The following is a 144,179-nucleotide window of genomic DNA, read 5'->3' as shown; positions in this document are numbered from 1 at the left end:
TGTTGCGGAGCACCGGCTCTACGCGCGAGGGCTTCAGTAGTTGCAGCACGTGGGCTCAGTAGTTGTGGCTCGTGGGCTCTAGAGAGCAGGCTCAGTAGTTGTGGCCCATGGGCTTAGTTGCTCCGTGCGTGTGGGATCTTCCCGGACCAGGGATCGAACCTGTGTCCCCTACACTGGCAGGTGGATTCTTAACCACTGCACCACCAGGGAAGTCCCTGAAGACCTCTTTTAAATAGACTTTATTTTTTAAAGCAGTTTTAGGGTCACAGCAAAATTGAGCAGAAAGTACAGAGAGTCTGCCCCCCAACACACGTACAGCCTCTCCTACAATTCTGAAGGCTTCTAAGGAATGACATCTTTCTGAGATGGCTTGTGTATATATATACATATATATATATATATGTATATATATATTTTGTTTTGTTTTGTTTTTTTGCGGTACACGGGCCTCTCACTGTCGTGGCCTCTCCCGTTGCAGAGCACAGGCTCCAGACGCGCAGGCTCAGCGGCCATGGCTCACGGGCCCAGCGGCTCCGTGGCATGTGGGATCTTCCGGACCGGGGCACGAACCCGTGTCCCCTGCATCGGCAGGTGGACTCTCAACCACTGCGCCACCAGGGAAGCCCGGCTTGTGTATATTTTGAGGCCGGACTGGGCAGGCCTCTCATACTACAAAGAATGAGTTGAATGATGTTCTGAAAGCTTCTCTGCCCAAGATTTCCCTGTGATCTGTCTCCTTCCGACTGATATTTCTATCCCATTCAATCGTTCTTGGTTATTAAGACCTCCACTGGTGAGATGGGTTTACTGGATCCTTCCTGCTCTGGCAATTAGCTGAGAGCGGAACCTCATGTGAAGGAAATGAGGTTTGTTTTTTTTTTTTTTTTTTTTCCCGGTATGCGGGCCTCTCACTGTTGTGGCCTCCCCCGTTGCGGAGCACAGGCTCCGGACGCGCAGGCTCCGGACGCGCAGGCTCAGCGGCCATGGCTCACGGGCCCAGCCGCTCCGCGGCATATGGGATCCTCCCAGACCGGGGCACGAACCCGTATCCCCTGCATCGGCAGGCGGACTCTCAACCACTTGCGCCACCAGGGAGGCCCAGGAAATGAGTTTTGATAAACAGTTGTGGAATGGGGGAGCTCCCCAGTGCAGGGGCATAAGGGCAGTGGGCCTGGATGTTGCACATAGCAAAGCCTGTGCGTTTGTGGGGAGGGCAGCATGAACCCATGGGTTCCCTGCTTGTGGTTTGGGGGGGTGTGGGGAATCGGGAGAGGAAGACAGGTGCTCGGAAAGGGAGGAGGAGGGTAAGAGGAGCCTTTGCTTAGTCACAGCTTTACCAAGGGCTGACCTTTGGGTACAGCTCTGCTAGAGGAAGAACAGAAAGACAGCTTAGATTTTTTTACTTTTTAATTTTGGAATTGATTTCAATTTTATCCACATTGTATAGGAGAAAATTTCTAAGTGTTGAAACAGCTTTGCTTTGAAAAAAAGTCATCCTACCGGTAAATGGACTTTGTATGAATGTTAACACGTATAAATTCATGTAACCAGCTGCACAGTCAGCATACAGAACAATTCTACCATCCCATAAAATTCCCTGTGCTGTACCTTTGTACTCACACTCACCTCTGGCAGCCACTGATCTGTTCTTCAACACTATAGTTTGAGACAGCTCTGCTTTGAATAATTTTGTCTTTTATCCTCATGGAGTTTGCGAAAACTGGGGGTTTTGGGGTCAGAGAGAAATGTTACCTCTTCCATTACTAAGTATGTGATTTGGGGAGGTTAACTTAACGAGACATGGAAAGAAGAGGTCACATATTTACAAGGTCCTGCCTGATGAGGATAAGTCCGTCTTTGCCATCTTGGTATCTTTGCCTTACTCAACAGATGAGAGTGAAGTTAAGGGCTGGAGGCGTGGGGATGGGGTGGTCTGGACTAAATGAGATAATGTATGTGAAGTACTTACAACAGTGCCTGTCATATAAGAAATGTTCAAAAAATACTAGCTGTTATAATTTTATTATTACTCTAATGAAAAATATAGTCGGTTTTGTCCAGACTGTGCTGAAGGGTTGTGATGTAGCATATACACCAAGAAGGCTCTGAAGATGTTTTTAAAATATTGAGTTTATTTTTTAGAGCAGTTCTAGGTTCACAGCAAAACTGATTTACAATGAACAGGTAGAAAGTTACTTGAGGAAAGAAGATAAAGGGTTTGGGAGATGAAATGAGACGGGCAAAGAGTAAAAGAGCCAGAACAGGGTGTGTTTGAAGAGAGAGATTTGTTCTGTTTTGGGGGGACGGGGTTGAGACATGGAAAAAAAAAAGATTGGATGTTGTTGAATGCTGTGATCAGTAGGGCTTTTTTTGCTGGATGAGGAGGATATTATAGACATTTTGTTGTGTATTATAAAGGAAAATTTCTATGGCATTTTCAAAAGATGATATAAAGTTTTAAGTTGCTTTTAAATTATTTTTGGATATAATTTACTTATGTCTTCTGTTTTTGAGGCAGACCTTGAAGCAGCACAACAGTCTTTTTTATTTATTATAGTATACTTATTGTGATTTATATTTTAATAAATGTCATATATATATGCAGATTTAATAAATACTATGTGCCAGGCACTGTTGAAGTGGCCTTATCAACCTTATCTCACTTAATCCTGAAAACAACCCTAAGAGATAGGTACTGTTATCAGTATTCCCTTTTATGGAAGAGGAACCGAAGATTTACAGGGGTTGAGTAACCCATTCAGAGCTGTTAAATGGATTTGAACACAGGCTTTCTAACGGCAGAAATCAATCGTTTAGCCATTATGCTATATTGCTGCCACTCAGCTTCAGATTTCTCATCTGTAAGATAGAGAATAATTCCTAACCCATAAAATCATTCTGAGGGTTAAATGAGATCATTATAACCTCCCTGAACGGTTTATTCTCATTCTTCTTTGATTCCAATTGTCCATTACCATGCCTTGCACATAGAAGAGATTTCAATAAAAGCACTACCATTTTATGACTAAACTTATTCCATACCGACTCTAGGTTTTACGCAAGAAATTACTGAGTTAATAATTACTGTGTTACCACTGGGGATACAAAGATAAATAGGACAGTCCTTGCCCTGAGAGCTCAAAGTCCTGTGGGTTAAAAACACACAAAGAGATCATTCCCAGATATTGTGGGCAAGTGCAGTTAGAGCAGAAGTACAGGTGTATGGTCTGCCTGAAAGCTGTTTTAAAGGATAATTTGGAGTTCAGAGGGTAGGTGACTAGAAAAAGGTGGGCTTAGGAACGCAAGACACCGATGGGAGAGTGGAAAACCAGTGGTATTTGGTGTTTGTTGATGAGGCATAAAATGCTGAGCAAGAGGTGGCAAGAAATGAGGTTGGAGAGGTAAGCACCGTGTGTGCCATGTGGAAAAACTTGAACTCCATCTTGTCAGCCAGTTTCCAAAACAGCTTTTTTCCCACTCTCTTTAAAGTTTTGCCGTATCCGTGTTGTCTCTATAATATTATTTAATATTAAAATCAGTTCATTTTTACTTAATCTTGGCCTAAGCAGTAATATCCCCGAAATCACAGTTTTGTTATACCAGTTTTATTTTTCTAATACACTTTACAATAAATGCATTACAATTACAAATTTAGAAAATATTTATCCATGGATCACTTAGAATCATCTCAGATACCCCTGAGGGAATGTGTATCATGCTTGTTCAGGTAAGCAGTGGGGAGTCCTTGAAGGGTTTTCAGCAGAGGAATGATTCAGTTAGATTTACTTTCTTTATGAAAAATGGAAATTAAAAAAATTTACATAGGAAAGGAATGAGCAAATAGGCATTTCTCGTTACAAAATGTTCTCTTTAAGATTTAGGGTTTATATTCCCATCTCTAGTCTATGGATCCCAGAGAAAAACTAGTTTGCCAGCTTAAGCCACAGTACTTCTTTTAAGAAGGTCCAAATGAAGAAACATTTGTTTATTTTCCTAAGCAAATACAAAGCACTGTATTTGCTTAGAAAGTTTGCTCATCTGTATGATTTTGTGAGCCTATTGTTTTTATTTTAAGAGTTTTATCTTTTTCTCTTTTATTCAATTTTGTTTTATAATCATGCTTCCAAAGTAAAATCTACAAAACGAAGTTTTTTCAGAGAAATCTAGTTTCTACCCTTCACCTATAACTGGTTCCCTCAATCTAGGGAATTATTTTTTCAAATTTATTTGTGGTTTATCCTTCTATTTAAAAACATATATAAATATAGCTCCACCCTTGCTTTATTCACACTGTATTCTGGAAACCACTCCATAGCAATACAGAGAGATGTTTTTCATTTAGAGTGTGGTTTTTTGTTTGTTTGTTTTGTTTTTAATAAGTTCATCCTGATACTTTTTATTTATTTATTTATTTATTTATTTTTGGCTGTGTCGGGTCTTCGTTTCTGTGCGAGGGCTTTCTCTAGTTGTGGCAAGTGGGGGCCACTCTTCATCGTGGTGCGCGGGCCTCTCACTATCGCGGCCTCTCTTGTTGCAGAGCGCAGGCTCCAGACGAGCAGGCTCAGTAGTTGTGGCTCACAGGCTGAGTTGCTCCGCGGCATGTGGGATCTTCCCAGACCAGGGCTCGAACCCGTGTCCCCTGCATTGGCAGGCAGATTCTCAACCACTGCGCCACCAAGGAAGCCCCTGTTGCATTTCTTAATCGCATTGGCAGCTGGAGCCATGGAGGAAAGACCTGAACCTTCTCCGAAAAAAAAATTTTTTTTTTTTAACTTTTGTGACTTTGGCAACAGGGCCTGAAAGTGTCACAGGGAGAATAACCTTGAGCATTACTACTTTAAGGCAGAAAATCATTTTAGCTCTGTTGTTACCTCTGTTTGGGTACCCAAAGTATTATGTTCCTAATCATGCAGGAGCCTGTGAATTCAATTAAAATCTTGTGGGACTTCCTGAAAATCACCATTTAGGATGACTGAATTCCTTTAACTTGATTGGGCAAGAGGGCACATATCCTAAAACGTGCTGGAGTCTCTTCCTACCACCTATTTCTTACCACCCAGAGTCCAAGAAAATAGTCCTCACCTTATGGTCATTATTTTTTACTGCAGACCCTCGACTTCCCCTGTGTGTTTTCTCAGCATCCTGTGCAAGGAGCAGGTTGGGTTTGAATGTCACGGTTATTGAGCAAATTTGAAAATAAGTGGGTTTGTAGGAGTCAGAGTGAGAAGGGTAGCTGGTCTCCTAAGAGGAGTGAGAAGTTAACGGACTGTGGGAGGGATGAGTCATAGCTGCTCTGAGCTTCAGAAACAGCTCAGCGCGGCCAGCTGTGGGCACTCAGCCTTTTAGCAAGTGACTCTCTCCATCCTCCCCCAAATGGGCTGGGACACAAATGAGTCGGGAGGTCCTGAAGAGGAAACTCCACATTTGAAAACTGTACCTTAGCCTCTCGGTTCCGCTCAGGGACGGTCTTTGAAAACTGGTCCTAACAACTGGAGGGGTGGGATAGGGAGGGTGGGAGGGAGGGAGACGCAAGAGGGAAGGGATATGGGAACAGATGTATATGTATAACTGATTCACTTTGTTATAAAGCAGAAACTAATACACCATTGTGAAGCAAAAAAAATAAAATAAAATAACTGGTCCTAAGTCCGAGCTCACAGGAGTGACCTGAAGGAGGTGCTGCCAGGGTGACAGAGGCTGGAATACACAGAATCTCTCTCTTTTTTTTTTTTTTTTGCATGGGGTTAAGCGGAAGGATCTGCTGCTATTGCATATCCAAACCTAGGCCATCCCTAACGCTTCATCATCTTTCTCAGTTCCGACAAAAAAAAAGTCCGCGTGTACATTTATGCACCGCACCCTAAAAGGTGTTGGGAGGAAAAAGTTTGTAATAAAAAGAGGCACAGCAGTGTGGTTAGGTTTCATTTGCACTGCCCTCAAAGTAGTGATCTCATTGGAAAGAAGCTCAGAGACGTCAGAGGTGTAGAGGGAAGGAAAGGCAAGTTGCTCCAGGTTGGATCAGCAATTCAGCATAGACATTCATCAGGAGTTGTCCCAGAGACTCCTGGATCCCACAGCTTTGCTGCCGGAAGCTGTGGGCCGTGACTTTGGTGAGGCCGTGAGGTTGGGTACAATGCAGGGGCGTAAGTGAAGGAATGTTCCCTTTCTCCTCTCCATTGCCCTCCTTCTTTCCTGTATCCTCTTAGTGTATCTTACAAGGATCCCAAATTGTAATTCCCTTCGTGGTTGAAGGACTCTACTGTAAAGGGCCCTTCAGTTCTTGGGCAAACACAGTTAAGATGAAGACCCTCTACTGAGGCCCCTGAGTCACAGCTCTGAGTTAAGACATTTGCTCTTGGGATCCTGGTGTCCAACTCTGCAGGCTTCAGTACTACTGTGTCCCTATAAGGGAACACAGATGAATATTATCCAGCATTCACATGAGAAACCCCAGCAAGGTTGGCTTTCTCAGACCCACAGCTTGTTTCCTGTGGACGTTACAATATGACAAATCCCAGAGTCTCTTCTGAGTAAGGTCCTCAGGTTTGGGACAAGGAGAGAGAAGGGGTCAGCTTCAGCATCTCTGTGCACCAAACCCTATTGTGCAACCTTGTATTCTAGGCCCTAAATGTCCCCTCAGCCAAGGACATCTTGTTTCTGTGGGGAAAAATTAAATGAATACATATGACAATCCAGCGGCAAAAACAAAACCTTGACATTTTGTTTCTATTCTATTTTTATGACGGAAAGAAAAGCAAGACAGAGGGGTTGAATAGATAACAGAAGGAAATGATAATCACACCCATTATGTCTTTTCCTAATTCTAGAATCTATAATCATTACCCAGAATTCCTCCAGAACACAACTAAATACCATTAGGTTTGCACTTATTGTTACAGATACTTGGTGCAAGTATTTGGAATATGACCAACTCTAGTGTGGTCAATCCTGAACAATCTAAAAAGAAAAAAAAAGTAATAGCCGAGCAATAAACCAGCATCTAATGTCTGCTCCTGAAATGCCCAGATAGAAAAGGACATGGGATATAAGTGAAATCTGTATTTTTAGAATTTTAAGGAAAAAACTCGAACTCAGACTGATGGAGTTTTGCAACGTTAAAATGTTATTAAAATTATGGTGCTCACTACTTAATTCATTCAACTAACATGTATTGTCTATACACTAAATACGCTGCTTGTTAGTTAGGCACTCACTTCTTGACCATTAGATAACAGCACTGAAAAATCCACAGACTTTTCTCTCTCATTTTGCCTGGAGGGAATGAGGGCTTTGCACCCCTGCTGCACGCAGGTGTTTCCTTCTTCAGAAAGAGGGCCGAAGGCTGCTCCAAACAGAGAACTCTGTCATCTCAAGAACAGTTCTTTTTAGAGGAACTCTGCTGACTTGCTGTCCCTTTCTTCTCACATTCAAAACTGACACTGTAGGTCTGGAGCTTAATTGGAGAAATATTTTAAATTCCACTGATAGGTGGCCCTTCACTGATTCCTGGAAGTGGAAAATATTTTGCTTTGGTCTGAAGCAGCTCCAGGGACAATGCACAACATTCAGCCTCTTGCACGGAGTGGTCAAACAGCTGCAGGTTATTACAGGAGCTGGGGCACATTCAGTATTTAAAATGAAATCTCTACACCTGACAGCAGCTGCAAACTCATCTATGCAGAAGGGAGAAATGGTTCCCATGAACAAGGGCCTTTGAAATGTTACACACCAGGACAAAGCCCTCCTGCTGCAGGGCAGGGTAAATTTGCCTGCATCCCACAATCATGTCATGTGCAATCTCTAATTAAATTTATTTATTTGGGTCTCCAAATATTTTGTGTGTGCAGGCACAAGGGTTGGCTTGCCATCCACCTCCTCTTGCGTTTGAAAAAGCCAGTCGTGTGATGAACCATAAGTATTAATGAAGATACTCATCAAATAGAGTAATATATATTTAGAATAGTCATCACTTCTGAACTTTCCTACATTAGCATCAAAATGCTTAGAAGGATAAAAAGGCATGAGAATTCCAGATAGGGCTTTAATTCTAAAGCATAGAAAAACCAAATTAACTATATCCCCAAGGCACTCGAGGGCATATTCCTCTTGCCCAGCAAAAACATAATCTTGGTCCCTAAGGATCATACCTGACATTTCTCTTGATTTAATTGATGCAAAAAAGGAGCAAAGCCACATTTAAATGAACAAACATGAATGCCTAATTATTTTTATTGCAAATTATCTGCATGTTTTCCTTACCTTTGTGTGGCTTGCTGAGCCTTTCACAGTGTTCTTACCTGCATTCTCTTATTTGAATTTCTCAGCAACCTTGTGAAGAAAACAGGTGACAAAAGTGACTGTCATCATTTTGCAGGTGAGGAAACTGAGGCTCCAAGGTCTCAGGGCTGAGAACTGGCAGTGGCACTCTGCACCAAAAATAAGGATCTAATCTTTGCTGCCTTCCAGAAGGAACCGAGGCTGTTTGTCAGTACAGCCGATACTTGTGTGCGTGCCTTGGTATAAGTATGGAGACGAAAGGTAGCTGGAAGATTAAAAAAGAAAAAAAAAAGATATGGAAAATGGACTAGAAGGGGGTGAGAATAACTAGAGAAGTTATGGAAACATGTGGTTCAGTGCAGCAGAATCAGCCCCATGTGCCATAGGGTGAAAGTGTGAAATGAGCAGCTATAATACGTGCTACACTTCATGATTTCTCAAAAGATGGTCCTTGAGAATTCTTTGGTTGACACCCTAGCTAGTTGCTAGGCATTGCTTGTAGCAGATATTGTAGTTAGTACATGGAGTAACAATAAGACACAACTTTGAGATAAAGTTAACCTCTGGGACTCAATGAGGAAGTATCAAAAGATAATGAATGCAGTCAGTAAATTATTGACTAAGGAGATAGAGATGCCCTAAGCCAATCAATGCTTTATATCAGGACATCTGTATTAACGTATCTGAGGCTGAACATAATAGGTGTTATTAACATGGAGGAATACGAATCAGTTGTGTTTGCTTTATCTAGGAAAGAATGACTGTCAGTAGGAGGCGGATGGCTGAACACCACCCTCTGAAGCAGGAATTCGGCAGTAAGGGTCGGGGGAAGGTGAGGGGGTGGGAGAAGGAAGTAACTGGCAGTCACTGAAATCCCCTGTTATGGCACAGGATGCTTCATCAGGTGTTCCGGGGCCTGGGAATCCCTGTGCTCTGATCTCATGCTCATCAAGCAGCCTCTAAGGGACCTGGAAAATGAGAAGGGGCTGCTGAGATTGGAGAAAACAGTCTGGAAAGACCTATTCCCCCTTATACGGTAGTAAACTAGCATTCTGGTTTAGATTTCAGGTCTTTGGGTATAGCTGGTGTGAGTCTGTCCTCCCATGGTGCAACCAGTTCTGGGGCTTCTGCATCAGCAAAGCAGAACCCTGATCCTTAAGTGCGACAAGCATACCAAGGCTCTTTGCCCGTTTTGACCATCCCGTTCTGGTGGAAGCCAGTATCCTTGGATCATAGCAGCTCTGCTGATCTCCCATAGTGACAGTGCACGTGGTGCTTTTTTCTTTTACTTAAATGAATAATTTACTTGAGGCATGTAGGGCAGGAGTCTGGTTCAAGGGCAGCTGCAGCCGCATACTGGGACTGGAGAAAATAGGGGTTCTTGTCTCGGTGCTACCACTAGGCACATCTTTGATATTTCTAACTATTTAACCTCAGTCTAGGTTTCCTCATCTATACGTTGAAGGGATTTCACTATATGATCTTCGTAATTTGCCCAAGGTCACTAAGCTGATCAGTGACAACTGGACATTTACCCCATTACCCTTCTCCAACTTTACTTCTCTCTGTGTAAATTTGGGAGCAGAGTGTGGGTCAGTGAGGGCAGGGAGGGTCCCAAGGGAATCGTGAGATAGTCTGAAGGGGATTTTACTTCTCCTTAACTGGTTGGAATCAGGGTAGATTATGCACAGAATTTTGTTACCTATATGAAGGCCTCATAAATCAAGAACCATTTCAACCACAACACAGTCTCCCAACCTTCTTCACCCCACTGGACACACATAGAGAGCGATAATGATAGAAAATTGTATTTGTGTATTGCATGCTGGGATAAATGTGTGGAGCTGCACGTGGCCACCCCAAGGGATGAGGGACTCAACGTTTTGGCCCCGCCTGTAACCCATTTGCCCAAATACACTGTCTGGAATGCCGTGTCACGGGCCCTCTCAAACCAGGGTGCTACCAGGAGTAAAGCTAGATGACGTCGTCTTCTCTTCTTGGCATCTGTCTCCAATTGGTAGAATAATTTCTCCTCGCCCAAAACTGGAGATGCAGGTCACAGCCTCCCTTTGTCCTCCACACACAGTGATGGTTTATTGTACAAGGGCTGCAGGTAGGAGAGAATATGCTTCTTTGGTTTGGTGTCTCTCTGTAAACGGAGGACTGTTGGCTTCTACACTGTTGCTTATTTTGTTCTTGCTTATTTCTACATCTATCATGACTATTGTCTTCTTTCAGCATGCTCTATTTAATGGTAGAGTATGCTTTGTTCCTTAATGATTAACATCCTAACAGATGGTCAGGAAGCCAACTTCGAGCATTCAATACATTCTCTCAGTCTTTCTGTATGTACCATAAAAAGCAGAGTCATCCTTATAACGTCTTTTCTAATAATATACTCAAATTTCAGGTCCCATCTCCAAATGTCGTAATTTTGCATTGTTAATAGATAGTAAGTCACTCAAATGCTACTGTTCTAACAGCAGAGATGTAAGATCAGTATGCATCAGTCCAGTTGGTACATTTTTTTCTTGCTGTTTGCTTTTTTACTTTTATTTTTTGGCCGCAAGGCATGTGGGATTTTAGTTACCCACCTAGGGATTGAACCTGTGGCCCCTGCACTGGAAGCGTGGAGTCTTAACCACTGGACCGCCAGGGAAGTCCCTTGTTTACTTTTTAAATGAAGTATAGATTACATACAGTAAAGTGCTAGTACATTTTTTGCACAGTCCTTTGGCTCGTGCCCACTCGAGTGTGCATGCCTTCAGCAGGTGTTTTTGGCACACCTCTCAAGTGCTAGGGACTGTATTTGATCTTCTTTCTCCTCACTTTTTGTTTCTCACCTAATGATCTTTATGTCTTCCCTCGGTATTTCTCTGACCCTGTATCTATTTTTTTGCCCATTTTCTTTTAATCTCCTCTTTTATCTTTTCTTCCTTTTCTCTCTTCCGTCATTATTCTGTATTTCTCTAAAACATTTCTTTAGATTTCCATAATGTGATACTTTGATTATAATAATTACATGCATTACTCTTCCCCACATTCACAAGGGGTTGCTGAGCTTCTGATCTGTCGAGGCTTATTGTTCATGGCAGGTGAGGAACTTCCTACTTTGCTGGTTCCACGTCTGATGGGTGAGGTTACTGGGGGTGGATCTTGGAGGTATTCCTAGTATCAGTGTCTGGGGTATGGGGATTCCTAGTCAATGAGGGATTGACTCGTCAGTGGTTTTCCTAAAGACCAAGATGAGAAGGGCAAACCACGCTATGAGAACAACAGGGTGGGGAAACTTTAGCGACTGAGATGTAGGTGGGAGGTAGGATGGTAGATCTGGAGGAAGTCTGAGAGCTCATGAGCAAGACACCAAAACAGCTGTTTTTATGACCCCTGTTCTAGTTCCCTATTGCTGTGTGACAAACCACCCCAACTTCAGTGGCATCAAACAACAAAAATCAGTCAGTGCCATTACCTCTCAAAATTGTGGGGTTGATTTGGTTTTGGCAGGCGGTTCTCAGTTGGGGGCTCTTATGTGGATGCAGTCAGGTGGGGGCTGGTGCTGGAATCTGGGGTTAACGCTGGCTGTCAGCTAGGACTTCAGCTGCAGCCGTCAGTCAGAACTACATGTGACTTCTTCGTGTATCTGGGCTTCTGGACGGCATGGCAGCTGGGCTCTAAAAGCAAGTATCCAAAGAGAAATCCAGGAGGAAACTGCACTGCCTTTTATGATCTACTCTTAGAAGTCACATAGTATTACTTCTGCTATACTCTGTTGGTTGAGGTAGTCACAAAGGTCCACCCAGGTTCAAGGGGAAGAGACGCAGACTCCACCTCTCGATGGGAGATGACAAGATCACATTGTCAAAGGAGCACGTGGGAAGGGAGATACTGTGGTGGCCGTCTTCGGGTGATCCAGTCTGCCACAGGCTGCCCTCTGCCACGGTGACTCACACCCCTCCCCCTCCCCAAGACCCTCAAGGACTGTGACTCTCTCTCTTTTCCTTTGATCAGAAAGAGAGAGTTTCTCTTGCACTTTTTCCTGTGTGTGCAACTTAAGCAGTTCTGAGTTCCAGGTTGTCCTGCATCTATGCCAAGAAATGTGGAAGGAAAAAAACCCAGGACACTCACCATCTTACTGGACCTTCTTGGAGTTTTGATTTCCCTCCCCAATCTACCTGCTGTTATTTCCTTTCAGTCTTCATTAGTTGCTTTATGTGTTCTGTCTAGGTTTATAGGTGGAATCAGTGGGAGAGAGACCGTGCAGTCTGCTTACTCCATCTTGACTGGAACCAGATCCAGAAGCCATTTCTTAATTTTAGATTTGCTTGTCATCTGAGAATGAGAAACAATTTTATCTTCAAACTCAGCAAGACCTGTCACCTTTATATTTAAGTGTTTGTTCCTTAGCTTATCTTTATACCCTCTCATCTTAATGTAGGAGCTGGAAGAGGCCAGGTGGCACTGTCAACACTGTGCCTGGACAATTCTGTGGCTAGATCACATGGTTCATCGGTACAGTTTCTATTTTCCAAGTTACCATGGACGTCAATGTTGCTAAACTTCCCACCACTGTATAAAAATGTCTCCTTCCTTCCAGATTCCAAGAACATTTTCCTCATGTTTATTTGAGCCTCCACCGACAGACATTCAAGACCGGTCGCAAAGCCAGTGTGCGTTTTAGGTTTTTATTACAGCGTCACGCACTCTGGTTCCAAATTCTGTATCAGTTAAAGTTTGATCAGAGTTGCAAAACCACTTTAAGCAAAGTAAGGAATATATTGTGGGGATTAGAACACACATGATTACGGGAGTTGGTTATGCAGTCTGTGCGATCTGTCCATGCTGAGTCAAGACCTGGACCTGAGTCAGCGGGATGGACAAGCTTCATGGGGTAGGTGGGGGGGAGGGGGGGAAGGAGGCTAAGAGGAGAAGTGAAGATGGCAGGGGCAAACTGGAACCTGTGTGGATGGATGATGGGAACCCGTGTGTCCCACCTCGGTCTCTCATGCCTCCAGTCCTCCAACCTCGGTGATGAAGGTGACCTGCAGAAGAGCTGGTGCGCTTCACTGTGGAGTTACACGCAAACCTAACCAGGATTTGGAGCTACTGCCCTCCATCGCCAGGTAAGCCAGTGGAGGCACCGCTGTGCTGGGAGCTGCCGCGGCACCTGACCCCACATGGACCTTCTGACTTCCTGCAAACACTGCTCCCGTTTCACTTCTGCCTTCCAAATGTTGCTCAGGTTTTCTGGGATCCATAGTTCCAGCTTAGCTACACTGACATCGTACAAAACCACCACAGTCTCCAAGCTGCTGGCCAGGGGTTAGGGGTATAGCCCGAGAATGCACAGGAAGTGTTTGTCTCTCTGTAATGGCAGAGATTGGCCATTTGAGGATGTGTGTGAATCACGTGCAAACAACACACGTAAAGGTAGGAAAGTTAGTATTTATAAACCAGTGATACTACAAAACTAGCAAATAAAAATGAATAAACGTCCAGAATACATTTTAATAAAACTATTAAAGTGATGATTAATGCTGTTCCAGCATATACCAAATGGATCATTAAGATGCTGATAGGTTTTCTGCATTAGTCTGCGAGGGCAGCCACAACAAAGTACCACAGACTGGGTGGCTTAAACAACAGAAATGTATATTCTCACAGTTCTGAGTCTGAGATCAAGGTGTTGGCAGGGTTGGTTTCTTCCGAGGCCTCTCTCCTTGGCTTGCAGGCGGCGCCGTCTTGCTTTGTGTTCAGATGGTCATCTCTCTGTGCGTGCACCTGTTGGTATCTGTGTCCTCATCTCCTCGTATAAAGACACCAGTCATTGGATTAGGGCCCACTCTGATGACTCTACTTTAAGTTAATTACTTCTTTGAAGGTCCCATCTCCAAATACAGCCACGTTCTGAGGTACTGAGGTTTAGGACTTCAACCTATGAATTTGGAGTGGGGGACACAATTCAGCCCATAACATTTTCTGTAGTACAATAAAGTTTGAGCAATACTACATGCTCTATTTTCTTCTTGGAAATACACAAAGTCTATTTGTATATGAAAGATTATACAAAGTCTTGAAAAACATCCAGTATTCATCTTTAACACACCCCACCATTTTATACATTCTTTGTCGATAATCCTAAACCTTCTTTTGTCTCTTATACATTGGCCAGTAATGTTGAGCAATTGTACGGTGATCCTACCTGCCAGCTGGTGGTGGCAGTCAGGCAGGGAAATGCACGTGAGGTGGAGGAAAGCAAGTACAAACTAGAACTCAGTCCAACTCTCATCAGAACCTGTGCTGCTCTCTCGGCCCCTCCAAGCCTCTAACTTTGAAGATGCTTGGTGAGTTTCTGTCGATCTACGCTGAGAGATCGCTTTGTAAGGGGGCAAAAGGGTTGGCCTTTGCCACATGGAATTGCCTCTTCCACCTGTACCGAGGGGATCTTCCAGACTGCTAGGGACCTGGAGTCTTCTTGCTCACCTATAGCTGCTGGCCTTTCACCCGGCCCAGCCTCTGCTCACTTCTTTGTTTTCTTGTTCTTTGCAGGTGAGGAAAGGAGCAGAACTGTGGACACCACTGGGGTGTGACAGGCAGCTGGGCGAGGATCCATCCAGGAAGGGGAGGCCAGGTCTGAGTGGGTGGGGATGGGTGACAAAGGTTACTGGCTGGCACGGGCAGCTAGTTCTGCAGTGGCAGTGGAAGAAAGAGCCCCTGGCCACAGCCCAGCTCCAGAGGGCCCAGTCAGCCATCTAGCTGTATACACCACTTGCTCGGGCCTTTCCTGGTCCGTGGCCTACTTTCTGCTTCCTAATCTTACCTCTCCAGCCTAACGCTCATTTCAGCTAGAGTTCTTTCCCTGGGCCCTGCGTCCCATTCTGAGCAATTCCTGTGGCTCTGGCCTTGCAGGAATTATCTGAGTCAGACCCCAGAACTCACTCCACACCTCAGCCAAGGGAGGACCCTGCCCACTACCTTGGCACCTGCGGAAGCAGATGGTTCTTTCTGTTCTCGTTGTGCTCTCATTGTGAATCATCTCCAGGCGTTGCAGGTAGAATTTGTCAGCTTCTAATGTCAGCTAAGCTTTGAAACTGGTATCTTTGCAGCCTAGTGAAGATGATATGATTTTTTTTTTTTTTTTTTTTTTTTTTTTTTTTTTTTTTTTTTTTTTTGCGGTACGCGGGACTCTCACTGTTGTGGCCTCTCCCGTTGCGGAGCACAGGCTCCGGACGCGCAGGCTCAGCGGCCACGGCTCACGGGCCCAGCCGCTCCGCGGCATGTGGGATCCCCCCGGACCGGGGCACAAACCCGCGTCCCCTGCATCGGCAGGCGGACTCTCAACCACTGCGCCACCAGGGAAGCCCAGATGATATGATTTTAACGAAGTGTGCATCTCAACAGCAACTGACCCGGCAGGTTAGCACGGTAATAACAGCTTTCGTTTGAGCAGGGCACGGTGCAAGTTGCTTTACATGCAGTATCTTTACTCCTCACAAGAAAGCACGTTGGGGCTTCCTTGGTGGCGCAGTGGTTGAGAGTCCACCTGCCGATGCAGGGGACACGGGTTCGTGCCCTGGTCCGGGAGGATCCCACATGCCGCGGAGCGGCTGGGCCCGTGAGCCATGGCCGCTGAGCCTGCGTGTCCGGAGCCTGTGCTCCGCAACGGGAGAGGCCACAACAGTGAGAGGCCCGTGTACCGCAAAAAAAAAAAAAAAAAAAAAAAGAGCACGTTGTCCCAATTTTACAGAGAAAATGGGCTCCCAGAGAGCACCTTCTGGCTAGAGCGCGTCAGAGCATCAGCTTGGGCCCCCGCCTCCCGACTCCAGGGCCAGGGCCCTCACACGAGCCTTCCCAGACATACTGGTTCATGTTAAAACAGCCCTTAGCACAGCGTTGTCCTCACTCTCTATGGAATTACTGCATTTCCCTCTAAAGCCCAGTTCAGAGTGAGCGCCCCTCCTCCCCCGGCCATAGCCTCTGTCAGAATGCTCCCGCTGGAATTCAGTACACTCAGTTCCATGAAAACCATTCGTACCCCGAGCCCGGTTTGCTGAGTTGCTTTGGGAAATATACTGTTTCCGAATTAAAACTGCCACATAAATGTGAGGGGAGGTGTTGGTGCATTTCTCTCCCCGGCTGGCTGCGATCTGTTATGTCTGCGCCTTTTCTTTTTCAGAATCTCCCTTTCTCATCGCTGCGTCCAGCAACGCCCGCCCTCCATCTCACAGAATGGAGTTGCATTTTAAGCCGACATCCCTTCAAATCTTACACACATCTTTTCTTTTTATATTTTAAGAAAATAATACACTTAAGAACACACCAATTTAACCAAATAGGCTTAATTGTGGGGCTGTCACAGCGGTGTGTGTTTGGTAGAATTTCGTGTTCTCGTTTCACGGTATTAAGAGAGGGTGAGTGAGAGACTTTATATTCCTTTAAGTCATAATTTACAAGGCAGTTTTACAAATGTTTTCTCACTGGCCCCTTAAGAATGTCTCAGAGGCTTAGACAAGTTGGTATTTCACAGAAGAGGGAGAGTGACTGTCCGTGATCCTGCAGCTGATGTGGAGAGAAGGCCTTCTGGTCTAAGAGCTGTGCACTTTGACTCCACCTCACACTAAATTCAGGTCCTTTTTTCTTTTTTTTAATGAACATATATCCCCATATCTCCTCCCTCTTGCGTCTCCCTCCCACCCTCCCTATCCCACCCATCTAGGTGGTCACAAAGCACCGAGCTCATCTCCCTGTGCTATGCGGCTGCTTCCCACTAGCTACCTATTTTCCATTTGGTAGTGTATATATGTCCATGCCACTCTCTCACTTCGTCCCAGCTGACCCTTCCCCCTCCCCGTGTCCTCAAGTCCATTCTCTACGTCTGCATCTTTATTCCTGTCCTGCCCCTAGTTTCCTTTTTATCCACAGGGCGACTGACTTCTCCTGTGGACCAGGGCGCTGTGATGAAAGAACACCTCACCCTCCTTCCCCTGTTCACACAGTATGCCAAGAGTTGTGGGCAGTGCGCACCGCTTCGCTGGCTATCGTCTGACAGGGCTCTGCCTGAAATGGCCCCCGGGGAGGGTCTCTGAAGGCCCCTCTGTTCCCTGGAGCCTGGGAGATGGAGCTCACCATCCCTTCCCGCAGCTGCTTAGGCTCTGCTTTGCAGGTAAGGAGCAGGGATCACCAGGTCAGTGCACTTCGGAGCCCGGCCTCCAGAAAGCTTCTCCTTTCCTCGCTGCTGCCGGAAAGGAAGGAAGGAACCTTCAATCCAACCTCTCTAGCCGGGGATCCTCTTATAGGTAAGAGATGCAGTCTGATCATGGATGACCTTCCGCTGGTTTTGCCCATGTTAAGTGAGACCTCATGGAACAAAGCAGCCATGCAAAGAGCTGGAGAAGAACATTCTAGGAAGAGAGAACAGGAACTAGGAAGCCCTGAGGAGAGAATGAACAGGGTGAGTTTTAGAAACGGGAAGGAGACCAGTGTGACGAAAGCGGGGTTCGGCAAACTCTTCTTGCCAAGGGCCAACTAGTAAATATTTTAAGCTTTTAGGCCAGTCAGTCTTGGTTGCAACTACTCTGCTATTGTAGCACAGGAGCTGCCCTGGACAATACATACACGGATGAGCATGGCCGTGTTCCAATAAAACCATATTTGTGGACACTGATAATTGAATTGCCTATCATTTTCACATGTCACAATATAGTGTTCTTCTTTTGATTTTTTTCCCAACCGTTTAAAAATGTAAAAACCATTCTCAGCTCAGGAGCTGTACAAAAACAGGCAGTCGGCTGGGTTTTGCCCATGTGCTGTCATTTGCCGACCCCAGGGCTAAAGCACGGGGAGCGAGTGGGAGATACAGATGGAGTGAGAATGAGGTGGGCGCAGGCCAGACCCCATGCAGGGGTTTTGTAGGCCATGGAAGCAAGAGAGGATTTTATTCTAACTGCTATGGGGAATGCCTGAGGGGCTTTAGGCAGGAGTGTGACGTGATATATTTTAATGACACTCTGGTGCATCTGAGTCTAGAGTGGACAGCCAGGAGACAGAAGTAGAAGCAGAGATACCGGTAAGGAGCCTTCTCCATCAGACCAGGAAGAGATGACAAAATCCTGGACTGGGAACTAGATCCCCAACCTCACAGGGAGTGGCCTGTCAGGGGGATAGGTGTTTAAGCAGGGCACCTGCTGCACAGCATGTTCTCAGTAAATGTACGTTCCCTACACTTTCCTTCCTTCTTTGGTGATAAAAAGGCTGGAATGTGGGTTTGGTCCAAATCTCTCACCACTCTCAGAAAAATGAGTCATTCTACTAAAAATAAGTCAGATAATATCATGAAAAGTGAGTGGACACACACTTAAGTTTTGTTAATGACTCTGTGATAGGTTATGTGTATGTGTGTGTGTGTGTGTGTGTGTATTCATATTTTTGTTGAGCCACATGAAATAGCTAAAATTTTCTACTGATTAAGGTTTATCGAGATCACTGGCCTTATTGGTGCTCTGAAAATACATTTAGTTTTAATCTATTTAGTTGTCCTCATTAAAAGTATTAATATGTAAATCAAACCATCATGCTGTATGCCTTAAATTTATATAATGATGTATGTCAATTATTTCTCAATAAAACTGGAAAAAAGAATATATTGAAAAGGTTTTTAAAAATTATCCTTAAGTACCGAGAGAAAAAAACAAACTTGATCCTTTTGCCAGAATTAACAAAAACCAACCTTTATACACCATTCCATGTTCTCCCAATCTCTTAATCTCACCTGGCATTGAATCAGCATAAAAATGTAAGGAACACCAAAGTCACGAATTTGCCTGCTATTGGCAAATTATCAACTTGGAAAAGGGGGATGAATCACCCTGGATCCCATATGGGACCACATAAGACCACGAGGTTGAGATGAGGTGTGATAAAAATCTAACCAACCCAGAATCTGGGCATGATGTACACAGTTGTAGGGTTAAAGATTTTAGACCTATTTGATTTTATGTACTTAGAAAGGTAGAGGTGGTTAATCAGTAGTTATTAATATTATATTTACAGCAAAGCATACATATGACCATAGTTCTTGGCCCAGGATGGCTCTGGGGAGAATCCTTCCTCGCCTCTTCCAGTTTCCCGTGGTTCCGAGCATTCCTTGGCTCGCAGCTGTATCACTGTAGTCTCTGCCTTTGTCCTCACGTGGATTTGTCCTCTGTGGGTGTGTCTTCTTCTCTTCTTTTATAAGGACACTTGTCTTTGGATTGAGGGCCCACCAGGATGACCCAGAATGATCTCATTTCCAGATCCTTAACTGATGACAAGTCTGCTGTCTTCTTTATTTTTGTTCCTTTTTATATAATACCTTTTTCTTCTCTGGCTGCTCTTAAGATTTTTCTCTTTATCATGTGTTTTCAGAAATTTGGTTATGATTTGCCTCACTGTGTTTTATTGTTTGGTTGATTGTCTTGCTTAAGGTTTGTTGAGCTTCTTGCATCTATGGGACTCATCAAACTTGGAAAATTTTTGGTCATTATTTCCTCAAAGATTTTTTTCTGGCCTCCCCCCACTCCTCTCTTCTCTTTCTGGGATTTCAGCTAAATATATGTGTGTCAGATTGCTTCGCATTGCCCCAAAGAATCACTCAATCTTTGTTTATATTTTCATTTTCTTTCAGTCTTTTTTTTTTTTTTATCTCTGTGCTTCATTGTGGATAGATTGTATTGCTATCACTTCATATTCCCTGGCCTTTTGTGCCTAATCTGCTGCTATTCCTATCCAGTGAATTTTTTTGAAATAAACTTTTATTTGAGAAGAGTCTTAGATTTACAGAAAAACTGCAAAGATAGTACAGAGTTCCTGTATACTCCTCACCCAGTGTCCCCTATTGCTAACATTTTACATTACTGTGACACATTTGTTACAGCTAAGGAACCAACGTTGGTATATTACTATTAACTAAAGTCCATACTTTATTCAGATTTCCTTAGTTTTTATCTAACGTCCTTTTTCACCTCTAGGATGCCACATTACATGTAGTTATCATGCCTCCTTAGGCTTCGCTAGGTTGTGACAGTTTCTCATACTTTTTTGTTTTGGATGCCTTTGAGAGTTTTGAGGAGGTATTTTGCAGAATGTCCCTCAGTTTGGGCTGGTCTGATGTTTTCCTCATGGTTAGACTGAGTGTATTAGTTTTTTTTTTTTTTGCTGTGGTAATCAATTACTACAAACTTAGTGGCTTAAACAATACAACACAAATATATTACTTACAATTCTGTAGGTCAGAAGTCTGACGTGAGTCTCACTGGAAAGCTCAAGCTGGCATGAGAGCAACAGCCTTTATTCCCACAGTTTTACACTTTAGGAAACTCCTCCTTACCTTTCAGGTAGCAGATATACACAGAAAGGGCCACGATGGGCCTTTCCCATAGGGAGAGCAGGAGGATCTTATAGGGAAGTGAAATGCCAGCCTGCTTAAAAGTGTCTCCATCATAGGTCTATTGGGTGGCTCTGGGTTAAAACACTCTTTTTTTTTTTTTTTGCGGTATGCGGGCTTCTCACTGTTGTGGCCTCTCCCGTTGCGGAGCACAGGCTCCAGACGCACAGGCTCAGCGGCCATGGCTCACGGGCCCAGCCGCTCCGCGGCATGTGGGATCTTCCCGGACCGGGGCACAAACCTGTGTCCCCTGCATCGGCAGGAGGACTCTCAACCACTGCGCCACCAGGGAAGCCCCCAAAGCACTCTTACCAGAAGGGCCCTAAAGTGACATAAACATAGTGGACACTCAAAAGTCTATTGATAATTATCAAGGGCAGTTTCTCTCTGTCTTTCTCTCCTTCTCTCTCTCTGACACACACATATAATACCAAGCAAAACAGAAATCAGAAATCAAAGTGATTTTAATCTTTCTCTTTAATCTGCTCTATTTCCAAATTTTCATTTTGTTTTAAAATTATCTTTTTCCGGGCCTCCGTGGTGGCGCAAGTGGTTGAGAGTCCGCCTGCCGATGCAGGGGATACGGGTTCGTGCCCCGGTCTGGGAGGATCCCATATGCCGCGGAGCGGCTGGGCCCGTGAGCCATGGCCGCTGAGCCTGCGCGTCCGGAGCCTGCGCGTCCGGAGCCTGTGCTCCGCAACGGGGGAGGCCACAACAGTGAGAGGCCCGCATACCGCAAAAAAAAAAAAAAAAAAAAAAAAAAAATTATCTTTTTCCTCAGTACAAAAATAAAGAAAGAAAAAAATTAGTAGCTCACCCGTCCTTAAGGTGACCAATATTAACAGCTTCATATCTATACCTTTATCCTTTTGAATTCAAATTTTTTGGGGGGTGTTCACTGTTGTCTTTGAAAAAAGGAGATGAAAATAGGAACCTTTCTTTGCATCTTGATCTTCATTCTTTATAATACATCCTGGGCCCCTGTCCAGAACAGCAGATATTCTTAATTTGTTCTTTTTTATTGGTGCATAACATCCCACAGAATGGATCAACCCCAGTTGATTCAATCATTCAGTTATCAACATTCAAGTTCTTTCTGATTTTGTCACTACAGAGAAGTCTGTATTGCTCTAATATTCTTCTATAATCATGTATTATTTATATTAGAAAATATCATTTAGACTATAAAAATAGAGAGATAATTACTATAAAGTCAAGAAACAGATGCTGAATGAACAGATAAATGAATGTATTAAAATGTTACCTGGGAGTGGGGCCACATGCCATTTCTATCTTGAAATAATCGTCCTTGCACTGTGGGCCCTGTCTCCCAACGTGGACTGCAAATGCGTCAAGATCAGGAAGCAGGCCTCCTTTTTCCTCGTCACCTCCAAACTGCTGAGCACGGTCCTGTGGAGGGTGGGCAGCCGCAGGCCCACACAACGCACTGAGCCCTCATAGTGTCTTTTGAAAACAGCTGTCTAGATTTCAGAATGCAAGTTTCCCACGTGTACAATGTTATAAAATGGTGTATTCCCGGGGCAGCCCACAAACTCTTATTTTAACCCATAATGAAGGAAAACTATGTACTTTTACCATCATGGCTTCTTATTATTTCTGTGGGAAAAATGTTCTGAATTGAGTTTCTGCATGCAGAGAATCCTCCTCTACTGTGTGTGTGTGTGTGTGTGTGTGTGTGTGTGTGTGAGAGAGACAGAGACAGAGACAGAGACAGAGACATCCTACCCTTTACTGTGTTCAAATGAGCTGTTTTCTCTCCCTTCTGCTAATCCTGTTATATGTGGAAGTTGAGCAAGCAAAATAGGAAATATGATGACTAAATGTGAAAGTGCCAGAAAGAAGAAAGGCAAAAAAAAGAAAACATTTAACATAAAATTTTGATATTTTGCTTAGAGTCTTCATTCATGTTTGAGATCTAAGAATTTGAATTTGATTGCTAAGAATATAGTAATATTCTTGCATACAAATGAAATGAAACTTTATAAGTGGAAGAGATTCTTTAGTTGTTATAGATTTCTCCTAAGTCAAACTTTTTCAAACGGCATATTTAAAACATGATGTGACTCAAAGCAAAAGCTTATTTAAATATTAATAATGATTATGGAATGTATCACTTATTAATAGCCATTGATCTGGACACACGTTAGTTTGTTTTTATATGTTCCTTTGGAGAGTCCTGTTTGGAGAGTCATTAAAAATGAACATTTTGATAAAATTAAAGACTGGGAGAAACTATATAGCATCTGTAGGAAAAAATCATCTTCTACACAGAGATTTAAAAATTCTTATAAGAATGTAGTGTAAAATATAAGATGTATTAGCCAGTGCTTTGTTTTTTGAAGTCCCATGGATAAAACTAGCTAAAACTTACAAGTCAGGGTTCCCTAGTGGTGCAGTGGTTAAGAATCTGCCTGCCAATGCAGGGGACACAGGTTCAAGCCCTGGTCCGGGAAGATCCCACGTGCCACGAGCAACTAAGCCCGTGTGCCACAACTACTGAGCCTGTGCTCTAGAACCCGCGAGCCACAACTACTGAAGCCCGCACGCCTAGGGGCCGTGCTCCACAACAAAAGAAGCCACCGCGATGAGAAGCCCGTGCACTGCAACGAAGAGTAGCCCCCATTCGCCGCAGCTAGAGAAAAGCCCACGTGCAGCAACGAAGACCCAATGCAGCCAAAAATAAAAAAATTAAAAAAACCTTTACAAGTCCTTTACATAAAAATCATAAGCATATCAAGAAATAATTTTCTGAAATCACCTATAAAAATATATTAAAATGTTTACATTAATAAAAGGAAAATCTATTCTTAAAAATGTTAATTTTTCAAAAGAAGAAGAATCACCCATAGTTCCATCCCTCAAAGACAACCACTATTAATGTTTTGAGGTAGTTCCTTTTCACCTTATATTAACATCTTTAGCGTGACCTTACTGTACATATAAAACTTTGTTTTCCTTTTGCCCTCAATGGAGCATAAATTTCCTACTATCTTACTTAAGTTCATCATAAGCAAAAATACCAGTAAGAGTGTATATGTGGTAAAATATTTGTAAGCATTGTGGAAGATGACAGGGCTAGGGTAGTGTTCCTCTAATTTCTCAATGAGGGAAAAGGCTTGGTCAAAAGTGTCATATAGGGCTTCCCTGGTGGCGCAGTGGTTGAGAGTCCGCCTGCCGATGCAGGGGACACGGGTTCGTGCCCCGGTCCGGGAGGATCCCACATGCCGTGGAGCGGCTGGGCCCGTGAGCCATGGCCGCTGAGCCTGCGCGTCCGGAGCCTGTGCTCCGCAACGGGAGAGGCCACAACAGTGAGAGGCCCGCGTACCGCAAAAAAAAAAAAAAAAAGTGTCATATAAACATGACATCAACCACATACATTGTGAAACGAGTCGTCATGAATCTGTTGGTTCTGCATCCCTGAAAAGATGAAAAGTACTCATCAAGGTAGGAAATTAAAAACAAGGAAATATGGAGACAATCTGAGCAACTCAAGTGAGGGTGAACCTACAATGTTGGCTCCGCCCAGCCACCCAGCGTGAACTCACCCATCAACCCTCCCTCGGGCGTCTGCTCCTGGGTCTGCATTCTTTCTTTCTCTCCTTCAGTCTTAAGGTTCTTCACTTATGGTTTGTCGTGTTTTCTTTATTATCTCCAGTTATAGGAAAATGAAGCAAAACTAACCGCCAGTAGTATTTGTGGCTTTGATCTTTTTTCCATTTTTTTTTTTAAAGCGACAGAACCTTTTCCCAAAACGAAATCTTACGCAGAACCTCAATATGTAAAACAGGAAAGAAAGTGATATTTTTTTTGGTTGTCCGGAAAGAAGTGGTGCTAAAAACCCAGCATCCACAGCTGGACATTGAGAAAATATGTGGTGGGCTGTTTAAACCAACATTTGCTTTCAAATTACAAAACATCCAAGGCAAATCATGAAGTTTTACTTATGCCGATTGTTCTGCCAACAAAAATTCAGTTTTGTGGAAACTATTTATTACACACAAGGGGTTTCTGATGGAAAAGAAATTTGAAAATTTGTAGAAATCAAAAAAAGAAATACATTTGAAACCATTAAATTTTGGAATGAATGTTGATTTTGTGGTGACACAATCTCTGAAAATTATCATCATTCACTCAAAACAGTCTGAGGAAAATAGCATGTGCCTGGAATCCACAGTTGAATATGTCTTCTTTTTTTTTTTAAGGGAAGTTTTTATGGGGATAGGGTAAAAAGAATGAAGTAAAAATTTACTTCATTTATTTGTGGAGATGAAAATCAGAAAGTTAAAGAAATACCTTAGGAATACCAAAAAGAAATGAAAAAGAAGATTAAACTGTTTCAAAATATCCCCAATGCATTGTTTCCTCAACAAAGTCATCATGTGATGAACTGAGAGGTCAGTGCAAGAACACTTACAAATTCTTCTGAGAAATCCACAAATTAAGAAATCTTCGCATTTCATTGATGTTGAGGAGACGGTTGGGAAATTTAGAGCGTGACCTTTTTTTTTTTTTTTTTTTTTTTTTGCGGTACACGGGCCTCTCACTGTTGTGGCCTCTCCCGTTGCAGAGCACAGGCTCCGGACGCGCAGGCTCAGCGGCCATGGCTCACGGGCCCAGCCGCTCCGCGGCATGTGGGATCTTCCCAGACCGGGGCATGAACCCGTGTCCCCTGCATCGGCAGGCGGACTCTCAACCACTGCGCCACCAGGGAAGCCCTAGAGCGTGACCTTTTAAAACCACAGAACCCTTCAAAATCTTCCCATTGATCTTAGAATAAAATCCAAAGTTCTCTATCTGGCCCCTGCCCACCTGCCTGTGTCCTTCTTACCCTCATTCAGAACTCTTAAGTCACATTCACCTTCTTTTGGTTTCCAGAATATGCCAGACCCTTTTGCTTTTCAGGGCCTTTGTCTTCAATCTTGCCCCTGGCTCTCGGGGCTTCATCACACAATTGATATCCGTTACGTGTTGAAGTGTGTCCCCCTCAAAATTCATATATTGAAATCCTAATCCCCCAATACCTCAGATCGTCTTTGCAGATGTAATGAATTAAGATGAGATCATATTGGAGTATGGTGGGCCCCTCATCCAATAAGACTAGTGTCCCTATAAAACGAGGAAATTTGGATACAGACACACATCCAGGGAGAACACCATGTGAAGATGAAGGCAGAGACGGAGTGATGCTGCTACAAGCCAAAGAATGCCCAGGATTGCTGGCCAACCACCAGAAACCAGGGGGCAAGGAACAGATCCTTCCCCCATAACCCTCAGAAGGGGTCAACCCTGTGGACACCTTGATCTTGGACTTCCAGCTTCCAGAACTGTGAGGCAATGCGTTGCTGTTACTTCCGCCACCTGGCTTGTGGTACTGTTATGTCAGCCCCAGGAAAGGAATACAGTCTCCTCTCCTCCAAGTTTTGGCTTAAATGTTATTTTCTCCTTGAGAAACCTTCCTTGACCACCTAGATCCCCCAGTATTTTCTATCCAAAGTCGCGTTTGTTTCCCTCAGAACACGGATACAAATCTGTAACTATTTTCTTGGTTTGTCTGTCTGTCTGTTGACATCACCCCCACTAGAATGTAAGTTCCAGGAGAGCAGGGGTTGGTCTTGCCTTGTTCTTACCGGCTTGTCAGGAGCACGGCTAGGAAATGTCTTGGAGTTGCATCTCAGGAGAAGGAGGCCGTGCCGAGAGGTGTACGTGTGAATTGTCGTGCACCTTCTGGATGGAGTGGAGATGAAAGTTTCTGAGGAAGTAGGAGTATTTAAAAATACTGTCAGTCCTTTGTTTTCTGACTCTTCTGTCTTTCTGATTGGCAAACTTCCATTTTCTAATAGGATAAGGTGTGTTATTCAAAATGCTCAGAAGTTTGGGGACAAAGAGAACAGACGGAACATCATCAAGGTTCACATGCTGTGAATGAGGAACTTACAGGGAAATGGTGGAAGCTGTAACAAAAATTCTTCAAATATTCGGATTCAGTGAATTATGTGGTTTGCTGAATTTATGTTACAAACTGGAAATTTATTTAAAATTTTTAAAAATTTTTATTTATTTATTTTTGGCTGCTTTGGGTCTTCGTTGCTGTGCATGGACTTTCTCTAGTTGGGGCGAGCAGGGGCTACTCTTCATTGCGGTTCGCGGGCTTCTCATTGCAGTGGATTCCCTTGTTGTGGAGCACAGGCTCTAGGTGCACGGGCTTCAGTAGTTGTGGCATGCAGGCTCAGTAGTTGTGGCTCGTGGGCTCTAGAGCGCAGGCTCAGTAGTTGTGGCGCACAGGCTGAGTTGCTCCGTGGCGTGTGGGATGTTCCCGGACCAGGGCTCGAATCTGTGTCCCCTGCATTGGCAGGCAGATTCTTAACCACTGCGCCACCAGCCAAGTCCCTAAAATATTTTTAATACTTGAAACTATTATAGTAATTCTTTCTAAAGAATCTCAAGGCAAGGCTATAGGCACTTTTTCCTTCTGACTTTAAAAGCACTACTTTACAGTTCATTACTTTAGAGAAATAATGAATATTTCAAATCCATTTGGGATGAGACAGAGAAATTATAGCAAAAAAATTTTTTTGAAGTTTTCAAAGTTGAAAGCCTTCCTTTTGGATGAGAAAAATTCACTCATCTCTCTCTCCCTCTCTAACCCCATATACACACACACACACACAAACATCCTGGCACTTTTAAAGAGTATTTCTTCCCTTCATCAGAAGAACAGGACAAAATTAATATTTATTACTAAGGATTGGGCAATATATTACTCAGTTTAAATTCATTATTTTCAGAGAATAATTGCAACAAAATGCACCTCATTTTAGAGTTTCTAGTAAAATGGAAGAAACTGTTACATGAGGTAATAGATAAGAATTTCTCCAACTTGATGCCTATGGTCCCTGAACTTTGATTGATGGCTTTTTCAACATCTTTGCAGTTCTGTTTCAACTGCAATCTAATGTGGCTGTATATTTATTCAGTGTGGACTTCACAATGATATTCTTTGCTTTGTATTGGCCAACTGCTCTGGCAAGTGTGGAACACTCATTTTCCATGATTTTATAACCTCTGCTAAATTACAGCAGCATGGAACAGAGCCTTGGTGGCCAGGACCGAAGTGGTACCATAGATACTGTGGGGAAAATGAGGGCATCAACTGACAGACTGATGAGGGGGGCACTGATTTAATCACAGCTATAAATACTTAACCCTTTAGTGAGCATGCCATCATATTCTACATTCATAACTTTAACGTACAGTTGTAAAGACTGCGATTATAGATGGAGGTGATGTCTGAGTCATTACTAGGATGATATAATGGAAATTAACATTCCAATTTACTAGACTGTAAGAAAACTTCTTGGAAGGCAGAGATTTTCATTTGTTTTGTTCACGAGAAAAGTTCTTGGGCATTCAATAAATTATTATTACTTGACTCAATAAAGAATTATTGCTTGAATAATTATTTATCAAACTATTCTCATTTATTAGAAAAATAAATTAAAAACCCATTTGAGAGGGGCCAACCTTGAATGTATCTTTAAGTTTCAATCATGGAGAGGTCAATTGCTGCATGGCCAAGTAATCACTGTCCTTTCTCGACTCCCTTGAGAAGAAATGAGTTCTGATGCATCCAGGTAGATGGTCCTAGGATGTTCCATTTTGCAGGTGAAACATAAACAGGCCTCACTCAGGAGCTCACTCTAGTTTCAATATACTACACTGCTCAAACAACATCTGTTGCTTTAGACCAGGTGTTTGGTCAGATTTCTTTGGTATGGCAAAGGCTATTTTTCCCAGAAACTTTCAAAAAGGTTATATTTTGCTATACTGACCCGTTTTCCACAGAGATTTATGACTGTATGCATCTCATCAAAGGGCTAAAATATTTCTTGATAATGTATATCAATACATAGTAGATTTTGGGGTCATATTTACATATCTTCAAGCGCATAAGAACAGAATGAAATTCAGTCTATGTTTTATGAGTTTAGGGGCCTGGAAATTGGAAACAATACCCGTGCCCAGGGAGCTCCAGGGGCTCAGGAAAGGTGGGAGTTGGTGATGCCTCCCAGTTTCCTGGCTGGTTAATGAAGTGACAAATACAAGGTGGTGGGGAAAGATGTTATGAGTTTAGTTTTTTGGACATAAATAATTTGTTGTACCCGAGGAACATCTAGAATAAATGCATCCAGAGCTTAGAAATGATAGATTATGGAGTTATCACCAAATAGTGATATCTGAAGCTTTGGATGTGGGTGAGAGCACGCAAAGAGAAAGCTTGTAGAATGAGAAAATAGGAGGGGTGAGGACAGAGTATCTAGAAACACCATAATTTAGGAGGCTGGCAGCAGAAGAGGAGCCAGCCGAGAAATAAAACAGGAGAAGGATGTCACATAGGCATCAGGCAGTATGATGGGAATCATTAAGTGATACAGAGACGCTGAGCAGATCAGGACTGGAAATGGCCCTTTAGAAAAATTACTAGAGGGACTTCTCTGGTAGTCCAGTGGTTAAGACTCCGTGCTTCCACTGCAGGGGGCACAGGTTCAATTCCTGGTCAGGGAACTAAGAGCCCTGCATGCTGCGTGGTGGAGCCAAAAAAAAAAAAACAAACCTACTAGAAGGAAATACATAAAAATACCACCAGGTCTATTCCTTACTGGTAAGATTGCAGGTGTCATATTTTCTTTTCAACTTTTCTGTACTTCCTGCATTCTTCACAATAAATATCGATTACATTTATATTAAAAATACTCTGATAAAGTCTAAAATATTTTTTGAGAACCCAGGGCAAGTAACTATTAATTAAAAGTAGTGGAGTGCCTCTGTGCTGGACACCATACTAAGGATAAAACAACGAACAAGAGGATGGCTCTGTTGTTTTACCAGAAGGAGTGGAAGCTGGGTTGACAAGGGAGGGGTGTAGAGCTTGTGGGGCAAAGTAGCAGGAGATGGGGCTGGAAAAGAAGTTTGGTGCCAGATTATAATGGGCTTTTTATGTCTTGTCAAATAATATGGACTTTATTCTGAAGGCTGTGGAGAGATTTTTGAGGGGTGGAGTTAGGATTGGAATTGTGCTTCACCTGAAGTTGATTTTCTGCTTAACTTGGCTGTTAACCTGGATGAGTCCGAGTTAAGAAGCCCAGTTCTGAGGCCTCTGCCATAGCTGAATAAAGGCGATGCAAAGGGGATGGAGGAGGGGCCAGGCCCAGAGAGATTTGGGATCCGCATCAACAGGTCAGTAGGATACTACTGACTGGATGTGTGTTGGGGGGAAGAAAAACACCAACTACTGGGTTTTTAACTTGGGCCCATGGGTGGTAAAGAGTGACAACTGTCCTACAGAGTTTGTATACAGTTACTGTAATCACCTATAATTGTCATTGCTTTATGAAATAAGAAAGTGGCTGGCTGGGTCAAATAGTATTCTATGAGGGGATAAGAAGTAATGGTACATGGGAAATCTATTTTTGAGACCACGGCCACAAAACAGAAGCCTAAACCCTCAGCTCTCCTCCCCAAAAGCACTGAGATACTTTTCTTTTTCCAGTCCATAGAACTCAATACTTCTGTGACAAAGAGGGTGTTGGAGCTATGTTTTTAGAAAAGTGTTTACATATATGTAGCTCTGGCCTCTCAGGAAGGGACTTTCTGTGTCGGGGAGAGAAGTTTGGGAGAAGGCCAATGAAACTGCATGTGGGGGAAGAAACAGGTATAACCAGGTGAGAATCTATACTTTAAAACAAGGGACCCAAAAAAACAGCAGGTCCCAAGTGAACTGTATTAGTTTGAGCTAACACACCTTGAAGGTGACAGGTGCCGCCCCTGTATTCTTGCATTCTCTCACTCATCCCCATTTCAAGGCATTGAATATTGAGGCGTTAGGTTAAGCAACTTGACTGGGGATGCCCAGGTAGTAAGTTAAAGAGGCCAGATTTGAACCTAGCTGCATGTACTACAGTATAAAACCCCTCTCCTGGAACAGCCACATTAAGACATCTTTCAGGAAAATTAGCTCTCACCCTTGCCCGTCTCATCCTGCAGGGAGGGAACTTCTGTTGCACACTCAAGTCTGGGAGGACGCTGCTGGTGACTTACTAGGGAAAGGCCTTCCTTTTCGCCCCCAGACGGAGCTCCAGGCGGTGTCCCTGATGACAGCTACCCTTCAAATGGTTACACACTCAGCTACTGATGAGGGTTCAAATAAAGTTAAGGATGCGTTACTTGGCCCAGTTATTGCACTATTATCTGAGTAATGCTCTCTCGTCAGTTAATTGCTCCTTGTATTCCTTGGAAGTGGGCAGTGTTAGAAAGTGAATTTTTATTCACTCAGAAAACAGGCTCTAAACACCGCTGACACCTGCCCCACCAACTGCATGGCAAGAGCTCTCCCCGACACGCCCTCCTCCTCCCTCCTTCCCTACCTTCAGGTGACCCTTAGGATGGAGAGTCAGGTAGGTACCTGCTGTCCCCTCCTACCGCCGCCAGCACACGGCCGGAACCCAAGCTCGCGCCCCGTACCCCACCCCCCGGACCCCCACTCGAGTGTGAGCGCCCGAGTGTGCGAGCAGCAGACTCACGCGCAGCCGCTTGTTGCTCCCGCTGCCGAGACGTGGGTAAGTGAAAATGAAATTGACTTTTCTGAGAAATGATGAAAGCGGCGCTGCCTGCCAATGAACAGCGGCGGCGAACTTCCGCACCTCCAGGCCGGGCAGCTCGCGCCCTCCCTCCGCCTCCACCTCCCAGTTGCACAAGCTTGAAACAAACACTGGGGAGGAAGGGCGGAGGGAGGAGGGCGGAGTGGGGAGCGAGCGAGGGACGGAGGGAGGGAGGGAGCGAGGCACCAGGAGGGCGGGGGGTGGGGGGATTTCCAGCCTCAGCGCTTCGCAGTTTCCTCTCCTTGTTTTGCTTTCGATCTGGACTGTTCTCAGGCAAGCCGGGGAGTAACTTTTAGTTTTGTTCCTGCGATTATTCAACTGACGGGCTTTCATTTCCATTTCACACATCCTAGCAACACTTAAGCCTTGCGGAATTGTATTGATAGCGTGAAAAAGCACACTGAGAGGTAACATTTTTCAAATAATAGTTGCGACTGTGCGTGTGTGTTTTTCTCGAGGGCATGTTTATGAGGACTGGAGGGGATATGTGTGTGCGCGCGTCCTGATGGTTTGACACGATGTTTTGCAGACGGAAAATGCTGAGGTTCATAAATATTAATACTGATTTTTGGAGGAACAGTCGGCGCTGTTATGGATCGTCTGATTTTAGGGGAAGCAGGTTCTGCTGCTGTTGCTGCTGCTACTGGGGCTGCTGAGGCTGCGAGGAGGAGGAGGAGGAGGAGGAGGAGGAGGAGGAGGAGGTTGGTGGAGGTTTAATTTCACTTTTGGATTTGCAGATGCGGAGAGGTGGCTCCATGGACACAGACCTGCTCTGTGTGATTCTGCGCCCCAGGTGGTGTGTTGGGGGGTGCAGGTCCGCTGGAGTCGGGCCTCCTTTTCAAACAAAATTCTCGCGTGCATGTGTGTGCGTGTGTATGTTTACGGAGGCCGTCGCCACCAGGTCCGAAGGAGGGGAGCGGGTCCTTCTCCTTGCCCGGCGGCGGTGCCTCTCTCCAGGCAGCCTCTGGCGTAAATAGGCAGGAACCCGCAGTCCACCCTCAGCCTGCGCCCCGCGCCCGGGCCGGGAGAGGCGCCTCCCGCCGCGGCCAAAGGAAACTTGATGGGGCGCCCGGCGGCGGTCCCGGGGCTCGCCCGCCCGCCGGGCTCGGGGAAGAGTCGCGGGCGTCGGGTGCCAGCGGCCGGGGCCGGCGGGCGGGCTCGGAGCGGAGCTGCGCGCGGGGCCTGGCCGGCGCGCCCGGCTTCCTGGGGGCTGGGCCGCTGCCGCCACCGCCCGGGAGGCACGCCGCGTCCTCCTTCCCGCCGGCCAGCGCCCGGCCTGGCCCTGGGGCTTTGTCACTGCACTTGTCCCGGCGCGCGGGGGGCTCGGGCGGCGCGTCCCGGGAGGGCGCCGCGCCCAGGGGTCAGCGGCCCGGCCGCGGCCTAGCGCCGGGCGCCTCCGGGGCCCCGCGGGCGCCCCCGGGCCGTACTCGCGCGCTGGGCCTGACCCGCCTTGGCTACGGAGCGGGCGAGGTGGGGGCGGGGAGCCTCCGGGGACCGAGCGGCGCCCTGCTGGCAGGCCCGGGGCCGGCGTCCCCTGGGGGTCCCGGGGCGCCGGCGGCGGCGGGTTGGGGACGGGAGTGCCCGCCCCGCGCCCTCCGACCCCGCTCGGGGCGCCGAGTGGCATTCGCCCGCCGGCCGAACGTGGTTGGTGCAAAGCCGCGGCAGCCACTTCCTTTCCGCCTCGCGGGCCGGGCTCGCCCACCGAGCGATGCCAGTCGTGGCCGATCGTGGCGCCCGCCCGCTCGGGGTCCTACGGCCTGGAAGCCGGCCCCGAGAGGGCTCGGGCAGCCTTTCCAAGTTCAGAGGGTTTCAGGATGCAGCTCATCCCCCTCCTGGGACGCGCCGGCATCTCTGTTTGGGCCCCAGGTGTGGCTGCGTGGGCCGCCCTCACCCCCTTACCCCTTTAGAGGGGGAGAAGCGGAAAGGAGGCTGGCAGCCCGAGCCGGGCGCGGAAACAGCCTTCCGGGCACCAGGCGAGGCGCTGAGGTCAGTCGGTGTAGGCAGGACCGCTGGTCATCGCTGTGAATGTGACCCCTGGCACTAGCAGTCGAGGTTGCCACATGCGAGCGGCGTGCCTTTCAGTCGTTTTTGCCCCCAGAGTATAGTGTTTGGAACTTGGGGACATTTTACCTGCTCCCTCCCTCTTCAGCCTCCTCCCTGCAGTGTGGGCAACGGGTAGCGCGCCCTGTCCTTGGTTAAGAAAACGCAGAAGCTTCCTACTTGAGGAAAAGTGCTGGCATTTGCCTTCTGCCACTGGCCTCCCAGTTGCTGTGACTCGGTCTGCTTTTGATGGATGGCGAGGGAGGGTGAAGGATAGTTACATTTCCTGTTGTGGATTTTCAGGAATCACCAAGGTTGGTGTCAAGCCTGCATTCATTTATTAGTTTCAGACCGACTGCAGATAACATTGGGATTTAGCAACCTGCGCTTTTTGGTGCTTAGGGGCAGGTGCATACAGGGGCCTGGTGACAGACTGAATGGGAAAGGTGGATGGTCTTGATGTTAGGCAGATGCACGCTCCTTGCCACGACCTGGAGGGGGACCCCTGTTTAACTTCATGCACACAGATTCAGGATTTTCTAGTTTTCTCACCCGCCCCCCCATCATTCCTTCCTTTGAGAGGGAAAGGGTGAAATCCTGGAAAAGCTTGTGTTTTCTAAGGAAAGTTCAGCAGATGGAATATTTAGGACTTAACCTGGTAATTTTAAGGGATAACCTTGAAAAATCTATTGATTGACGGGGCAGAGTCCAGAATTTCACTGTAATTAGTGAATGATTATAATTTATAACTTAGCCTGTTGTGTAAGAAGTTAGATTTTGGCCTCTTAGATCCGGGTTCTTGTCTGTTATGATTCGTAACTGATTCTTAATATTAAACATTTACGTACTTTATTCTCAATGAGTCGGGTTTTTTCTTTTTTTGACCTTCAAAAGTTAGAGATAACTGCATATTTCAGACTTACCTACCTGTAAAAATGTCATCATAATCAAAAGTAAGCGTTTATGGTTAAATTGGAAGCCAATTATGGCAAACAAAAGTCCTGACAGCTCAGTGAACCATGACCCAGCTTTTCTCTTCCTCTCCTTTCCTGCTTTATTAGGCAAATATTCCGTATACCAAAGCTAGTTAAACATGTTTAAACCTAGTAGTGGAAAATTTGAAACTTTGGATGTTTAACATTTGGATGTTTGACATGCATCGATTTTCTCATGTTTCCAAGGACACTGTACTTTTATTCTTAGTATTATGGCATATAAGCTTCCTTGTTTTTAGAGCATTTTTACACAGTTTCCTTTTGATAGAGAACAGACCACTGAACTCTAAATGGGGTATCTGGGACATGGTTCTATTATGTTCTTTATACCAAAAAAGGCTTAAAGCAGATAAGGGAGTTTATTCATTTAATAACTATTCCTAGAACAGTCACTATGCCCCAGACACAGTGCTACGTTCTGTGGGTTCAACTGGGAACAGGAAGACAGTTTCTTTACCCTCTGGGGAGATTGCATTCTAGTTGGTGAGCTGACAATACCCAGCTAAAAAATAAAGACAGTAATTACCTTTAGGGGTGAGTGCTATGGAAGGTGATAATAATACTTAACTGTATATCTGATAGGGTTGCTTTTGGGAACAAATGAGATACTGTTATGAAAGAAGGTTGCGTAAGTTATAGCAATCTACAAATGTGTAAGGCATTCACTTTCAGAATTTTATCAGATTATTCTTAACTTGAAAAGCCAGGGAATCATGACTGTGGATTAAGCACTGACTTTCTCTTATAGAATTTTCAGCAAGAAGGGATTTTACTTGTTCTGAGAGAAAATAGTAATGGTAAGGAATTAAACACAGCATAGCTATTTTATGTAAAGCATTAAAGTATTTAACAGTGACATATGATATTGTCAGTGAGTTTTTTTTTCTGTCAGAAGAGAAGTTAGATCGTGTCCATGGGGACCAAATGATATGGAAATAAAAATGGTTGGACCAATGTATTTTCCCTCTTCATATCAAGAAAAAACCTTCCCAAGCTCACTTTGCTGTAGTCTGAATTTTCTTCATCATTGCTGAAGACTCTTCAATTCATTATCTGTTATTAATTGTATGCCCTTAACTGATTTTAGTTTTTGCTGTAACATCTTTAAAGGGACTCAGTGAACTTGCATTTATTGAATGCTTACTATGTACCTAACACTATATATGTGAAAATGATATGCGACAGCATATGTGAAAATAAATATAATAGATAGTATATATTTACCATAGATATAAAATACATAAAATGGTATATAAAAATAACATAAATTGCTGTGAAATAGTTATTGTTAACAATAAAATCAGTTCTTCTTTTGGTCTGTATGGGACACAGTGTTCCTTCTTACACAGGGGTAGGAAGTCAGGGCTTTCTGTCCCTGTTGGCCCCATTCGTACCCTACTTTTGGCCTGAGTCTGATCAGTATTTGGTTGTAATGTCTGCCCAAGGCAGGGTCAAGCAGTGGCCCTCACGGTGGAGGGGTGCTGGTGGGCTTGGGAGTGACGAGATGTGATTAAATGTTGAATTTTTTTCAGCAAAGAATGGTAAGTTATCTATAGGGTCCAGATTTAAACCTGAAGTCAGTATTTTATATAAAATACCAAGAGAAATACACAGGCAGGAAGTCACGTCTACAGGCACCTGAGGCTGGGCCCTGACCCGTCCAGAGAACCCACAGTCACCAGCATTTTGCCTTGAGAGAGCCTTTTAAAATGATTTCCCCTCTCCCCAGCTCCATCTTTTGACAAATGGTCTCTGAAACAGATTGTGTGTAGCTAGGAAGACTTCATATGCCCATTTTTATTACTCAGAAACACATTAGACTTGCAGTCAGAACTCCTGGTTGACTTGAGAGAACCAGCATCAGCAAATCTAGTTGATCTAATTCCAGCCCAAAGTAGAGAAACACGATGTTGTAGGCAGCCTGGGCAGCTGTTTCTTAGATAAGCTGTTAGACCTATTGGGCCTTCTGAGGTCCTAAAAGTAGTTACTACCTTCCCACTCCCATCAGTAACTTTGAGTTCTACTGGGGATCCAGGGACCCCATGATATGAACCATTGCAGTAACTCAGGCGATTATTTTGTTCAATGAACGCAAACACTGAGTCCTTATTTCATTTATTTATTAAATATTTGTTGACAGACAGCTATGTACAAGGCTCTGGGTAGTGGGAGGTGCATGAACTCAAGAGTCCAGAGACCCAGAGTTGACTCAGCTCTTTCATTAACTCTCCAATCACGTCTCCTTTCTGGACCTTAGTTTTCACATCTATAAAATGGGGCTGCATGGTTCTGTCATCTTCGAGGGACGGGACTTATGCATGTATCGTCATCATGGAGAGGAGGGGGCTTTTAGAAACCACACAGAACCTTCAGACTTGAGACTGTCTGCAGCCCCCTCTTCTCTTTGTCTCTCCCAACCTTAGAACCCCTCCTCCGACTCCATAGTAAGCCTCTCACGTTCACCAGTGTGTCCTGGATCCCTGTCACTCAGGTATATGGGCCAGAGCAAAGGCAGAGAACCACTGAGTCAGGGATCTCTTCCCAGGGCCAGACCTTTTCATTGTTTCATTGAGGCCAGGCTATGCAGGAAAGCAAGCAGATGGAACTTGTTACCACCTTTTAGGCAGTGCTTTGAATAGGGAATCTGTGGTCCCTCCCTGTGGGCTCTGCCCATGTTGACCTTGCTTGTCATACAAAAATGGGATTCGCGGTACAGTTGTGATACTCTGAATTTTCCATTCTGAACATGCAAGAAGGACTTTGTTTCACGAGTATGTCTCTCCCTAGGAAGGCCACAGAGTCACGGGTTTGTTTTTTGTTTGTTTCTGTTTTGGCTTATAGTCCCCTTTATCAATGTAGTATTCAGCTTCGATAAGCAAGAAAGAACAAGAGGCAAAGCAAAAAATGTCGCCATGTGTCCCATGCCCTGTGTGCATGCCTTGTAGCCCCATGTTTTTGAGAAACAGAAGGCTGTGCTGTTCTTTCTGGTGATGGATTCTAAGCATTTTTATATCAAGGGCAAGACCAATTTAGTTCAACAAAATATCTTACTTCAGGGTTTTGTGTGATAAAAGCCTGTCTGGGGGCTTCCCTGGTGGCGCAGTGGTTGAGAGTCTGCCTGCTGATGCAGGGGACACGGGTTCGTGCCCCGGTCTGGGAGGATCCCACATGCCGCGGAGCGGCTGGGCCCGTGAGCCATGGCTGCTGGGCGGGCGCGTCCGGAGCCTGTGCTCCGCAGCGGGAGAGGCCACAACAGTGAGAGGCCCGCATACCACAAAAAAAAAAAAAAAAAAAAAAAAAGCCTGTCTGTTTTTTTTTTTTTTCACGTCTTTATTGGAGTATAACTGCTTTAAAATGTGTTAGTTTTTGCTGTACAACAAAGTGAATCAGCTATATGTATACATATATCCCCATTTCCCCTCCCTCTTGCGTCTCCCTCCCACCCTCCCTATCCCACCCCTCTAGGTGGTCACAAAGCACCAAGCTGATCTCCCTGTGCTATGCGGCTGCTTCCCACTAGCTATCTATTTTACATTTGGTAGTGTATATAAGTCCATGCCACTCTCTCACTTTGTCCCAGCTTCCCCTTCCTCCCCTGTGTCCTCAAGTCCGTTCTCTACATCTGCGTCTTTATTCCTGCCCTGCCACTAGGTTAATCGGTACCGTTTTTTTAGATTCCATATATATGCGTTAGCATATGGTATTGGTTTTTCTCTTTCTGACTTACTTCACTCTGTATGACAGACTCTAGATCCATCCACCTCACTACAGATAACTCAATTTTGTTTTTCTTTATGGCTGAGTAATATTCCATTGTATATATGTGCCACATCTTCTTTATCCATTCATCTGTCAATGGACACTTAGGTTGCTTCCATGACCTGGCTATTGTAAATAGAGCTGCAATGGACATTGTGGTACATGGGTCTTTTTTTTTTTTTTTTTTTTTTTTTTTGCTTAAAAGTTTGATTATTTCTCATTTTTTTTTATTAGTTTCTGCTTTATAACAAAGTGAATCAGTCATACATATACATCTGTTCCCACATCCCTTCCCTCATGCATCTCCCTCCCTCCCACCCTCCCCATCCCACCCCTCCAGGCGGTCACAAAGCACCGAGCTGATCTCCCTGTGCTCTGCGGCTGCTTCCCACTAGCTATCTACCTTACGTTTGGTAGTGTATATATGTCCATGCCTCTCTTTCGCTTTGTCACAGCTTACCCTTCCCCCTCCCCATATCCTCAAGTCCATTCTCAAGTAGGTCTGTGTCTTTATTCCCGTTTTACCCCTAGGTTCTTCATGACATTTTTTTTTTAATTCCGTATATATGTGTTAGCATACGGTATTTGTCTTTCTCTTTCTGACTTACTTCACTCTGTATGACAGACTCTAGGTCTATCCACCTCATTACAAATAGCTCAGTTTCGTTTCTTTTCATGGCTGAGTAATATTCCATTGTATATATGTGCCACATCTTCTTTATCCATTCATCCGATGATGGACACTTAGGTTGTTTCCAGCTCTGGGTTATTGTGAATAGAGCTGCAATGAACATTTTGGTACATGTCTCTTTTTGAATTATGGTTTTCTCAAGGTATATGCCCAGTAGTGGGATTGCTGGGTCATATGGTAGTTCTATTTGTAGTTTTTTAAGGAACCTCCATACTGTTCTCCATAGTGGCTGTACCAATTCACATTCCCACCAGCAGTGCAAGAGTGTTCCCTTTTCTCCACACCCTCTCCAGCATTTATTGTTTGTAGGTTTTTTGATGATGGCCATTCTGACTGGTGTGAGGGGATACCTCACTGTGGTTTTGATTTACATTTCTCTAATGATTAGTGATGTTGAGCATCTTTTCATGTGTTTGTTGGCAATCTGTATGTCTTCTTTGGAGAAATGTCTATTTAGGTCTTCCGCCCATTTGATTAAACATTTTTGAGAGTTAACTACTTGCTCTGTCATTTTCATGAATAATTTCTTTTCCAGCGTCCTTAGCAATCTGTTGCTATCTGTGTAAGAGCATTTGATACTCACACACCTCATGTGATCAAAGGAAAGATGAGCTTCCTATTTAATTTGTTCTTTTTGAGCTTATGGATGTCAGGTTTTTGTAGGAACCAAAGAAATACCTTCTAGATAGCTCCTAGCCCCGTAAGCTTAGAATCCAACTGATTTTCCCATCTCATGAGGTTGACATTTTGAATGAGAAGAAAGTGCATACAAATAACTTTGTTTCAAGTAATATCTAACGGGTTATTTTTGAAGAGAGCTTTTCCTGTTCTCCTTACCCTACAATTATTGAAGACGATGAGAAAAGTTACAGTGGTGGACCAGAGTGTCCTGGCACGTGGTTAGGATGTTAGTGGGTGTGTGGGGTGGTGGAATGTGAGTGGGGAGGCTGTTGGAAGGTGACAGTTGGGAGAACGAGGTGATGAAAAAAGAGACTAAGGTGGAGAGTAGGATAATGCCTCCTGAATTCTTTTTTTTTTTTTTTTTTTTTTTTTTTTGCGGTACGCGGGCCCCTCACTGCTGTGGCCTGTCCCGTTGTAGAGCACAGGCTCCGGACGCGCAGGCTCAGCGGCCATGACTCAGGGGCCCAGCTGCTCTGCGGCATGTGGGATTTTCCCAGACTGGGGCACGAACTCGTGTCCCCTGCATCGGCAGGCGGACTCTCAACCACTGCGCCACCAGGGAAGCCCCTCCTGAATTCTTGAGTGGGAGACAGGAGGGAGTCAGGCAGGTAGACCCTGTGTCTGCCACAAATGTCATTGAAGGCGTCTTGAGGTAGAGGGGACAGGTTGGTAGTTAATTGATAGTGACTGCAGGACAAGTTGAAATGAAATGCCGGAGGACCCTCCATTTCTGACTTTGAAGTTTGGCCTTTTTATCTGGGGGGGCAAATTGCTAGGCATCGGCCAACTTTAGACAAGTAAACAGGAAGCTGTGAGTGGTCACCACTTGGACATGGTTGAAGCCACGTTGGAGCTGGAGAGGATGGAGGAATTGGTGCCCTGACCTGAGGCCTCAGATTCAGTCTAAATTGCCTTTGGAGGCAACGGTGGTCCCCTCGAGGAAGATGCATGTTGATGAAATGGATCAGCAATACTGTCATAGCTCTTAGGCTGTCCTCCCTCCCCCATGCTGGTCTTCCTTGCTGCTATTTTTTATTTTTACCACGCTGCAGGAGGTAAATAGGGAGTCAGGAAAATAGAATCAGCCGATACTGTGTTTCCCTAAAGGATAGAAGGCACGGGTTAAGACTGAACCATGGATGGCGTCTCTGGTACTGCAGGCCACTGGTTTTGAAACTAAGCGCTTCATACTGTAGTTGGGGCATTGTACTTGGAAATAAGCTGTCTGGAATTCAGTTTGGCAGTGTATACTTAATGTCTTAAAAATGTTGCACTCTCTGCTCCCGCTATTCCACTTCTAGGAACCTACATATGTGAGGTAACGAGAGGTGGAGTGAAGATTTGTGTACAAGGGTGTTTAACTGGTAGCTTCTGTAATAGTGAAAACTCGGAAACACCCTAAACACCCAACAGTAGGAGCACGTTTAAATGAGTTAACAGCACAGTCCACACCCTGAGTATAGATAGCCGATGAAATTCATGTTTTTGTATTTAATAACGATGGGAAGCTGTTTGTGGAATATGCTGAGCGGAGAAGAAGAAGATATTCAATTGTGACCCTAATTTTATTTTTAAAACATGTGTGTGTATCTGTATACACATCATTAAGAAAAAACTGGGAGGAAGCATTTCGCTGGTGTGATTATGGCTGTTTGGCTCTTTTTTTCCCCTTGAAACACTTGTATTTTCCAAATTTAATACAATAGCACAGTTACTTTTATAACCAGAAAAATATTCTCAAGACAGCTCTGCAGGGTTCCCTCTGACCTCACGTCTGGTAAACGTAGGCGGAGGACAAGTAAGTTGGATGTTGCTCAGCAGGCTGTTGCGCATGAACTTGGCCCCTCCTGGGCCCCTCGTGCCTTGATGTGCAGAGCCGGGCTCTAGAATCAGGGCCTTCCCGGCCAGTGCTGAGAGATGCCCTTGTCCCCATTCATCTGTTACTACTTGAAGACCCTGAGATTGATGGCTCCGTGGTGCGGTTGGGACACACTGTTTTCTGAAGAACTGTGGAGGGTCTGAGATGTTATCCCACTTCACAGATAAGTCTTCTATGTATGTGAATACTGCAGAAGCCCCAGACACGGGGGCTGGAGGAAAGAGTTCTTTACTGAGCTTTACAACCGGTCAGTGGCCAGAGAGATGTTGCAGTGTTGGTCCCCCATACCTAGTCCCTGAAGTGATAAGTGATGCCATGAAAGCTGATGGAATGTGGGTGTGGTACGGTCAGAGCAACCATCCCCCTCCTCTGCCAAAGGAGGGGGCACGGGGAGGGGGGGAGAGAGAGAGAGAGAGCGCGCGAGCGAGAGTGCATGAGCAAGCAGGCGCCTTTGCTCCTTTGAGCCAGCATGGCAAGGATCCAGGGTTTTCATCCTAACCTTTTGGAAGGTCTGGGCTAAGGTCTGGGCTTCATCCCTTTTGAAATGTACATGCTTAGAGACATAGGTCTTCCTGGGACCCTGCAAACTTAACCCAGGGACCTAGTCAAGGCTGTAACCATTTGGCCTTCTTGAAGAGATAAGAGAAGTTTGATTATCCTTCTGGATCAGAGCAATTAATTTAGACAAATGGCTACAGATCCAGTTCTCATGGTAGGTGAAGAGTAAAATGTTTCTAGGGGAAGTGAATGCAAACATTCACTATCTTTTATTCACTATCTTTATGTTGTGTTCATTCCTGTGTCTCAGGTGGCTCAGCTGTTTTACAGGAGCACTGAGGAATCCAGGGAAGTTTTATTTTCCCCACACAGCAACCTTTACAAGTCTCCACAGGAGAGTGACTTTGTGTGACTCAATCAGAGTGTGATTTCTGAGTTTCCATAACTGAAAAGATTCCAAATCCTGAATTGGGGTCTGAAAAAAAATTTAGATTAGTTTTGATCCCTTTGTAGATATGGGAGATGTTTTTTGCATTTGTTATGAAACTAGGGTTGGGCGTAACCATAAGGACTTCAGAGGCAGAATGCCAAAGTGATGAGTATTGATTAGGACAGTACTGTCCGATACAAACAGAATGTGAGCCACGGGTATAATCTTTAATTTTCTAGTAGCCACGTTAGAAAAGTAAAAAGAAGTAGGTGAAGTTAATTTTAATACTATTTTATTTAGCCCAGTGTGTCCAAAATATTATCATTTCAACATAAAACGGATGTAAAAGTATTAATGAGATTATTTACGTTCTTTTTTTCATACTGAATCTGCAAAATCCAATGTATCTTTTACACCTTCAACACATCTTAATTCAGTCTGGTCACATTTCAAGTGTGCAGTAGTCATGTGGCTGGTAGCTACCATATTGGATGGTGCAGGGTTAGGAGATGAAGCAAGGTGTGAAGAGAAATACAGGGAAACATTGTAATACGAGGCGAAACCTAAAAAAACCACAGGAAAGCAGAGGTAGGTCGTTTGGTTATAACTGCATCTCACTGTGCCTCCCCCCACAAACCTCACCCGATCTCATCAGCTTAAAATAATAAGATGCTCTGAATCTCTTCAGAAGCAACACACTGTGCGTGCCATTCCTTTGGCGATGAGTCACAAACATCTTGAATCTTTTCCACCCTTTGAACTGTTGTGAAGAAGGTCGATTCCTTGGATTTCCCCGTTTGCAACACCTCCATGGGCAGGTTGTCTGAGAGCTGGGATTGTGTCGTATTTCCTTGCATTCTCCACTAGTGCTTGATACACAGTAAGCACTAGATAAATATTTGTTGATTTGATTTTCAGCCCTAAAGCAAAGGTTAGCTTCAAAGGCTGAATTCCAGCTTGGGACCTATGGCCTAGATCTCCTTTGTGTTAGAAACCTAATGGTATATGTATTGAGCACATAAACATTGGGATTTGTCACTTTGCAATAGGATTTGTCACTTTGTATTAGGCGTTCAACATCCAGAAGGTGAAAAAATTGTTCGGTTTTCTCCTTTTTACCGAGGGCTTAACAAAAGTCTTATCAGGCTATTCCTGTGACATTTATGTCCCAGTGCTGGTAGTAATACTTTCCTGTGCATGTAAATAAGCTGTATTTGCCTATAAACCCGAGGTATACATTTGGGAGCTGCTACTTTCTTGGTGGGTTAGTTATTAACAATAACTTCATTATTAACAAACACTCAGCCCGTAACTTATGTGCAGGGAAGTTCTTTTGAAATCAAGCACCGGTATCTTACAGTTGCCTTCATTTGTTCTCTTTGACTCTAATTGTTGGGTAGAAGCAACAGACTTATCCACAGAGCCCAGGCAATTTATTTTTACTGAAGCCTACCTAAGAACTGCTTAGGTAGCTTTTCTCTGTGAGATTAAATACGACCTTCACTGAATCATGTTAGCAGGGCCAGCAGCTAGAAAAATAAAGACTAAACCAAACCTTCAGCAAAGAAATTCCCAGCTGCTCAGCAGGTCAGAGCTTTCGTGATTGCTTTCTTCCAATGAAAACACTGTAGATTAGTTTTAAGTGAATTCTAGTAGGTTTGGGGATTTGCAACTGACAGAAGAACAGGAACGTGTAATCTCACTTTCAAATCGTAATCCTGAAGGTAAATCTTTATTGACTCTTTGTGGGGATGTGGGGATTTTGTTTGTATGGGAAAACTTAACTCGTGTGCACTGTTGAGCTGACCTGGAAAGTTAAGGTCCTCAGGGATGAGGGACAGAGAAGTGAGACAAGAAGTTGGTGCCCCCAGAGGATGCCCTGGGCACGTGGGGTGCTCTAGGTGGCTCCGAGCACCGACCCAGATGGTCCCCTTTCTTCTATCCCTTACAAAAGCGAAGTCCAAAGGCCCCAGGAGGGAATGTGGATGAACTGCTATTTCCACTTTTGGGTGTGTCTCTGCTGGTGATTCAGGAAGTCGGGGTGAGTTTAAAATATTATAGGACAGGATTGATTTATTTGCCTCTCTTACAGGTGCTTTGAATGCGTCAAGACTTTTTTTTTTTCAAAGTCAGGGTGCAATTTGGGCTGCAGTCTGGGCCCTGAAAGGAAACAGTGGACAACTCTGATCATTCATCCAGTCATCGCTTTCTTAACAGGTGTGTACTCCTCTCCATGTGCAGGGAGTAGGTCTAGAAAGGTAGCGAAGTCCTCAGCTTGGAACTGAGTGAGCTCGGTAGATGACCTGTGCTCCCTGCAGTGAGGGGCCTTCGTCTGGGCAGCTGACACCTCACTTCCAGCCATGATTTTTGGTGTCTGAGCATCCCTTTTAGAGGTCTTCTTCCACCCATCAGTGGGCCACACGGGGTTGTCTCAGATTGTAGGGGAGGTGACAGTGCTAACATGGCACGTTTTGGGGCCAACTGTGTACATTTTCTTTTCTTTTTTCTTTTTTTTTTTTTTTGCGGTATGTGGGCCTCTCACTGTTGTGGCCTCTCCCATTGCGGAGCACAGGCTCCGGACGCGCAGGCTCAGCGGCCATGGCTCACGGGCCTAGCCACTCTGCGGCATGTGGGATCTTCCCGGATCGGGGCACGAACCCACGTCCCCTGCATAGGCAGGCGGACTCTCAACCACTGCGCCACCAGGGAAGCCCTACATTTTATTTTCTAATGGACAGAGTCTTCGTAAATCATATAATAGGCATAAAACAGCATCTTGTTTTGTTGTTCTGGCTGTTTCTCTACCGTCTTCCCCCCCTCTCAGTTTGGCATGTCGAATTCAGCTGGCTGGCTGTTGTCTGGTGTCTTTTGTCACGAAGTGGCTGCGTCTCGATAGTTATCTCCACTTTCTACTTCCCTTTCCCTGAGGGGAGATGGTAACTGGCAGTGCTGCTGATAACAGACAACTCTGAAGCCCTCCCTGGAGGTTTGTGCTGGGAGAACCTCTCCCTTCACATACCATCCAGGAGAGGCTTTTCCCTCACATGGCTTGAGATGGCATCGCCATGAAGGGGAAATTGGCCTTTATTTAATTTTGAAAATCCGTCCTCTCTCTCCCTCTGTCTCCCTCTCTCTCTGTGTATGTCTGGAGGGGAGGGGTCAGTAAGTTACCTTCAAGTTACCTGGAAGTAAAGAATGACTTGTCCACGGTAGGACTCAAAGAAACAGTGACAGCAAGTAGTGAATTCATAAATGTGTGTTTGTCATTCTTTTTTTATTATTATGGTAAAAGTTACCTAACAGAAAATTTGCTTTTATAATCATCTTTAAGTATGAAGTCCAGTGGCAAAAAATTCATTTGCAGTGTTTGCAGCTGTCACCACTATCCTTCTCTAGAACTTTTTTTTATCATCTCAAACAGAAACTCTGTACCCATTAAACAAGAGCCCCACCTCTGGGGCTTCTCTGGTGGCGCAGCGGTTCAGAGTCCGCCTGCCAATGCAGGGGACACGGGTTCATGCCCCGGTCCGGGAAGATCCCACATGCTGCGGAGCGGCTGGGTCCGTGAGCCAGGGCCGCTGAGCCTGCGCGTCCGGAGCCTGTGCTCCGCAACAGGAGAGGCCACAGCGGTGAGAGAGGCCCGCGTACCGCAAAAAAAGAACCCCACCCCCCTCTGCCTGGGCAGGCACCATTCTACTCTCTGTCTCTATGAACTTGACTGCTCTAGGTGCTTCATCTAAGTGACACCAGACAATATTCATCCTTTTGTGTCTGGCTTATTTCACTTAGCAGAGTGTTTTCCAGGTTCATCCATGTTGGAGCATGTGTCAGAATGTCCTTTTAAAAACTGATTAATATTCTTACATTTTGTTTCTCCATTCATCTGTTGATGGGCACTTGGGTTGTCATTACCACTGGCTATTGTGAACCTTGCCGGTTTGAACGCTGCTGTAAAAGTATCTGTTTTGAGTCCCTGCTTTCAGTTCTTTCAATCCAGTGGATCATACGGCAATTCTAGGTTTAACCTTCTGAGAAACCATTTTCCACAGCAGCTGCACCATTTTACATTCCCATCAATAATGCACAAAGGTTTCAATTTCTCCTTGCCAAAAATTCTTTAATTTTTTTTTTTTTTTGATAATAGCCATCCTAATTGGTGTGTGGTGGTCTCTCATTGTGGTTTTGATTTGCATTTCCCTAATGGCTGGTGATGTGAGCATCTTTCCATGTGCTTCTTGGCCATTTGTATATCTCTTTGGAGAAATGTTTATTCCAGTTCTTTGCACATTTTTCTTTAACATCTTTATTGGAGTATAAGTGCTTTACATTGTTATGTTAGCTGCTGCTGTATAACAAAGTGAATCAGCTATTCGTATACATATATCCCCATATCCCCTCCCTATTGCGGCTCCCTCTCACTCTCCCTATGCCCATTTTTGAATTGGTTATTTGTTTTTTTGTTGTTGTTGAGTTGTAGGATTGAATCATTCTTTTTGTGGGTTCCAAAGTGACATACAAGTATGGGCTGAAAACTCAAAAGATTTTCCATCATTACCATATGTGTAGCATGTGGCACAAAACCATTTTTCAAATTTTGAGATGTTATAGAGCTGATAAAACACCTATTGAGGAATTAAATTATACTGAATTAAGTACATCAGAGTGGAGTGGAAAATGGGGAATCAGCTAAAAGTACTTAACCTTGTCATAGAGTACTAGAATTGGAAGTTTTCCTAGAGATTATAGTCTGTTCCTTCATTTTTACACCTGGAGAAATCAAGTAACCTGCCCAGGGTCATGTGGCTGGATTAAGTACTTAGTACATTTTGTTGAACTCTGTAGTAAAGCGTTAATTTTTTTCTGTTGTATTTTTGAATGCTAAAATTTCTGGTGAGAGGAAAAACTTAGCAGTGCTTGAATATGGTAGTGAATTAATCGTAGCAGCCTCTCATATGGTACCTTCAATACTTGGGCTCATCAAAAAGCCCTAGTATTGTGGTATTTCGGGATAAAAGTGAGTAAAACAGCCTCCGGATAACATTTGGGGGCATGAGAATTTAAACATAATACATTCAGTAATGGTTCAATACGACTACTTGAGTGGATGAAAAAAAGTATTGCTGTAATAACAGATCTCTTAGGAAAAATGAATAAAAGCATTTGTGTATTTATTGTGAATAATCAACAGAATGAGAAGCCATTTATTTGTCCTTATAAGAGCTATAGTAGATGAAAAAATGCAGTGAAATATCAGCTTTACAGTAGCAAGTTAATTGTTGGTTTACTTTTATGCTCTGCTCAAATTTTTCACTTCACTCAATTCTTTTGAGAAGTTGGTCTTTATTGCATAAGGTAGCCTGACAAACTAACATACAGATTATAACTAGGAATCAGTTGTAAATAATTGGGAAGCAGATAGATAACTGCAAAAATTTGTATTAAATTTGTATTCCCTTCAGGCTTGGGGCCAAAGCTTTTATTTTATTTTTTTAAATAAATTTATTTATTTTTGGCTGCGTTGGGTCTTCATTGCTGCGCACGGGCTTTCTCCAGCTGCAGAGAGCCGGGGCTACTCTTTGTTGCGGTGCGCGGGCTTCTCATTGCGGTGGCTTCTCTTGTTGCGGAGCACGGGCTGTAGGCGCTTAGGCTTCAGTAGTTGTGGCGCAAAGGCTTAGTTGTTCCATGGCATGTGGGATCTTCCTGGACCAGGGATCGAACCCGTGTCCCCTGCATTGGCAGGCGGATTCCTAACCACTGCGCCACCAGGGAAGTCCCCCAGGGCTTTTTAAAAGTCTGTACAATTAGTCTCAAGTAATATGAAAAGAAATGTGATGATGAAGTTAAGTTGAAGACTCCTTTCTGCAAACAAGTATTTTAAACACAACTCTCAGAAGAGTTAATTCCTTCAAACAGATGTTTCTGGACTGCTGGTGTGACGCCCGGTGCGTGGAGATGCAAACTTGACAATTTCATGTTCTCACAGAGCTTATCATTTACTTAGAGAGACAGGCAGGGAAATAACCATCTATAAGAACAAAAAGAATGAAATATGTGCTTAATAGAAGCACAGCAGCAGAAGGCTACGGGAGGGAAGAGGAAGGAGCTCTATCTTTGACCAGGGATGAGCTTCACCATGAACTCCCACCTGTGGTAGGAGGAGGGCAGGGTCAAATGGTGGCTCAAGGGTGCTCAGGGCATCTTGGTCGAAAGAGCAGTAAGAGCGAAACCATGAAGGGTTGGAGATTCCTTACACTCTTGGAGGATGGAGAGTTCTCTGGTTTGATGGGAACGGGCAGGTCAAGGGAGTGTCAGGGACCGTTCCTGGTGGCCACGAAAAGTTCCTTCAGTGCATGTGTTCCCGTGTTTTCTAGCAAGGAAAGGCTTTATTCTGAGCATAGAGCAAGCTTTTGGGAGGAAGAGTTATTGAAGATTTGGAACATCTACCTCCCTTACATTTTAGAAGATGATACGTAATGACTCCTAGCAGTTGGATGTGGCAGAGCTGTGAGCCTGCCACACTTAAGAGGAGCTACGAGGAGGTATAAGAATGACACATGCATTTCATTCATAGACGCATGGGCATTGCAGGAAGGACCAGACTGTGCTTTTGATAATAACCAGACCTGTTTTTGAGATGCTTTCATACGTTTGTAAGAGGAAGTGATACACAGGTACAAAAATATTTTTTGTACCCTCTTTTGTTTGTTTTGATTTAGTTTATAAAGAGAGGGAAGTTATTATGAATAGGTTTACAATACTTAAGTGGGGAGGAGATAGAGACGGCTGCCGTTAATACAGATGAGAAACTCAAGTTAGAGAACCAAGACGATGGCAAGGTGCCCCCAAACGACAGCTTCGCACAGCGGAAGTGTTTACGACAAGGCATCCCCGTGGCTCTGAGAGTGGCTGGATCTGGCTGTCATCTCAGCAGTGAGACTGCCAGTTGCGGTAGGACGTGTGGTGTGCTCGGCCATGTTCTCCGAGAGACACCGTGGAAGACCCTGGAAGGGCTGGCTTATGGAACCTTAGAGTCAAGCCTCAACTATAGGGACTTAGGAAGCCTGGAGGGAGCCGGGAGTATTGGTGCACCGGGTGGGGCCTCTTCCCGTCTGCATCCCCCCAGCATGACCAGGTGACAGGGGCACCACCATCCGGTATGAAGGCCATAGTTTGGTTGGTGGCTGCATGGATGGCATTTATTGGATATTTGCTGGGCTCTTCACTTAGGTTTGAAGATCTTATTCAAAGGCCCAAGATATTTCTGTGTTACATTTCAATATATCATGCTCTACATTTATTATCAACGACTGCCTTGTTGACCTGATTATAAATTTTGGAGTGCCGTTATGTGAGGGCTCCGCAAAATGACTTGCTTCTACCCGGTACTCAAGAAATGTTGGATGAATTAAATCGTAGTGATTGACCTAGTTCTGCATTTGTAATTTCCTCTCCAGACAGACTCCTTGGTAGGACCTTAGAGCTAATGGGGCTCATGTGCTGGGCTTTCTAGTGAGAAAGGAGGACCAGACAGCAGGTGGGAGGCACCTTAGCCACGTGTGCATGTGCCCTGGGGTGTACCAGGGTGTTTCCCCTCATCAGTTGGCAGGGACCCTTGTTAAGGTGCAAGGACAAATGTCTCTCTGTTAACTAGCCAGCCTTAGTGAGCCTTCCAGCTGTTTCTCTACCATATCCGCCCAGTTTTCCTGGGGCACAGCTTTTCCGTATTGCTAATGGTTCAAACCTGCTATCACACTTCCTCTTGCCTTTGTTGTTATTCTTCCTTTTGTTTGGAATGTTTTTCCTTCCTTTCCGCCTGAGAATCCCCTACCTTTCCAGGCCCACTTCAGACGCCCCCTCTTCTTTGAAACCTTCCAGTGTTCTCTCTTTCGGGCTTTGGCATAATATAGTAAAACTCCCCCGAAATGCCTTCCAAAAAACTCACCTATATAAAATGCAAGGTCCTTTGATTGGGAGGTTAATGAAATGACTGGGGTGAGTCCCATGCAGAGAATGAACCAAGAAACAGTTGTGTTGAAAGCCTGAGTTCAAGAATCGGGGTGTATTGTAGCATCAGCCACATCCTGGAAAGTTTTATCATCTGTGGTTTGTTTCTCTCGTATCACCTTCAGGACATGGTGCCTCGTTTTCGAGCTGGTTGTTTAGGTTCCAGCCTCCATCATTACCACGTAAACTTTTTGAGGACAGAGATCACGTCCCCATCATCTTTGTACCCACCACAGAGCTTTTCACAGGACTCAGCTCCATAAGGTTTTTTGAATGAAATGCTACATAAATGTAATTCAAAAGTTGGTAACATACTTAACTCGATTCACCTGGAAAATGTCATAAAAATAGTGAAATTCTTCTTCTTTGGGTTGCATGCTTTTTTGCAGTCATTTTTCCCCTGCTTGTTCATTACTTGTTCATATTAAGTTTTATCCATCACAACATATAGTTCATGTCATCTGCCTTTTCCTCCCCATTTCCTGCCCCCAGAGGGTTCTCCAGGAGGGATTCATCCACTTTCTTATCAATAAATAATTACTACATATCATTATATGCAATGAGCTGTACCTGATATTTTGGGAGTTCTGAAGGTGAGTAAGATGGGATGCCTGCTCACAAGGACTTTAGCCAGAGCTCTGCCTATTTTCAAGTACATGAAGCTGTGAGCTTTGGTTGCATTTAGAAGGTGGAGGAATTGGTGGGATAAGAAGTCAGAAAGGTGGGACGGGGCTGAGTTAGGGTGGCTGAGAGTCCAGATTTTATTCAGTGGGCGCTGTGGAGCCCCTGAAGGGTTTTGAGTCAGGTGACAGATGTTTGGGAAGGTTGATCTGGCCAACACTGTGCAGGGTGGAGATGATGCTAATATTCCAGAACATGAACCCTGGGTACCGTCCTGCTCCTTGTGAGAGATCCTGGCTGAGTCCACTTGGCTATGAGGTGAGGCGCTGGCTCTGCTCTTTGGAATTTCTTTGGGGAAGTCTTAGCGGAGACCAAAGCAGTCATCCCATACTTTTCTTTTTACTAGAAGCTGCCTTGTTCTCTATTTCTTCCTCACAGTAGCTCTGCCAAGTTGCTATTAAGGTCTCTGTTTATAGATGAAGAAACTAAGATTCGGAGAGGTTACAGGTTGTGAGCGGTGAGGTTCCAGTCAGGTGTGCTGGACACCAAACCTGAGCGCTCTGCAAGCACCGAGGGGGAAGGAAACCAGTGTGGTCCTGGGAGGGGTTGGCAGAGAGGGAGAAATGGTAACAATACAGTGGAGGCCAAATCCAATTTTCAGGTACCGTTTGGAACTTGTTTAGTGGCAGTTAGTATCTTTTAAAAATATTTGAAGAGGGCTTCCCTGGTGGTGCAGTGGTTGGGAGTCCGCCTGCCGATGCAGGGGACACGGGTTCGTGCCCCGGTCCGGGAGGATCCCACATGCCGCGGAGCGGCTGGGCCCGTGAGCCATGGCCGCTGAGCCTGCACGTCCGGAGCCTGTGCTCCGCAACGGGAGAGGCCACAACAGTGAGAGGCCCGCGTACCGCAAAAAAAAAAAAAAAAAAATTGAAGACATTTACGCAGCTTGTAGAGGAGAGATGTGTTCTTGATTCAGAGGTCTTATTTATTGTATTTGGGGTGGCCAGCAATGCTGGCTCTCATTTCCAGTTGGAATTCATTGGTAATCAGGATGCCTTCTTGTAGGAATAGAATCATTAGTGTATACGGTTATCGTTTGTGTGTTGGATCTCAACCTGATTTGAACAAAAAGAGCTGAATTGAATGGCTCTATAATATTATATAATAATAAGTAGTAGAAGAAGAAGAAGAGGAGAAGGAGAAAAAGAAGAAGCAACAGGAGTGACCTTACTGAGAGTTTGCTGGCTGAGGGGACAACTCAGAGGAAATCCCCAGAGGAAAAATAGCAGCAAAAAGGAAGCTGTCAGGGACCCTGTGGGTGTGGAATGAGGGAGGGAGTCATTTATTCTTATCCAGGGGAAGAGGTAGACATTGCCCTTCAGTGCCAACCTTTTTCAGAGCAAATTATTTTCAGGCAACCATCTTAGGGGAAACATCGGTTTTCAACATCATCGGCCAGTAATGGATTTGAAATCAGATGGTAGCAAATAATTTTGCCATTTTATGCAAATAGGTTTTAGAAGTTTCCAGTATGCTGGCCTTTCTAAGAATCCCTGTTATTTGACTTTTCAAACTTAAGTAATGAAAGCATTGCCATCTCCTTTTTCCTCTCGTCCCCTTGTCTTTCCTGTGGGACAAAATATACCCATTGTATATATATCTTAGAGTTTCATAATTCAGTTGTATCTGGAAATTAATTTATCTGTGACTTCACACAGCTTTCTCATCTTAGTTTTTTTTACAGGAAAGAATATTACATTTGTGTATGTAACATACATATAGATTTAGATCATTGTAGTGTTTTTTATTTTTTTGCGGGGAATATAAACAGCTCAGAGAATGTAGGTCCTGCCCATTTCCTGCCATGTTCCTCCTTCCCAAGCTACTTAGTGTGTCTCAGTGATACACTCTGTGGTCCATAGTTTTCTCACATGCACCATCTTATTTAACTTTTCCTGTACTTTCCCCGTGTACTTGAGGACCAAGATGTCTTTTCCAGGCTTTTGTATTGCTGGCTTAGCTGGATGGCTCCAGGAACACCCATCTATTCATGGAAGGAGGGACAGTCTGAAATGAAGTCCCCACTTAACTGCCAAAAGGAGAAGTCGTGCCTTTCAGACTTTGCTTTACTGCAAAGGCAGTGCTCAGAGAACATGCTGATTAAGGGAAAAATAGGGTCGCTTCTTTTCCCATTTTCCATATGGAAAGAAGGTTTGAACATGCAGTATGAGCCTGAGTCCATATGCTTTGAAATCTGTCCATGATTCTTGCTTTGCTGAATTGCAGAATCTGATGCCATCTAGGTACTTGGGTCTAGGGCCAAACACACCCAGTGGTCCCAGCATGATTTCAAATTTATGATTTTTTTTGCAGTACGCGGGCCTCTCACTGCTGTGGCCTTTCCCGTTGCGGAGCACAGGCTCCGGACGCGCAGGCTCAGCGGCCATGGCTCACGGGCCCAGCCGCTCTGCGGCATGTGGGATCTTCCCGGACCGGAGCACGAACCCGTGTCCCCTGCATCGGCAGGCGGACTCTCAACCACTGCGCCACCAGGGAAGCCCCTATGAAATACTTTTTAAAAGTCAGTCTACCCTTTTAGGTCCTTACTGCCTTCCATGAGTTCTTCTAGAAAATACTCTTTTAAAAGGTGATGGATTTTAAAAAAATGCTCGTAGAGTTTCATAATTTAGTTGTATCTGGAAAGTAATTTATCTGTGTGACTTCACACAGCTTTCTTATCTTATTTTTTTTACAAGAAAGAATATTACATTTGTATATGTAACATACATTAGATCATTATAGTGGGGTTTTTTTTTGTTTGTTTATATTTTCAGAAAACATGTTTCACACATGGTTAAATCGCCTAGGAAACATTTGACCCATGGCTGGGTCAAAAAGTATCCTTTAAAATTTTTGATACCTATGGCCAAGCTACTGTCTGGAAAATTTCTACCTGTTTGTACTCCAACACATAGTACATATGAGATGTAAAGCACTATTCTAGATGTGTTACAGGGTTCCTTATCTAATCCTTGCAAAGCCCTTTGGGAACAGATAGGGTTGATAAGCTGCCTAAGGTCACACAGCTAAAAAGTGCTAGAGCTGGGATTTAGAACCCGGCTGGAGTTCACACTGTTGCCTTTTCTGCTCTGTTACTGCCATGGCAGCCCTTGTGAGGAAATTAACCAAGGGATGCTGTGATGAGACTCTTTCTTCCTTCTGTGAGTCCCTGGGGGGCGGATAGAAGCTCTTCTTTAACCCTTATTCTGGATGCCTCAGATAAGAGAGGTGCAGAATGATTTTCCTGAGGCAAAAACTTTGGTCTTTACATTCATTCTTTCAGAAACTGTACGATTCAGACAGTGTTCTCAGAGAGATCTTTTGAAATCCAGCCCCTTTCCTCAGCTCTTCCTTGCCCCCTTGTTCTGCTGGCTGCAGGCTGAGACAGTCGGGAGACTGTTAAAATCTTACCCTTATGACCCTTTTTCCTGCCTCCTTCTCCCTCACGGAGGTGTTGGTGGGACCCATCCTGGGTGCCTGTTGGGAGGCTCAAGTGGTTGCCAGCATCCCCCGGGGGGCATGTCGCATAGAGGTGGGAAGGTTTTGCAGAGTTCTGCTTCAGCTTGTAAACCCTTGCTTCTCTTTGCTGCTGGATCTGGAGAGACGGATCACGCGCGTGCACACACACACACACACACACACACACAGTATTTTCACCAGTGCAGCCCTGGAGTCATACAAGGTCAAAAGACTTCCTCTTTTAGGAAAAGCCCCAGACAGCTCCCTGTCTTCTTGTTCCACCCTTGTCTGTGGGTGATTTGTACTCTTCGTTGCTCCGCCCTCAGAACAGAGACCCAACAAAACAGAAAGTGTAGGGAAATGCCACCACGACTCGGCTCTGTGTTTTCTTTCTGGATCTGTAGCCCCGCAGGACTTAACCGCTCATGTTCCTGAAATGTTCCTGATGTGAGGAAGCACCTGTCAGAACTAGCATGGTGTCCAAGATAAGTTTGGGAAACACCCGTTTTCTAGTGTGTATGTTTGAGAACCCAAAGGGCACGTGTAGATGAATCCTGTCCACTCAAGGTTGAAGCCTGTCTTGGATGCTGGGGTCTCATGATAAAGGAGCTCAGCGATGGAGAATCAGCTTTGCCAGGGGTTAAGCCACAGCTTCCTCCTCTGAAAATGGAAATAATAATAACAATAATACCTACCTCATAGGGTTGTTGTGAGGGTTAAAGGAGATAATATAGAAAGCGTAGAGTTTCATACCAGGTACATATCCTAGTCGTTGCCGTCATCATGCCACCACCATCTTTACCTGCTGAGGGATCGGGAGAGCATTTTTTTGGAGGCATGTTCGACTCTTTCAATGCATATATTTGTAAGCAATTCAATTCAGTGCGTGTAAATGTAATCTCTGGCGTGAGTGCCTTGGCCCTTTTGGTAGGAGGTCTCTGGGGCTCCTTCACCTTTGACCATCGTTAGCCTTGCTACGTGTTCTTTCTTCACACTGCCTGGAGGAAGTGTGTGTGCAAGGATCTCTGAATTGAATCTCTACCCAAGTCCCGCACAACCGAGACAGTTCAATGTACATGAGACGTCTCACGTGGCAATGATATACCTGTGCTTTCATTCCAAATTATTTTAATTGTAAGAGTTAAACTTTCCAGACAATTCCTTGAGTGAATTTACATTTGTGCCACTTGGAGTATTTAGTCTTCTTGTTTCACATGATGGTTTCCACAGAGCAGGAGGGCTTATAAGAAGTGGGAGGCGGGCTTCCCTGGTGGTGCAGTGGTTGAGAGTCCGCCTGCCGATGCAGGAGACACGGGTTCGTGCCCCGGTCCGGGAAGATCCCACATGCCGCGGAGCGACTGGGCCCGTGAGCCATGGCCGCTGAGCCTGAGCGTCCGGAGCCTGTGCTCCGCAACGGGAGAGGCCACAGCAGTGAGAGGCCCGCGTACGGCAAAAAAAAAAAAAAAAAAGAAGTGGGAGGGTGGTGCACGTACCCGTCTCAACAGATGACGCCGTTCTCACGCTGCATAAACTATAGTGAACAGCAACAAATAAACGTGATTTAACTTGATACTCGTGAAAGTATTCTTCGTAATAAAGCTAATTTTCGAAATGAAATATTTAAAATGTAGGAAGAGGAATGATGTCATTACCAATGTTATTGTAAGGAAACCCTAGGAAGGATATTTTAAAGAAAACTTGAATCTTATTTAAAGCTTTTCTTATATTATAAATAAGTCTTTTTGTATTAGATTGGTGAAGAAAAATGTATATATATTGCTAGGTAGAACTACTGTAAAGGCAGTCATAATTTTTAAATGGCTACCTCAGATGTCAAATTAAAAAAAATATTCAGCAGAAGTACTTCCTCACTTTTTAATATGCAAAAGCAGTTTGCATCAAAGTTTTCCATTTCAGGACTAAAAATGTGCCATTATTCACTAACTCAAGCACAGTGCAGGCCAGATTAATTTATAATGTAAGTACAACTTAAGGAAGAAGATGCTGATTTTCTTGTATAACATGGGAACAATAATATATTCCAAGGATAGAAATGACTTGAAATTAATTACAGATCCCAAATCCCTTCTTTGCGATCCAAAAAGCTCTGAAAACTGAAAGTTTTTATCATGACTCACTTGTCAGTAGAGTCTGCCTCGAATTGGCATGAAGCTATTTATAGCTTTTACTAATCCCAATTTGTGTGAATGCTCACGTTTTACTGCAGAAATATTACTGTATTAGATTAAGGGGTTCTCCTCTGGAGATTGCCGGGGGTGTTATGTTCTATATGGTATAGGCACCATATTATCTCTCTAAAATCCCCAGGCTGCTGGATTCTGAAACATATCTGGTCCAAGGGTTTTGAATAAAAGAGCAGTTATGTCCCAGGACTTGAACATCCCCTCATCCTGGTTTTTCCAGGGACAGCTTCTCTTTACATCTGTTTAGAGGAAAGGTATAATTATTAATAAGGCCCCATTCACGCTCAAAAGTGTTCCATTTTGGACAATAAATGATTGGTCACCATACTGACCATCTATGCATTCTGGGTAACGGAATGCTAATGGGCATCAGTAAGTTTCTTGTGAATTTCCATATGTACAACTTTGAAATAAATAAGCTTCCAGATTATATCTTGAAAGCCTAAAATAATGTAAAGCAGTGTTTATAAGAAATAATTTTTAAAATGTAAAAATACATATCCACTGCTTTCTTAGATGAATTCTCCATAGTATTTAAATATACTTTTTTTTTTTTTAAGGGCAAATCATCATTTTCCTTATTGTGATTGCTTGTGTATCAGCCTTTTTTTTTTTTTTTTTTTTTTTTTTTGCGGTACGCGGGCCTCTCCCGTTGCGGAGCACAGGCTCCGGACGCGCAGGCTCAGCGGCCATGGCTCACGGGCCTAGCCGCTCCGTGGCATGTGGGATCTTCCCAGACTGGGGCACGAACCCATGCCCCCTGTGTCGGCAGGCAGATTCTCAACCACTGCGCCACCAGGGAAGCCCCACCAGCCTTCTTTTACTAGGCTGCAAGCCCCCTCTCTGTTGCCCTTCACATTGTCTTTGATGCCTGGCATCCACAGTCAGGTCATATTTATTAACTTAGTATCAGTCTTTGCCGTACTCTTAGGCCCTGGGAACAGAGTGGTGAGCAGACAGAATTGGTCTTGGGCCTTATGGAGATTCTTGTCTAGGAAGGCAGACAGATTTGAGGCCTGGCCTCGCCTGCCAATGACGTGCTTTTGAAGCTAAGACTTGAACAGTGTGAGTCAGCCAGTGAAAGGCGATGCCCTTGAGGATGGCAGGTACAGAGGCCTTGGGCTGCCCTGCTGGCCGGAGGGTCAGGGAGTAAGGCCAGCAGAGGGAGGGGAAGCTGGAGCCAGTGTGGGTGACAACAGTGGGCTTTAAGCAGATCATGTTTATGCTTTTACGAGAGCGTTCTGGCTGCCTGGCAGATAGCAGACGGTGGTTGGGAGGTGGTGGGGAGCCGTCAGAATGGCTGCTTGGTGCCGGCTTTGCTGAAGGAAGGAATTGTTCTGGACCCGCTGGTTTCACTCTCTATTCTTACAGTGTTATAGTTACTCTCTTGGGAAACAGTAAATACGTGCTCTGCTTGTTACTTGGAGGCCAAAGTGGTTACTGAAATGATCAGCCAAGTGAGAGCAAGAAGAACTGCAGGTTATTCAGGCTTCCGTTTTCCCCAAGTTGAGGAAGAGTTGTAAATAAGAAACAAAAAGCAATAAAATAAAATTCAAAAATTAAAAAAAAAAGAGGAATGTACCACAATGCTCACTGCAGCACTATTTACAATAGCCAGGACATGGAAGCAGCCTAAATGTCCATCGACAGATGATTGGATAAAGATGTGGTGCATATATACAATGGAGTATTACTCAGCCATAAAAACGAAATTGAGTTATTTGTAGTGAGGTGGATGGACCTAGAGTCTGTCATACAGAGTGAAGTAAGTCAGAAAGAGAAAAACCAATACTGTATGCTAACGTGTATATATATGGAATCTAAAAAAAAATTAAAATGGTACTGATGAACCTAGTTGCAGGGCAGGAATAAAGATGTAGACATTGAGAGTGGACTTGAGGACATGGGGTGGGAGGGGGAAGCTGGGGTGAAGTGAGAGTAGCATCGACATATATACACGACCGAATGTAAAATAGCTAGTGGGAAGCAGCAGCGTAGCACAGGGAGATGAGCTCGCTGCTTTGCAATGACCTAGAGGGGTGGGATAGGGAGGGTGCGCGGGAGGGGATATGGGGACATAATACGCATATGGATGATTCACTTTGTTGTACAACAGAAATTAACACAGTATTGTGAAGCAATTATACTCCAATAAAGATCTGTTAAAAAAAGAAAGAAAGAAAGAAAGAAAAAAGAAACAAAAAGCAAAACCCTTACTCATGGTGGGCTTTTCTTGAGCCAAGTGTTGGAAAAGCTGTGGGATCCGGAACTATTGTCATGAAAGAAAATGAAACTATGCCAGGAATGCCAGCTTTGGGGGCTCTGGTGACAGCTCAGACTGGCCTGAAATGCCCTACAGAGAATCCTGTGGCGTGGGGCCTCTGAAGACTGACTATCTAAACCCTGCGTCACTGGCAGCCCAGGGACCGGTGCTTATGACTTCTTTCTTCCACTGCTAACTTAACCTACGAGGTGAAGCAGTGTCACTTGGAAGCCAACCTCATGTTTTAGAATCTAAATAACTTCATGTAAATATTAGTTCAGAAGTTTAACTGGAGGTAAATCTTTGATGCTGAAATCTGAGAGCCTTCTCTAAAATATGCAGGCGGGGGACTTCCCTGGTGGCGCGGTGGTTAAGAATCCGCCTGCCAGTGCAGGGGCACACGGGTTCGAGCCCTGGTCCGGGAAGATCCCACATGCCGCGGAGCAACTAAGCCCACGAGCCACAACTACTGAAGCCCGCGCGCCTAGAGCCCGTGCTCCGCAACAACAGAAGCCACCGCATGCACTGCAATGAAGAGTAGCCCCCACTCGCCGCAACTAGAGAAAGCCCATGCCCAGCAACAAAGACCCAATGCAGCCAAAAATAAATAAATTTATTTTAAAAAGTAAAATAAAATATGCAGGTGGGCTTTTGGGTCATCTCACTTTTTGTTTTCTACACACCCGACACTTTAAATGACTTGTGGACCATCTTCTCCAGGAAATGAAGCTTCGAGGTTCCTTGTTCAGATCATTGTCGCTTGGTTGTGCGGCCCCTTATGGATGGACGGATAAAGTGATTGATGCGTGTACTTAATACAGTCGCCGTGCCTGGATTAAGAAAAAACTATCATCAGTTTAATTTAAGCACCACAGGGGGAATTTGCTAGAGTTTGTCGTATTTGCAGAAATGCTGTCGTTTCTCCCCCAGACGGTAAATCACTTGCATGCTTCACTCTTGGCTTTCGTGCCAAGTCTTTTTCTTTGCAACTAGTTTAAGACTTCTACGAAAGTTGCAAAAATATTTCTAAAGACTTTTTTTTTCTGAACCTCTGGAGAGTAACTTGCCAACCTGAAGTCCCATCACTCCTGAATCCTTGAGCGTGTCTGTCCTGCAGACAAGGGCACACTCCACGTGACCGTCAGAATCAGGCAATTGACATGAGGACCATCTAACCCACAGACCCCATTCAGGTTTGCCAGTTGTCTCGATAAGGTCCCTCATAGCAAAAAAAATCCCATCCAGGCTGAGGTGTCATGCCGTTGTCACCTTTCCTTAACGTCCATGAATTTGACATTTTTGATGATTATAAGCCAGTTATCTCATAGAATGTCTTTCAGTTTGAGTTTGTTGGTGGTTTCCTCATGGTTAGATTCAGATGATGCATTTTCTGCAAGGATATTTCAGACGCGATGCTCTGCTCTTTTCGTTGCCTCCTCTCAGGTGGTGTATGTCATTGACTTGTTCCTTTATTGGTGATGTTCATTTGATTGTTTGAGTACGAAGGTATCTGTCAGGCTTCTCCACTGTAAAGTTACTCTTTTCCCCTTTGTAATAAAAAACATTTTGTGGGAGGTGCTTTGAGTCTATGTAGGTGTCCTCTTCTCATCAACCTTTCACCCACTGGTTTTAACATCCGTGATGTTTCTTAACCGAGTAATTACTACTTGGATCGCTGCCAGAGGCGATCTTCTAGTTCCAGCGTCTTTCCGTGGCAGGCACCGCACCTTGTGGAAAAGCTTCCTCTTCTCCCTATTTAGTTTTTCCGTAGATCCCTATTTCGTTCAGTGGGCTATAACACAATTGTTTCATTATTTCGATGCTCAGATTGTCTCAGATTTGGCCAGTGGGAGCCCCTTCAGGTTGACTGCTATGTTCTTTTGATGTGTTCCCAGCATTCTTTGATCAATTCCTTACTTTCTGGCCCCCAAGGTGGTTCAGGCTCATCTTTTGCTTTCCCTGCTCTAGCCCTGGAGTCAACCATTTTCCCAAGAAGCCCTGATTCCTTTTAGTGGAGACTGGTATTTAGAAACTAAGACTTGGACATTACACGTGCCCATCACCATTGGTGTATTGCTGTCCCCAGACCCTCTTCGTGGACAGCGTTAGGGAATATTTGTACTGTTTAGATGTATACTTACACATACACTCACTATTTACATCTATGTTTATTTCTGTATTTATGGAGGTATATGAAAAACCGTGAATTCAGTCCTATTCCAATGCAACACCCAGGGTTAGTCTCGTTTTCTTTCTGTATTTGAACTTCCTTCTCCCATAGTGCGAAACCTGGGTCCCATTATCCTTTATGTATTAGTTAATCTACTCAACTGCCTGAATGTTTCTGACCTCATGTTCCCACGGCTGCCCCACCTCACTTCCCTCTGTGGGTTCCTGTACTTTGGACTAGACTGCTGCCCTCCTGTACAGGAGCCCCTTCCTTCTGCTTGGGCCCTGAACCCCACTCTGGGCTGCGCCTCCCTCCTGCATGCATCCCCACTGCCACACGTGGGCTTCAGCACTCCAGGCCTCCTCCCACCCACCGCGTTATGTGAATACTCCACGCGGGGCTGCTTCTGCCCTGCTTCCCTAATGTCTGCCATATTGAGTCTGTTAAGGCCGCCATAAGTACCAACAAACTGAGTGGCTTCAACAACAGGAGTTTATTGTCTCACAGTTCTGTAGGCCAGAAGTCCTAAGTCAAGGTGTCAGCAGGATTGGTTCTTTCTGGGGCTCTAAGCACAAATCTGCTCCATGGGGAGACGTTTCTCCTCGACTCTGATGGTTGCTGGCAATCCTTGACTTGTCGACGCATCACTCCAATCTTCAATCAGTCCAATCTCTGTCTCTGTCTTCATATCCCTTCTCCTCCGTCTGTGGGCCTTTGTCCAGATTCCCTTTTCTCGTAAGGACATCGGTCGTGTTGGATTTAGGGCCTGTCCTAAGGCAGAATGACCTCATTGTAGCTTGAGTACATCTACAGAGACCCTATTTCCACATGAGGTCACATTCACAGTTTCCAGGTGGACATAAATTGGGGGGAACACCGTTCCATGCATTGCCTCTGCTTTGCTTAGTTCCACCTGATGTGCTTTTGGACTAAATCGTTCATAAAGGGAGGGAGGGAGGAAAGAAGGGTAGAAGGAACTCTCAGTAGTTTTGCGAAGAATGTTCTCTGTTGCCATATTCTTATTTTCTGAGCTAAAATTAGGGCACTCTGCTGACATCAGGACTCTTGGAAAACGCAGGACTTGGAGAGAGCACAGGATGGCACTCCCTGTCATGTCGTGGGACTTTACAAGTCCCCACGGGGACTGCACCCCTCAAGATACCTTTGCTGGAAAACATTGCAGCCCGTTACTCTAACTGTTCAGGAAGCTTGATATGGTGCTGCCTGGGGTTGGGGTGCCCCCTCCCTGACACCCCCGTCCCCTAGCTGCCCAGTTCCAAGCAACAGTGTCTTGGGGTCCCTTGTCAGTCCCGTACTAGGCGGTGCTGCCGGTTGTCTCTGAAGAATCGCTGGAGCACTTGGGAAGGGTGAACCCTGACTGTCACCAGCACTGTCCGAGAAGGGAGCACTGTCAGTGCTGGGACCCAGCAGCCTGGGGAAGCCACCACCGCCCAGCTTGCCCTAGAAGTTTACTGCCCCGATGCTTGAAAACCGACCCCACTCCCTGCTTCTTTTCACTTATTACCTTGTATTATATTCTGAGCTATATTAACTTATATATTACTTATATAAATATATATATAAATACATACATAGAATATATAATTATGTTTATTAACTATATCAACATATATATTCTGAGCATTTTCCCATGCCAATGAAATAGTCTTCCATAGTTACAATATTCCATTATTTGAGTCTACCACATTTTATTTAACCATCTTCCTACTGTCTGATATTTGGGTCACCTTAAAATTTTTGCTACTGTAAATAATGCCCCATCAAACATCCTTGACCTTAAATATGTGTCTGCAGAACCTATTATTAAATATCCACTATTTTTTTAAACATCTTTATTGGAGTATAATTGCTTTACAATGGTGTGTTCATTTCTGCTTTATAATAAAGTGAATCAGCTATACATATACATACATCCCCATATCTCCTCCCTCTTGAGTCTCCCTCCCACCCTCCCTATCCCACCCCTCTAGGTGGTCACAAAGCACCGAGCTGATCTCCCTGCTATGCGGCTGCTTCCCACTAGCTACCTGTTTTACATTTGGTAGTGTATGTATGTCCATGCCACTCTCTCTCTTCGTCCCAGCTTACCCTTCCCCCTCCCAGTGTCCTCAAGTCCATTCTCTAGTAGGTCTGTGTCCTTATTCCTGTCCTGCCCCTAGGTTCTTCATAACCTTTTTTTTTAGATTCCATATATATGTGTTAGCATACAGTATTTGTTTTTCTCTTTCTGACTTACTTCACTCTGGATGACAGACTCTAGGTCCATCCACCTCACTACAAATAACTCAATTTCGTTTCCTTTTATGGCTGAGTAATATTCCATTGTATATATGTGCCACATCTTTTTATCCATTCATCTGTCAGTGGACACTGAGGTTGCTTCCATGTCCTGGCTATTGTAAATAGAGCTGCAGTGAACATTGTGGTACATGACTCTTTTTGAATTATGGTTTTCTCAGGGTATATGCCCAGTAGTGGAATCGCTGGATCATATGGTAGTTCTATTTTTAGTTTTTAAAGGAACCTCCATACTGTTCTCCATAGTGGGTGTATCAATTTACATTCCCACCAACAGTGCAAGAGGGTTCCCTTTTCTCCACACGCTCTCCAGCATTTATTGTTGTAGAATTTTTGATGATGGCCATTCTGACTGGTGTGAGGCGATACCTCATTGTAGTTTTGATTTGCATTTCTCTAATGATTAGTGATGTTGAGCATCCTTTCATGTGTTTGTTGGCAATCTGTATATCTTCTTTGGAGAAATGTCTATTTAGGTCTTCTGCCCATTTTTGGATTGGGTTGTTTGTTTTTTTGATATTGAGCTGCATGAGCCGCTTGTAAATTTTGGAGATTAGTCCTTTGTCAGTTGCTTCATTTGCAAATATTTTCTCCCATTCTGAGGACGAGATAGTAGACTGGGCACTTCGCATGTCTTATTTAAGCATTGCCACAAACCCTAAGGAAATGATCCCCATTTTACAGATGAGAAAACCAAGGCATAAGGATCTTGGGTTCTGCTACCCTCTGCATTTGGTTCCTGAAGCATTGCCCTGGGGAGTGGCCTTAGGTACCGATGGAGATACTCCCAGGCCTGGACGGCTCCTACAGGAGTGGAGATAGTGGCAGAGACTAAGGAATTTCTGAAGTTTTAGGGGAATAGCACATCGATTTCTCATTTAAGGGCACAACTACCCAGTCCTTGTCTCACGTAAGGTATGGTGATAAAGAAGTGGCAGGAGCCACAGACTCACTCCTTGCCCAGCTGTGGTGGACACAGGAGCTGCCGAGGCCATCCCTAGTCTCCACCTACCTGTGGATGGCCGTGCTGTCCCAGAGTCACAGTAGCAGTCAGACCTCCAATGATGTCCTGCATCTTGGCCACCAAGTTAAATAAGGACAGTGCTAGGCCCTGTGGAGATCTAATCACTTATTCAGAAGTTCCAGGTCAAATTAATTAGCTGAGTCAGACAAGATCGATTATCATTAATATCTAGATATTTCTTGGGGCTGTCATATCAGTGTGAACAAGATGATCCTTGTGGTAATAGTTGAATCTGCATTGGTCAGGGAAAGCTTTTTTGGAAGAGTAGATTTAAAACTGGCCCCTGAATTCCAAGAGAGAAGTGAGCTGGTGTAGAGCGTGTAGGACATGATGGCGCTGAGAGATTGAAGCTGGTTGGAGTGGAATTTGTGGACTGGAGGTTTGGCACTTTTCAGAGGTCCTGCAACTAAAAATGAGGGAGAAGAACAAAGGCCTCATAGGCAAGCGATTGCTCTTCATACACACGGAAGGGTGTGGAAATTGACAAATACCCATAATGCCTAGCACTTTATTGGTTTTCAGTACCTTACAAAAGAGTTCCTGTGAAATTAACTCTGAGATGGTGGACCATGGCTTCCATGGGGTTTATTTGTGTTCCTGAAATAGTTCTCCAGGTGAATCAGTAATAGGCAGAGCCGGGCAGGGTGCACTTTCCTTCTTGCCTGGTTTCCTAAGACCCCTCTAGGACCTAGGTGGCCAGTGTTGGGGCCAGGTGACCTTGTTTTATGGCAGAGGCAGAGACTAAAATGAAACAAGTGGAGAATACACCCAGTGACTCACATTAAAAAAACAACTAATTCTTTCCTGTTGCTTCCTAAAGAGGGGATGGAGGTAAAGGGGTAGAGAGTGGGAAAATATTTTTATTTTGGAGTATGGGAATAGAGAAATACTGTTTTCCTAGTACCAATTACAAAAATAAAGCTCCAGCTGGACAGGATATGCAGTGCATCTTGCTGATTTCCACCAGCCAGGAAGGTACTAAAAGGGGCAGGAAGTGTGCATTGAAGGGGGTGGACTGGGTAACCGGGTTGGGACGCTGCTTTCTATTCATTAGGCCCGGCGAGTGCAGCCTGAGCAGTGCTCCTGCCGGCAGGGCTCCTGGGGCGGGTGCCGGGAGAGACTGGGAGGGCTTTCAATGCCTGTTTATGTGGTCCCCATTTTGGCCTCATAGTCCACAGGCTAAGTAAGGGCCTAAGACTCCTGTTTAAATATGAGCTCTACCACCTTCTGTGAGCTTGGACAAGCTACTTTACCGTATGTGCCTCAGTTTCTTCATCTATCAAATGGGGATTTTAGTAGTACCTACCTTACGAGGTTGCTGTGAATCAAGTGAAGTAATACCCCTGGCCAGCTTAGAACTTGCCTAACACTTCAGCCTTGTTATCTAGTATTAGTGTCACGGTGGTGTGGCATGGGATACTCTGGGCAATCCCTGTTTTCCAGGGCTCGCAGGTCTAGGCGGGGATAAAGATGGCTCACACAGAAGCTCCCCAACTTAACATCACGCTGGCTTCCCAAAGTTAATTCAGCTTGCCGAGGGTGAGTCAGGCCTTTTCAAACTGGCCTGACTAAAAACTCAGAATAGCGCAGTGTCAGGTGGGTAACTTGCCTTTTCAGGAACCCCACAGGGGTGTCTTCTGAAGATACTTTGTTTTTACCTGACACTGGACAACTCACTGTGATTTGGAAAGACTAGAACCGGCCTTGAAACTGTGTGTCTATCTTTGGGAATAAATAGTTCCCCATTCACACCAGCCACATCTCGGGTGTTCGGTAGCAGTGTGTGGCCAGTGGCTACCTTGCTGAGCTGTGTGCGTATAGAATATGTGCAGTATCGCTGGATGGGGCTGGTCTGCATTTACTGGCTACCTGCTGGGTGCAGAGTGCAAGGCTAGCTAGTTCTGCATGTTAACATATGTAGCAGTGTTAACAGAGGTTTGTTTAAGTGGAGAAGGGCACATAACATTGCAGCAAAGAATGTAAGGCAGCATAAGATGCATGTTAGAGGCAGTGTGTTTCATGGATTCAAGGGCAGTTGTGAATTGGCCAGGGTGGGCTTTGTGGAAGAGATGGCATTTGAACAGTCAGTAAAGGGGTGCCTGACTATTGCCAGGCAAGACCTTTCTCCTGAGCTCGGGCCTCAGATACCTAATTGCTCATCCAACATCTCTTGGGCTATCCCAAAGATATCTCAAATTCAGAAGACCTGAAACCAATCTCAGTATTTCTCCTCTCTTTTTTTTGAAAATTGAAGTATAGTTGGTTTACAATATCATGTTAGTTTCAGGTGTACAGCAAAGTGATTCAGCTTACATATATATACTTAAAAAAATTCTTTTCCATTGTAGGTTATTATAAGATATTGAATATAGTTCCTTGTGCTATACAGGAAATCCTTGTTGTTTATCTGTTTTATATACAGTGGTGTGTATATGTTTATCCCAAACTCCCAATTTATCTCCCCTCACCCCACTATCCCTTTGGTAACCATAAGTTTCTTTTCTGTGTCTGTGAGTCTATTTCTGATTTGTAAATAAGTTCACTTGTATCATTTTTTTAGATCCCATATAAGTGATATCATATGATATTTGTCCTTCTCTGTCTGACTTAATTCTCTCAGTATGAGCATCTCTAGGCCACTTGCAGCAACATGCATGGACCCAAAGATGATCATACAAAGTATTTCTCCTCCTCAGCCTTCCACATTCCCTGTTGCACAGTGGTCTGAAGAAGGACAAAAGGCGGTCACCGATAAGTGTGAAGAAGGAAGGGAGTCAGACATTCAGAAAGAAGAGTGGTGGCCTCTGTTTTTTTCTCTGGAGCTGGAGACAAGATCGTTTGCTGGGATTAATGAGTATGGAAGTGAGGTTGGAAAAATCTGAAAGTGCTCCCGTGGGGAACAGGAAGCACTGATGAGGGAGAAGCAAAAAAAAAAAAAGAAAAAAAAAAGACCTGCAGAAAGCTCCGGAGAGGTGATAAACCATAAATCTATGATGGTATTATTATTATTTTGACTGGGTACTATTCAGCCCAGTCCTGAATTTTTGCCACCGGAGCAAACAAGAGGGAGAGACCCGTATGTAGTAAAGTGGTTGGGCACCTGTGTTTGGGAAGAGTGGGACCAGAGAGTGGACATACTAGGGAGAGGAAGCGGGGAAGTGGAGCCTGAAGGGCAGGGTTGGATCTTCTCTTGGAAAAGTGCACAGATGCACCATGTGCCATATATTTCTAAGGCTTCCTCCCTGGGTGGAGAACTTCTGTTCTCTTTAGGCTGTGTTGAGAACTGTTTTCTAGAATGACCGTTGGCTCACCTGCAGTACTGAAAGCCAGAGATATTTTGGTGTCTTTCGAGCACACGTGTGGAGGCCATAAGTCAATTTCTCTGTCAGCTTATGGTTGTGATTCGGAGGCTAAATCATACTGTTTCAGGTACCAGGGTAGATTTTGTGGTCAGAGACAGGGAAATTTTTGTAAAGGAGCTATGGTAATGTCTTCTAAAAGGGTATAGAAAACATGCCTAATAAGAAAATTGTGGGTAGAATGGCAAATATGCAAAAACTATAGTTTGGATGATTCTCAGTATGGGAAACTGTTTCTGTGGTATTTAGAAGTATTTAGACTTTTAATTTCATATGCATTTATGTGCCATTCATGATGAAATCTATTCCCCATTGGCCTTCCTGTTTTCCCATGACTCAACTGGAGATATTCATGAAACATATAAGAACTGGAAGGCCACTGGCTAATGGTACTAAATGGAAGTGATACCTACACTTAGCTGCATAACAGTTATCCTAGGATAATAAAAAAATAACTGATTCTTAAACTCTGGAGATTCTTATTCAGTAGTTCTAGGATGGGGCCCGGGAACTTTTTTTTTTTTTTTTTATTCCCCAGGTAATAACGCTGCACAGGCAGTTTTGGGATGCTGGTACAGGTGAAAAGAAAGTATAGCAAAGTATGCTTATGATATACTGAGCCATGCTGGGTTATGATATATTGAGCTATTTATAGCAATCCTGCCACATCATTCAAGGTTGGGTTCCTGAAAAATCCATATAATAAGGGAATTCATGGTTGAATTGCTTAAAACCTGAGAAACACTGGGCTAGAGACTAAAATACTTAAATGAATCTATGACATGTGTCTTTTTAACGTTCAATAAAGTAAAACAGTAAATGCATGAAATTATAGCCATGATACAATGGATAGCATACAATTGATTTCCATTACTTACTAACTCTCCTGAAGTTTAACAAAACTTTAAAATTGGTTTTGCATTGGTGTGGATAATATTATGCTGAGAGGCAAGCTTTTTTCTGTGTCAAGCGCTCCATCCAAATGTAGAATGTCTTTCTGATTTCCTGACTGCTAATTGTTGACTTGGCCCTACGGTCCCACCAGAGTATGTAGAGTGATTTGAATATTGTAGGCAGAGAAGTATTAAGTATAGCCAAATGGGTAAGTCTCAAACCCCCTCCATAATGCACAGAGTCCTTTCATCTTAGCTCTGAACATGGTATTTTCATGCCAAGCACATGCTGTTGAACTTCCTTTATACATTTCACTTCTGTCTCCTGGGAGTCAGTTAGCGCTGTAAGGGTTTGCCGCTTCTTCTCTTCTATATCCTTCTCTTCCGTTTTCTACTTTCCACCATAACCTCTGCCTCCCCCACCATCCACATGCTCACACACATCTGTACACACAGCTGGGAACCAGTCTAGCACAGTACGATGCTTTTTATACTTTTTTGGCCACAGTACCAATATAATAATATAAAATTAAAACAAAAGTTTAATGAAACAATGCTTACTCTTATTTGGGGAACTCTCATAGTTTCTATTTTGTAGTCTCATACATTAAAACTAAAGTGCTGCTCTTCATCCTGTAATTCAGATCTTAATCCAATAAATTGATTTCCTGACCCTCTAATGGGTTGCTACTGGATGTTTGGAAAAAAAAACTGTTTCAGAGGTTTCTGGCATATTCTTCCAGTCAGGAAGATCTGGATTTGAATCTTAGCTTTACCACTTGACAGCTCTGCATCTTGGGAAGTAGCTTCATTTCCTCATCTGTAGAGATGGAGATAAGATACTATACCTCGTATAGATTGTTTGAAGATGGAATGAAATAATGCATGAAAAGCATTGGTATCACATTCTTAGTAAGGTTCTGAGCCAATGTGACAGGGATAAAGAGAATCATGATGATGATAATGGTGGTGGTGGTGATATTCAGTCTTCAACTACAGCTTCCTCTCAATTCACATAATTTTGAACTGAAATTCTTATTTTTTCAAAAAAGTACACAAAAGTCAGTGTGGGGAGTGTAGGATGTTATGTAAGAGGAACTTATATTTTGGGAAGGATTACTGCATATTCAGGACAAATCACCACTAAAAATTGCTATTATATTCCTACAGATGTATTGCCACTTGGGCATGTGTTTTTCTTTTCCTGTGTGTTCCCATAGCCACCATCCTGGACAGAGCTGGAGCTCTGGCTACTGGTTTCCTTGCCTCCATGCGTTCCTGCATGGAGTGCTGCTTGGTTCATGATGAAATGAGGCCATTCGGAACTTTTTAGTAGCCCCTGTAAACAAGCTGAGTATCTAGCTGGGCATTGGAGACCCTCCAGAAAGACCTGGGCTCCAATCTTGGTTCCCCATCTGGGGGCTTGTGTGACTTGGACACTTTTTTCTTTTTTTAAAGTTAGCTTTTCACTATACTTTTCCTCATCTCTAGAATGAGGATGATAATATTTAACTGAGTAGGGCTGTTGTGAGGCTTAGTGATGATATTTGTGAACTATCCAGTCTGTGCTTCTCACACGCTGGCTGGCTCTTATGAAGCTTCCCCCATGTTGGTACATGCATCAGTTGCTCTGCCCACATCAGCAAAGACATCTTCCTCAGTTCTGCTTTGGCCATAAATACCAGCCTTTACTTTGCCTGACTTGACTTGCAGCCTTTTCTCTGCCTACGTGATTCCTCCCTACCTTATAAGCTCTTCCTTTACCATAAAGCTTTCGCTTACGAACCCATCTAATAATGATTTATGAACGAGTTAACCTAGTTGGCAATTAATCGTATACTGCCTTCGGATGTCTATTGCAGTCTTTTATTATTATAATTATAGTATATTAGTTAGCTTTATATGATTTATGTCTCATGCCCCCAGATATTTATTAATTCCTTGAGGGTAGGAATCCTGTCTTACACGTCTTTGAATCCTCTACAGCACTTAGCACAGTTCCTTGTAATAACATGTATTTAATAAATATTTGTTGGTACACCGGATGACTGGATACTGCAGACAGCACATCCACAGGAGGATAGGGTCCAGTGCTTAGAGTTGTGAGAGAAGGTTTAAGGGATGAAAATAGACTTGAGCTGGCTTTTGTTGGGAGGGTAACATTTATGTAGGTTGATACAAGGGGTGGCGCATGGCTGTGTGGGGAGAACTATTAGGTGACAGGAGCCTGCACAGGCATGTTTAAAACAAATGATGCAGCTGCAGAAGAGATGGCACTGAGCACTGCTGTGATTGGCTTCTGTGACACAGCCTCAAAGTTAGGCCCTGTGCTTAGCAACTTAGCTCTCATCCCTTTGCTTTCCCTCTTGCCCAGTTGTGGCTTATCTCCTGTGATGCTGTAACTGGGAACTGATGTGCTGTGGGGCTTCTGGTAGAAATTCTCTACGTTTTCCTCTGAGTGAAGATGCCTTTATTTCCTCTTCGTTCCTGAAGGAAATTTTCACTGTATATAACATTTTAAAATAGCAAGTATTTTCTTTGGATGCTTTAAAGGCATCTTTCCATTGTCTTCTGTTTTCCATTGTTTCTGTTGAGTAGTCACTGTAAGCCTTCTGGGTTTTGTGTTTTTTGGTTTTTGAAGGTCATGAGCCTGTTTTTCCTCTGGCTGTTTTTAAGATTTTTCTCTATATTTTTGGTTTTCATCAAGTGTACTACAGTATGCCTAGGTGTGGTTTTATTTATAGTTGCCAGTTTGGGGTCTGTAGTGAGTATTAAACCTGTGGTTAGATGGTCATTGATCACTGTCTCTTCAAATTTTGCTCCTGCCTCATTCTTTCTCTTATCTTTGTGGAACTTCCAACTACCCATATTTAGACCTTTTTAGGTCTAAAATACAGTCTGTGGATTTTATGGATTTTAGGTCTGTTTTTACACATTCCACTTCTTTGTCTCAGTGCTTCATTCTGTCTGTTTCATTCTGACCTCTCTTCTGGTTCACTATTTTTCCCCCTAGTGATGTCTAATCTATTGGTAAACCCATCCATCGAGTTCTTAATTTTAATTATTTATACTTCAGTTGTAGAATTTCTATTGTTTTATAGTTTCCAGTTCTCTGAAAAAATTTTCCATCTTGACTTTATTTCCTTGAATGTGTTAGGCATAGCTGTTTTAAAGATTACATCTGGAAACATTTGGTAAGTGTATATTCATTATATCTGTATAAAAGCTGTGTATGCATCCCTATTGGTCCATTTCTATTGTTCATTACTTCCCTTGGTTTTCTATTTTGTTGTCTTTTAGCCTTGTATTCCTAGCTGTATTGATTGAATGCTGGCCATTGTATCTGAAAAACAGCAGAGAGAATATGAATCTTAGGATAATGTTATCTTTCCTCAAGATATGATTTAAATTAACTTCTGGTAGTTCCAGATCATTTTAACTTGGTCAAGGATTGAGATTAATCAAAGCTGGGCTTTAGTCTTTGAGGTTAGTCTATTTCCATTTTGTTTTATCCCTTACAAAGCTTGCATGTTTGGAAAGGGGGAGGTTTCCAGGACTCCCTTTTCTTTAGCTTCAGTTCTTATCCCTCTAGTCACTGAATGTGTCAACAGCTCTGCTCAGCTTTGATGCCCTAAAGCCTCCTCTCCTGGATTCAGCAGATGCCCCTAGGCTAGAAGAAGAGCTGCCCCAAACATCAGGCTTACCACCCTGGGTTTCTTTCTTCTCCCAGATCTTGCCCTTCTAATTCTTTACTACCATCTTAGTTCTCTGATGTTTCTAAACATATTTTTAAAAACACACTTTGTGGGACTTCCCTGGTGGCGCAGTGGTTAAGAATCTGCCTGCCAATGCGGGGGACACGGGTTTGATCCCTGGTCTGGGAAGATCCCACATGCCGCGGAGCAGCTAAGCCCATGTGCCACAACTATTGAGCCTGCGCTCTAGAGTCCACGAGCCGCAATTACTGAGCCCATGTGCCACAACTACTGTGGCCCGCATGCCTAGAGCCCGTGCTCCGCAACAAGAGAAGCCACTGCGATGAGAAGCCCGCACACCACAGTGAAGAGTAGCCCCCGCTCGCCTCAACTAGACAAAGCCCATGCACAGCAACAAAGACCCAATGCAGCTAAACAAAACAAAACAAAACAAAAAACACACACTTTGTTTAGGTTTCTTAGTTATTCACCAGGAGAGTTAGGTCTGAATTACCTACCATGCCATTACCAGAAGCAGCACCCTGTCAGCCAAGGATTTTATTATCTAAAATCTAGCAGAGATGTTTAGAAGTCTGTAATACAGAACACTAACATGATTTAAGTGGTATTTTAGGATGATTGATATGTCAGCGGTATGCAAAGCAGAGAGGGGTTGGGAATATCTCCATAAGTAGAACAGTTAAAAAACCATCATAACTGAATACTTTCTGAAGTGAGAGGAAGGCAGGCATTATGGTTTCTGAGTCTGGGGATTGCAGACAGACCTGAATGAGAGTCTGGGCTCCCCTACTGACCAGCAGGTTGCCTTTGGGCAGTTCCCCAACCTATCCCCTCATCTGAAATATGGATTAATAAAGTCCCTACCTCCTAGAGTTAAAAGAGAAGTGAGAAACTCACAGAAAACCCTGGTTTTCATGCCTGGCATATAGGAAGTGCTCAGTAAGTAGTAGCCATTGCTGTTACTCTTCCAAGACCCAAACCTCAATTATTTAAGTTAGAATTCAAGATCACTGTTAATGACACTAATCAGGACCATAGTCAGCATTGTCAGCTTCATGGGGGATGCGATTTATGTCCTGTGTATCACAGTGAACAGCTCATGTGCCTTTATGCAGCAGCCCTGGTGCCAGTAATATTCGAAATACTTGCCATGTACTGAATTGATTTGTAGCCAATGCCATGGTTTTGAAGATGATCCCAACCCGAAATCTCAAAGATGTAAGGATAGCTGATTTTCCAAAGTCAGGCTTGAGGGTAGAAGCTTCATATTTTAGGTTTATAGAACCATAAATTTAAGCATTTCACTTTTAAAAACAGCACAGTGTACAAGAAATGAAGCTTACAAAAAAGATAAATCAGATCATGAGCCTTCATGTTACAAACGGATTCCTAGAATCACAGATAACCTCAGAAATTATCTCTGTGAAACCTCTCCTTTTTCTAAATGATCAAAGTATCCACCAGAGAGATTGAGTGACTGGCCCAAGGACACACAGCGGTAATGACAAAGCCAGGACTGGAACACGAGCGTCCCAATTTCTGATGTATTTTGGTCCTCTTGGCAAAAATAGCACCTCTTTTTTTTCTTCTCTACCGAGTTCCATGCCCTCTTCAGCTCTGTTCAAGCAACACTGGCCTGGGTGTTGCTGCCCATGGGAAACTTGCCTTAAAGAAGGAAGACCAATCTATCATCTTGAATTTCACTGATAGAAGCTAGAAAACACATGCCACGTAGGCATGAGTTTCTGGTGCTAGCTGCATGTAGAATTCTACCCTTCCTTTCTTTCACCAGAGGATGCATACTTGACCTCTGAAAGTCATGAGAAATCTATGTCAAATGGCAACCTTTTCATTCTGGGTTGTGTAGCAAGACCACTGGTAATTCATTACCTGTTCAGTGTGTTTGTGGCAGGGGACGGGGGAGCAGGCTATAAAATCAAGTAAGACAGAGGAAGTGCCTCCAGGTAAAAGGTTACCTTTCATTGTGTATCATCGGGGATGTCCTAGCTGTTAAAAACAGCAACACCATAGAGCCTGAAATAAGTGAAGCCCTTGATAATAGAGTTTTCCCTACTCGGATTAGATATTTGGTATATTTGCTTTTCCTAAAAATCTGCTTGTAATTAATGACAGCCCTGATGACTGACTTAGAACAGTTTTTACACGTGTGATTTCCAGTGTTTTGGCTAGGTGAGTGATAAATGTTGAGGTTCGGCTGAGCTGCATCCTTGTTAGAAACACACAGGATAGAAATAGGGGCTGGGCCAACGGGTAGATGATGCAGAAGCACCTGCCACACTGAAACTAGTAGAGGAGGCCTGTCTGCCAGGATGACCAGACTTTGTAGCGAGTCGCAGAGGAGCCAGGTGAGTCTGGAGCCTTGTTCCGCAGAGTGTGGTCCAAGGACCTAGGAGCTTGTTAGAAATAGAGAATCCCAGGGCTCACCAAAACCTGCTGAATCGAGATTTGTATGTGCGTTAATGTTGGTGAAGCACTGGTCTCCGTTTTGTAATCAGCTCTTATCTTTGCTGTTAACAACACTGATCATACAACACTGTTCATTGGTGTAAATCTCCAGTTTTCTCTTTAGTCTTGGGTTGATGACCAAAATCCTAGACATGATTTCCCAGGCCTGCAGGGTCAGCCTGTCTCTGGTATCATCCCTATTGCTGGTTGCCTTCTGCAGCTGGTCCTCCTGCCCCAGGACCTTTGCACTGCCTACCCTCCTCACCTTCCTTTACCTGTAGATGGGGTAGGAGCCCTGTTTTCTGACTCAATATCTTACCTTCTATACTGGTTTCCTAGGGTGGTCATAGCAAAGTACTGAAAACTGTGTGACTTCAAACAACAGAAATGTATTTTCTAACAGTTCTGGAAGCTAGAAGCACCAAATTGAAGTGTAGGGCTGTTCTCCCTCTCAGATCTCTAGGGGAGGATCGTTCCTTGCCTATTCCAGCTTCTGGTGGTTTCAGGCAGTCCTTGGCTTGTGGCTGCATCACTCTGGTCTCTGCTTTTGTCTTCACATGGCCCATCTGCCCTGTGTCTTTGTCTGCACATGATGTTCTCTCTGTGTGTGTCTGTATCCATATTTCCCTCTTCTTCTAAAGACGTTAGGCTCCTGTGAGCCTTTGGTCACAACATTTTCATCAACCCATTGATACATAATCTTGTTTTATGTGTGTCTCTGTTTAAAGGCTCCATATTTAATACGTATTGTAGATTCAGTAACGTTGAACTCAAAGCCAACAAACTGTGACTCATGGCTGAAGGAAGTTTATCTTACAGACATATTTTCTCCATAAGGCACATCACAGCTTGGAATGCTAGATCGCATTTCAGACGGACCACTCTCTGGGCCATTTTAAACGGCAAAATCACCAACAAACAGCAGGAAAATGTGAAAAATGTTGCACTAGATAGACTGTGAAAAGGATGCATATTTATAGTGTGAGAGCTGAAATAAGAAGGCAGAATGTCACCTGTTTGACCTTAGCTGGGAGCCTGTGCATTGAATGACTCAAGTTTTTCACCTCTCTGTGCATGTCTGTGAGGGGCCAGGAAAACACCCTGAGGATTGATTTGGGTGTTATAAATATATTTAGTGAGTAAGTATGTTTGCAAAGATGGAATCCTTGCATAATGAAAATTGACTGTATCTCCCCACATAGGCTTTAGTTGTAAAGACAGAAAGCTTTTTGAACTATTTCAGGTGACTGTTTTTTCCAAACGGGTTGTCTGTGAAAAAAAATAGGGGAGCATTATGTTATTATAATGACGAATTGGAAGCAGGGCCATGTTTCCGTGTTGCCGAGCTTAGGCAGGGCCGCAGGGTCCTGAGCCACAGCAGTCCTGCTTGTCATCTTGTGCCCTCGGAAGCGCGTGTCGCGACGTAGCTACTCTTCCTACTGCCCTGACTTAGCTGCGCCTTTTCTGGGTCTTAAGATCTTTTCAAGAAGGAGGATCTGACCGGGTGGCCTGGGCAGAGCCCTTGCAGTGCTCACTCACCCAGTGCATCTAACGTGGACGGCTTTTCCTGACGCTCCCAGAACTCTCCATAACTCCTCTTACCATCCTGGACACGGGATGCTCCGTGGGCTGTGGGAATTATCTTCTCCCCTGTCTCCCGCTAGACTGGGAGTCCCTGGATGGCAGGGACTGTCTTCTTTCTTCCTATTCCTGGAACATCACTCTTGATATATGATCTTTGAGTGGGTGGGTGAAAGAGTGAGTGAGTCGAAGAAGCTGAGACCCACTCAGAGCAGCTGTGTTGGGGGTTCCCTGTGGCCGTTCCATGTCCTTTTGGACTGTCCCTGCAGTTCCTGTCACTCCTGAAGCCACCAGATGAGTGGACGGGGCCGGCCTGTAATGGTGACTGCACCTTGGCTGATCTTCAGAACTGGCCTGGTCCTTGTATTGCACTTCTCCGGGGGCGGGGGACAGCCGCATTTAGGCTTTGTAGGATTAGCCAAAGACCTACAAGAGGTAGAGTTCCTACTCCCAGCGAACTTACACTTTGGTTAGGAAGAGGGGCTGAGCACCGCTGAGAAGTTTACATTTAAGATAAGAGTTAGAGGGCTTCCTTGGTGGCGCAGTGGTTGAGAGTCCGCCTGCCGATGCAGGGGACGCGGGTTCGTGCCCCGGTCCGGGAAGATCCCACATGCCGCGGAGCAGCTGGGCCCGTGAGCCGTGGCCGCTGAGCCTGCGCGTCCAGAGCCTGTGCTCCGCAACGGGAGAGGCCACAACAGTGAGAGGCCCGCGTAAAAACACACACACACACACACACACACACACACACACACACACACACACACACACACACACACACACACACACACACACACACACACACACACACACACACACACACACACACACACACACACACACACACGTTAGATAAGAAGAAAGACAACATTGATAGCTGCCCTGAAGCAATGTTTGATTTTCAAATGAGCAGTACAGGATCCCTGAGTATCGTGGATCGTGGAGGAGGCCGGATGCCTTCCGCTGGAGCGTCCGGGGAGGCCTCGTGGTGGAGGAGGGCGGAGGCTGCGTCTTGGAGGGCGGCTGGGGGTTGGCAAGGCCGGGAAGGAGGAACAGAGAGGCCGCGGCAGGCGGCGTCTGAGACAGCGAGGAGGTCGGAAGTGCGGCAGAGGGCCGAGGGAAAGGCAGGGGCTGGAGTTTAGTTCTGGAATGGAATGAGGCTCTGCAGGCAGAGGGCGGGGCCCCGGGGGGCGGCTAGCGGCGCTTGCCCTGTGGTGTGAGACGGGAAGGCCTTTGTGAGCTGGACGAGGAGGTTACTGAGACTGTGACCGTCTCAGCCTGAAGTCATCTGAATAGAATATTCAGAGCTCGTTTTTGGAGGAGAAAACGAATAAAGGAAAGATGAGGCAGCCAAGGGTTGAAAAGAGGACCGTGTTCCACGGTGCGCGAAGTCCTATGGAATGGATGCCTGGTCGCCATTGTCTCTGCTTTTGAATCCTGCATCGAATTTAAACTTCCGTGTGAACAGGCTGAAGACGAGTGATAGACGGCGCTGTGTCAGTGATCCCGCTCTGGGTGTATTTAGGTGGACAAGGGAAAGACTGTCTAGAAATGCGTCTGCAAGGAGGGGAGAGAGGTGCTGTGTGGGCTGGTGGAGGACAGGTGACCCCAGGTCAGAGGAGGCGGACGGCAGTGAGGAAAGACCCCTGAGGGAACACTCCAGAGAAGAGATGCTTTCACGCCAGAGCGATGTTGAAGCCAGAGCTAGAGGCTGGTGCGCTCTGCAGGGAGACAGACCACATCAGGAGGGGTGGCCAGTGGGTGAAAGGCCTTGGAGCCGCGTGAATTGATTCCGTAAGCGCTTGGAAGTGCCCATGCCGGGGCTTCGACGCGTGTCTGTAACCCAGATACCCTCAAGGAATGACTCGGTTACTCTGTCCACCCTTGGCTCTTGGAAGGATAATACCCAAAGGTATTTGTCAGACCCTGGTCCCCTGAGCACCCGATACACTGAAGCTACCTGCCGTAAACACAGCCTAGCGTTAGGTGTCCGGGCCCTGTGCCTGTGACTGGCTGAGTTTCTGCGTCAAGGGACCCTCTCAGCTGAGAGCAGGGGTGGCCTGCACCACCGCCCCACCGAGACGGCCCCTGGGGAATGAGCAGCGCGCTCAAGCAGGGGCAGGGGGCTCTAGGGCAAAGCCCCTGATAAGCTCTCAGAGCCCCCCAGCCCCTATGTACACATAAGCTGTGCGGTTTTGAGGAAGAGGAAAATAGAAGAGGGTCAGGCAGGGGTGTCAGACTTCACGGTGCAGACATGACAGTGGGTAGCAGAAATGCCTGATGGTGTTGCTTCTCTTCTGCAGGAGGGCACCATGCCGGTGGAGAGGATGCGCATGCGCCCATGGCTGGAAGAACAGATCAACTCAAACACGATACCAGGGCTAAAGTGGCTTAACAAGGTAAGTGCGTGTGTGCGCGACTGCTTGTATGCGCATGGGTGTGTGTATCTGTGTGAGAGAGACCCTTATTAAGCCGGTGCCTGTGGATCACCGCAAGTGAAACTGTTCTTCGTGTTCAAAATAGTATGCTTATTATTTACAAAAAACAACCAAGCAAAAAGGATCGTGAAAATATGAAATTATCATACAAGGGAGACATCATCCTCTCAGACTGTAGCCTCGACCCCGAGGTAGGGCTCTGGTCTCGTGGATGACTGTTGATGGGAAGCTTCTTGCTGTATTTCTGTTCAGTAATTCTTACCCTTTTCCTTCTCTAGATTCCTTTCTTCCTTCTGGTTTTCAAGGATTAGAGGACATGGCAACTGTAGGGCTTTCTGTTGGGAATGGAGCATATTGATTTTCTTTTCAGTATTCTTTATGTAAAGAAAACTTTTGTTTTTGTCTTTAAAAAATGGTTTTATTTTTATCATGAAACCCTGTTTGTGTGCCTACCTGTCCTAAAAAAGCAGTATTCCATCATTTACACCCCCTATCTATACATAAATACTTCCTTACTTTTATCAACCTGAAAACTCTCAGTTTAGTTGCTCCTACCTCTCATGGGGGGATCAGGAAGACATTGGATGTAAAAATAAAGACCACCGGGCTTCCCTGGTGGCGCAGTGGTTGAGAGTCCGCCTGCCCATGCAGGGGACACGGGTTCGTGCCCCGGCCCGGGAGGATCCCACGTGCCACGGAGCAGCTGGGCCTGTGAGCCATGGCCACTGAGCCTGCGCGTCCGGAGCCTGTGCTCCGCAACGGGAGAGGCCACAACAGTGAAAGGCCCGTGTACCACAAAAAAAAATAAAAAATAAATAAATAAATAAATAAATAAAGACCATCTGAAAACATTTAGTTATAATCTAGAAAAGCAAAGAATACATCGTGCTTTCTTTAAGATGGCCCAAGACAGAGATTGCTCTCCCACTACCAGGAATATTGCAGTTCTGAGCAAATGTCTTTTTCCTCTTCTGCCTCCCCCCTGCGTTTTTAATCTTAAGGACACGATGAATAATTTAGCAGGTCAGCCTTTACCTTTGTATCACGTGCTCCAGAGCTTAGAGCCAGATCGTGGCCGCTCCTAACAAGTGTACAAAATATTGCAGCATAATTTTTTTTTACTAATATTACTCCTTGCTTCCTTTTATTTTTTCAGATATCTCTCAAACCTTATCTCTTTTTGTTCTTTTCCCCTCATTTACCTATTTTTTCACTTATTTTAAGTGTAACAGTGTATGTATTTGAATGTATCTGAGTCCCTTCTGAAACAAGATGGAGTAGAAATAAACAGAAATACTTTTAAATAAAGCATATGCTCACTTCACCTGACCTGTCATGTATTTTAAAGTCTAATGGCAAACAATATATTTTTCTAGGCTTGCAATGTCTATAGTGTTTTAGGTTTATATCCTGAAGGGGCTTTGTAATTAGCCTGTTGCAAAGAAACAAACGAGAAATCAGGCTGCCCCTTGTCCTGCTGGGTTAGCAGGGGCGCATGCAGAGGTGTCAGTAGAGGGGAGATGACAGTCAAAGGAGAGTTGAAGAGACATAGGGTCCTCAAGAACAAGAATAGGGGCTTCCCTGGTGGCGCAGTGGTTGAGAGTCTGCCTGCCGATGCAGGGGACACAGGTTCGTGCCCCGGTCCGGGAAGATCCCACGTGCCACGGAGCGAGTGGGCCCGTGAGCCATGGCCGCTGAGCCTGCGCGTCCGGAGCTTGTGTTCTGCAACGGGAGAGGCCACAACAGTGAGAGGCCCGCGTACCGCAAAAAAAAAAAAAAAAAAAGAACAAGAATAACGATAGTGACGATGATCATAATAAAAGTAATTTATGAAGTACAGGCTCTCCTCTATGCAAGATTGTGCATTCACTCCCATAATCCCCACTATGGGGTAGATGCTGTTATTTTTTCCATTTTGCGGACAAGGAAACCAAGGCTTGTAGGTTTAGTAGGATTCTATTTTGAAGAGCAAAGTAACATTGCCTATTGTTGACTTAGGGTGTGAACTTAAAGCAGATGTCGCTGATTTCCGAAGAGAAGTAAGTTTGGTCTTGCTTTTTCTTTTTTTAAAACCCACCCACCCGTTTTGGCTGGCTTGATGCAGTGGTGCACTTACAGTGTCACTGCGTCTCCTGCACCAGGTGGGTGCTTGATGTGCTACAGTTTGTTGTTCTCTGTAGGAGGTTGAATGGTGGCCCCCTCAAAAGATAGGTCCACATCCCGACCCCCAGAACTTGTGGATGGGAACTTATTTGGAAAAAAGAGTCTTGGCAGGTGTCATTAACGTAAGGATTTGCAGATGAGATCATCCTGGATTATCCCGCTGGGCCAATCCAATGACAAGGGTCCTTACAAGACACAGAAGAGGAGAAACACATCCACGGAAGAGGAGGCGGAGACTGGAGTGATGCCGCCACAAGCCAAGAACACTTAGAACCACCGGAAGCTGGAAGAGGCGAGGGAGGATTCTCCTCAGAGCCTTTGAAGGCAGTGCAGTCCTGCTGCCTTCTTGGTTTTGGATTGCTGGCCTCCAGAACTGTGATAGAATCCGTTTCTGTGGTGGTAAGCCACCCAGTGGGTGGCAGTTTGTTACCACGGCTGTAGGAAACTTACACATCCTCGCAGGGTAGCTTCCTCACCAGTACTCTCCACTGAGACACCTTTTCCTCCGGCCACTGTGCCCGTGTTTTTCGGATAGAGGACCAGAAAGTGAATGGATGCCTCTTGGCGCAAGTGAGCACGTGACCCCTCTCCGGCTCCTGGCTCGTGAGTTCCCTTCCCTGGTACAGAGGGACAGGAGACCGTCCCCTTGTCCTCTGCTGGGCTGGGTGTGGGCCAGGCTGAAGGAAGGAGGGTGTGCTGTGGCTACAGCACACAGCACCTCTCAGGGCGGCGCTGTCCCAGGAGCTTGTGGGCTGCCTGAGCGCCCAATGCAGACAGAGCCGTGCCTGTCCCTGTAGACCTCAAGTGGCCTCAGGGCATTTCCTCTCCATACCCACACCTCCCCAGGGCATCTATGTATAGGTTTCTGCCAACTTAGGCTGGCTGGCATTTGTCTGTCCACATAAATGTTTCACTCAGACCCTACTGTTATTTCCTGCCCATTCATAAGCCTAAGAATCCCTGTTCGTGTGTTGAGTGGTTTGAGGCCATTCCAAATTCTCTTCTCCCACTGGAGCCTGTTGTGACTCCTGGAAAAGCTGTGCTGTCTGCGGTGCTTTGTCATTCACTTGCGTCTTCGCTGCGTTCCGAGTGTCGGTCCTCAGGTGAGGCACTCCAGGCTGGCCGTGCCAGAGGGCGGGCACCAGGGCTGCCCTGATGGTTGCTGCGAGCTCAGTGCCAGGCCTTGTGCCTGGCACCCAGGAGGTAACATCGTGCTGAGAATGAATGGACGAATCATGGGCACTTGCAGGGGAGAAACATCAGTGACTCTGTTTTTGTTGTTAAGATAATTAGACTTCAGAACACTGGGTTGGCAGCTGTCACGTGTCTCTCAGATGGGGACACCGTCAAACCCAGTGCATTCTTAGTAAGAAACAAATAGGTGGTTAATTAATGCCTTAAATTTGTTTCCACCTGCTCCTTTCAATACATGAGGGGTGGAGGGTGATGGAACGGGTCCTCTGGGTTCCTCTGGAGGAACGGTGAGGAAGTTTGGCAAAGCAATATTATAACTAGTTCTTGAAAGGGGTGGTCGTGGCTTGGGCCAGTTACTTTTTATTATGAATATTTGCAAACAGACATAGTGTGCTTGAATGATCTAATGACTCGGAAGAACAGTGCAGTAAATTCCCGTCTAGATTTAAAACTCACATCGAGATTGAACAGTCATTAACATTTAAAACGGATCTGTGGCGTGTGTGGTAAAGCAGCTCCCTGACCCTGTACATCTATAAGATCCAAGAACGCATTGGCAGGTGGATTCTTAACCACTGCGCCACCAGGGATGTCCCCCAACCCCGGTTATTGACGTTCTTATTTCTCACCGGAGATCTGCCTGGACCAGGACCAAGGCCCCTCCCCAAGCCTGGGAGATCATCAGGTAGCTCTCGACCTTTTCCTGCTCTGCCCTTTGAGAGCAGGCTTGTGCTTGTGTAAATATCAGGCCATCTCGGAACAAAGTAAGAAGTCCAAACAAAAATAGCAAACAACAGTGGAACATCTTCTAAATATTGGGGGAGTGAAGAGGCACACGGAGATAAGAGGACTAGTTTCCGCTTGGGGCCAAGCTATATTTGCTCTCCTTTGCTCAAGATATCTCGTCTTCTCAACTCGAGCCTGGCTTCTCTCTCCTGCCTGCAGGTGGGCAGAGGTCTCTATGTATCTAAACATGAGTAGCTCCGCTACTGCATTTAGTCCTTCCGTGCACACTGTGTGTAGACACCACGGGTGGGGACCCGGCGCTTGGGATTCTGATGGCACAGCCTGATGTCACATAGTCTACACAGAGCAACGCCCTCCCTGTCCCATAGAACCAGAATGTTTACTGGTCAGAATCTCTTTCAGGTTTAAAATGAGTTTTGCCATCTTTATCTTTCAACATAGTTTTGCAATTTGAAAAACTAGTTAAAAGTTACGTGTAGTTTTTTAAAAAAACTTACCATTTTAAAATGTGCAATTCAGTGGCATTCCATACATTCACAATATTATGTAGCCGTCACCACCAGAACTTTTTCATCACCTCAGAGGGAAGCACTGTACCATGAAGTAGTCACTCCCCATTCTCCTTTCCCTGGTTCGTGGCAACCACTGATCTGCTGTTTGTCTCTTTGGATTTGCCCTTTCTGGATATTTCATATAAATGGACTCATTCAACATGCGGCCTTTGGTGGAAGGCGTCTTTCCCTTAGCACAGTGCTTTAAAGGTTCATCCCTACTGTAGCACGTATCAGACTGCGTTCCTTTTTGTGGCTGAATAATATTCCATTTTATGCATGTATAACACGTTCTTTATCTGTTCCATCAGTGGGTGGACGCTTGGGTTGTTTCAGTCTTTTGACTATTGTGAGTAGTGCTGCTATGAACATTCATGTATAAATGTTTGCATGGACAGCCGTTTGTAATTCTTTGAGTGAAATTACTGGATCATGTGGTACTTTGTGTTTAATTTTTTGAGGAACAGCCAAGCTGATTTCCAGAATGGCTGCGCCATTTTACATCCCCACCAGCAGTGTGTGAGGGTTCCAGTTTCTCCACATCCTCACCAGCACTTACTATTTTCTGTTTATTTTTTTTTAAAATTCTAGCCATCCTAGAGGATATGAAATGGTATCTTATTGCTGTTTTGATTTGCATTTGCCTGATGATTAGTGATGTTGAGCATCTTTTCATGTGCTCATTGGCCATTTATTTATCTTCTTTGGAAAAAGGTCTGTTCACGTCCTTTGCCCATTTAAAGAGGATCCATGATGGATAATTGCTAGGTTCAGTCATTACTTTTGTGGTTTCATGGATTGAGCGTGGCTTCTGGGAAACTAGTTTTGGGAGGGGTGTGTGTGTGTGTGTGTGTGTGCCTGCAAACACACAAATGCTTGAAAAGATCTACTTATAAAATCAACTTTGTGTCTTAGGAGATAAGATTTCAGATTGTGTCACCCCAGATCTCCTTTGTCCTAGAAGAAAGTACAAGAGCCGATTCTTTAAGGATCTATATCTTTAAGCATAAACCTTTAGATTCTGGTTGTGTAGTTCAGGAAAAGTTCTTTCACTGAGATAAATTCATTTGCATGTTTCTCGCTTTCATGTGAACGTCAGAAGCTGCATTAAATGATTTTGCCCTCTTATTTTCATCTACAGTAAGAAATAAAGTTTCACTGAGCCCTCTTCTGATCACTGCCCTTTTGAATCTGGCCAACCTGAAACCCTGCCCTCTCTCCGTGGATGATACAGCATGAACAAGGAGGGATTTATGAAAAATCTCTCGCTTTCAGTTCTTCTTTACTGACCAAGTTTTAAATACATAGAATTTTCCCTTTTAACAGTTCTGGGGAGATCTCAAATGTTCTAACATATTTTTAGTTCAGGCTTTGCAATATGTTCTGTGGGGAGGGCCAAGTCCCTTTTGGGTCGGTGGGGACCGTTTGTGTCTTTCATTGTGTGAGACCGAAGTGGTGGAAAATCCCTACTGACATTTTCTTTCCTGCTCCAATGTAGAGATCCGCATACCTAGAAATTATCAGACCTACCTTAAGAGCTTAAAAAAATATGGTTTTCCTGGGTTTTAATCTCCATGGAGTCCAAGTCAACAGATCTGTTGTAGGACCGGAAATCTTCTAAATCTAAACCCTGGGAGACAATGGGTGATATGAATAAGTGACTGAATATGGGATTACACGGCCTCGGTTTCGAATTTAGATACTTACTACTACAAGTTCCTTGGCTAGAAAATTTAATTCTGTTTCTCAGTTTCCTCAACTGTAAAGCGGAAAAAATAACATACACGCAGCTTGTTAGGGTGTTGCAAAAACCAAAACTGAGACCATGTGAACATGCCAAATGAACCAAGTTTCACATAAGTAGTTTTACTACAAGTGTGACTTTGTTTCCAAAGCACTGGTTTCTAATCATATGTTTGCCAGGATTGATTTAAGTAATTTTGAGTTACGTCTTGGGATATAAGAGAGATGGAGAGGGTCTGCTATAAGAACTGTACTCGAGGGACTTTTCTCCAGAAAAGGAGTATCATCTTCGTATAATTGGTACATCTTTGTTTGTATTTATTGCTGTTTCATGCAGGGTAGTAGACACATAGGGATTAGAACAAAATCTTTTATTTCTGTTGGCTGCGTGAGCAAATTGAGATAATTAGTCTCTGTGACAATGGCCTCAGACACCCCCAACTTCCCTTTAGCAGCAAAACGAGTGTTCATTTGGAGAGTTGCCTAATTTTTAATTTACCTAAGGCAGAAGGAGTTCCTCTTTACCAAGTGATGGGAGTAGATCGTAAGACTAAGCATTAGAAATTTCAGTAAGTGACCAGTTACCTGTGTTCCTATAAAGGAAAGGAGGCACATTGGCATTTCCCAAATCATCACCGTTGACCTTGGAATTTATTTTTATCCTACAGACTCCACTTGCCTCTCAATCTCACCTGGTAGACTGTCAAGGTTTGGGGCCTAGTGGGGAAGTGGGTTTGGTTTACAATAGATACTCAGCAAACCCAGTGATACTTAACAGGGAATCTTACTAGCTAGAACTAGGTATAATCTGCAGTGGTGGCCTGAAACCCAGGGCTGCAGTGCTTATTTACTTTTTTTTTTTTTTTTTTTTTTCAGGAAAAGAAGATTTTTCAGATCCCCTGGATGCATGCAGCTAGACACGGGTGGGATGTGGAAAAAGATGCACCGCTCTTTAGAAACTGGGCCATCCATACAGGTATTAACCCTGCATTGTTTATAGAGCCCGGCACTGTTGCTTTTTTGTGGTGGTTTTCATGCCTTTAGGTATAAGTGACAAATTAAATTGCAAAATATTTAAAGTGTACATTGTTTTTTGGTGACAATGTTTAAGTTCTACTCTCTTGGCAAATTTCAGTTACACTGTAGACTGTTAGCTATGGTTTATTTTTACTACATATATAAAATCTCCTGGCTTATGACTCTATGAAAATAGCTCTGATAAACCTGGGACTTGTTCCCAGGCACATCTAGGACACGTGGGGTACAGCCTGCATCACTCAGAAGTGATGCTCGGGCTTCCCTGGTGGCACAGTGGTTAAGAATCCGCCTGCTGATGCAGGAGACGCGGGTTCGAGCCCTGACCCGGGAAGATCCCACATGCTGTGGAGCAGCTAAGCCCGTGTGCCACAACTACTGAGCCTGTGCTCTAGAGCCCGCGAGCCACAACTACTGAAGCCTGCACGCCTAGAGCCCGTGCTCTGCAACAAGAGAAGACAGCGCAATGAGAAGCCTGCGCACCACAACCAAGAGTAGCCCCTGCTCGCCACAACTAGAGAAAGCCTGTGTGCAGCAACAAAGACCCAATGCAGCCACAAACAAACAAACAAACAAATAAATAAATAAATTTATTTTTTTAAAAAAGTAGTGATGCTCAACCCATTCCGTAGAAAACTTAGTCCTTAAATTTCCTGTAAATGTGGTTTTCTGATGAAGTTCCCCAGGTGTGTACCAGGAGAATATAGAACTTATTTGTTTGCGTCGTATAAACTTTGGTCAAATTTATCTCCCCCAAAGGTAGTCAAGATTATATTTATAACAAAATTTAACTGGTGAGCTCTTTGCAGGAACGGACTTCTACTTAATGTTTGAGAGTCAGATGAAAAAGAGACCTTCCAGTTGCCTGTGCTTGTCGGTCTACTGGCCTCCTAGCTTTGTCCTTCCCTTACCTTGGTTCTCCGTTCTTCTACCATTATAATTTTCTCTCAAGCTATTTCGTAGAGCCAGGGTGACCAGTTTGTCCCAGTTTGCCTGGAACTGTTGGGTTTTAAAACAGAAATTCCTGCATCCCGAGAACCTTCTCAGCCCCAAATAAACCAGGAGGTTTGCTCACTGTAGGTGTGGCCTAGAATTAAAAGGGTTCTCTATACTACCTGCCAGCAATCCTGTTTCCAGAAATTTTTACTCTAGAAATAATTTTTCCCCTCTTTTTCTTAACCTTAATTCTTTCAACTATTTTGTTAGGAAAGCATCAACCCGGAGTAGATAAACCTGATCCAAAAACATGGAAGGCGAATTTCCGATGTGCCATGAACTCTTTGCCTGACATTGAAGAAGTCAAGGATAAAAGCATAAAGAAAGGAAACAATGCCTTCAGAGTCTACCGAATGTTGCCTTTATCTGAACGACCTTCTAAGAAAGGTAGATAAAGATATTTACTGACTAAAACAATGATCGCTTAATATACCTTATAGTGCCTTTGTGATTTCTTTATTTCCACATCTGTAGTCACAGCAAGGGTACAACCCTTGTTCCCGTTGTGGATGATAATTCTGCTCTTACCCGGCTGGGGAAAATGACTCTCAGGGCCCCCAAAAGCAGTAAAAGAAGCATTTGGGATCTTGGCCATGTACAGATTAAAGCACTAAGTTCATTGAGAGTTTCAGAAAGAATTTAACTTAGGGAAAATGCCTCTCTGTTCTTCATGAATTAATCCAGAACTATTTTTGTTGCCACAGGAAAGAAACCAAAGACAGAAAAAGAAGACAGAGTGAAGCACATCAAGGTAATCTTTGTTTAGAGAGGAGGCCAAAGTTGTGATCTTACTAATGATTCATCTTCTGTCTCATAAAAATAAGTGATGTGATCTCTGTGAAGTATTTAATCTTGCTTCTTTTGCTGTTGTGTTTCATGTGCTTTACACGTCTCCTCTTTGGCATGTACCCACTTGTAGACTCAAGTACACACATCCCCTGCTTCATCCAACTTCCCTGAGCAATTTATGAATGAACTCACAAATCCATGCTGAGCTTGACAGTCTCAAGCCTCCATCTGGTCCCTGCAACTGTTGCCAGCATGTCACTTAGTTCCAGCTAAGCTCCAGCAACCAGCTACTATCTGATAATATTAAGTATATTTTCAGGCCATTAAATATTTTTAAAAGTATATTAAATAGTATATACTTACATTAGAATGTATTACCTATATTTATATATATGTATTGTGTTGGCCAACTTTTTGGCCAACCCAGTATGTATGTATGAATGTATGTATGTATGTATGTATGCATATATTCCATGACAAGCCATTAGTTTGGGGACACAGAGGTCTGTTCAAGTCCTCTATTCGTGTGGATCTCAGTAGTTTTTTCCTGCTCCACTATAGAACCAGCTTTCATAACTTCCAAAAGTTTTCCGTAGGGATGCGTTTGTGTGTGTGAGCTTTTCAGTGGGCTGTGTAGTCTGAAGTCCACTGCAGTGTGAGGGTCTTTGTGTGTAGATTAGGTGGCCCTTGTTCAATAGCCAGAGAACTGCCAGATATCCCATGCAAAATCGAGGGTGAGCTCAAGTTGCTAAGCAAAGAGCAGACACTACAGTCCAGACTGACAGACCATCAGAGAGAAGATTGTCTGTTTCACCGTGCCCTGTTTGCAGATGAAGAAACAGAGGCTCAAGAGAGTTGAGTGACATGGACCCAAGGACAGTGGAACATGTGGCCAAGTTCACATGGTTATTTAGAACTGAACTTAAAAGGGATGCCAAGCATTCTGGTTTCTACTCCTAGAATAACTCTTGAAGGAAAAACCAAATTGCCCAGACAGCACAATGTTTAAAAGCAAGCCACTTAGTCAAAATAATCGGAAAAAATACCAAAAAAATGTACTTCAGTTTGACTTGTGAAGGTAGAGGGAAAACTTAGGTAAATTGTTAAAGTTTCAGACACATTTACTCCTGCAATGGAAAATAAATTTTTTAGCTAGAGTGTTTTAGCAGTGAGACCTCCAGTTTCCACTTCCAGTATTTTTAGTTGGTGACTTATTTTAAATATAGCATAGTATAGGCCTCATTTTGTTATAACTTTTTATTCTGGAAAAACTTTATACACAGGAAGGAGGCAAGTGGGTCAAACGTACTTCATAGACCGTCACCCCGATTTCAGCATTAATCAGCTCGTGGCCATTTTATTTCATTAGTACCTCCCTCCACTTCATACATCCAGTATGAAACTGCAGATGTTTAACCATTTTTGACTTACAAAAACAATTTCATATGGTTCAGCCCAATATTTTAAAGCAGATTCCAAACATCTTATTTCTTTCATGACTACGTCAGTATATATCTTTAAAAAATAGACACTCTTTAGAAATAACACAGTATCATTATTGCATCCAAAAAAATTAACAGTAGTTCCTCAAAAACATCAAATATCCAGTCAGTGTTCAAATTTCCAATTTGTCTCATAAGTGTCATAATTTTGATACAGTCTGTTTACTTGAATCAAGATCTGTGTAAGGTCCACATGTTGTGATTTTTGGATATGTCTCTTAGGTTTTTTTAACCTATAGGTTTCCCCTAGATTACTTTAAAAAATTTATTTTTTTCTTAGAATGAAAAAAACCCTGTTATTTGTTGTATCAAGTTCCCCACAGTTTGGATTTTTTTAGGGCCTACATTCTGATTATTGTTGTTTAGTCAGAAAAGTGTAACTCCCACAAATATGTGATTTTGAAGAATCTGCTATAAAATCTCAAGTACAACTATATCATATTTGCTACTAGTTTCACAGCATCTAGCTCAGTGCCTGGTACAGAACAGATAATTAATACATATATAATCACTGAATAGATGAATGAGTATTTGTTGACAAAATAGATGCATAAATAAATGTAATGTATGGGGAAGAGGGAGTGGGGGGTTTAGAATGCAGATTGAATTTCACAATCTCAGTTAATGGAGAAGTGAAAATGGAGTAACAGACGTTCACTTTTCAACCAGCTTTGCTCAAACATAGCCACCAGACTTCACTGAATATCAGATGCCAGCGATTGGAAGATGCACCATTATTTTATGTATCTGTAAGCAAGAAAAAACTGCTTGCAGTGAAATCATGACACAGAATTGATTATAGAAGGCACGTCCCATTTCAGGGGTGTGGAAATGTGAGGAATGTGCACCTTAGAATTGATGACACATGGTGTTCTTGTAAGTAAAGGACATCTGCAGTCACATCACCGATGGCAGTGTCTTCCACGTGGCCAGGCCCCGCACTGACCCAGGGAAGCAAGTGAGAGATTTCCTCTTAGGTGCAGCCACGTGGGTCCCAAGAGAGTACAGTGAGAAATCCTCCTGTGATGCAGACATGGTCAGTATCCAAAACATGGCCCTCATAGAGACGTTGTTCCTTCAGCAGAAGGCAGGTGATTCATCAGAAATAAGAGCAGCCTAACTTTTGAATTTAAATCTACTCGCATCTGTCCTGTGACGAAGCCTCAGGACGTGGATAAGGCGAGCGGGCTCCCCCAGTTCTGTGGTTCATGACTGCATAGTGTTAATGTTTCTGTAGAGCGGTTCAAAGTTAATTCTCTAGGTTGTCTGGAATTATATATATAAAGGACCTTATCCTTACTGAGCTATTAATACATGACTTTTTACTGTTTGTCAAACACCTAAGTTCTGAGTTTTCTGTTCTGTGTGTGTGTGTGTATATATATATATATATATATATATATATATATATATATATATGCAACTGGATAGACTAGGTTGGTTTCTTCCGCAGAGAAAATTTGCCTTGTATGTAGTAACTAGGTATGAAAATTTGCTGTTAAACAAGCTCTTCCCAATCTTCCTTTAATTCGAGTTGAATTTTTTTAAGATACCTGAAGAAATCCTAGTCTTTTTTTAATTAGTTTTTTTTTATTAGAGTAGAGTTGATCAAGTTGAGGTTTTAACTAGCAAAGGACGTTTAGAGCGTGCAGGCCCACTGTCAGAATATTTCTTGGGCTATTCAGGCAATTTATCTCTGTGCTCTTTGTCTCCTCCCTAAATAGCTTCCCTGAAACTGGGAGACCCAAGGCTCATTGACCATGTAATATGTGCAGAAATGCTGCCCCTGTATCCCCTGATGTTCTCTTTGGGAGTATATGCTGTGCACTCAGTGAGCCATCTTTTACTTGAACTAAGCCCTGCCTGCGTGGAGGGAACTGGCTGTCTAAGGAAGTAAGAGTAAGAAACACAGTCGTGAGCAGTGCAAGACGGGACATCATCAGAGCATATTGGTGTTTCAGAAAATGTCACAAGGCCAAGATCAGTAAGGATAGAGGTGGATAAAACAGCGAGGTGATAGCTGACATTTTGGAGCCCCTACCCGGTCCTCAGCTCTGATCATTATCTCATTTAGTTCTTCCTGTGACGGGCAGGTTTTCTCTCTTTCGCATCTGTGGGAATGGAGGCCCAAAGATGTTGAGTAATTTTCCCAGAGTTGCTCCACTTTATGGAATTGGGATTTGATTCCAGGTTAGTCCAACCTCAGAACCTGTGCTCTTTCATTGCCCTCAGTGCCTCTCAGCCTCTCGGAAGCTATGGGCTCTGATCCAGTCCTTGGGGGACTCTCCAGTATATTGGTGGACATTCCCCAGCACCAGATCATACGTGAAGCCCTGGAGATCAGAGCTGCTGTTTGGTCTTCGATGGATGAGTCAGGACACCGGCTTCATTAGAGCCAGAGCCTGAGTGAGGGTACAAGGGGAAACAAAGGCACGTAGGTAGGGAGGATTCGGAATTAATACTTCCTGCCTCAGAGCATTGTTTGCAGAGGACATGTGTGTGCTTCAAAACTGTGAAGTGCTTCCAGATTAAAACATCGGTGTGATGATGGAAAACATAATCAGGGACTGTCTCTAATGTCACTTGGTAAAGACTAGGACTGGTCTGTATTAGTTCTGAGTGCAGGCCTCTGGGTGGAAGTTACAGAAAAGCAGGTATTGGCTGAGCAGAACTTTCTAATAGAGCTCTCACCGCCACCAGTGACTTGAGCTGGAATACGAAACAATATGCCCCCTGTCACTGTCCAAAGACAGGCTGAATGACCGACCACCTGTCAGGGCTGATACCGGAGTGATCTTTCCATGGGTTGCAAGGGGTCTTCAGTTTTTAAGCCTCATGCCGGCAACCCACCTGAACTTTCAAGAGATGAAATCGGAGCTGCCCTGAAGGGAGCAAGTGAGGGGCCTGCCCTGCCCGTTCTGGTGCCTCCCTTTCCTCCTGGTGGCTCTTGAGAGGACTGCTCAGAGCGCAGTCTGCAAACTGGTTGGCTGAGTAACCTCCATGGATGCTTTTGTGAGATGAGGCACAGCTGAACTCCTTGGGGAGGCTCTGGAGCATGGAGGAGTTGGGTTTTTTTGTTTTGGGGGGGTTTTTTTGCGGTACGCGGGCCTCTTACTGCTGTGGCCTCTCCCGCCACGAAGCACAGGCTCCGGACGCGCAGGCTCAGCGGCCATGGCTCACGGGCCCAGCCGCTCCACGGCATGTGGGATCCTCCCGGACCGGGGCACGAACCCGCGTCCCCTGGCATCGGCAGGTGGACTCTCAACCACTGCGCCACCAGGGAAGCCCAGGAGTTGATATTTAAGGGAGGTTTTTCTCACCGTGATGGGGATCAGCAGATGGGGGGAGGGACTGCGGTAGAGAGTTTAGATGAAGATGGTGGCAGTTGGAATGTAGAGGAGGAGACATTTCTCTGGAAGAGGAGGTGGAGGAGGAAGCCAGGTGTGGATCTAAGAGGTGGCCCTGACTTCTCAAGCTTCCTGGAGGGGCTGTTGGGAGCGGAGCATGTTTTGTGAAGAGGGTGAGTTTAACTGTGGACGTGACGGGCTAGAGAGGGCGGAGGGCCCTCTAAGGCAGACACCAGGTGGATAGTTGGATCTGACAGGCACCGAGCTCGGGTGAGTGTTGGACGCCAGGTGTGTGGTCATTTGCCCAAGAGCGATGTTGGAGGCCGTGGGAACAGATGCCTTCTCCAAGAGGGAAGCTGCATGAAATGAACATGGAGACCCAAGGAGAAGACGAGGAGAAAAGCCAGCGAAAGAAAGAAGTCTAAGGGGACGTTGCAGTGGGAGCAGTGAGGAGGAGAATGAAGACGGCCTAGTTCCAAGGGAGGAAGGTGTTCCTGGGGCTACGCAGGAGGCCGCAGCCTGTCTCAGTTGCACTCCTGTTCTTAGTAGCCTCGGGGCCTCCGAGGTATAGAGTGTGCAGTTCCCCAGGCCGACTTTGACTTTCATGAAGCCCAGCTGTCAGCCTGAGATTTTTGTTGGTAGAGAGACCTAGAGATGCCCTTAAATTTGGCTTTGAGGAGACTGGCTTTGCACAGATGACTTACGGCCTTTCTGCAGGTTGGGGATGGGAAATGGTCTTATGGCCACTATATTTGGCCTCAAAGGAAGGAGCATCTAGACAAGGGCTGTGACACAAGATGAGACAGAATGAGTGGCCTTGGTTGTCCTCTGTTCGACCCACCCCCAAGCCCCTCCAGCAAGCATGGCTTTGAGACCAACCAAAGGAATATTATTTTAGAGGTCTAAGGAAGGCTGCCCCTGCCCCTGCACGCTCTCTTGTGCTGGTTTGCTTTTGCCTAAAATCCCTTAAACTGTAGAACAAACCTTGGATTCTATAATGAGAAGAAAGGTTCTTGGGCATAAATATTTGGCAGAGTTAATAGACCATGGAGCGGTCTGAACCCAAGTACAATCTGTTTTTTGGTTTTCTTTGGGGCAAGGTGATTTACAGGAGAGCCTATATCTAAAGTAAGAAAGGGAACAGAAAGAGGAGGGTAGTTCAGGATTCACCAGGCCAGGTCATGGTACAGCCAGGCGGGGGACAGGGCAGGAGTGGGCATCACAGAGAAGCATGAGACACTGTGGGCAAAGGCCGTTCGTGACCTGCAGGATCTCTGTACATGTTCACCCATTTTCTTAATTTGGGTTCCTTGCTTTAAAAAAAAAAAAACAAACATAGTTTAGGTTTTGATCTTCCTATTCTAGTCATTTCAAAAATGTCAGCTGAGGGGCTTCCCTGGTGGCACAGTGGTTGAGAGTCCACCTGCCGATGCAGGGGACACAGGTTCGTGCCCCGGTCTGGGAAGATCCCACATGCTGCAGAGCGGCTGGGCCCGTGAGCCATGGCCGCTGAGCCTGCGCGTCCAGAGCCTGTGCTCCGCAACGGGAGAGGCCACAACAGTGAGAGGCCCGTGTACCGCAAAAAAAAAAAAAAAAAAGTCAACTGAGTGTAGTGAAGATCCCTGTTTTTCTGCACCCTGGATAGAGACCTTTCAGGGAGGTGCTGGCTACATTTCACTATACAATCTGCTATCTTGTCCTTCTAAAACCAGTGAGGTTTGCACTGAAGACGTGGAGATCGGCAGGTTATTTTGGAAGTGGGGATGGGAGGAGGCAAAACAATGTCCAGAGTAGTCCAACTCAGCCTCCATTGGTAGAAGATTCTGTTTCGTTACAGAAGGAGTGCGAGAGGCAAGGTGGGGATCTGGGGAGTAGAACAATGTTGAACCTCAATCTCCATTGGAATGAGTACAGTATCCAAGGGCTTATTAAGACAGAAGCTACTGGAATTGGACGACTTTGCCTGACCAAAGATGTGAGTTCAGTTCCTATATCTCCTCAGAGTAAAATCAGTGTGATCTTGGAAAACTCATTTCGTCTATGAGTCATAGTTTTCTCAAGTGTAGTGTGATAGAAGGATCACTTGCCACTAATTACACTGTAGATCACGTGAAACTCTTTTGAAGTCTCCAACTGAGAAATCAGAATAATGTAGGTTTTTAAATATATGCAAGTCTGACTGCCTCATTACCTTTATAAGAAGCCTAGAAGCAGAATGAGTGAATAATAACTTGGCAACAAAAGAAACCCATGAAAACGAGCAGTTCTTTCCGTAATTCCTTAAAGTGCTCTTAGGTCCTTTTGGGGAATTGAAGAGGTGGACGGGAAAGAGGATGACACGTGGGGCATGATAGGGGTGGGTGGGAAGGGGGCCGTTGAGGAAGCCAGGGAGAAGGATGCCATCAGAAAGGAGGAGAAACAGATAGATTTTGTTGCCAAGGAGGGAGAGTACAGGCCTTCCTGTTGGAGGTCAGAGTGTGGGGTTGAGGGAAAGAGACTTGCGCAAAGGTCACTGGATTGGGGATAGTAGAGTTTTATTGGTGACCTTAGATAATAGTGAGTGCTTATTTAATAATAGGTGCCAGGTGCATATTTATCTCGTTTAATCTTCCCATTATCCCTATGACGTGGGTCCTATTACTGTCCCCAGTTTACAGCTGTCCACAGCATCCTAAGAGACCACTAAAGAGCCTAAAGTCCTATAACTAGAGGAAGACTTGGACCCCAGGCTCATGTGACTCTAAAGCCAGGCTGTCTCACCACCCCTACCCCAGGAGCTGGGAGTTTGATTCCACAAGTGGAGTGGCAGCCAGACTGCAGGCTTCATGGTGGTGCAGTGAGGAGGTGATGGTGGGAAGGAAGGTGCACAGTCAGGAGTTTGCCTCTAAAGGAAGAGAAAAGTGGTGACTCAAGTCACAGGCAAGGGAGTTTCTTCCCAGAAAGGATAAACTCTTTGGAATTTGTAAAAGAGATGCTGCAGGAGAAAGGGATAAACATTCTGCCCAGTGGGGCTGTCCTGGGCCCTTCCTGGATTCAACCTTTGGTACATCTGGTCAACCCTGCCATGTGTGATTTTGTTTGTTTGTTTATTTTTTTGAGAACGGAGCTATACAGTGAGGTGATGTCTTTGAAGCCGTGGTTATCATGGCGGGAATTTGCCAGGTGGGATTGGGAGGGAGGGGGTAATTTCCCCCTCCTTCCCTAAGATTTGGGGGGGGGGTTCATCATTGGTTCCAAGCAGCACATAAAATGATAAGAACACCCTGCATGCCTTGGAGCATCCACTCTAAATTTTTCAAAGCACAGTCCTATCCACCTCACATGATCTTCGCTCCTGTCTTCTATTCTTTCCACCCCTCCACCCTCCTCTCCAGTTTGGTCTCCCCAGGAGTTGTCACGTGTGGCTTTTTTTGTCTGATTCTGTTGCTGTCATAGACGCCAGCGTAACCTCCCCTTGAGGAGAAGCTCGCTCATCAAAATGCTGAAAGTCAGTCTGTACTCCAGCGCTGGCTCTCCCAGAGCTGTTGGCACGTTCAGAGGTTGGAGGGCTCTGGTGCACTTGAATAAAGCAGACTTGAGAGCCAAGCTTAGGAAGAGGAGTTTGTTCTCCTAGTTTCATTAATATGAATGTGTAGCCTCTTGGGCTGCATGGGCATTCGGAAGGCATGCCTGTGGAGCCCATGGGTGTGGGCTGTTTCACTGGACTCCACGGGGTGGCGGAGGCTTTGGCAATGAGTCTGGCCCGTGTGACCAGCCACCTGCCCCCCGACTCGGGGGCAGGATGCTCAAGTGGCCAAAATCCAGAGCAAACCCTATCCAAGAAGAGTTCATCCACCACGTCCTCTGGATTTCGTCCTTGGGCTGATAGTTTTTAAGGCAGAGCTTTTCCTCCGAAGTTATGGAAGAGGTGGCAAGTTTCCTCCCTTAGAGAGAAAGCCAGGAGCTGAGTCTTACACGCACCCCTCCCTCAGAGAAGGATGAGTTAGGACCTCAGCAGCAAGGTGCTTTACCAAGGCAGTGCCGCAGCTCCGCTTAACCCCAGGGCTACCTTGCGCAGGGGTAAGCATTTCAGGAGGGCACGCCAGGTGCACGGATACCGTCTCCTCCAAGGAAAAGGAAAGAAAGGGAACCCTTGGCGAGACACTCTACGCAGAAATGTGCTTCTTAAGCTCCAGGCTGATTTAAAACACGTAGGGAATGCGTTTGGGAGACGAACATGACCTTGGCATTAAAGAAAGTGGACAGAGGGTAGAATTTAAGCTAAGCACAGGGAGGGAAAAGGAAGTGTTCTCAATTCTTTTTTCTTTTCTTCTTCCTAGCAAGAACCAGTTGAGTCATCTTTGGGGCTTAGTAATGGAGTAAGTGATCTTTCTCCTGAGTATGCGGCCCTGACTTCAGCTATAAAAAATGAAGTGGATAGTACGGTGAACATCATAGGTAAACTGTTTTGACATCTCATTTTTTTATACACACGAGTAGCTCTCTGGGGTCGAGAATTTGTAAAACGTGATTTGAAATAACGTAGTCAGCGGGAGGAGGTCTTGGAACCATCTCAAAATGCAAGTTCAGGCCCCCAGATTTCAGGGCTGAAGAATAAAGGCCTTTGAGGATCAGATAAAGGAACTGAGGCAGATCCGCCTCAAAAAAATAGGTAGATGAGATGGGGATGTTCCCCCCAGCAGCTAAGGATTAGCGGTTCTCAATCTTTCAATAATTGGTCACGTGGACAAAAGTGTTATTTATTTAACTTGGGAACAAGGAGGGGGGAGACTGTCCCCATGAGTCCTCTCAGCATCTGCTCCATGGTGGACCTGCCACAGAGGTGGTGCTCATCTCACAGATGGGGAAACAGAGGCACGTGGCCAGAGGGCACCCTGTGATCCCACAAAGAGTGTTGAGTGCCTTCTGTATACCAGACGTAGCGCTGTGAGCCAGAAATAGGTTGGGGAGCAAGGCGGGCCCAATCCCTAGTTTCATAGAAGAAGACACATAATAAACAAATAAAAACTACACGTAACAACAGCATTACCGTCTGTGATCAATGTGCCAGAAGAAAAGAGTGGAGAGATGAGATGACGCCAGTGGGTGAGGACCTGCAGCGCGGGTCCCGACGCAGGAACACGCTTGGACTAGAGGGAAGGCCAGTGCTCCTGGGGAGGGCGCGTGAGGTCCCTCAGAAGGGAGGCGGGGCGGGCTTATGGGGACCTTTGAAGACCCTGGGAAGGAGGAGGTTAGGTTTTATCCCCAGCCTGCTGGAGGGTGTGGGTTTTGTTGTTTTCTTTTTTTTTTAATTTTTTAAAAATTGAAGTATAGCAGATAGTAAAGTGCCCAAATGTTTTACATACACACACCATGGAAACACCACCCCTGGAGGCTTTTAGGCAGGTGGGTGACAAGTGTGAATTATATCTCAATAAAGTCCCGCTGGGATGCTGCCAAGCACGGAGGGTAGGGACTCTTTGCAAGAGTGGAGGAGGCCCAGGCTTGACCCTGTATTCTGACTCCAGCCCTGGAATCCAGAACCTCGGTTTCTTTGCCCTCAATACCTTTTGGTTCATTACATTTTGTTCCATTTTGTAAACAATTAGGGATTCTGATGCCGGTAAGAACAGGAAAAATCCTGTTCCAAGAGCAGGCCTCACATCTGAGGACCTTCATTTGTGGGTTCTCAGCTGAGTAGGGACAGGAGGCCGCAGCCGCTGCTCCTTCCCCTGGGCTTTGGAGTTTGGAAGTGGAATCGCATGTGCAGGGTCTCCCTTGCACGTTGAGGTCTCCAGCAGTGTGCAGCGTGAAGAAAGAACGAAGCCTGGGTGGAGACTCGGCACGTGCTGTATCTCACGTCAGGGTGGCCACGTCTTCCTCGCAGGGCTCACTGTCTGAACGGGGCACTTTTGCGTAGAGACAGATGGCCCTACAGTCATTTTGAGCCGAGCAAACTCTCAGAGAGTGAGCATCTTTCTCACTTCCCCTCTGGAGTGAGGCCACTTGCCTGACCGGAAGCCCAGCTCTCCTCCCTCCTGGGCCCTTTTTTCCACGGCTGAGAGCTGCTTCCCCAGCACCTGGGTTTTTATCATCCCTTTCTCAGCAGGCTGTCCTCAGAAAGCCTCTGCCCACTGAGCCCTTTTTAAAAAGGAAGATATTTGCCAATCTCCCAGGCACGGTCTCTTAAGATTCAGTTTATTTCGAGGCAGCTGGTTGGCTTTTGGAGCTCCTCTTCGTTAAGGAGGTGAATTCAACCTCAGATAAAATGCCAAACAAAAGCCAGAATTGGACCAGTTTTCTTTACCTTTTTTTTTTTTTTTTTTTACATTTTGGTTGAGCCTTCAGTATGTAAATTCTCTGCCAGGTCGATTGTTCATTGCCCTTATGGTATCATTGGTGCTACATGGTGCTGGTACTAATTTAATGAGTCATCCTGGGGCAAAGACAAAGGCCAGGTTTGGTTAGAGAATCACCTACTGGGTTAAATGATTCTCTTCCTAACAATAAAGTCATAATGGATGGCAGTAAAATGAGTTTGAATATCTCTTTCTAATTAGTCAGTGACCCTTGTGAAGGTATGTAATGATAGATGAAGTGGATCCATGCAGGTATTTTAAAGAAGTGGGTGATTTGTGATTATCGCTAACAGCAACACTAGCTCAGATTTTAAACCCTTTGTAGAGCTTTGTCTGCACTCTCCCAAGTGACCAGTAATTAGCCATCCCAGCCTCTGCGATGTGTGGACCGAGATGAGAAGCACAGGGGTTCTGATCCCAAGGCCACTGTGGCATCGGAGAGATTCTCTTTCGGGCTCTCTTAACTTTTTAAAAAATGCTTTCTTTAAAAACGAAACCATTTCTTGCTCTCCATTCATTTGTCTCTAAACCCAGAGCTCCGGCCAGTTTTGTATCCAGGCACCAAGGTGAAAAACCTCAAGATGTTTTCATTCTACTCTTATAAGCCCATGTTTATAAGGTTAAAAATGGGAGCTGAACCGAGTCCTTACTACGAGAGCATTTTTCTCGTTGTCAGTAGGCTCTGTCACTAGGGAAATAGATTGAAAATCAATATCTTAATCCCTTGGAGGCCAGCCACCCAGTACATTTGTATTCTGGAGGAGGGGTGCTGTTGGGTAAGTGAATCCAGTAAGGGTGTAAAGCACAAAATGTACTGTTACCTGACAGATGAACTCCTGCTGGATTGCTGCTGTGTTTTACTTTTATTTCTGCGGCAAATTGTGGCAGGAAAACACACACACACACGCACGAGTGCGCACACGCTCATGGTCAATGGGCAGTGTCCTGGTCTTGCCTTCTTGTCCAGAACAGCTGAATGTACGTCCAGATTTAGCAGGCTGTGCACTCCAAGCAGGAGGGCAGCATCTCACCACTTAAACCAGGTCTTTTCACGTTTCATCTCCTGTTTAAACGCACAGGTCAGCACCTCCAAAGATCTTCCCTGCTATCCCTTTAAGGGGAGGGAGAAAAAGACTCATTTTTATTTTTACTTTTCTTTCACATTGAATTATTTTGCGTGTGCGGCAACTTCTGTTTTTAGGAAGCGGAAGAAGCCAGCAACGTGTTGGATTGTTCTGATAATACCCTGCTGGCCTCTTGCCCAGGTCAGCAGGGCCTCTGCTGAGCAGCATTGAAATCACCTCCAGGCCAGTGTGAGAAGTTAGCAGGTGTGGACATTCTTTCTCCCTGGCCTAGGCGGGGCTTCATAACCCCATTGTGTTTCTTGATAAAAGGTAACCCCACCCTTCAAGAAAGCAAAGATTGCTGTGAAATGAGGGAGGCGATTCATGACCCTGAAGTAAATCAAGCTGGCCTTAGGTGACTAGACACAGACCGTTAGGAAATAATGTAATTTGAATTCTGTCGATTTTAGTGGCCCAAAATGCACCTTCCAGGATGTACCTTTTTTTGGTAGTTGCTTCCAAATTTGACCAACTTTATCTAAAGTAAACCTTGAGTAGCTTTTTTTCAGCCAAGCTTAGAAACTTGAATATCAACAGGAGCAGAACAACAACAAAAAAGTTAAAAAAAAAAAAAAAAAAGGAGCAAAACAGATTCACAACTAAGAGACCAAACTTAGGGTGCCCCCAGGGCCTCACGGTTATAACTCAAGCCTGGCAGCCTCTGGTACCAGAATTCATAATGACTTGAGGATGGCCAAAGGTGATGCCAGGCTGTAGAACTGTCTTCAACTTTTCCAGATCCTTTGTTCCCTGTTTTGTTTGTTTGCTTTTGTTTTTTGCCATTTTCTCTGGTGTTTAAGATATGAAATATTCCATCGACAAGATAAAAAGTAGATTTGGGGCGGTTGTTTAGATGGAAGGCACCCCTCTTGAGAAGGAGCGAGTGAAGGCTTTCCATGCTGGTTCATCCCTCAGGAGCGGGGGCCAGCGGCAAGGCATCCAGTTTTATCAGGACCCCTAGAAAACTCTTAGCAGTAGAAAGTCCATGTGAGGTGTGAACCCAGATCTCACAGTATACCCAGACACAACCGATAATACATCTTGCTTTTCTTCGGTGAACTGGACCTTGGAAAAGCCAAGGTCACAGAGGTGAGGCCGCATGGGATGTGCCCTCGGTCACCACGTGCACCGGCAGCCCTGGGCAGTGGACATGGAGGTTTTTTCAACCTTTAAGGGGTTTTTATTTACCCAAGAAAGCTGCCAACTTTTTACGAGGCTGTGTATATTTTTCCGCCTTGACACCTCCACCTTATTTATAATTAACTATCGAACCTGTCTTCCCCCCGTCCTATTCCGCACATCCGTCCCCTTCTTTCTATTTCAGATGTGACTCCCAGTCACCTTCCTGCTTGCCTCAGCTCTGCTTCCATGCTGCCCCTTCTCCAGACACAGTCATTTGTTAAAAAATGCCAGTCTTACCATGTCACCATTGCCCCCAACCCCCCAGGACAAAGACCCGCATGTCCCCAGTGTCCTGGTGACCTGGCCCCTGTCCACCTCTTTTATACTTGTTTTTGAAGTCGAATGACTCTGAACAGTTGGACATCCATGTGCCTCTCCAGCGAGAAAGAGGGGTTTGGGTGGTGGGTTTTGTTACTGTGGGGTGGACGCTATACCTCTGTCAACCCAGCAGAGTAAGGAAGGGGCGTTAGGCGGGTCCATCGGGAAGGGTATGCTGCCAACCCATGAGGTCTTAGCCAGGTTTCTGCTGCCAGACCATTGACCCTTGAAACACGGTGATGAACTCAACTGAGTTTTTACTAGAGCATATTATTTGCCCCCCTTTATAGCAGAGCAGCATGTGATGCTGTTTCCTTGTGGAAATGCAGAGTGTGTACCACACCCTGCACCCACGTCGACCTGTCACTGTTAAGGCAGTCTGGCCCCTCCTCTGAAAGTACTAATCCCGTAGAGACTTGTGTCTCCCACCATCGCCCTTGGATGCCTAAACCGAATCGTGGCCAGAGTTTATTGAAAAAAAGAAAACAGAAAGAGCACCAGATTAGAAGTTAAAAGACTGGGGTTCTAGACCTAGTTCTGCAGGTTTTTATTGATCACGTGATCCTAGGCAAACTCCCTCACCTCTCTGAGACTCAGTTTCCTCGTTATCTAAAGTGGAAACGAGGGGACTTCCCTGGCGGTCCAGTGGTTGAGACTTCGCCTTCCAATGCAGGGGGTGCAGTTTCAGTCCCCGGTCAGGGAGCTAGGATCCCGCACGCCTCGCGGCCAAGGGACCAAGGCATAGAGCAGAAGCAGTGTGGTCACAAATTCATTAAAGACTTTGAAAATGGTCCACATCAAAACAAAATCTTTTTTAAAAAAAATTAAATACAGTGGAAATGATAAAACTGTGATCCCACCTACCTCACAGGATTGTTGTGAGGACCAAATGGGTGTAACAGAAAACTCACTGTGTGGTTAGAAGGTGGTCAAATTAATATTAGGATTGTGGTATTACCAAATCATATTAAAATATATGTGATTAAGAGACACTGCCTCCATCTGTGCTGCGTCCTCAGGGCTGGTACTCACAGTTTAAATTCTCGAAGTTTCCGATCAGGGCAAGAAGAAATTTCTCTCCATGGCAGCATGCAGATGGCCGGCTTTTATATACGCTTTTATCTTGACCCTGCAGCTGCCTGAGTGACCTTGGCAATTTACCCAACCTCCCTGGGTTTCAGCTTTTTTCAGCTGCAAAGTGATAGGACCAGCCCACCTTCACAGAACCTTCCCGTTCCTAATAGTCTACTTTTAAGAGCTTTCTCTGAGGCACGGGGGCAACTGCTTTCACAGGTGGAGCCCTGCGTTGTCAACAATTGTTAATAAGGTAAGAATGGCCTTTTAAGGAATTAAACCGGTTCATCAGTTAACCAGCCATGAATAATATTGTTGTAAGTCTCAGCACCGAGGTCCAGATAAAATTACATGCCTGCGGGGGACTCTTTTCCTGATGCTCTGACCTTCATAATCTGGAGAAGCTTAGTGGATTTCTAGTTCCCTAACCATTCAGGAATTTCCTTGGCACCCAATATAGAACTGTTGAAAAGCAATTTCACTATTGGTTATGAGCCCAGAGTCTTATTAAGGTGAGATTTGAAAGGTTTTATCCTAAGAGGGGCTTAGAAAGCCCAGGGAAACTCAGTTTGAACTTCCTTAACTCTTTCTTTCCGGGAGACGGTGCTGTTGAGAGGGAAAGCTGAATTTGCCTCCTGAGGCTGCCACTTTCCGGCTGTCTGACCTTGAATTAGTCATTGAACTCTTCGTTAGTTATTTAACTCTCCACGATGCTTCTCCTCCTGTCTCAAATGGGCTGATAACTGTGTCTTCCCCGTGGAGTTGTGAGGTCTGGCAGGTGATAGGTCAAGGTGGGAAAGACAAAGTTCAGGGCCCAGGAAATGCTAGGTTTTGTTATTATCGGTTATCAGTCATGATACTCGAGCACCTAGAGGGCTCCCACTTCTGACCTTATGTGCTGTAGCAGTTTGCTAAGCTTGCTATTCTTGTGACTTTTCATTTGTTAGGAGTCAGTGGCACTGTCTGTGTTGTCCCTTAGGACAGACTTTGGTGGTTCAGGAGAAATCAGCTCGCATCTATCTCCATAGACGGATAAAGAGAGAGATACGGATCAGGGCTGGTGCATAAAGCCCTTCCAGAGAGCATCTCACATGTTGGGATTTCCCAGCTTCTCTCTCGGGCTTGCGACTGACGAGTTCAGACGTTTCTAACGTGCCCTCAGTCGTGTTCAGATGGGGAGCAGTGGTTGTCCCTGTCCCAGGCACAAAGCCACGTACTCCTAGGGCAATGTCTGGCCTTAGAGATCATGTAATCTTATTAACCGCGTATCCAGATGTAGCCCAGAAAACTAAAACTTATTTTTCTATCCTGGTCACCAGCATTTGGGATACACTTAAAATTTGAATAGAGATGCTTATCTACTTTTTGTCCTAAGGCATGTATGTTAAGTGAAATAACCATAAAACGAACCCCTTTTAGGTATGCAGGTCTATGATTTTTTTTTTTTTTTTTTTTTTTTTTGCGGTTCGCGAGCCTCTCACTGTTGTGGCCTCTCCCGTTGCGGAGCACAAGCTCCGGACACGCAGGCTCAGCAGCCATGGCTCACGGGCCCAGCCGATCCGCGGCATGTGGGATCTTCCCGGACCGGGGCACGAACCCGTGTCCCCTGCATCGGCAGGCGGACTCTCAACCACTGCGCCACCAGGGAAGCCCTGCAGGTCTATGATTTTTGACAGACATCCTCAGTTGTGTGACTACCACTACATTTAAGACATAGGACATTTTCCTCACCCCCAAATGTTTCCTCTCCCTCCTTCCAGCCCTTGGCAGTTATGGCCTACTATGTCTTTATCCCTTCACCTAGGTTTTAAAAAGCCCGCTTGCCAGGAGTCTTGACATTTTCTAGAAAACGTTCGTCGTTCCATTTGGTATTCACAAGTGGTCCTGAACTATTGCAGGCCTCTGGCTGCAGTCTGGGAGCCTTGCTCTGTTTATTCATCTCTTTACTCAGCAAAGATTCACTGAGCTGCTCTCAGGTACAAGCCGTGAACGGGTGCTGTGACTTGAGGCAAAAAGTTCTAATGCAGGGTCTCAACTCTCTCAGGAGCCACGGTGTGGCTGGGAGACAACATGTACAAATAAAGAGTTAAATAAAGGGACACTGCATTAACTGGGCACGCGAGGCCGAAAGTGAAGGCACATCACAAGGTCGTGTCCGGCTGTCGTTTTGGCCAAGCCATGGGGACAGCGAGCGAGGGGGGCCCGCAGGAAAGAGAGGGCAGTCTGTTCTGGGGGGTCAGGAAAAGGCCCCCCGAAAGCAGAGGCATCTGACTCCTGCCTGCCACTCCCCCTCCCCCTCCGCCCACCACGCTGCCGCCTCCCCGAAGCCTTTGATTTCCTGGAACTGGAAGAAAAAAATATCCCACTTCCTGAACTTTCATCACGGGCCCTCCGCCCTCCCCGCTTTTCCTTTTCACTACTGTCCTCAGTTTATTCTCTAGATCATTGTGTGCTGGCCTCCAGCCCTACTGGACTTCTTACAAACCAGATCCTGGACTAGATTACACTTCCTCTACCCTTGCTACCTGACCACAGTGCCTTGTACAAAGAGGATGCTCAAGAAATCTCTGTTAGTTGAATGACTGAGTTGGGACTTATGGGGAAAAACACTGAGGGAGAGAATTCCTGGTCAGAGCAAAGGGCCGTAATTAGGAAGATGCTTGAATGACTGCCATAGTTGATACTCCCAGGAATGACAGTGCAAGGGAGAAATGAATTTTGGAGGATTGGAAGTTAAAGGGGCCTTGATTTAAATCAAATCTATATAAGATCTTAATTTTCTTAGTATGTAAGGTATCAGTTTTATCCACCCCCTCATCAAACACACACACACACACACACACACACACACGCGCGCGCGTCCTGTTTGGTTTCTATCTCCACCTACCAATTTGGGAAAGGACAGGACCCATCTTGTTTTCCTGCCGTCTTATTTTACTTGGGAGAGGAGGCGGAAGAAACTTGAGAGAGGTCAGTGTCAGCGCTCAGTCTGTGTCTGGTGAGCTGCATAATTGATGCTCTCAGGCTCAAGGAGTATAGTCCAAAGGATAAAATAAGAATTTGGGAGTCTGCCTGCCATATTTAGCCTGCCTTCCTTTTCTTTAATTTTATCCCCTCCAGGAAAACCCACACGGCATCCAGTTTCCCTTCCATTCTGTATGCTGTGGCTTTGTGGAGTCTTTTATCACATCCCCAAATCTCCTTTCCCAGCCTCTTCGGTGCTTTTCTTTTCTTTGCTAGAAAATCCATGAATTCTCACTGCCTTCTAAAACCTTACCTGAGTAGAAATCAGGTAATATTCTCCCTACCTTAATTCTAGTCACTTCATCACTCCCCTTCAAGCAATTAAAACAGAAACCCACGTATAAACAGAAATACTTGAGTAATCAAAATATTAGACTTTGAGCAGGGAAAACAGGAACTGGCCCATGATGCCAACTTCTCAAGGAGACTGGAATGTGGCCACCTTCCCGCCTAATCTGAACATTTTACAGGTGGCCGAGGACGTACAGCACTGCCCATAATCCACGCTATGTGACTTTGGACGAGCTACTGTACTTCTCTGTGCCTGATACTCTGCATTTATAACAGGATAATGATGCTTTCCCTGTCATTCTCATGTGTTGAAATGTGAAAATAACATATACAGGCATGAGTAAAACATTGATTATGAGGGCAAAGTGCGTTGAGAGAGGCCCTTGGGAAAACGTTGATCCCATTTGTTTATGGGTGCCAGTTTTCAGGGATATTCCATCCAATCAATTGTCAGCAGAAGTATAAGGTCAGCTCTGTTTGAAAGTAAGACAGGGCATTGGGGGCATTCAAATTAAAACCACAATGAGGTATCACCACACATCTATCAGAATGACTAAAGTCAAAAAGTAGTGACAACACCAAAAACTGGCTAAAATGTGCATAAATTAGCTTGTCCATACATTGCCGCTTGGAAAGTAATATGGTATAGCCACTCTGGACACTAGTTTAGCAGTTTCTTGTAAAACTAAACATATAATTACCATGTGATCCAGCAATTGCACTCTTGGGCATTTGTCCCAGAGAAATGGAAACTTATGTTCAGATAAAACCTGTGCATGAATGTTCATAGCAGCCTTATTCGTAATAGCCGAAGAATGGAAAGGAACCTACAATTCCTTCAGTGGGTGGATTGAATTGGGTTCCTCCAATTGAAGGAACCTACAGTTCCTACTGATACACACAAAAACTTGGATGAATCTCCAGGGAATTCTGCTGAGTGAAAACAGCCCATCTCAAAAGGTTACTGTGTTGAGTCCCTTTATGAAGCATCCTTGAAATGACAGAAATTATAGAAATGGGAAACAGATGAGTGGTTGTCAGGGGTTAGAGACAAGGGGAGGAGGCTGAAGGAAGGTGGATACAGTTACAGAAGATGCTTGTGATGATGAGACTGGTTTTGACTGCGGAGGTGGGTACGTGAAACCGCGTACGTGGTGAAATTGCATAGAACTAATTACACACACACGAAGGAGTACAAGTGAAACAGGAAATCTGAACAAGGTGCGTCGATTGTCAAATGTCAATATCCTGATCCTGTATGATAGTTTTGCACATGGGTAAAGGGCACGCGGGATCTGTGTATTATTTCTACAACTGCACATGATCTCAGGCTGAAAAGTTTAATTAAAGAAAAGTTGAGTCAGGATTTCAGAGGCAGGGTGGTCAGAATTCATATCATCAGTGTTGTGAGAAGTTGATGCTCTGAAGGTGTGTTAGAATTGGGAAAGCATTCTTTTCCGTTGTTTTGATATGACAGCTATTGTCTGCAGAGGAGGAGGAGGAGGGCTGGGAGTATGAACGGAGCATCCCACAGCTAGAAATGACACAATAGGGTGGATTTTGGTGGTCCTCCCTCATTATTAAGGTTTGATGATGTCTCTCTGGACCCCAGGACCCAGAAACTAGCACAGCAGCTTCCTTAAGAGCAAGAGCAGAGAACAGAAATGGGTCAGGTTCAAAGCACTGTTTCTCTCTCTGGCCCTGGGGCTAGGTCTGGATGCAGCTCTCGTCCTGCAGCCTTGGCTGTGGCCAGGTTGAGTCTGGGACGTTGCCACGTGTAAACACCGTTGGCAGGGACACTGGAAATAGCCCTGGCGAGCCAGGTTATTGGCAGGTTGCTTCTCCAGGGACATTAAACCAAAGCTAAGGCTTGTTGCTGTTTCATGGCAGATGACATTTGGTGACCAGGAATCTGACTCTTGGCCTCTCTGGGGGATGTTTCCTTTCTCGAGAGTGCATGCTAGGATTGTGAAGGCAGGTGACGTTGGTGCATGATGGCTGTCTTTTCTTTGAAGTCGTAGGACAGTCACATCTGGACAGCAGCATTGAGGATCAAGAGATTGTCACTAATCCACCAGACATCTGCCAAGTTGTGGAAGTGACCACTGAGAGTGACGAGCAGCCGGTCAGCATGAGCGAGCTCTACCCCCTGCAGATCTCCCCCGTGTCTTCCTACGCAGGTAAGGCGAGGTGGGGGGGGTCGGAAACGCTGGAACTGAGCAAGGAACCAGGGAGGGCGGTCCTTTAGTCTAGGGTCACTCACTGGTTTCACCAACATAGCAGAGAACCTCTCCTGTGTCCTAAGGATTATTCTGTCTGGAACTAGTCTTGCTTTAATGTTCTCAACCAACATCTTCTTGGATATTTTTTTTCTCAATTCGAAGACTCAGTCACAGCCTTTTACTTTATCACCCATAACATGTTCATGCATGACTAACGCATAAGATTTCTTTGGGGAAGTAGTTCATCTGAGTCTTTTATTTGCGCAAGTTATTAGAAATTCGGAAGGATGTCTTTAATGGAATCTGAGTTTGACCCAGCTGGATAGGGCCATAGGGATAACCTCTTCCGGTTCCTTCGTTGGAATAGAAGGGATTCCTCCAGGCCACACGGCCAGTAAGTGTTTGGGTCAGGACTCGAACTAAACCTTCAGACCCCAAGCTCCATTCTGCCGTTCACCAAGTTGACTTGTCACTTCCACGTATTTTCCTCTTCTTTTTCAATTTCATACAGCTTCTAGCTGGGCCAGGGACTGAGCCCACTGCAAATTCCCCAGGGAATGGCCCCAGAATGGCAGGAATTGGCCCCGACAGTCACAGGGCTAGCACTGGGTTCAGTGGGTTCTTCCATCCTTACAGGATAAAGTGGCAGCTCCTTTTTCCCACCAGCATTACGTCACCTTATACACTCCTGATGGACTCCACTTAATTTTTGGTGACTCAATTATAATTCTGAAATATAAGTTCTGAGTCAGGGTTATTGCTTGCAGATATTACAAATAAAAAGCAGAGGCGGGCCTCCCTGGTGGCGCAGTGGTTGAGAGTCCGCCTGCCGATGCAGGGGATACGGGTTCGTGCCCCGGTCTGGGAGGATCCCATATGCCGCGGAGCGGCTGGGCCCGTGAGCCATGGCCGCTGAGCCTGCGCGTCCGGAGCCTGCGCGTCCGGAGCCTGTGCTCCGCAACGGGAGAGGCCACAAAAGTGAGAGGCCCGCATACCGCAAAAAAAAAAAAAAAAAAAAAAAAAAAAAGCAGAGGCCCTATCACGGGTAACCAGAGTCGCTCTAATAAATAGTTCAGGAATTCTTCCCAGTGTCCTTTATGTGTTGCCAAATCACGTGTCCTTCAGTCAGGACGCCACCCTAGTGAGCGGCACAGAGTCAGCGTTAGAATTAGGTTGATTCAGATGACAAGTTGTTTGTGAATTTTCCGCCCCTAAATTAACCTCATATTTCCTGAACCCCAACTTTCTTTCATTTTAACTTAAATTTTTCAGTTGCGGTAAGATATCCACAGCGTAACATTTACCACTTTTAGCCATTTTTTGGTGCACGTTGCAGCAGCATTCAGTGACTTAACATCGTTGTGCAACTGGCACCACCCTCTGTCTCCAGAACTTTCTCATCTCGCACAACTGAAACTCTGTGCCCATTATACAATAACTCCCCCTCCCCCTCCCCCCAGCCCCTTGGCCAGCCCCCTTTTACTTTCTGTCTCTCTGAATTTGGCTACTCTAGGTACCTCGTATAAGCGGAATCCTACAATAGTAGTTCGTTTGTGACTGGCTTATTTCACTTCGCAGAATGTCCTCAAGGTCCTGACTTTCTTTCGTGCTGGGAACATAAAAATAAAGTGCGAACGAACCTTGGCTACAAGAAGCCTATAATCTGTCAGACAGGATAAGCTTGTCATCAGTTATTTATTCATGAAACATATTTTGAACTCCTGCGTGTGCCAGTCCCTCTTGCATATCTGCCAGTCCTCGTAATAATTACTATTTGTTGCATGTTTGTGGTACCCAGGGTGCTGTGCTTAGTGCTTGAGATCGATTGGCTTATTTAATTATCATGAGAATAACCCCGTCAGCCTGGGTACTGTCATTATTCTCTCTTTAAAGGCTAGGTATTAGGCTTCTCTGGTGGCGCAGTGGTTAAGAATCCGCCTGCCCATGCAGGGGACATGGGTTCGAGCCCTGGTCCGGGAAGATCCCACATGCTGCGGAGCAACTAAGCCCGTGCACCACAACTACTGAGCCTGAGCTCTGGAGCCCGTGAGCCACAACTACTGAAGCCCGTGTGCCAGAACTACTGAAGCCTACGTGCCTAGAGCCTGTGCTCTGCAACAAGAGAAGCCACCGCAATGAGAAGCCTGTGCCCCGCCACAAAGAGTAGCCCCTGCTCACTGCAACTAGAGGAGGCCTGCGTGCAGCAGCGAAGACCCAATGCAGCCAAAAATTAAATAAATGAATAAATAAATAAATTTATTTAAAAAAAAAAAAGTTAGGTATCTGAGGTCAGTGGAGTGAAGCAGCGTGTCCAGAAACGGACAACCCGTAGCACAGTCAGACCCATACGTGGCTGATGCCAAAGGCCTGCTCTTAGCCCTTTGACTGCACTGCTGCCCTGCAGGGCCGTGTGGGGCTCTGCCATTCAGAACAGTCCACCTCCCAGAATCTCAAGGACCAGCCAAAGGAGGCAGAACAGAATGTTTATGCCCTAATTTTACAGTTGAGATAACTGAAACTTGAAACACTAAGCCACTGTGCTTACATTTCCCTGACGATGGCTGAAAATGTGTGACTTCCCTCTATATGATGCTGCTGCAGGCATTATTACACCCCAAGTGTTTTTTTTTTTTTTTTTTCTTCTTAAGGGCTTAGAGCTTTAGAATAGACGTTTCTGTTTATCTATTGAGTTAGACTTTTCTGAAGTCTTCTTGGGGATTCTGGAAAGACCTCTTCTTGCTGTTCTGCCAGCACTGGCATTTTGCTTTAGCAGAAGAATCCCAAGAACAGCTGATTCATGCAGAGAGAAATGAAAATTTCATTACCCTTTTCAGGACATTTGCAAGATTTGAAAAGACGATTCTAGTGCCAGGCTGGCAGGCAGTACGGGTTTGGTTGGAGCCTGGTGTTTCAGCCTGGCCTTTAGTTCTTTCAATTGTTTTCACTGTCTGAATTTTCTAGAACCCTGTGGAGGGAAGCTTCCTGGATGGAGTCAAGACAAGTCATTGTTGCTACTTTTCTAGAGTCTATGACACATAAGAAATGTATCTGTTACTGACCATGGGTAGCTAAATCTTTCAGTCAGGGATTCCATAGCTTGCTACTAGGAAAGGCAGCCCTTTGGTGGTATTCACTTTCTAACTTCACGTTCCCCACGAGAATAGGCGGTTTGCCTGTTTTTCATGACAGGGTCCCTTTGTGTGGACGACTGAACTGAATTTCAGCCTCCTCAAACCACTTCATTCACTTAGAAACTGGTATTTGGAAGCGGTTGTTGGCTATTTTTCCCCCCTACTGATCATTGAAATATAATCCCAGTAGTATTACAAAAGCCACATTCATTTTTGCAAGTCTGTCTTCTCCACAGTCTAAATATTACGGTGAGCAAGAAAAGGGACAGTTCCTTTGAGTGGACGTACTTGCATTAGATTGTTTCAAGACAACATGAAATTCTAGTTGGATTCATAAAACTATGTCCTGGGGAGGGATGTCCCAAAGCCCAACCTTGGGAAACTCTAGAGACAAGTCATTTTTATTTTTAAAGATCTACCGCAAAGTGGCCTCTTGCCTGCTGTGTGGCACCAGGATTTTATTAGGTTGTGGGTGGTTTAGTGAAAGAAAGCCACGGTAGTGTTTTGGGGAAGGCTGGACGAGAGTATGGAGAAGAAAGTATAAGACGAAGGATTGGTCGGTGATAACTGAGAGAAGGGAGATTTCCTTCTGACCAGTGACCAGCGGGAAAGACTTTGGGTCCTTCTGGAAACCGTAGCAGGCTTGCATTTTGTTGGGTGCGGCAAAGATAGAAGTGCTGTAAGAGGACTCTGATTTGAACCTCTTCATTGAGCCTTCTAGGGAAAGTAATTGAGATGATTGAGGGAAAGGAATCCTTGTCAATCTTATTAATAAAACTTGTTGAACAAGAGCCTTCCAGAAAATGTACCAAGATGTCGTAGTGCAAAAAGGCTGTGACAGAAGACGTCTCCCTCCATCATGTTCCTGAGATGGTCTGATGATAAAAAACTGGGCTAAGTGGAGTGTGAGCCCGAGACTAGCATCATTGTAAAACTGCAGCTCTGGAAGAAGCATCTTTGGGGTCATCTAATCCAAAACCTCTTCCTTCCCTCTCACCCCAGTCGCTTTCCGGGAAACGGAGACCAGAAAGATGAAACAAACTGCTTAGGTACCTGTTATTACTCTGTAAACACTTGCAACTTACTCAGACCGTGCTCGGGAAGCAACTCCAAAAAAATTTTTTTTAATTCCATTCTACTCAAAGCAAATACGAAACCAAATCCAAAGTAATCACAAGGAAAAATGAAACAACTCGTGTTGCTGTGTCGGTGGTAACATTGATCTGGAAGCAGGAGCTGCCATGAATTAATTTGTTCTATAAGAACCGATCTTGAAAATGGCAATGGTGGAGTAAAACCAAGAAAACGAGGAAAATGGGCATGAGTGCCCCCAACAAAGCACTCTGAGCCAGTGACCCAGGGGTGGCCGGGAACACCACTGTTATTCTAGAGGGAAGGGTTTGGGGTCCTCACACTAGAGCTTCCCAGCATCGCCTGCTCCTAAGCTGAAGGCGCTCAAGGTCATTCTTTTAAACAATGAAAATGAGAACTTCCAGTTTGCTTACATGGAGAGTTTTCAAAACTACTTCAGAGGCAGTTGATCTTCCTTTAGAAACGGTGCTCTTTAGCTGACGTTTGTGTCAGCTGAAAACAGAAGTTCAGAGCATGTGAACTTGTCTCCGACTATCTCCCTGAAGTTGAAAACTGGGTGCTTACAGGCGATTTAACTCTCTGATTCTGTTCATGGCTCGTGCCAGGCCTTACCAAGGAGTCTTCCCCAGGGTCTGCCTTCCCTCCCCTCCCGCAACTGTGACTCATGCTGTGGAATCCCAGAACCTTGGTCTAACCTGCTCATTTTTGCCTGTGTCCAGCGCCCAGAGCAAGCCTGGTGGCATCTTGGTTGTATGTGAAGGGGAGAGGAACAGAAGATGATGGTGTTTATGGAGAGTGATTAGGAGTGGAAGGGCCTAGACCTACAGGACGGGAAGAGAAACCTTGGCTTCGGAGCACTGAGAAAGCTAACCATAGAAACGGAAAGGGGATCTTGAAGTTTCACCAGAGGCTGGAGCAGCCGGAGAGCTTCAGCGCCCGGGGCCCTGGAATCAGAAGCTTGCTTTGTTTTCCCTCCTCTGTGCTGACTCAGTCCATGATGACTTTGGCTGGTTTCTCAACATCTCTGTTCTGCATTTTTCTTGGGAGTGGCACCGCTGATTGCTGCCTTCTCAGGGTCCCGGGCTAGCCTGAAGGTTGAGTGAGGAGGGGCATTTTCCCTTGCTGTTGTGTATAATTTGTTTTTGTGGGGAAACCTCTCTTGTGCCCGGCGTTGCCAGTTTGCCCCGACAACTAGGGTTGGGCCTTCTCCGGGCTTCTGCCGCCGCTGGGGATGCTTCGGGAAGTCGGCTCAGTCTGAAGAGTGGACGGGCCTGTCTTCTAGTTGCTGGGGGTCGGCGCTCGGCAATCGCTTGTGCCTAGGTGAAGTCACTGGAGGAGAACAGTGGCCGAGAAACGTGCACAGAGGCCCCAGGGTGGGCCCATTGTAGTAACTTCCGGTTTCTTTGTTCGAGGAATGAATCTGTGCCTCAGTTTGTCCGTTTGTTCCTTAGCCTTTAATTCATGGAGGGCCTGGTCTGGGCCTGGTGCCCTGGGTCGTCAGAAGGACTCTATCTGGGCTGGGAGCCACCTGGTCACAGCTGTGCCACCAGCAAGACGTGAGGCTGGAGGCCAGTCCCTCTGTAGGTTTAGGATGGAAAGGGTGGAAGGCACAAGAACACATAAGGTCCTTCTGCACAATCAGGAGGTGACAGGACCTGCTCCCTGACTTAGGGTCCTTGAGAGACTGAACAAGACCTGCGTGCAGAGCACGGGCCCCCAAAACGTTCACTAATACAGCTTCCCTTCAGGCCGTGTCTGCGAAGTGAATGACCCAGACTCAGGGCTCTCTAAGGGTCCGTGTATTTTGGAAGTTCTACCCGCTGTGCTTTCATTTTCTCAATGCTGTGAACCCTGAAAAACCGCACACCATCAATTTTGTACTTAAAACAATTAACATTTTTCTACTTAAAAAAAAAATTCGTTTGCTTTAAAAAAAATCAATTTTTTTTTTTACTTAAAAGAATCTTGTATTCTATGTACAGGTGATGTGCAATCGCTAGCTATTGACTGTGACCCTGTCACCCTAGCGTGTGGTGCAGATCCCCTGTTGAATGAGGCTCAGGACAAAGGCGCACCAACATTTACTGGGTGTGGGCTGTGTTCCAGGCCCCGTACTAGGCCTTTCCCTCACTCATCACGTAATCCTCTTTGGAAGGTGTTTATACTCCCATTTTACAGATGGGGAAACTGTGCCTCAGTGAAGTTAAGTAACTTGCTCTGTGTCTCACAGGCGGCAGGATGAATCAGGATGGTAAGTGAGTTAGTTATCTGTTGCTGCGTGACCCTATAACCACAAACCTAGTGCCTTAAAACAACACACATTTATCATCCCCCAGTTTCTGAGGGTCGTGAGAGCAGCCATGGCTTGGCTGGGTCCTCTGCTCAGGGCGTTCTCTGCACAGACCAGCAGTTGAGGTCTGGTCCAGGGCTGATGTCTCATTTGAGGATGGGGTCGGGGAGGATCTGCTCCCAGGCTCACAAGGTTTGGGGCAGAATGTACTTCCTGGCAGGTTGTCAAACCGAGGGCCTCAGTTTCTTGCTGGCTGTTGGCTGGAAGTGGTCCTCAGTTGTCCGTCCTGTGAGCCTCCCCGCCATGGCTGCTGGCTTCCTCAAAGCCAGCAAGGGAGATGGTCTCCTCATGAGACAGGTTGCAGGCTCACATAACGTAATCACGTGCATCCCATCGCCTCCACTGTGTTCTGTTGGTTCAGAGCAAGTCACAGGCCCCGCCTGCCCTCCAGAGGAGGGAACCCCACAAGAAGGTAAACACCAGGAGCTGAGGCTCACGGGAGCCACCCTAGAATCTGTGCACCCACAGTAACCCAGGGGGAAGATGCCACTTTATTAACCCAGGATATAAGTACTGAAGGGCCGTGAGGGAAAGGAGGGATCTGAGGAGAATGGGGCTCATCTGGGGAGGCTGGGCTGGGACTTAAATGAACCAACGGCCATGAATGGGAAAAGATGGTTTGTGATGGAGCAGCTGTGAGGAAAGGGCCTGACGTGGAGCCAGCAGAGGGCCGGCGGGGGGGGGGGGGGAGGGGGCAGGGGCGGGCAGAACGAAGATGGGCAGCCCGGGGCCCAGCGCCCCATCCTGGGAAGAGAGGCCATGAATAAACATAGCCTGGCCCTGGGAAAACGAGCCCCACTTCAACTCTAAATTCCGCCCTAGCATCTCCCAGGCACACGCGTTTGACCTGACGCAAGGGGACGGAGGTTATGAGTTTAGTGATGCATTTCTCTTATGAAGAAAGACGTGCTGATGTATTTTTTTAAAACACTGCCTGAGCCTCGAAACAGTTTGAGTGGCAGGAATGATGTGCCTGTGTTTTTCTCTCTGAACAGAAAGCGAAACTACCGACAGTGTGCCCAGTGATGAAGAGAGCTCGGAGGTAAGCATGGTGGCACCGGGGCAAAGCCTTCCCAACTGGCACGTTGGTTTCCCTGCTGCTAGTGACGTTTCTTTTGAGCATGAGTTTTCACTCATTTTGGATTTTTTTTTTTTTTTTTTTTTTTGGTGATGGTGAAATATACATCACATAAAATGTACAGTGCTTTTGGATTTTGACTTACAAAATGAAGCTTTGGGAAGTAAATGGGAGGGAAGGGAGTAAGGTGTTACAGTGAGAAAGGAGGCTATGACGGCAGGAAAAGGCTAAGAAACGCTGATATGCTTTTACCACCATAAACATCCTAAATCACAGGCAGAAACAGGAGGTCCAAGTGGCCCAAAGCAATGATGAGAAGTCAGTATCAGAAAGTGCTAAGCAAAAGTAGCTCCCCAGACACCGGGAGTGTCCCCAACCCCCCAGCCCGCCTTGTGCCCTGTGATCCCTGCCCACGGGCCAGGTATGTGTTCAGTCCGGATTCCAAGTGGCTTTGCTTCTGATCTCTCCTCTTGGCTAGGCTCAGACAATGGCAGGAAATGGCTGGAACTGTGAGGGGAAGCATTCCTGCGAAGCCTGCTTTGTGTCTGTGTTTGAGTGAGTGAGTTAGTGAGAGACAGACGGACAGAGCCTGGCTGACTAGGCTCTGAATTAGTAATTTCCCAATGTACTAAATATATAGTCCAGGAATTCTGAAAAGACAGTAGGTGTAGATGCGCACATACATTCGGAACCTGTTTCTTCAAGGTCAGAATTCTAGCTCCTTCTCTGAATGACGCCCCCCTTGAAGCCAGCTATTTGCTGGAGCTCAAGCTGTACCCGTTTGAAAGCAATCCAGGGGCGTTCCCTGTCTTTTATTGCGTTCCTCGCTTCCCGCACTCTGAAAATGCAGCTTGACTCAAAGATCAGACCGGGCCATCTGTGAGGACTTAGTCGCTGTGACACACCAGCCATCCTGGCCCAAAGCTACCTAACCATGAGGCCGGGCAGCCAGAGTAGAGGGGAACCAGAAACCAAGCTGCTGCCTTGTTTTCCTGCCTTCATAGAACAGTCTTGGCTAGATTTCTGGGAGGTAGCCAATGGGCATGGATAAAAAGGGAAGAGAAACTGTGCTTGGGGCCTGCGTGGCTGGGGATGGATTTCAGTTCAGGGGTGTGGAGTCGCGAAGGTTCTCGTTTATTCCGTGCCTCTTAAGAAATTCAGACACCAACACATGGGAAGAGTGGCATATTTTTTAAAAAGCCATTCAAGAGAAGGCAAAGGAAATGTATATCATAATTATTTTCTTTGAAAGGGCCGACCACACTGGCGGAAGAGGAACATTGAAGGCAAACAGTACCTCAGCAACATGGGGACACGAAGCACGTACCTGCTACCCAGCATGGCGACCTTCGTCACTTCCAACAAGCCCGACCTCCAGGTCACCATCAAAGAGGAGAGCTGTCCCGTGCCTTACAACAGCTCCTGGCCCCCGTTCCCAGACCTCCCCCTCGCCCCCTCCGTGACCCCAGCGCCCAGCAGCAGCCGGCCAGACCGGGAGACCCGGGCCAGCGTCATCAAGAAGACCTCTGACATCACCCAGGCCCGCGTCAAGAGCTGTTAAGCCTTCGACTTCCCCTGGTGGTTGTTGGGATTTCTTGGCTTTGTTTTATTGTTTGTTTGTATTATATTTTTCTTTCTGACACCTCTTTTAGACGAATCTTAAGGGAAAAAGCCTTGACAATAGAACTTTGATTGCTGTGTCCAACTCCAGTACTGGAGCTTCTTTTTAACTCAGGACTCCAGCCCCTTGGTAGACGCATATCTCTAGAGCCTGCTGGATCTCCCAGGGCTGCTCTCAAGTTCAAGGACGTCATAGGACCAACACCCACACGGGCAGTGAGGTGCTGCATTGCCTGCGGTCAAGGCCAGCATGGTGGAACGGATGCCTCTGAATGGAGGAGAAAATGTGAACTAGCTGGAATTTTTTATTCTTGTGAATATGTACATAGGGCAGTACTAGCGACGTTGCAGTCTGCTTCTGCACCTTATCTTAAAGCACTTACAGATAGACCCTCTCGTGATCCTGCTCTGTTTCATAGCACAGTCAGCACCCCTCTTCCCTCCTCCCCTCCCTTCCCCTCCCCCGTCCCGTCCCCCTCCCCTCCCCCCTCCCATCTCCTCCTCTCCCTTTGCACCCCCTCCCCTCCCAGCCCCTCCCCTCGCTTGCCTCGCCTTCATCCCACCCCCCCCTCCTGCCCTCACTTGCCTCGCCTTCATCCCACCCCCTCCCCTCCCCTCCCCAGCCCTCCCATCCCCTTCATTTTCTTTCCTCCTTTTCCTCCCCTCAAAGGCTGTGTTCCACATCCCTGAGGAGGAGAAGAAAATGAACTTCTCCACAGATGTCCCATTTTAAAAGACTGCTTTAAAAAACAAAAAAAAGAAAAGAAAAGAAAAAAAATCTTTCTAATCTGCTATGCTTGAATGCCACGCGGTACAAAGGAAAACTATCATGGAGAGATTATGCAAATTCCCAGATTTGAAGAGAAAAATACTCTAATTCTAACCAGAGCAAGCTTTTTTATTTTTTATACCGGGGAATATTTTATTCAAGGTAAAATTCTAAAGAAAATATAATTGTTTTTTATCTTTTCTACAGCAAATTTATAATTTTAAGATTCCTTTTCTTGTTTATCGGCAGTTATTACATCCTTGTGGCACTTTTTTTTTTTAATTTTGTAAAGGTGAAAAAGCTTTTATGAGCTCATGTAGCAATCAAATTATCCTGTGGATTGATAATAAATGAATATGATATATAGTTAAATTTTTAATGGGCATCGCGCCTGGCTTTGTGTATGTGTCCCTTAGAGCACAGTCATGGGATTGGACTGGTGCAATATCGTTTCTTCTGGTGGACCAGAACTTTCCCCCTTTCGACCCTGGAGCTTTCTGTTGTGAGATGGCTTCCTCTGTTAGGCGCTCGCCCGGAGCTGGACGTTGTACTGCGTGTCTTACACGATGATTTCACTTGTTCACTCATCCAGATTGTGCACAGGATAGAGATTTATCTCCGTTTCACAGGGAGGAGATGGAGACTTAAAAGGAAAATGCCTTTAGTCAAGGTCACATAGGTAGTCAGAATCCAAGGCTGGTGTGACTCTGGAGGAGTCTCTTTTCCCCTTTCCACTACTCTCTGCTGTCAGCAAATTCCACCCACATCTGTGTTTTTCTTGTTCTTAAACATAGGACTGAAATTATGTGTTGATGTCACATACCGGCCTCACAGATAAGATTTTTGAGAACAGGAAACATTTGTTGGGTTCCTCGTCAAAGTCAGTCTTCTTTCTAAGACCTGGGGCCTCAGCCCTAGGCCCTGCCCTCAGAACTTAAGGCATGTATTTTCTAGTGACAAATGTGAATTCCACACCCCAGACTCCCCCCACCACCCAGTCTCTGACCTTGGGCAAGAAGGCCGCGGCGCTCACCCCTCATGCTTCCACGATGTCCAGAACAATCAGCCTACGAGGACTTAGCTGCCTCCCTACCACCTCTGGGGGCTTATGGAGGAGATTGCTAGGTTAATATTTGAAAAGGTTGCTTCAGTGAAAGGACAAAGGGCTAATTTTAATGCCTCTCTCTGTAGGTGGCTGCAGATATAATTAGCGGCCATAAAATTATCCAGCCCTGAACAAAAATTAACTGAAGCATTTTGCTAGTTGCTGGGCTGTGGTTGAAATGCCAGGGTTGATGGCTGGCTGCTTCCCCGAGGAGCACCCTGGTGATTACCTGCGCTTCACGGGAAGCCTCGCTTTCTGTGCTCTTCACTGAAGACCTACCCTTCTCCCAGGTCCTGAATACACAGGTCCAGTTCTTCGCGACTTGTATCTAAATCCTTCTAAGTCATCCTGTTTTAGAATAAATTAGAAACCAATAACGGAAGGCAGCTCTCCATCACATGGCCTGGAGATCAAAGGGTTAAGGCCACTCCTGATTCCCGCCCCCCTTCCCTCTTCCCAACACAGAGGGAACCCCCAGCTCACTTCCTGAGCCCTGTCAGCAGCTCTGCAGGGCCCAGACGCCTCACGTGCTTCCTCCTACACGGTTATGACCGGAAGTACAGCATCTTACCAGGTGAGAGAAGGTGGGGGATCTGGAAATGCACCACTGAGGGACTGAAGGTGACCATCCATTGCCAAGCAGGCCACGGAAAACAGAATCATGTTTCAATTATTTCTGAGAAAGGCTGTCGTGTTTCTCAGTGTTACTTGCCAGGAGTGTAGGAAAAGAAGCTAGTCAGCCCATGCCTAGGGTTGGCCTGAGGAAGAAAAACAAACGAGATGGGCCAACTGGGGGATTGCAGCCTCAGACCTCATTGTCCGTTACAGGAAGTGCTGGGGACACGTGCTGCTTTCGTCTGGCGTCTGTGTGAGCTGATATGCTTTTATGATGGGCGTGTGTGTGTGTGTGTGTGTGTGTGTGTGTGTGTAACTAGCAGGTTCAGCGTCTTGTTCTCTGCAGCCAGCACCTAGGTCACCCCTTGGTAAGAAGGAGCTGGTACAGATGTGAACTCTGAATCCAGTGACAGGAACTTCCGCCCACTCAGAAGATTGAGAGAACCCAGCACATCCTGAACCACAAAGGGCTTCCAGAATGCCGTTTGCAAGTCTCTAAATAAATCCATGCTCAACCATAACATTTTTTCCATGTTTTGATGAAGTAACTGCCAAAGGAGGTGTTTAGTCTATTTAAATGTATTTATAGAGAACAAGAAATACACATGGAAAAGAAATGCACACAAATCCATTGGCCATCAGAACCCCAAAATGGTATCCTTTTTTTTCCCCCTCCCAAATCTAGAGTGTACTAAACTATCAGGTAACCACTACTGAGATCAAAATTTTAGGAATGAGGAAGGTATGTGATTGGGTTTCAGGGTTCTGAGTTTTCAAATTTGAGCTTTTGGAAGTATTTTGCATGTGAATGAAAACGATGTTAAGCCCCAAATGGCCTCCTGCCCTAACGGAACATTAGACATTCCATTTGCTTGAGGCCATTCTTTGAACATTGAATTCATTAGGTTTTAAAAGCCCCCCTGTTATTCTAGCTATGGACAAACAGACCCAGATAAAAGGTAAGAATAAGAAGCCCCTATTTTGCGGAATCTCTACTGAGGCAAGACAAAAAAAGCACACTAGGAAGAAGTTTGCAAGCCGGTAGCCAAAATGGGTCCTGGCATGCAGTGTCAGGTACCCTGGGTCTCAGTAGCAGTTTTGGTTTACAAAGAGAAAGGAGGCAGAAACTGGTTTTTACCTGATGGTGTTCAGCCACCTCATCTTGAAATGCCACACCCTGGCGCCTCCAGGGCCAGGATGGTCAAGAGCCAGTGGGACCTGAACCTGACCAGCCAAGGGGGCTGGGAACCAGCTCTCCATCTTGTTCCCAGGCTGCAGTAGACCCCTCCCTGAGGGGATCCCAGTCCGTGGGACTGGAAGCTTCTTGAGGTGGTGTGTCAGTCACATTTGCATCCCACATGTGGAAATGAGGCAGTCACCCCCAGGATCTCCTCCCCTTCCCCTGGGATCCACATACCAGTGTCAAAAGAACAGGGCCAGGCCCCTGGGCTGTCCCCCTTTGGAGCGTGGCCAGCCATAGACCTGGAGAGGAGCGTCCCAGGTTGTGCAAAACTTTGGGTCAGGGGACACAAGAAGATGGTGGGTGAGATGTTTCCTCCTGAGGCTGCCTGGCCTCTGGGCCCCTGCCGGCCCTCTGGACCCTGGCACCATCCCCTGCCTTGGCTTGCGCAGTGCTGGCCATGCTGGGTGGACAGACAAGGGTTTTTGAGGTTTCCTTCTGTGGCCACACTGACAACAGGTGCAGGGGCTCTGCTACCGAAAATAGTGCCTGGAAGGAAGGAAGTGGCCAGCCTAATAGCCGGTGTGAGCAAAAATGTGAAGTCTGTCCAAGAACTTGAGTCATACCATGGAAGGATTGGAAGGATCGAGAAGTAGGACATGTCAGAGTTCACACAGTCAGAAAAGAGCATTTTCTGGAGTCCTTCAGGCGATTTCTTAAGAAGAAAAGCAGCGTGAGTGCTTCTGTTCCTCTAAGCACAATGCCCTTGGGAGACTTGGTCAGTTTCTCTGTATCTGCTTTGTAAACACGTTCAGACAGAGCTTGCTGGCTCTGAGGAATGCATTGTGCTGGATTGTGCAACTCTGCCCCCGTTAACCCCTCACACACACATGGCCAGAGAAACGCCACCATCACGTGCAACAGTTGATTTTAGTAACACAACTGTTTTTGCATGTGCAAAACAAACTCCAGGGTGATTGCATCACTAGGTTTTGGTTTTGGTTGAGAAGAATATTTTAAAATCTAAACATCCAAACATTCAACACCGTGAATCATCAGGGAAAAAGAATCTCCAAGATGATCCATCTACCGGAAGCTTGGGTCGTAGATCTGAAAATGCTCATAGTCTCCAGTTCTCTCTAATGCACCAGATCAAAGACATTGTTTTCAATCCACAAATTATACTTGAATGCGCTGTCTGAAGTTTCAGGATAATGTTAGCGCTAGAGAGTGTGAGTTCTTTATGGTTCGTGATAGCTAAGCCTTTATTCATCCCTAGAATTAACGAGATTATAAACAGATTTCTCTTGCCTTCCCTGAAGGATCTAGTGCTATAGCTTTTCTCTGGGACGCTCCTGTATCATGTTTTTCAATTTAATTATGAAATATGCTATTAATTATATTTCACATGTTGAGCTGTAGCATATTCAACATATAGCCAAACAGGAGTATTAGTAAAAGTGTAGAATGCAGGCCAAGGCCATTGCTCAGATTTCACCCTGAGGGTTTCAGGGATCATTTGCAAGACAGCTGTGACATGGGAAGCAAACCACAGGCTGGTTTAAAAGATTTGTGTTTGCAAACTTCTATTTGCAAGATTGATTTAAAATAATGTAACTCCAAATGCCTTTCTCTAGCATCTCATGAAGTTAACTAGGGAAACTAATTGTCTTCGTCTGCCCGGGACTGATGGGGTTCCCAGGATGTGGGATTTTAGTGCTAAAACTGGGAAAGTGTCCGGCAAACCAGAAGGAGTTGGTCACCCTAAATTTAATGCTGACATCCAGAGAACGCATATCATTTTGTGTTCATTGGGGATTTTCTGAACCCAGGTGAAAGCTTCATGAGGAGGCGTTATTGAGGGTATACTGTTGACGACTCTATTACTAACATTAATTTGGTAGTAGTGTTCTGTTAAGAAAAGTAGACTCATTCATTCAACACTATTTATTTATTCCCACTGTTTGTTAATAATGTTCTAAGTGTTAGAGGGCTGTACAGAAGTGAATAAAACAAAGTCTTTGTTTGAATAGAGATTAAATTCTAGTAGGGGTGGGCATCCAACCAATAAATAATCTTTCAGAGACAATAAATAGTCTGGAGAAAAATAAAGCTGGGTAAGGGAGACAGGGAGTGATGGAGATATTCAAAGCTCTTATTTTAGAGCTTAAAGGATCCATTGAAGGGCTGACAGTTGCAAAGGCCAGTTAGTGGGAAAGATGGGGAACAGTGTGTATCCGCAGGGTTCAGTTGCAGGAAACAGAACCCACTCTGGCTCTTTTCAGCAGAGAGGCATTGACCAGGGAGAAGCAGGTTTCTGCATGGTTGGAAAGGCTGGAGGGGCCGACCGCAGGGCTGCCACCCCCTCTGCCAACCATGAAGGTCGGAAATTGGGAGGTTGGCACTGGAGACATTGATCGTGAGGACGTGCTGCCTTAGCTGAGATCCGAGAGCCCGGAAGTCCCTGTCAGCCCCACCCTAACTATCTCTCAATACCCGTTAAATTAGTGACTGAACCTTGAGGATGCAGCTTTAGAAAGTCCCAGTGTCGCACAGTGACTTTGGCCAGTGGTTACAGGTGAATCTGCGGGCAGGTGGCTTCTGTTTCCATCCTGACTCCTAGTCTCACGCAAGGGCAGATAACTAGGGGAACCTAATTCACAGTTAGAAGCCCCGGGCAAGAACAGGAAATATGGCTCTCGATTTCCAGCTTTGGCCTTAGAGGAAGCCAGACGAGAAAAAGATGGGCGTGGGGACTGCTGAGTGCCTATTTGGGACATGCATGCATCTCAAGGAATCCACTCTGCCAATAACAACAAAGGAAGTAAAAACTCCAAAGTAAGAACATCCAGAGAACAGAATCTTCATCCTATACTCCCTAGTGTATATGGGAAGGAAACACGGTAGAGTGGAAAGAGATAAGGTTTTGAAATCAGATGAACCTGGGTTCAGTTCTCACTTGCTGATGACTTTTGGGAAATCTCTTAATATCTATAAGAAGCAGGGTTTTTGTATATAAAATAGGGTATTAACATCTTATTTGCAAGAATGCTGTAAGAAATAAGATCATGCTATTAGAGTCTGGGCTGTGTTGTATGCACTCAGTTTTATCAAGCATGTAATCTGGATATAAAATAGCTAGGATCCATATTACGGAGCGCTGCTTCCAAATTACCCAGACGCTCCCAGACTTACATTAATTCAAGAATTTATCACTGAGGATCTCAGAGCTCAGACATGTGACCCCAATTTCTTTCTTTTTTTTAATGAGGTTTTTTTTTTAATAAATTTATTTTATTTAGTTATTTTTGGCTGTGTTGGGTCTTCGTTGCTGCATGCGGGCTTTCTCTAGTTGCGGCGAGCGGGGGCTACTCTTCATTGCGATGCGCGGGCTTCTCATTGCGGTGGCTTCTCTTGTTGCGGAGCATGGGCTCTAGGCGTGCAGGCTTCAGTAGTTGTGGCTCACGGGCTCAGTAGTTGTGGCTCGTGGGCTCAGTAGTTGTGGCTCGCAGGCTCTAGAGTGCAGGCTCAGTAGTTGTGGCACACGGGCTTAGTTGCTCTGTGGCATGTGGGATCTTCCCGGAACAGGGCTCGAGCCCGTGTCCCCTGCATTGGCAGGCAGATTCTTAACCACTGTGCCACCAGGGAAGGCCGACCCCAATTTCTATAGGGCTAAAATTAGTGGGTCTTTTTTTCACCCCTAGATCCTGGGCCATTCTTTATTGGGCAAAGCTAACTTTATTATTGAGTGGGCTTAGAAAGAGCTAAGAAAATATTCCTTCCTGTAGAAGTTGAAGGGCATCAGAATCTGCTGGTAGTGACTTTTATTTTTAACAACATGGACTCAAACACATTTTTAAAATGCCTTCTAAAACCACCAGGTGGAATTTAATTAACTTTTGATTATTGAGGTGATCCTAATTTGCTTCGTTCTGGGTCAGCAATATAATTTTCATCATAGGCCAGTTGGCACGGTAATTCCCACCAGATTCATGGGATGCATGACATTTTGACTCAGCAATTTTGAAATTAGGTGCATTTCAACATACTTATAAGTCAGACAAACAAACTATTAGGCTTTTGTGTTTCTTGTTATACTCCTGTCCTATCCTAGAATGTTATTTTAGGTCATGCACAGGATGAGGGAGCTTGTGTGGCAGATGCTTTGATAGAGGCTAGACATAGACCAGATGTGAGGGCAGGAGAACTCCCTTCCAGGGCATCTGTTTGCCGCAGTTGATTAACACTGGAGCTGAGAAGCCTCCTGGGAAAAGAGCAAGAAGAGTGTGTCAGACGCTAGATGCAGGGAAGACAATCTAGCCTGAGGATGTGATCAGTAAGGTGCTGAAGATGGTGGGTGCTGTTCTCAGTAGTGTTCTGACTGCTGCTTGAGCCCATCACCCTTGGAGTGTAAAGATGCTCCATCACCCTTGAGGGGTGGGTAGCCTGAGGAGAGAATGGCTGAGGGTATGTAAGCTGTCATCCCAGGACCCACACCCCTTTCTACGCGGAGGTTTATTTTCTACTTCCCTAGCTCTTTCTTAGTGGTTGGATGAGCAGTGGCCTGAGCCTGGGGAGCAGATCCAGTAGAATGATGGCAGCTACCCTGGAGAAGGCAGAAGCAGGTCATCTGAAAAAATAAAGATATAAGAAATAGCACAGGGCTTCCCTGGTGGCGCAGTGGTTTAGAGTCCGCCTGCCGATGCGGGGGACACGGGTTCGTGCCTCGGTCCGGGAGGATCCCACATTCCATGGAGCGGCTGGGCCCGTGAACCATGGCCGCTGAGCCTGCGCGTCCGGGGCCTGTGCTCCGCAACGGGAGAGGCCACAACAGTGAGAGGCCCATGTACCGCAAAAAAAAAAAGAAAAGAAAAGAAAAAGAAATAGCACACACTGCTGTATTTAAAATGGATAACCAACAAGGACCTTCTGTATAGCACAGGGAAACTCTGCTCAATATTATGTAACAACCTAAATGGGAAAAGAATTTGAAAAAGAATAGATACATATAACTGAATCACTTTGCTGTACACCTGAAATTAACACAGCTTTGTTAATCAACTCTACTGCAATATAAAATAAAAAGTTAAAAAAATTTTTGAAAGAAATAGCAAAGAAAATGTGCCAAATAAAGAAGGAAATACAGTAAACATAACATGCAGTGATTATAACATAAAATAATATGACAGCCTTGAGACTAAACATGAGTCATATCAATAAATGGAACAGGCTTTACTAGTTTCTTCTCTTTTCTTGTTGTAGTGACAAATGAGCCAATTATCAAATTAGCTTACAAGGCAACGTTATATTTAAGAGGCACACCTCGATCACAGTGATTCAAAAGACCAAAAATAAAGAAACAGGCAAAGTTATACCAGAAAAATAAAAACAGTAAAAAAGAAGGGGGATGATTCTTATATTAGACAAAGTGAATTCAGGCCAAAAAGCTTTAAATGAGAGAAAAAAGGATGCTACTCATATATAAGCCTGAAAATCACAGTTCACAATGAAGACAAATTATAAACATCTATGCACCAAATAATACAGCAACCATCAATATAAAGCAGAAATTACATAAAATGAGAACAGCAATAGATGAAAACACATTAGTAAAAGGAGACTTCAACACACCACACTCAGGGTGGCAGTTCTAGTGGAAAGAAAATAAAGATATAAGTATTTTAAACAATTTAATAAATAATAAGGTAGATCTTATGCATGTATATTCAACACTATGCCCTAATATAAAGATTATCTTCTTTTCAAATGCAATGAACATGGATCATTTTGAAAAATTGATCATATATTGCTTTTGTGGTCTCAGTAAATTAACCCTCTGGGTGAGGGGTGCACCGAGCCCTCACGAGGTGACCCTTTCTCCCAGAGCTTTGTGTAAATTCCTTCCAGGCACCTGCATCTTGGCCTGGTTTGACTTTGTCCTCCTGTATGTTCTTGTCACCTATTTCCAGATTGGGGGACTTATTCTTTCTTTTTTTTTTTTTTTTTTTTTTTTTTTTGCGGTATGCGGGCCTCTCACTGTTGTGGCCTCCCCCGTTGCGGAGCACAGGCTCCGGACGCACAGGCTCCGGACGCGCAGGCTCAGCGGCCATGGCTCACGGGCCCAGCCGCTCCGCGGCATATGGGATCCTCCCAGACCGGGGCACGAACCCGTATCCCCTGCATCGGCAGGCGGACTCTCAACCACTTGCGCCACCAGGGAGGCCCTATTCTTTCTTTTAAAGCTAATAAATTTTGGGCTTCCCTGGTGGCGCAGTGGTTGAGAGTCCGCCTGCCGATGCAGGGGACACGGGTTCGTGCCCCGGTCCAGGAAGATCCCACATGCTGCAGAGCAGCTAGATCCGTGAGCCATGGCCGCTGGGCCTGTGCATCCAGAGCCTGTGCTCCGCAACAGGAGAGACCACAACAGTGAGAGGCCCACGTACCGCAAAAAAATAAAAAATAAAAAAAATTTTAAAAAGCTAAGAAGTTTTTCAGAGGCAGTAAAGCAAAGCCCTTAATTGCTAAGCAGGAAGGGAAGGGCTTTGCTGTGTGAGCGCTTGTAACCACCATGAAAAGTTTGTTTGCTTTATAACTTTATTAAAGAAGAAAGAATCAAAGAACACCCAAAGCAAAAATAACCACACACATGGACACGGAAAACTGCAAAATACTTTTATAGGAATTATTCTTCATTTCTATATCAGATAGGAGTTGGTCTTTCACAACAGCCATGTGTTCATACTCATTCAAATGATGCTCGAGGCGCTGGGAAAAGGAGGCTTCATGTCTTAGCACAGCCATGAAAAGACACATTTGCTCATGAGCCCTCAGGAAATGAAGTCTGATATAGAAGAAATTAGCCTAATGGTAGTTCAGGCAGGAAGCTTAAAATAAGCATAACCATTGTCTTCTTCCTTTTTAGATTGGTTTTCCCTCCACGCTGTGATTTGAACTCTGTGATCTCCAGGGTTGAAGCTGGAGGGGGAGTTGGGATGACAGAAAGAGTAGAGGTAGACACAACTTTTGAGCTGGTGGACACAGCTCCAGCTCTGCAGAATTCTCAAGGCCTTGTAATTTTTGGACACTGCCCTATTTTCTCTAGTTTAACACTCACTTTATTTTCCCATATGTTAACATTTATGAACTTGGGAATTGTAACGCATGCCCTGTCAGAATGGTTTGCCTGCTGCTGGGCAGAGAGTGAGGTGCCAGTATGGTTGGCATTGCCTATGGCCACAAGCTTTGCCAGTGTAGAAGTATCTCTCCCTCCACTCTGCCACTTCTGTTTCATTATTTGCATTGGTGGCACCACACACTGTTAACTTTGATTTGTGTCCCTAATAGTCACAGAAAAATGTCTTCACAAAGCTTACACTGCTTTACCGTACTGAAGCAAAAGCATTACAAATTGCCCCATCACGCAGGGTAAATTATGAAAATTTTCAAAACCAGGGAAAATTGGTGTGACCACTTCATGCATCATGAAAAAACTATTATTTAGGCTTCAAAATCTTTCAAAAGTTTCTAGTGACTTTCAATAGAAGCTGCATAACATTCAACTTTCAAAAAGGAAAAACAGAACTATGTTTAATCAAAGAGGAAATGCCAACAAACCCCTAGGGTTCTCTGTGATGCCTTCAAATTACATTGTCAACCTTAAGTGTGCCAAGCTCTTTAGCATGACTCAGGGCAGCATCTCCTAAGGCTATGAATAACTGTAGGTGTCCAAAATGACTTGGAAAAATATTTAGTCTCTGATTATGAAATAAACTACAGCTAAACTCTGGTAATAAAATCAGCATATAATTGTGGAGGGTGGACGGTGTGTATCTAGAATCTTTTTTTTTTTTTTTTTTTTTTTTGCATGTGGATGTTCAGTTGTCCCAGTACCATTTGTTGAAAAGACTATCTTTTCTCCATTGTGTTTCCTTTGCTCCTTTGTCAAAGATCAGTTTGCTATATTTATTGGGGTGTGTTTCTGCATTCTCTATTCTGTTCCATTGATCCATTTGTCTATTTTTTTGCCAATACCACACTGTTTTGATTATCATATCTTTGTAGTTAGTCTTGAAACTAGGTAGTGTCAGTCCTCCAGCTGTTTTCTTCTTTTTCAATATTGTGTTGGCTATTCTGGATCGTTTGCCGGTCCATATAAACTTCAGAATAAGTTTATCAATATCCACAAAATAGCATGCTGGAATTTTTATTGGGATTGCACTGAATCTACAGATCAAGTTAGGAAGAACTGACATCTTGACAATATTGAGTCTTCCTATCCATGTATTGTACATGGAATAATCTCTCCATTTATTTAGTTCTTCTCTGACATCTTTCATTGGAGTTTTGTAGTTTTCTTTGTATAAATCTTTACATACTTTGTTAGACTTACACCTAAGTAGTTCATTCTGGGGGATGCTAAGGTAAACAATATTGTGTTTTTAATTCCAAATTCCACTGTTCATTGCTGGTGTATAGGAAAGCAAAGGCAGTATATAATTGCCTAGGTAAATGAATACTAAAGTTATTTAAGACTACGCATAGTAAATTCAGCCACTCTCTCTCTCTCTCTTTTCCCCCTCCTTCTTTCTTTCTAACTTCTCTTATTTCTTTCTCCCACTGAAAAGCTTCTATTCATTGATAGAGTATCTTAAAATCAGTGGCATCTTAGAATTGGGGAAATGTGATGTTTTTTAGGCTGCTCAAGTGAACCATTAAGGGATGAAGGGCTAGGGATGATTTCAAACAGATGAGATTACTGGGTGTTCTTAGAGAAGACGCTGAAAAAATGGAATCACCATAGAGAGTCAAGGGCAGGTAAATATAAGCAAAGACTGGGTTCTTCCAACGTATTTGGAGTGGAAAGAGTGGGTTTGTGAGCATGGCACGTCAGTCAGATGGGAAGATCAGCCAGTTGCAGTCTCAAAAGAAGGGAAGTCAGTGAAGTTTGACATTTAGAATCCAAGACTTGAGTGGAAGAGATCTTGGTCCCATCCTTGATGGATGCTTTCATTTAACAGATAAGGAAAATGGGCTCATGTGGCAGAAAAAATCTGCAGAGCTGAGACTAGCTCTTAGAGGACCAAGACCCTGTTCCAGGGATTTTCTGTGGGATGAATAAATAAATGATGGATTCTGGTGTGATTGTCTGAATGCTTCATCTATGATTTCAAACCCTAACACAAACTATGCTCCAAGTAAAAACAGTTCCATGGGATGTGAATAGGCATTTATTTATTACTTGTTTGGCATTCATTTTGTGCCATATTTTTTCTCTTGTCCTCACTTAAAAAAATTGTTGCAATATAACTTATATGCAGTAGATGTATTCAGTTCTGTGAGTCTGACAAGTGCACAGCCACATAGCCATCACTACAATTAAAATATTTCCTTCATTCCAAAAACCTCCCTCTTGCCCTTTTGTAGTCATTGCCTCTCCTACTCCTAGACTTTGGCAGCCACCTATCAGCTTTCTATTCTAGAAGTTTTACCTATTTCAGGATGTCATATGAATGATACGATACAACACGTAGCCTTCTGAGTCTGGCTTCTTTCCTTCTACGTGTATTTGCTATTCAACCATGTCCTTGCATGTTTCAGTAGTTCATTCTTCTTTGTTACAGAGTAGTATTCCATTGTACACATCACAGTGTGTTCATCTATTTAAGATGTAGGGGAGGAAAAAACTTTTTCCTCTACCCTCTTAGGTTCATTGAGTGGAGCACTGAAAATTAAACAAACAACAAAGATTAACGGGAAAAAAGAAAAGGGAGGGGAGGAAGTTGTATCCCTTCATCTCAACCCAGGGTCTTTATTTCCTGCCCCAGAAATGATCTCTTGCCAGAATGATTGGCAGCTGGAATGTTACAACCTTCAGGAGAAGCGCACCTCCACCTGCAAGAGGATGGTCCGGCTACAACGAGATAATCATATAAAAAGTGATATCGATCTATTTTCCCAAGTTTGGTTTCAAAAAGGCTAAGGATACAGGTTCACTCATGGGGCTTTTGATGGCGAATACTTAACAGAGATTTTAGTGAAACTGCTTTAAATTATTCATGTGCCATCATTGTTGTCTCTCTTGACAGAACCATGTGGACTGGGCTAGAGGAAGGCAACATGACTATATGAGTCCTTAGACCTTACAGAAGCCTGTTAAAACAAGTTATCTTGGGTGTTGGAACAAGGGAGGTACCACTTCCTTCCTGTTTTAAAACCATTCCATGCATCCATGCCATGGGCAGCATTTCAAGTCATGCTTGGAGGATGGCCCCGCCTCTTTTAGCTGGGTCTCCACAGGACTGTGCAGAGTAGAACTTTGCCTTTCCTTGCCAGTGTCAATTGGACACTACATGAGTGAGAAATAAATTTCATAAATACAATTTTACATTTCATATAAATAAATAATAGTATTTTGCCACTGAGGTTTGGGGGTTTATGTGTGATGGCAACGAGCACGATCTTAACTAATACAAGATGCTTCATGATTGACTTTCCCTAGAATGTCAGCCCAGGTTTGCTGGAGGTTTGGCTATGCGGTGACCAGGTACTTGAAGGTGTCTGGTAGGTGATTACCGTAAGACCAATGTACCTTAAACCAATATTCAGTGCATGTGTACACCTTTCTGAACAAGAAGGAAGGCTGATATTTAAAATATAAGTCTGGATCCTTGAATGTTGAGTAGATTTCCAATACACAGTAAGTACCAGCTTATATAGAAGGAAACATCCATTTACTGCAGACTTTTAAAAGTTCTTTCTTGGATTTCTATATCCAAATGAACAGTTTTAGAATTACCTTCTCAGTAATTATTTATTGATGAATTAATTTAATTGGAGAAGAAAATACAAGAACTTTATATGCCCATCCTGGTTTGCGCAAAATTGTTCAGATATCTTAAACAAACAAATAATCCAAATAATAATCACTTGAGTTCTTAAATGTCTTAACAATATCTATATAGAGGGGTGGGATAGGGAGGGTGGGAGGGAGGGAGACGCAAGAGGGAAGAGGTATGGGAACATATGTATATGTATAACTGATTCACTTTGTTATAAAGCAGAAACTAACACACCATTGTAAAGCAATTATACTCCAATAAAGATGTAAAAAAAAAAAAACACGATATCTATAGACGACTGCTTAACCACCAAGATAATATTAAAAAATCTACTGTGTTTTGTTTTTCATTTCAAGCCTTCCCCCTATAAGGAAGGATCCCATGTTAGGACAGCTCATTTTCACTCCAGTAACTTTGGTGGGGCTTAGTCTCCTTCCTTTATCAGTCTGTCACAGGGGCTTCTCGGACTGGGAAGTTTGCCAAGTTCCTCACATTTCAGCCACAGAAAGCAAAACTCACTGGAAGAATACACTTCCCTTCTCTTCCCAGCAATAACTGCTTTATCCAATCACCAGGAAGTCCTGTCCCCTGTCAGCAGTACAGTGTGTTTATGTGTGTGTGTGTATGTGTGTCTTACCCACAATGTGGCATTAAAAAGACATAAATACTGGGACTTCCCTGGTGGTGCAGTGGTTAAGAGTCTGCCTGCCAATGCAGGGGACACGGGTTCAAGCTCCCACATGTCGCAGAGCAACTAAGCCCGTGCACCACAACTACTGAGCCTGCGCTCTAGAACCCGCGAGCCACAACTCTGAGCCCACGTGCCACAACTACTGAAGCCTATGTGCCTGGAACCTGTGCTCTGCAACAAGAGAAGCCGCCGCAATGAGAAGCTCGTGCACCGCAGTGAAGAGTAGCCGCCGCTTGCCTCAACTAGAGAAAGCCCGCGTGCAGCAACGAAGACCCAACACAGCCAAAAATAAAATTAAAAAAAAAAAAGATACAATATGTAAAAAAAGACGTAAGTATTAAGATGCAACAGAAAAGGGCTTTTCCCATGACTCCCTGGAAATCCCTAATCTGTCTGATAAGCTTCGTTTGCTGCTTTCCTCCTGCAGGGACCACTCCTGCCTACGTTGGGTGGTGAACTTTTTTATACCTGCCGGGAAGTTCACCCTGGGGGATCCTGGGGGGGGGGGCGGGCAGTTGTGCCTATTTGCTTTGGTCTCTAGGCACCCAAATTGTGCTCACTTTTCTCTTCTAGAAAAGTGATTTACTCCCCCCCAAATATTTATTTTTTCTGATAACATATGGCTATAATGATAACTCTGATTCAGGAACATTCCTGGACAGTAAGTTTAGTGAAAGTATGTATACTGCTCATACCTGGTGCCCCAGTTACTGTTGCTGCATAAGAAATTATGCCTAAAATTCAGCAGCTTCAAACAACCAGCTCATGGATTCTATGGGTTTGGAATTTAGACAGCAGGGATGGCTTGCCTCTGTTCCATGGTATCTGGGGCTTAGACAGCTGGGGGTGTCACAGCCTTTGGGGGATAAAATCATCTGAAGACTCCTTCATTTGCACGTTTGGTGCCTGGCCTGGGAGCATTTGAAGATGAGCACTGTGGACTGGAGAACCTATCCAGGGCCTCTCCACGTGAATGCTTCCTCAGAGCATGGCGGCCCCAGGGTAGCTGCACTTCTGGTGTGGAAGCTCAGGGCTCCAAGTGCAAGTGCTTCAGCAAGCAAGACAGAAGCTCCATGGCCTCTTGTGACCTGGAAGTCATAGAGCATTATTTCCACGGGCTTCTACGGGTTACAGTCGAGCCACAGCTCGACTCAAAGGAATGGGAATCCGACCCTACATCTGGATGGTTAGTGGTAAGGTTCTAGAAGAGCCTGGATACCCTTGTAATCTTTCCATCTTTGGAAAATACGATCAGCCGCACCAGATTCTGCTTTTAGAGGTTGCAAGGGGATTTGTGTTGCAGCATTTCAAACCACACATGGTCGGTGCTTATGCTTTGCAAACAAAGCGCTCTGGGGGTCCAGGAGGGGCAAAATCTTTCCTCACTGAGATGAATCTGGTTGCATTTGAGCTAAACCTGGCAAGGTGGGGGAGGCAAGAGGGAACACTAGGCAGGAGGAGACTGCACTTCTAAATACAGGGAGGTAGGGAAGTATGGGGTAATGTGACTACATCATTGCCCCTACAGAGTTGGAGGGGGTGGGCCGGGGTGGAGGGAGAGAAGCTTGAAATGTACATGGAGCCCGAATTTGTGTGAGCATTTGACTGACAAAGCAAAAGCCCAGGAAGGCTGTTTATATCTGTCCCTCCTGCCTTCTCCCTCCCCTGCCCCGTTAGTCTATATACATTTAAAATATTTTATCGTGTCACTTGAAATAAGGTGAGCACTCCTCTCATACGTTTAGGCATAAACGTATTTTGCTGCCTTCTGGGCTCTCATTTTTATACTGTTACTTCTTTGCACACCACCTTGGCCCCTCATGACCACTTTGATTTTCTGAGACCTTATTCAAAATGTAGAGAAAATGGACCCATTCGGGCTCGCTTTTCCCTGGCTGTCTCCTCCATTCCTTCCAGCTCTCTCCTTGCTCTGTCAAACTGCCCCTGATTCGGTCTCACACTTATTTTTATCTTTAGTTGTATGTGTTATTCATGCCTGAAAGAGCCCACCCCCTGGATGCTGGCCAGTCATCCTGAACATTTTGTAAGGCAAATTTATGGGAAGTTGGGTCCATATTTAATCATCACTGTATCCCCAGTGCCTAGCAAGAAGGTAAGGTACCGTGGTTGGCTCAGCACAGCCCATACCTGGATGTTATTCAAAGTAGAATCAGGAAGGAAAGTTAATTTAAAAATAACCTCTGAGGATCAATTAGGAGTTTGGGATTAGCATATACGAACAACTATATATAAAATAGGTAAACAAGGTCCTACTGTATAGCACAGGGAACTATATTCAATATCTTATAATAACCTATGATGAAAAAGAACACATGTATAACCGAATCACTTTGCTGTACACCTGAAACTAACACAACATTGTAACTCAACTATACTTCAGGTTTTAAAAAGTGGTAAAAATATTCGCTGAGAATTTGAATCGGGCAATTGCTGTGGGGAATAAAAAGACAAAGAATCAACCCCTCCCTTCAATGAGTTTCCAATCTATTGGGGGTGCCAAAGCCTGAACACATGGAAAGGTAAATGACAGGGTGGTGGTGGAATAATGGGCCCCCTAAACCATCTACGTCCTCATCCTTGAAAACTGTGAATATGTTACTTTACGTGACAGAAAGAACTTTGCAGATGTGATTAAGTCAGAGCTCTGAGACGGGGAGATGATTCTGGATTATCTAGCTCAGCCCAATGTAATCACGCGCGTCCTTGTAAGTGAAAGACAGAGGCAAGTCAGAGTTATACAACATGGGAATGACTTGACTGGCCATTATTGGCTATGAGCCAAGACATGAAAACAGACTCTAGAGGCTGGAAAAGACAGAAAGGAACACAACCCTGCCTACGACCACGTTGATTTGAGTCCACTAAGAGCCATTTTGTAATTCTGATCTGCAGACGGTAAGATAACAAACTGGTGTCGTGTTAAGCCATTATGCTCATGGTGATTTATTACACCAGCCAAAGGAAACTAATAACAGCAAAATTACATGAGACAAAAAATCCAGAAAATAGTGTCATAGGTCAATAAACCAGAAATTGCCACATACTGGGGTTTCTACTGAACGTCATATATGCATCATCCTTCCCCGCCCCCCAAAAACCTGACTTCTAAACATTCAAGCCTGAAAAATAATCGGGCTTATGGGAAAAGTAGGGTTGGTGCAGATCATTTAAACGTATGGAACTTACAACCAGAGCACTGATCAAAGTAATAACAGTGCTAATAAAAATATTAGTACAGTTCATCTCAGCTGGCATTGCATCTACCTCAGTGAGTCCATCCTTTGCAGCTTTATACCCTGGGCTTGTTGCTTTCTCCTTGAGAATGGAATGTTCAGAAGGACATTGGGTTCTGAGAGTGATTTGCTTCCTTCATTAAAATTAAAAATACTGTCCTGAGATAGTCTTCTTGATCAATTACTTCTTTTTAAACACAGGGAGAGATGTCTTTGCAAATCCTTCACCTACACTTACAACTTCCCCAGATGTACCGGAAAGTCCCGTTACTTGAAGTGCTGAAACCAGCTCCTATTTGCATTCATGGAAGAGGCTTCTGCAAGAGATTCAGATCTTTTTTCTAAGTTTTCATAGAGCGCTAGAACTTTCTCTTGAATTCTGAAAACGCTTGCTGCTCATATCTGCAAAATGTTGATCGGCTTGGAAAGACTGGGGAAGAACAGACTGTAATTAGTAGAAGCAGTGAGTGCTGTGAGTTCAAACGGTGGCAGTGGGTGGGAAAGGCCTCCTGCTGGCGGTGGTCTGGAGCTGAGCCCTGGGAACGACTAAGGCTGTGGAGGGTACACACTACCTTCCCGGCGGAGTTCGGAGAACCACGGCAGCACCATCAACCCTGGCGTGTCCCTGGTGGGCTGCTTGGCTCGGGTACCACTGGCTGGCTCAGTGGCCAGAGGTAGGCGTCCTCCCATGCACGTGGCTGCTTCTCATGGTATTGGACGGTGGGCATTTAGAAGCTTCTCTCAAAGAGGTAGTGCCAGCCCTATGCTCATACCTTAGGCTACGGTTTCCTCACATATCCTTCAAGCTGCCTCACCGCTGTAATTTCCCCTTTAAAACAACGTCCTGTGATTTTGTGGCATTGGCACTCTTGGAGGAAATAAAAATATAGAAGAGAAATTTCGAGACGTGCATACTTCCCCAACATTCCCAGCCAACGTCCTTCAAATGATTGTAATGCCTCTGCCTATCACAGAACGCTTAGAGAAGGGGCCTCACCAACGAAGCAACTATAGGATAGGCGGGCCTTCAAAAGCATACGCTGCCTCGTGGATGTCAGCAGCGCCTGTGTATTGATGTGTACTGTGAGCTTACACCCATTTCTCGGCCGAGGAGCCGCTCTTTTTTTTTTTTTTTTTTTGGCGGTGAGCAGGCCTCTCACTGCTGTGGCCTCTCCCGTTGCGGAGCACAGGCTCCGGACGCGCAGGCTCAGCAGCTATGGCTCACAGGCCCAGCCGCTCCGCGGCATGTGGGATCCTCCCGCACCGGGGCTCGAACCCATGTCCCCTGCATCGGCAGGCGGACTCTCAACCACTGCGCCACCAGGGAAGCCCAAGGAGCGGCTCTTAACCCGCACCTATTCCTCCTTCTCCAAGGCCCGTGCGTCTATTCTTCTCCCTCCCCTCCCCCTGCTTCTCTCTCCGCGTCTCTATTGTAAATCAACTATACTCCAGTGAAAAAAATAATAATGAAAAATGAGTTACACACAATGGATTAGTAAATGCCTTTAAGGCACAGATTGGATACCTAAGTGAAGTGGACTTAAATTACACAATAAGGAGCTCTATCCGGGGCAATTAGGAACCCTGCGCTGGAAGGCTTTAAAAAGAGGATCCATTAAACTTGGTTTAAACTGGGACTTACTAAAGCCAAGAGGAGGAAAGAGGGAGGTAACTTTCACTGTGCAGCCCCTGCCCAGGAAGCTGCACCTGCAAGTGTAAATATTTGTTTACCAGTTGGTTCAGCCAATCACCGTGCTGCCATACCCATAGGCTCCCAAGTTCTCTGATTTGAAGCTGGTCCAGTGAAAAGGTGAGAGTCATGGTGGCCTTTGTGTTCTAAAGCAGGGACACGAAGTACTGTGGACCTTGACCTTCTGTTAACACCGCAGAGAAATGATCTCCGTAATCCCCTGAATTCCCGTCATCCCACTGCATTAGCAAAGATATCAGGTGGTATTTTTCCATGGACCATATTCCAGTGCAATGCCCTGGAGAAAAGCTTGGGAAGTTGGCACTAGTACAATGTAGTCCAGGATGGTGGGGATGGGAGGTGGAGAGGAAAGAAAAGGACTTATATGTTTTCGAAAATTGCTGCCAAAAGATAAGGTTGTTTCTGTAACCTCCAACACGGATGGGGGCAGGGAGGACTCTGTGAAACCAGGACAGAAAGAACTTTAGTCAGCAAATAAATACACGATTCACACTAGCCAGTGGGTGGGGAAAAGGGCTGGGAAAGGACTGAGTCTGTAAATAGTCAGAGACGAATAATTTGTGAAGGCATATCTAGGGCTAGGTGTCTGATTTAATTTCACTGGTATGGAGTGATGATTTGGAGTTAGCATTCAGAAAAACAATTTATCTCATGGAGCACCAGACTACAAATAGAGGTCTCTTAATAGACCCTGATCGTTGGATTCAAATCATGATGTCCCATGTCCTGGGGGCCAGATGGCTCTGCCACTGGCCTCACACTGACCTCTGGGTAACAGAGCCTTGCCATGAGGGAAGAGGTGTTGGGCAGGCGCTGGGAGATTATGAAAGGAGTCAGTCACCTATATGAGTCACCTATATGAGTCCAGGAAGTGATCTAAAAAAAACAAAAGAAAATAAAAGAAATATGCATATCAGAAGTTGGCACTGATCTTTTACTGAAAGGCTGTTTGGAGAAGTGCATTCACTTCAAGGTATTAAAACCCACGTTCTCTCTGGGTGGAAACACTGAAAGCTTCTCCTGGCTGCTTTGGGCTCTGAGTGTGACCAGATTGTGCCTGGGGACCTCTTTCAGGTGGGGCAGGCTCCAGGGGAGGAATAAAAGTAGAGGCTTTGATGAAAGTTTCTCAGTGACAAGCTCTTTCATCCATCATTTGTGTCCAGGAGGCAAGTTCCAAAATCCTCCTTAAGCAAAACTTGAAGAGATCCAAGGATGCTGTCTTAAAGCCTGGGGAATTCATCACAAGGCAGACGGACACGGCAGCAGCCTAGGGGGTGTGGGTGTGGGACTCAAATCCAGCCACAGGCTGGGTTTTCTCAGCAGAAGGGGAAAAAACTGATTCTGCTGGGGTACCTCTCCCAGGAAGATCCCGGCCCAGAGGAGACAGTCTGAGGTGTCTGAATATCCACGTGACTGTTCGTGACATTGGGTAAAGCTCAGGGCGGGACACCAGGAGACCTCAGATTAAGACTGAAATGTCGGCTGAATGCTTATGTGTGAATTTTATTTTTAAGTTGTGACTTCCTTCCTGTATCTGGTGGCCAATGCACGAGCGGGAGGAGGGAGAGTTGTTATCACCCTGCAAGAGATGTTTCCCCAATTTTCTGGGTGGATTCTTGAGTCAATAGAAACCTGACACTGCTGAGAAGTAATGCAGCCCCCTAATCACAGGCTTGTGGGCCCAGAGACAGAATATCATGCATGTCCTTCCATCCATTTCTATTTGGAGACCCCAGAAGGGTGGGAGAAGGTAATTTCTGCAGCAGCCTTTGCTGTTCCACAGCTGAAAGAGGAACTAAAATTGAAGGCAGGAAAGCGACATTTTGAAAATGCCTATGGAATTCACTGAGCATTATAAAGCAATCTGTCTTTAAAACGTCCTAAGAAATCACCACTGGGGATATACTTTTTTCAGACCCTTGGGATGATCTGTCTTGTAGTTGTTGTAGAATTGAAGAATTACCGTTATTGCTTTTCTGACCGCCTGCTGAAAATATGGTGGACATGAAATTCCAAAAGCAACACCAAATTATTCACGGAGAGGAAACCCCTTGTTTGTTGCTTCCCAGTAATGGGTTTTCATAAAATGGTGTTTAAAACCATTTTTCTATAGATGATATTCACCTAGAATGGAAAATTAAGCTAAAATATTTTATGACCTCAGAACATCTCATTTTCTCTCTCTCTCCCCTCTCTGAGTTCTGTTTGGTTTAAATGTATAAACCTTTGGACCATGGAGATATTTCACAGAACTAGGTTAGGAGGACAAAGTGTTGAGATAGAAGGAATTTTTAGCCAGCAATTTCCCAGTAGCACACAATCACTTTTTTTTTTTTTTCCTTGCTTCTTTTTCTTCTCCAGAGGAGAGCAGGGTGTGTGGGGTGAGGACCCGACTACAAGGCTGCCCAGGCAGGAAATACTGTCTTGTATCATCAGATTTTAAAAGGAAGAGAGTTTAGAAAATGGTATACATTTATGGTTTACTTCTTTCATTTTGTTCAACGCCACGGACTTCTTCATGCTTTGTAGTAGCTCAAAACGTTGCAAATCCCAAAGTGAGCTCATGAAATTAAGTTTAGTGACCACTCTTTTCCTAAAATGCTGGGGAATTTTTTTTTCAAAAAAAGCTTAGTGTGTTTTTTCAGTTGGTCAGAAGATATTTATAGACCTCCCCTGGGTACAGAGTGATGTAATGGGTCCGTAGGGATAGCAATTAAAGAGCAGGCTTGGGCCCTGCCCAGCTGTATTTACAACCTTTTGAAAGAGGAGGCCTTGTGTGTAATGTAAGAAGCTTGCCCCATGGAGCCCAGCAGATTGGGGTGCAGACAGAGGGAGGGGGACCCCGGGGGCCCACCATGGCGGAGAGGAGCAGAAACATTTGGCTGGGACCCCCAATTCAAACTTATACTGGGTTCTGGAAAAAAAAAATAAAAGCAACTGGCCCAGGCCTCTCTCAACCTCTGAGAGACACTGGCAGGGAAAAGGGGACACAAGGAGAAAGACAACTGTGACAAGTGGTGGCCGTCCCAGCCCCTCCACTGTCTCTACTCACTTCTGTCTGAACCAGTCATCCAGCTCTTGCCCTTTTCTGCCCAGCCCTTCTCCTGCTCTTTCAATGCTTACATCTTAACTCCCAAAGTAGATTGGGAGGCTGCTGGTGTCATGGAAATAATATGATTCTGGGGTAAGTTGGACCTGGGTTCAAATCCTCTATCTGTACACATTTATAAAGTGAGACTTTACGTTCCCAATCTGAAAAATGGGAGCGCCAATACCTAGCAGTCGGGCTACTTAGGAAGACTAAGGTAGATAACGTGTGCAAGCACACAGCGTGGTGCCTGGCACAGGACAGAGGTTCAGTGAAGGTTACTCGTCCTCGGCCCCCTTAGGGGGAGCCAGTCGTCAGGATTCGCCCATATTGATGCGTGAGTGGACTAGATAGGGCATGGAAACTGGTTGTGTTGCCGACCTGATGTGAGGTCCCCCAGTTCCCCTGTTTGTAAAGAGGCTGGAGTGATTCTACTGGTGTTTTACAAAGTGGAGTGTGACATGCAAGTTTTCACCAGCATGTACATAGTCCCTGCTCGCCCTAAGGAAGAAAGGAATAAATGGCCAGGAGGAAGAGCGGTTTGATCATCAGATGGTTAAATGTGGTGAGATAATGTTCTATTAGAGATTTTGAAACATTCAGCGTATGTTCTCTTTGCTTCCGATCGACCTGAGTAGAAAACATCTGGAGATACACACACATCTGTGTGAAGTATCTGCGTATAAGTCGAGCCTGGGGCTGGTTCTTTGTCTGTAGCCTCTCAGCTCCATTCCCACTCTCCCTGCCCTTCTCCATGGAGGGCTGGAAGCCTGCAAACTACATTTCCCAGACTCCTCTGCCAGCTGGCTTCCAACTGGGCTCTACCAATGGGAAACACGGCTGGGAGACTGGAAGTAAATGGAAAGGAGAAGCCAATTTTTAAAAAATTCTGCTGAAGTCTTTGGCAGCGGCAGCAGCAGTGGGTGATGTGGGTTTGTGCTCAGGTGGTGGAATTTCAGCAGGAGAGGAAGAGATGCCCCTGGAGCCTCCACAGCACAGGATTCCTGCACACTGGCTCTGGCAGCAGCAGGATGAGTGGTAGGCACCCAGGAGTTCAGCCTCCTGGGTTCCTGAAAGATGTTCCAGAAATAGCAGTGGAGTAGTGGACGTCCTAGCAACCTCAGCAGCAAAGCAATCGTGGATTCCGGATAACACCATTTTTTTTTTTTCCTCAACACTATTTTTTCCTCTGTTTGGTCAGCCCTAGGATGGTAGTGGCTTTCTGCAGTTACTAATCTCTGAGTGATCTCAGCTCCTCTCTCTCTTTTATTTTCCTCCAGCCCTTCAACATATTTGTAGCTGATTTCCCATAACGCTCCTCCATTTGAAAGTCCTACAGTGGTTTCTGTTTTGCTGACTGGACGCTGACCCATACGCACACATATAAACTAAACACAAAAACTGAAGGCAAATCAAATTAAAATTTCAATGTGCTTCATCTACTTCCCTTGCATTTTGGAGCTTACAATAAGGAAGGGGTAAGCAAGACTTCATCCCCCAAGTTTGACAACAAAACTCAGTTCCTTGTCATTGTCTTGCAGGGTCTACCAAGAAAAAGAGACAAGTGAACAAGACAAGTGTTTTAGAACAGGAGACTTTCCTTTGAGATATGCCTGTCTATAACCTTAGTCCATAACGACCTTAATAATAGATGCCCTTTCAGCAGGTGTTTTTTTATATGTTAGGCCTTTCAAAGATGTTATTTCACTTAATTACCATAATAACCCTAGAAATTAGGTATCGTTCTTATTTCACATATGAGGAAAATAAAATATTTTTAACGGCACTGGTTGATTGTTTAATGGCTACATATCCCTCCTTTGCTAGAATGCATACTTTTTGCAACGTGGCCCAGCCACGCCTCTTATTCCAGCGGCACAGTCTGTTTCTTCACTCCCTAGAACTTGAGATGACTCAGTGACTTATTCTGGCCTGTAGAATGTGCCAGAAGGGACCTGCGAGTCCCAGAGCCCAGGCTCAAGAGGTCTGGCAGCTTCTGCCTTCCTTCGCTTGGAGCATTGCCCTGTAATGTCCCTGAAGGCCGCAGGCTTTGCCTATCGGAGGATGAGAGACCCTGTGGAGAAGAAACATCGGAGCATTTAGAGTTATAGAAAGAAAACGTTAGGGACTTCCCTGGTGGTCCAGTGGTAAAGAATCCGCCTTACAATGGGGACTCAGGTTCGATCCCTGGTCAGGGAACTAAGATCCCACATGCATGCCGCAACTAAGCCTGTGCGCCACAGCTAGGGAAGAGAAAACCTGCACGCCACAACTAGAGAGAAGCCCGCGTGCCGCAACTAAGACCTGACGCAGCCAAAAAAAAAAGTTAGAGTTCAAACTGGTTACTTGAGGCCAGAACATCATTTCCACAGGCTAATTCCACTGGTGACCCTGGGAAGGAATTGAGCTCTCACCTGGTTACCTCCACCTGGTAAATAGGGTTGGTCCAAGGCACAGGCAAGAGAAAAGAGGCATCACTATTGGATACAGGCAGATTCTGACCAAGACTCCAGGCCAGGGGAAAGAAAAGAGAGAGTGTTCTCTTAAGCCCAGAGCCCAGTTGAAGGCCTGGGTCTCTTGTCTGTGTTCCGACTAGAAACAATAAAATGTCATAACAAAAGTGCTGTACAGTCTTCAATGGACATAGGCAGTGTGATATCTGTCTCTATTTAACTGACACCTCAGGAGCAGGTAGTTAATATTGAAGGACCCTCCTCAGGAATGAATACGCCCTCCCGGGAGGTTTGTGGGAGGATTACCAGGAAGGTCCTACTCTAGGGACAGCTATAAACACTTCCCCTACCTTCATTCCCAATAAACACCAGTGGCTTGCATATTTAACACAATGGATCTTGGCAGTAATTTTCACTGGTGAAATAAGAGGTGTTTCAAATACGTGAGTTGGTTGAAAGTACTGTATCAGACCTTCCTGCCCTTGCTTAAAAAGGGTATTGTGATCTAGAAAGCCTAATTGATAGTTTATGCCGTTCCCAATGCAGTCTGCCTCTGGCTTAGGATTTGAAACGGGACGTGTATCCACAGCTTGTAGGAACATGGTCGCCTCGGACTGTGACTAGATGTGTAGCTAAATGTGGTGTT

The 144,179-nt window shown here is 45.1% G+C and overlaps 1 protein-coding gene across 4 annotated transcripts; it reads left to right on the top strand.

The window, feature by feature from the left end:
- The first annotated feature begins 31,602 nt into the window (after positions 1-31,602).
- IRF2 (interferon regulatory factor 2) lies at positions 31,603-118,895 on the top strand. 4 transcript variants are annotated; one of them, XM_060085902.1, is made up of 9 exons: positions 31,603-31,778; positions 78,784-78,879; positions 86,193-86,292; positions 87,558-87,734; positions 88,052-88,098; positions 97,305-97,422; positions 108,352-108,516; positions 116,127-116,173; positions 117,462-118,894. In XM_060085902.1, exons 2-9 carry the CDS (start codon positions 78,793-78,795, stop codon positions 117,768-117,770), a joined length of 1,050 nt encoding a protein of 349 aa, XP_059941885.1. In that variant the 5' UTR covers positions 31,603-31,778; positions 78,784-78,792; the 3' UTR covers positions 117,771-118,894. The 4 variants fall into 4 exon arrangements, with proteins under 4 accessions (XP_059941885.1, XP_059941888.1, XP_059941886.1 ...); XM_060085905.1 differs by lacking the exon at positions 31,603-31,778 and adding an exon at positions 32,132-32,164 and having other exon boundaries at positions 117,462-118,895; XM_060085903.1 differs by lacking the exon at positions 31,603-31,778 and adding an exon at positions 33,148-33,357 and having other exon boundaries at positions 117,462-118,895.
- Positions 118,896-144,179: the final 25,284 nt, after the last annotated feature.

Source organism: Mesoplodon densirostris, chromosome 20, assembly GCF_025265405.1.
Source record: "Mesoplodon densirostris isolate mMesDen1 chromosome 20, mMesDen1 primary haplotype, whole genome shotgun sequence".
In the NCBI taxonomy this organism is placed as follows: Eukaryota; Metazoa; Chordata; class Mammalia; order Artiodactyla; family Ziphiidae; genus Mesoplodon; species Mesoplodon densirostris.
The sequence above is the reverse complement of the archived record's forward strand: the minus strand, read 5'-3'. Positions and strand labels throughout refer to the sequence as shown.

Coding starts and splice junctions, on each gene's coding strand:
- IRF2 (XM_060085905.1), top strand. CDS start 78,793: ATGCCGGTGGAGAGGATGCGCATGCGCCCATGGCTGGAAGAACAGATC. Junction 78,880..86,192: donor GGCTAAAGTGGCTTAACAAG/GTAAGTGCGTGT, acceptor TTTTTTTTTCAG/GAAAAGAAGATTTTTCAGAT. Junction 86,293..87,557: donor AAACTGGGCCATCCATACAG/GTATTAACCCTG, acceptor CTATTTTGTTAG/GAAAGCATCAACCCGGAGTA.